Source organism: Poeciliopsis prolifica, unplaced genomic scaffold, assembly GCF_027474105.1.
Source record: "Poeciliopsis prolifica strain line A6 unplaced genomic scaffold, Auburn_PproV2 SCAFFOLD048, whole genome shotgun sequence".
Taxonomy (NCBI): Eukaryota; Metazoa; Chordata; class Actinopteri; order Cyprinodontiformes; family Poeciliidae; genus Poeciliopsis; species Poeciliopsis prolifica.
The window spans coordinates 3,043,219-3,164,409 of NW_026562423.1; the positions used below are offsets into that span (position 1 = coordinate 3,043,219).

A 121,191-nucleotide genomic window follows, 5' to 3' on the forward strand; every position below is an offset into this window, starting at 1 on the left:
TTGTTTTCCGTTAAATCAGATTGTATTTTTTTATTTTTATTTTTTGGTCGTTCATGCTGCTTAATACTGCAACCAAAATCAGACTTGCGTGTGAACAACTTCTGATGCTGCTGTTTTTCTAAACACACAAACTGCCAAATTGTGTTGGAAAGCTGTTCAAGGTTTTGGGGAAGATGGACATAAAAGCTGTGAAATTGTGGCAGAAATCTTCCTGGAGACTTGAGACCAGTGTAGAGGTTCACCTTTCAGGAACACAATTACACTTACCATAGCGTCTTGGTTAGCTTTCACTGCAGGTAAACACACAACAATCTTTCTTTTCAGATCTGTAGGCCTTCATTGAAATTTGCTAGCTACCTCTTAGATGCTTCTAGATGAATTCAGTTGCGCTACTGTTGGTGAAAATTGGGGTAACGATGTCAATTTTCAAAAGACTCGCCATGCAATTTATTATCTCAGAGACTAAGGAAATTTCTTTAGATCCCTAGATTGTGTGTTAAGAGAAGCTAAAGTCCAACCACCAAATATAGTTTCCAATCAGTCCTCTGCAATTATAGCCCAAAGGACATGTGGTACATCCTCAAACAAGGACCAGTACATTACAGTTGATGTCAACAAGGTAATTGTGTATCACTAGTTAGCATGATATAGTTCTTTTCTTGCTCTAAATAGGCACCTATGCATTACATACAACCCATAATATGACATAATTGGTCTGCGTCCCCAACTGATGCTCCATTTACGCACTTCACTATCAGTCATGATTATCCAGACACTGCTCTGAACAAATGCACCAGGAGAACCGTCCTCTCTGTGGCTGTGCCTGGGTGAGAGAGTCAGAACAGACCAGGAGGCCAGACCTCCTGGTCTGCTGAATGCCCCGCCCCATCAGGTTTGTCCCAACTGGCTGTATTTCTCTCAAAACACTGGGTCACAGCTGATTTATTAATTTTTTCCCCACATATTTCCTTTATGCTGGCACTTAGAGAAGTGTTCATATCCCTCTCGTGTTGGAACAGGAAGTGGCCTTTTCCCAAACTGTTCCCACAGAGATGAAAACATGAAGTTGTCCAAAGTGTCTTGCATTGAGGGATCCTTTCAGCTGGAACTACAGGAACTAAACTCAACTCCTGAACAATGGACTGATGGCTAACGGAGTGATTAGCGTTACTGATCCTTAGAGAGGCGAGGTTTGAATGAAGTTGCTTAGACATAAAAACCCATCACATGAATCTCAGCCAAGGTCTGGTGACTCTACAGAAAGTTGGCAACCTCTGCACCTCAGCATTGGTTTTGCTTGGCCTACCACCAAATTGCTTCCACTTTTAATTAATCCATGACAAAACCATTGAATTGAACTGAATAGTATTCCTGTTGTAAATAAACAGAGATTAGAATTTCTAATCAGTGATCTGTGTTGAAATTGAAGGAATCCCCTGATGGGTTGGGGTCCCCAGGCCGCAGCTTAGTTCACTTCTACCTTGGGCTGATTTTGCCTTGACTGCAGAAGAGACTGGAATTGTAATTCATAAAATTTAGATGAGAAAGACAATTTTGTCATGTGAAACACGTGAAGAAAATCCGCACAGTCACTTACTAAAATAAAGTCACCATCTGGACGTTCATATCTCTCACTGCGTTACGAGTCACATTGGCGTCAATGGCTGTAAAAGGTTGACGCATAAATTTGCTTATCGGTTTAGTTTGTCATAACTTCGTCGAACTAATCTTTGAGCCCAGGATTTATGAAGCCCAGAAATGTGCAAAAAAGGATCTTTGACTCCTCTTCCTCACACTGTCGCCACGGCTCTACCTGACACAGATTCGCCGTTGTCTAAAATGTTCCGATTTGCGCGTTTTTTGATCTATGTACAGCATTTTCTCTGCAGCCTGAACCTCATTTTCCACCTCTGTTACTCAGCCACACAGTGAAGATATATGACCCGATCAGTGCACTATATTGCCAAGCTTCCAGAGCTGAAGAAATGTAATTTCAACACTGCTTTACTCCCAAGTAATTGCCATATACATTACCATATCTTTTTTATTCATTTATTTTTTTTCTGGTAGTGGATGCTGTCACATTCATTCCACAAGAAACTTTTAAAAGCTTTATCACTGGGGAATAAGAGCTAAATTACCGTTCCACATGATGCATCACTGAGGTTTATTCCTTCACAGATAAGTATCTTTCTTCGGTTCGCACGCCTCAGGCGCGTCGCCTTTGTTTTCGAGTCGCCTTGCTTCTCCATTTTCAACCTGCAGTGATGAGTATTTGTCATGTTTGTCTCTGACATCATGAACTCAGCTGAGCTAGAGCCACAGACAGGAAGAGTTTGAGGACCTGATGACCTTCCCCTTATTGCTGATTGTTTTCCACATGATCAATGCCATGTATGAAGGCCCTGCCATCAGCAGGGTTTTCACAAGTTTAACACAACCTGGCAAATATTGACATTTTAGGAGAAAAGGAATTATTGAAGTTTCAGTTTCATAGATAAGTAGTTGTGGGAAGTCGTTTCATATCAACCGTTTTTTCTCTTTTTTCCAATCTTATCGACAAAAGAAATTCCCCGCACGACGCCGATCGAAGGGTTACGTAACCAAGATGTTGAACTATGTGTTGTCGCTTTGACATCAACAGCTTCTTCTTGCGATAGTTGAGGACGAGGCACTTCATCTTTTTTCGCTAAATCCTCCCATTCTTGGCAAAAAGCCTCCAGTTCCTGTAACTTCTCAGGCTGTTTTGCATAAACTGCACGTTTGAGATGAAAGTGGCTCAGTGATACGGAGTTCAGAAAAGCTCGATGCTTTTTTTGAGGACTTGGCCTTGTGTTTCGAATTTGACAAAAGCGTATTTTCCTCCAGTGTTTTCTGATAACTTTCTATTTCCATCTCACCATCGATTTTGACCAAGTTCCGTGTGCCTGTGTCGCTCACACGGCCTGAAGTAATTATTGATCCGCCTTCATGTTTTACAGTAGGACTGGTGTAAGGACAATTAGAGGTGTTCGTCAACAAAAGATGGCGTAATTTAAGAATCATGGTCTTAACAGTCCATGTATTGAGCTGTTTACTGTAAGTGTTCATATTATCTACAGTAGGAGTTGATAAGCGCTGTGTTAGCAACAGGAGTTGTGGCCAAAGTACAGACCTGACATGCCAATGAGCGAGAGGCAAGTTGTGGGGATTTAACAGCACCTCAGTCTTTGCATTTGAGTTTTGACAGTTTTCGGCTGCTCTTTGCTTCTGTGAGGCAAGACTTACTCTTGGAAAGAAACAGATCTTGTTTCTTTGTTTTTAAAATTCTGTGGACAAACTCTTCATCCCCTTCAGAATAGTGGAAGACTTCCCCAATAGTAAACCATGGATAACCAGAAGATTCCTGGACAACAAAACGGCGTTCCAGAAGGGAGACGGGATCAGTGAACGAAGTCAAGATTATATTGCATTTAGCGTCGTTTGATCTAGCGTCATAACCTACAGTTTTATAGGTGGTGGGGTCCACAATGTCAGGATGAAAATGAAACTTTTTGGAAGATGAAAAGATCGTTTTTGACCAAAGGATCACCAAGGGGACGGTACGCTCACCCTTCACTTTTCACTTTGTAGAAACCAGGTTCATAGGGCAAGTCAAAGGCCTGTATGACTCTGCAGTTGTGGCTCGTGTTTGAGATGGACAACAGACCTTATAAAGAGAGCCACTGGCTTCAGACTAAAAGCCTTACGTTAAGCGTGAACAAAAGGATATAGATTTCATAAGAAAGAGGAATATATCAAATCCTATTTCCGTCATGTTAGAAGTTGTAGTGGTGATGGAGGAATGCAAGTATCAGGCCGAACTGGAGAGGCAACAGTGAAGCAAAAGTCATAAAGCAGAGTCTTTGGTTCTTGAGTAATTCTATTTCATAAAAACAGAACAATCTCAAACTAACGGCGTGAGATTCATTATTGGGGCTAGAGTGTCCTCAGTCACACACAAAAAAACAAATTTTAGTTGAGATTTTTTTGTTGAATGGCACAAAATGTAAGAGTCAAATTTTGTTGTGCAGCTGCGATTGAAACAAAAAGATCAGCTTAGACATCAATATGCAAACATTTACACCTAAAAACCAGCCAAAACAATAATTAGTGCACCTTATTCCTCACAAACGATCTTACATGTACGCCTGCATAATTATTAAAGGCCTCTACTTGTAAAAGAAGTTTAATGTGTGACATCCGGCCCTGTGCTGGCACCTCTGGTGCTCTGCTCCTCCATTTTCTCCCTTGTGTTTGGCTTCAGTGCACTTGGTTTAAACAAAGATCCCCATTAGTGTCAGAGATGCTGTTTGATGCCCCCTTAACTAAGTGGGATAGTTAAACAGAAGGAAAGGCTCAGTGTATTCCCCGTCTCTCCGGAGTACAAGTGCTATTTACTGGTGCTTGCATGGTTGTGTTATGGTTTTTTTTTAAATAGTTGGTAGTTCTTGGAATGGTGAACCTTTAATCATAGGTTTTTTATGAGTGATCATTTGCTTCTGCGTGATCAGTTTTCCTGGGCAGCAGCGAGTCCAGTTATACAGGCAGCTCCCTCAGGAACTTGTCTTGATTGGTTAGGGGCTGACGGGGTGGGAGAGGCGCTCCGTCTGCTCCCAGCTGAGCCGAGTCTATTGGGAGTACAGTCTTCACAGCCTCTTCCTCATGGAAAGATGAGGTCTTCTCACCGATAACAACCCTCCTGCTCCGCGGCCGGCCACATTCAGATGTCCTTCAAACACTCCCTCCATGGATTTCTGGATCCAGAAGACATTTTTAATACTTAAAGCTAGGAACCCGGCTGAGTGAGCTCCACAACATGGTTTTCGATGATCGCCCTCCGACCGAAACCCCCGCCGGTCCTTGAAAGGATTCTACGCAAAGGAACAAGCGAGTTCAACCACACCTTGACCTCTCACTGTGCCAGGAGGAAGCTGGAATGAGCAAGGGGCCCTGAGGAGTCGGCGGAGGAGGCATGAGGCGTGGGATCGGCGAAGAGAGCAGGAATCAGCTGCTTTCCATGTGAACGTCCAGCACCATGCCAAACCTGCTGGCAGCCCAGCACAAGAGGATCAAACTTCTGCTTCCTCTACTTCTAATGGTCGTCAGCGAGCAGGTAGTGTGCCAGCGAGGCGTTTAAAACCGGATAATGACAAATAAAACACGTTAACTCTGATAGAATACATATACATTGATGTGTAAGTTTGGTTTCCTTTTGGGATATCACACTGAAAGAATAAAAATGGGTAGCAGATTGTAGAGAGAGAGGTAACTGGTCAGAAACTCAGGACTGCCTGGTCATATAATATGAGAGGAACTTTGATTTTTAACCAAACCAGGTAAAACACATCGAGGCAGAATTATAATGAATCTCATTTACACAAATAAATGTTGCCGTTCATCTTTAAGTGAGATCATTTGGTAAATGGTCTGAGTCTCAGTTTTCCCTTTGCCACTGAAATCCATCCTGATCAAACACTCCCACCTAGTGGACCAATTAAGATACTGCAGAATCAATTTATATGGCACAAAACAATGACAACGCCAGGAAAACAGAACACAGAAATGTCCCATAAAGACAAAAACGTGTTTGATCATCTGTTGGGAATTGGTAACACCTATTTATTTGAAGATGGTTGCAGATTTTTAAAACTTTTTATGTGTATGTAATATAATATGCATGTGTACAGACTTATGTCCAGGTTTTGATACAAAGATCTACTGTAAAGACCCACCGCTTTATGTGTTGAGTATTTTTTTCACCAGGATGTAACCTTTACTGATGCCAGTGAAGAAAAAACATCTAATAAGAAAATAAATTAAACTATAATAATACGAAAAAATATATATTTATATATATATTTTTTTTTTATTTGAACATTTATTTCATAACCACTTGCTAAATATTCAGTGGCATCAACACTTTACAGTAAAGTAATCATAAATATGAAAGTATATATAAAGATTTTAAATGAGTTTGCCTTTTGGTTGTTGCCTGTACATAACATATTACACAACCCGCTGGAATTAATGTCTTGTTCTTTCGCGTTTTATATATTGCTTTGATATTCACAAGTAAATGAAGATAAATTAGATGTTGGCTGCAGTAAGGTAACACTAACCTTAAAGGGTTCGATAACGTGACACGGGGCTTAATTGTGTTTCATTCTTTAACGAAATTTATTCGTTAAAGAATCAATTTTTTCCATTCCATACCTCTTTGTAAATAAAAAGGTGTAATTCTCTCTTCCCGTCAGTCGTACATTGTACCAGAGACACCCGTCTCTTCTCCTTCATGCTGACTGTCATCATCCTCGTCCTGTTTGTCGTTCTCCTCCCCATCGGTCTCCCTTTCTCCTGGCAATTATTCTTGCGGCTCATAATCCTCATCAATTCCTGGCTCGTTCCGTCTGCCCCTCTGATTCCCAAAGTGTGTGTGGAATGAGGCCGAATCAGTTCTGGGAATCAAATATCAAGATTTCTCACAAGACAATATAATAAATATATTTATTGGCTCAACGTTGCCACATGAAAATGACTTTTTCTCTTTTTTGCCTCAGAGAAAAAGTAACATTTTGTCATAATAGTAGCATATAATCATCAAAACAACAACAAAAAAGATTAAAATTGAGGATTTCTTCATATGTTAGTGTCAGAATATTTTTTTAAGACAGAGAAGGACCAGAAAATTGTTTCATTTGTGTTAAAATTAGTTTTGATTATGGCTTGGGCAAAGTTGGTAACTTATCAATATTTATTGACTTTAATTTAAAAGCTAAAAACGCTGAATAAGCACTTGATAAGTTTAGAGTTTTCATTAACCTATTGGATGTATTATTGATTATATTTTACCTCTGTACAATTCAAGTGTTTGTAGCACACGGAGAGTGAATCAAGCTGGTTTTAGCTGGTTAAAAAGTCAGACCATCTGCTTTTGACAGAGGTCAGCTGCTGACCTGGCACCTTATTCACTGCAAATGATTATCGGCTCCTTTTATTTTCATACTTCCAAACCGGGATTCTGATTAGTTTTATGTTAGTCAGGAAGACATTTGTTATTTTAGATGAGTTGGGAATATAAAACGTCGGATCAATCAATATATTCCTCCTTCATCATTACTGTCGATGCTTTCAGGGGGTTTTTGCAAGAATAATTAAAACCCCTGTCATGAGTGCACGTTATTGTTACGTTAGGAAATTGAAAATAAAAGCATATTTATTTGATTCAATTCCTCTTAAAAAGACGTTATTTTCCAATAAAACATAGAGAAACCCAACGTTTCTCTCCTTTGGCTGTGACTCTGCAGGAAGCGACGGCCTCGTTGCTCGAAAGCCTCATTTCTAAACGCACGGCGTACTGGGAAAACTGCAACAGCACCCTGGCGTCTGCTCCTTCTCCAGCAAACGGTGAGCAAACGGTGGTGATTTATGCATCTCGAACGAAATTCCTAAACATAATGTTCCCTTTCTTTTTTTAGGCAACTACTGTAAAGGAAGTTTCGACATGTTTGTGTGCTGGCCCCATTCATCTCCGGGGAACGTGTCAGTCCCCTGTCCTCCCTTCTTACCGTGGATCACAGAGGGTAACGTGTTTAACGTCTAATCACATCTGTGAGGATAAATCTGTTAAGTTTGAGTTCCCATGCTTTCTTTCACCATTGAGTCGGTTTGAACAGGTGTCGCCGTTTATCACCACGTTTTCTCCTCTGGGGGAACGAGTGTCGCCAGTGCAAATGGATGTTTGAAACTGCAAGAAATATTAAATTCAAATTTGCGTTTGCATAAGGTTGGCTCACATCCAGGGATTCCTACACCTAAAATTTATTACGCTTAAGCGTTAACACCGAAAAGAGTGCCTGGCACTGTATTTCCAACTCCTTTGTTTTTTTTTTCTTTTCAACATCTTAAACACTGTTATACCCATTAGCAGCTGAAGAGCTTGTTGAAATTTAGCGAAGGTGTTTGCCCCTCATCGCTGTCTCTCGTTGTTTCAGGCAGCGAAAGGAGGGCGTATCGGGAATGCTTGGAGAACGGCAGCTGGAGAAAGATGGAGAACTCCTCAGATCCCTGGCGAGATGATGCTGAATGTAAGGAGGACCAATACTTTAAAGACAAGGTAGTGGGATTTGTCTTTAAGAACCTTTACTCCTTCAAATTTCACTTTGTCTTAACAAAAGACTCTATAATCCCATCTCATGACAATTAGATTATTGTTAGAAAGTTGAGTCTCTTGTGTTTTGCCTCTAGGAGGACGAATTGCTGCGCCATTCCGCCCTCCGGCTCATCTCTGTTATTGGCTATTCCCTTTCGCTGCTCTCCCTCACTCTGGCCACTCTCCTCATGGGCATGCTGAGGTCAGTAGCTGTTGGAGGGTGGCTCTGGTAGCCATTAAGATAAAGTTAACATTTTCATTGGACAAGTCGGTACTTTAGCTCAACTTTGAAGGTTTGGAAGACAGCGGACTTAATCAAACACTCGGTTAGAGGTTATAGAAACACCAGCAGTCTGTCCCACCACAGTCATTTTAAAGGGAAAAGGATTTTGGCCGTTCAAAGAAGCGTGTCCATGTATGGAAGCTGTAATTTTTATCTCTGTTTTAGAGGGGCCATGCTGCCCATTCACTCGCTTCAAAACGTATGGAGAGCTACGGCAACGAGTGATTAACAAGACGATTGAGCAGATCAGTCATCACTAACAACGTTACGAACCATGAGACAGTCTTACCTGTAGCTCCTTTATTTCCATTTCCTCCTACTTTACGACCAGCGCCCTGGTTAATGCTGTTAAAGTTGCGCAGGAGGTTCCGATCAATGCTCCCGTATCTGCTTACCAGGAAGCTGCACTGCACCAGAAACTACATCCACATGAACCTGTTTGTGTCATTCATCCTGCGGGCGGCCTCCGTCATTTCGAAGGAAATCATCTTCCATCTCATGTACTCCAACCTGCCCACGAATGACCCCGGCTGGAATTCCTACTCCAGCTCTGCGGTACTCTCAGCGCTGCCTTGTTTTTCCCCTATAATCAGGTTTAGCTTCTACAACTTTTGCCTCATTCGTCCAGAGCGTACTGCTTCAGCTTGATCTTCTCCCACAACAGATTGTGCTCCTGTGCAAGTTCTCCAAAGTGTGCATGGAGTACTTTGTGGCGTGTAACTACTTCTGGCTCTTGGTGGAGGCCATTTTCCTTCACACGCTGCTCTTCACTGCGGTGCTGACCAAGAGGTGCCTGTTGAAGAAATACATCCTGCTAGGATGGGGTAAGTCGTTTTAAAGCCTCGCAGAAGCGAGGCTTTAAAAATGTTTGTCTATAGTTGTGCTATGTACAATTGGTGTCATTGGGCTCCTTAAATGGCGATAAATTGTGCGTTGTTGGAAGGTCCATTGGTTGAATACCCAAAGAGCCTTTCCGAATTTACACCCTGTTAGCCTGGAAAAACAGCATGTCTTGCTTCTGTCATGTTCCAGGGACTCCCGTCCTGTTCGTGACGCCGTGGACCGTGGTTAAGATTCTGTATGAGAATACGGGGTGAGTGATGGAACGCGTTGAGTCCAAGTTTCTCCTTGAACCAATTAACATGCTCTCCGTTCACACTCAGCGCTTCTTTCACTCTCAAGGTGCTGGTCAATCATGAACAGGTGGTTCTGGTGGATAATAAGAGGTCCGATTACTCTATCAGTGCTGGTAAGGGATGTTCCTCAGGCCACTCTGTGGTCAAGTTGACTTCAGAAACTGACATCAACTAGATTTCTGTTTGATCAAACAATGCATTCCTCAATCTGGATGGTTGCTATAAAGTAGAGTCATGTGACAATGTGGTAATGAAGATGTAGTCACCAGCATATTTGATATTTACTATTTCATTGCTAATAAAGGCGTCTTACCTGTTATGTTTGATGTCATTGGTCATCTTGACTCTAGTCCAATGCGATGCGTTAAAATGTTCCTTTAATATGTTTTTGCAGGTCATTTTCTTCATATTCATCAAAATTCTGATGCTGTTGTTGTCGAAGCTGAAAGCAGATCAGGTGAAATTCACCGACTACAGATACAGGTACTCGAGCCGCTGAAGCAAACTCTCGGACAACAAGTTTGACGTTGACATTTAGCTCCAACATGAGTAGGCTCCTGATTTAAATATGTTGGTGAAATGTTAATCCCACATCGCGAATTTAAATGTCACACCCATAAATTGTGGGCGTAAATGTCACCAAAGGAACAAAACCAGTGTACATTCTTCAGAAACTTCTTTCCTTTTCCTACTGCAGTATTTTCTACCTAGCAAAATTATAATAAATCTGATTCGATCTGTTTGCACCCTGCAGTTTGGCCAGAGCGACGTTGGTGCTGATTCCCCTGCTGGGAATCCATGAAGTGGTCTTCACAGTGCTGATAGATGAATGCATGGAGGGCAGCAGCCGCTATGCCCGGAACTTCATTAACCTCACCCTCAGTTCCTTCCAGGTAGTACAAAAACAATAATATTTGTACACAGGGTGTTCATTTTGAGTTTGTTCACCAACATCATCACGCTCTAAAATTTGTTCCATGTGTTTTTTCAGGGATTCTTGGTTGCTGTGCTGTACTGTTTTGCTAATGGAGAGGTATGGTTTTGGTCAACAGTTTTGTTCTATATGAGGAAGGAATAGTTAGTGTAATAGTACATTTATAAATCTATGCCATCACAGTTTGGTGGACACGATTATATGGAGAAAATATCAGTAATAAACAAATATTTAAAAATAAATTAGAAGACCACATTTTGTTTCACTTTGGTGTCTCCATGATAGTTGGTAAGGTTCCCACACTAAAGCTAATAATAATAATGACAGACATGAGCTCAGAACCAACCAGTTTGTAATCAACAGTCTGAAAACGGTTCTGGATTGTGATCAGTGGTTTCAGTGGAGTGCAAGGGGTAGATATATGGGAAGCCATATGCGTCATAATTCTCCCGGACATTTAAAATGTCTTGTTAGAGCTCTAAAAACTTTGAGTTAGGCTGTGAAAGCTTGTAACTTACTGCTAATGTGAGAGGGAGGGCTAGTCTCTATGGAAAAATGTCATTTGTGTAAGCACACAGCTACAAAACCGTAATCAAACTTATTACTGAGAAATCTCGCTACTTAAGTAGCAAGATACAGAAAAAGACTCGAACTTGCGGCGAATACCACGGTGTACTGTATTGTACTGACAGTTCACATGCAATGCTGTTTTCTTGTAGGTCCAAACTGAGCTGAAAAAGCGCTGGCAACTGTTTTTGTTCACAAACCATTTCAAGGTCCGGACCTGTTTTCGAGGAGCAAATCTCAAGCACCTCTGGAAGTGCACTCGACGGCAGCACAGGAAACGCTCTCGGCAGTTTGACTCCTACGGTGAAGGCGCCGCTTCGACGGCTCGCCCACACCTCCTCCAGGTGGCTGTGCAAGGGGGAAGTAGGCCTCTTGGACTAGGGCCACTTAAAGACCAGGGACTTGAGGGCTACGACTCGGCAGGGCTCGACTTTCTTACCCGGAAGAGTCTTTCCAGTAGCGATGGTGAGATGACGCTGGGGGAGACAATGGAGGAGATTTTGGAAGAGAGCCAGTTCTGAACTCAGTTGGTAAAGTCCAACCAAATTGGGGTTCAGAGAATGAATGTATTCTCCAAGTAGAATGAGCCAGCTTCAGGGGATGGGAAAACGGTTTTAGAAATGCAGTTTGTTCTACTGAGACTTGTATTACCTGTACAAAAATAAAAAGAAGTTCCGGTTTATGTGGCACGGATTTAGTTGCCTATATCTCTCTGGAGGTTGCGACAAAGACTCTAACCCTGACTTTAATCTTATGTACAAAATGGTCATGGTATCCAGCCACAAAGACTTTTACTCACAAGCCATTCGAGCCAATCACCTACTCTGACACTTACCTTAAAGTAGCTGGAATTGCCAAACCAGCAACAGACATCTGCATCACTGGTTATGATGGAAAGCTGCTCCAAACCCCAACCTCCATCGCATTTTTACCGCAAACTCGGCTCTCCGACTACCTCTGTTATCGGCTTTAAGGAGCGGCAGATCTCCAGTGCTGCCATGGTCTTTTCCAAGGTCACACAAACACAGCATGAAAAGCATCTCAGCCTTGGCTCGTGAAAAGTGCTTTTGAATCCTTGTTGTTTTCTGCAAAAATACTGATTTCAACCCAAGGAGTGGAGGAAATGAAAGCAGAACTTGGAACTTATGGCATAACTTCATGGTAATATGGAAGACAGCCTATCTGTGAAAAACGTGGCGTTCACTGGCTCCTTCTAGTGATCCACCCAAAGCCTGTCGCTGCAAACTCTCCAACTACTGCGGTCACCATCTTCTGTGAATAGAAAGACTTGTAATTTACCCTTTTTTTTCCCCTCAATTTTTGTTAATGTGAAGATAATTCACATTTTCTTGTGAATTATTTCTTTCCACATTATAACTTACGTTATCTCTTATGTGCGAAAGTATTTCACAGCCTTGTGTACTTTGGAACATTGCTGCTTTCTTTGGTACTTTTATGTCTGTGTGAAAAAACATAGAGGTTTCTCACAACCACAAGCCAAACTATTCTGCCTCCATATAATTTTAATGCAGAATGCTCCGTGAATGTAATCTGTGCGTTCTTGTGATAAAATGGACTCTAGACATTCCTTCAAATTGTGACTGTAATAGCGAACCGATGCAAAATGAAAGTGCTTTTCTTTATAATCTCCAAACCACCGTAGGGTCGGTTATTTTTAATGCAGGAAATGAAAACTTACTAGAAGCACCTCTGTAATAAGTTGATGCTTCCTGACTTTTTCTTTTTTTTTTAACAATTATTTTCTTGTGCCAATGTGTGGGTGTGTTTGCTCATTGTGAAACATGGGGTAGTGTGCAGGACAGTTTACTGAAAGAAGACCTTATTTTTGCCCTTTTTGGAGGAAATTATGGAAGAACAGGATGTGGTCGATACATTTAGCACGATGAAGATCTTAAGAAAATACCAGAATTTTAAGAGTTATTCCTTAAATTTCAAAAAGTTTACCTTTTTTAAAACGTCCTATCATTTATGAATATGGTTACAATTCTCGTAAGTTCCACAGGAACTATAAAGGGTTAGCTCAAAGTTCATTAATGAAGGTTACTTTAAGATCATTTCTCTTTAATCCCTTGTGAGCGCATAGGGAAATGAAATGTATTCTAGTGTTATAAATATTTTTATTTTGATATAATTCAAGTAGCTAAAATCTGCTTAAAAAGGAGGTGGTATACATCTTACTAGCTTGTGGACTTATTGACACAATTTGAACAAGATAAGTCGACATGTCATTTTGATAAGGGTAAGAAAATTACTCTGTTTGGTTCGCTTGTCGTCCTGGTGTTTTCTTACACTTAATCTAATCTGAAGGTGTCACAAAACACATTATATGATGCTGTATTTAAATTTTTGGGGTTTTATCTGTTGCTATTTTTTGAATATTTAAGCAAAAAATAAAAATACTTCTGTCATGTTTTTGTTGGCAAAAAAGAAACATCTTCAAAGTGCAATTTCATATAATTAGCCAAATATAATGTTAATGTCGATGGTTGTAAGCTTACGCAACAAACTTTCCTGTCTCTCACAAACGTTATAGCAGTATTAATCTCTTTTTATACCGATTTTGGTGATTTATTGTGTAAACTGTGATATGGCAGGCCAGTGAAATACATCCAAATGTCACGTCATCTGGATTGCAGTGTGCATATAAATACAATGTATTTGTCTTTTAAATGTGAATAATACTGGGGTCTAAAGTATATGTAGCAGGCTTTAACTTGCTTTGTATTCAGGCGATGCTTCAGTGGTTACTGTACATACTGAACGATGAAATGTTTGTGCATATGAACACCCTGTGATGTACGTGCACAAATAAAAACAGGTGAATTGTCATGAATCACTGCGTTTTGCTTTCCTTCTGTTTCTTAGTTTTTTTGGGGGGAATTGTAGGGAACTGCAAAGAATTGACAAAAACTGTGTGTGTCCGTGTTGCCCACACACAGCCTCCCCTTGGGCTTAGGTGAGGCTCTTATATTTAATAGAAGTTGCTGGGAGCCATGCAAACGCAAATCAACTATTATTCTTACTGTCATTTGTGTTGCAGCTCACCCATTTTTCCTCCTGTGCATCGCCCAGGTCTGTTTACCAGTTTCAGGACATCTCAAGGTCCTCTATCACCATCTAGAGGCCGGATGAGTAAACTTCTGCTTTCTGTTTTTTGCTTATTTTTTTTTAAAGATCTCTTTTATATGCTGTTTCATGGTGATGTATATTTTAAAATTTCAAAAACATTCTTATTTCTAACATATCAAAAGATTTCTTAATTTGAATTTTTTACGTTTTTGGAATAAAAAAGCCCGAAGGCGGCACCATGAAGTCACTAATCCCAGACATTTTCAGTGCCTCTCAGAATTTCAATCGGAACGCACCGGTTCTTTTATCGCATTTGAAATATTTTGCATCATATTTAAAACTGAAGGGACGTTTATTTCTAAGCTGCTACATCATTTCTCACATCTCAACGTTTGCCAGGGCAAAAAGACAGTGTGGTTGTCACAATGAAATACGAACAAGATTAGTTGACATATAAAAAAAAAATAAAAAAAAACATTCCTTTTGTTTCTGCTATTAGAACAACATAAACTAAAGCCCCTAACACTTATATATCAAAGAACAGTCCTGTTAGTGTCTTACAGCACTCTGGTAAATTACAGTTGGAAGGGTTTTAAAAAAGAAATACAGATGTTTTTGGGATCCTCGTTTAATCTAATAAGATACAATAATATGGTGAGAGTTTTGGACAAGGATGAAAAGGGTAAAAAAAAATGCATGAATGAAAGGAGTAATTCTAAATCTGAGCAGGAACCATCTGGTGACTCTCATGTGACGACTGTAGACCTTTAAGAGCCAACATGTGGACTTAAAGCGTGTAACCAGTGTGGAAATGTTGTTAGGAACGGGCTTTCTGGCACACGGGGCTAAAAAGCCAGCCAGCAGGAAAGGTTTGTTGTGAGCAGAGGTTGGTGACCGGAGCGGGTTCCTCTCTGGGCTTCGTGACCTTCTCGAACAAAACGTCGTCAACTATTAAACATGGGGCATAACGACGACACAAACGGCCAACGGGCTGCGTTTTGAATAAACCTAGGGTGTTTTGTTAGCTTGTTTGTTTTGGGTTCGCCCATTTAACGTGACAGAGAAGACCAGGCTAAAATATCACACAATGTGCAAAACTAATAATCGTAACTCCCATCATTTTCATATCACTTCACAATTATGCCACAGATGAGGTGCAGCAAATCCACAAAGAAGACGTGGAGTGGAGCATGTAACATTTCCACGGCACTGTGTCTGCGATGCAATGGCAAAATGATGCGATTCAAAGTCAAAGGTGACATGAGAGGGAATAAACATCAGCTGTGAAGTCAGGATTGTGAAATATAAAACCATGATTGTGAATTTCTCAGTTCAAAAGTTTCTGATTTATAATTTACTATAACACATGTAGTTGTCAACAAAAATATTTCTCTAATGTCACATTTAGAAAATAGTTATTATGGTGATAAGGTCAAAGTAATTTTCAAAATTAAATTATTATGGTCATGACACTGAAAGACTTAATTATGTTTTGACCCTCATAATCAGAAAACAGTGTATCGGCTTGTTTTTCTTTCATGTGGTGGAAAATGTTTCCTCTGCAGAAAAACCACGGAGGAAAAATTTGGAACAACGATTCCTTTACTGCTCGGTTACAACCCTTATGCGGTTCGCCGCGCTTCGGTCACGTTCGGCTCCAGGTTTGACGCTCGCGCGGCCATGTGAGTCGTGTTTACGCCCTGAAACGAGCCAATCACGGGCCGCCTGAGTCAGGGCGGGGGCGGCCGGCTGCAACTCCTCTCTGCTCGGCTTCAGCGGTTGTTCTCCATCCTCCACCTCCTGCCAAACATGGCGGAATCCTCCGGGAGCGACAAGAAAGCGGAGCGCGTCGGATACATCACCCGAGTCCAGAGTTTCAGCGCCTGCCACCGGCTCCACAGGTACCCGAGCCGCTGCCGCGGTGTCTGAGGGAACAGGGCGGAGGAGGAGCCCACAGTGGACACGTAATGGCGGTTAAAGTCACAGAATAGAAGGGATTTGGATGAAACGAGACCGCGGGTTAAACCGAGAGGCGATAGAACATGCGGGAAATCCCGTGTAATTACACAGAAACTCGCGATGCTTTGGCTGCGACCGCACAAGTCGGAGTGTTTCAAAATGCGAAGTTTATATAAAATAGGGGAAAAAAAACTATGGAGGAGTTTATGCTTTCACTACTTTAGAGAAAACGCAGGTAGGAACAAGTCTTTCCGGATAAACATGCCAAGCTTTAATGATGCGTTTAGGTGCAGTCAATAGCGTCGTAAAACATAAACCCTCTTCAGGAAATTATTACAGAAACCCTTTGCCATTAAACAAAAGCAAATATGTTAATATTGTTTTGCTAGCTATTTTTAATAGACATTTTATATTAATTTTTGTTATTGTTCGCAACAGTTTAATTTTATATTTATAGTATTAAAATAATTTATCTTTTACATGTATTAGGCATATAAATACATCTTCATCAATTGTATCATTCCAATTTCTTTTCAAAAATTGATTTTGTTCAAAATAACTATTATTAGTCATGTAAAAATACTATTATTGATTTCATTTGTATTATTTGACTTAAATGATCACCTTTAACCTTTTTAAATTGGCTCCATTTTTTTATGAAGCATGGTTCTAAATCAAGTATAAATCTATTGAGTTGTAATATACTGAATGTTCTTAAATGCAACATACGTCAATAACCCCTTGCCACATTTTTACTTGTTTGAGCTGCACTAATAGGGTACACAATCTTTAACCCCTTCCCATAAAAACTGGAAAAGCAACAACAACAACAAAAATCTGACTCCAGGAGTTTTAATTTATATATTCTCCACAACCTCTTCTAGTCTTCACCTGAGTGACGAGGAGAATAAAGAAGTCTACGGAAAGTGCAACAATCCCTACGGTCATGGACACAACTACAAGGGTTTGTCCTGCTGCTACATAAACCAAATATAGCCTCAAATAAAGCATAGTATTTGTTTCTACCGATTCACCTGAGCGCTCTCATTTCACTCCACAGTGGAGGTGACTGTACGTGGAAAAGTGAGTATCGCACAAATGCTTTTGACAAAAGGTCGTATTTCCACTGAAGGAACAAACGTGCAATCACAACCCCTTAGCTAAAAACGTGATATGTGACACGTGTTCACAGATTGATCCCGTCACTGGCATGGTCATGAATCTGACCGACCTGAAGAAGTGTATTGAGGTAAGGACACTGTTACCACAACTTTGGACCGTCAAACAAGGAACTTCCATTCAGCTCTTAAATCTTATCCTTGTTCCCTGTAAACCTTTCTCTGGTTCTAAATTTTTTATTGTGTTTTTGCTGTTGTACGGACATCTGGCTGACTGTTCATCCAACAGGAAGTCATCATGATTCCTCTGGACCACAAAAACCTGGATAAGGACGTTCCGTACTTTGCCAGCGTTGTGAGGTCTGTAACCTTCCGAGATCGTCTCTCTTGACTGCAGATATTCGCACGTTTCACCAGATGTTTCTCCTCTCATTCACCAGCACCACGGAAAACCTGGCCGTTTACATCTGGGACAACATGGTGAAGGCTCTTCCCGCCAGCCTGCTCTTTGAGATCCGGATTCACGAGACGGATAAGAACATCATAGTATACCGAGGAGAGTAAGCTTTAAGTCAGTTCTGATTCGGTTCCTCACCTGATGAGAGGCTCAAATCATGTGATTCTAAGTACGTTTGGCAAACTATGAAGGTTTTTCCATTTAATTTTATCCTTAATTGTCGTTGAATGACCAGAGCCGCACACCGCTTAGACAGTGAGAATCAGCTTTATGTGTAATTTTAAAGTTTCATTTACTATTTTATGATTGTTGGTGTTATTGTGACGCACTTTTATCCGCTGCTGTTGTTTTTAAATGTGCTGTATAAATAAAGTCGACGTTCAGTTGAGCTTTTTACCCTGTTTAGTGCCGAACACAGCGAGAGAAAGCTCAGGACGGTGCGGGTCATTTCCTACTTTTCTAGTCATTTTTATTTCTTAAATAGTTGATTCTTAAACAGTTTTTTTTCAATTTATTTTATTTCTTACACAAACGTGACTTTATGTGCCCATTCGTGAGTTTAACCACTTGTTATGTTGGATTCTCGATAAGCAAATACGCCCTCATGTACAAATAAACATTAATGTGGTTACATTTTTGATCATCTACTTCCTTTACTCTTGCAAAATAAGTAAAAAGCTTGGTAAAAAGCTGTTAAGTTGAAGCAGACGTTAAAAAGCACATTAATCAAGAATGTATTTAAGTTGAACTTTTAGTGCAATAATATTTTACTGGATAATGCAATAATATTTTACTGGATAATGCTTCCAAATACTATGAACAATAAATCACACAAGAATGTCTTTTTTTTCTTGCAAAAAAATATAAACATAAAAAAGGCTTGAGGAGTAAACGCTGGCTTATATTAACCGTACATTATAATATGTGCTGGCAGAACTTTTGAAATTAAGAGTTATTTATTTGTATATTTGATGAACAATGAGCAATTGAAGTGTTAGTTTATAAATCCACTGATTTTCAGCTTTTACTCCCTTTTGATCAAAAGTTTCCCTTAGTCCTGTTGATGGGTCAAAGCGCAAAGGATGATGGGAGACGGGATGGACTGGGATTTAACTTCAGACATGCACTGTGTGAATAAAGCTAGCTTGACTAATAATACCCCTCAGCCTAATGCATTTATTTAATTTTTTATGGTTATCATTACCTAAAAAGTTAACATGAACTGTGCTGAGACTTTTAACCTTTAGGCGGCGCCAAATCATTTCAGAGAAGCACGACTTTGCTGTCAGTGAGGGAAAAATCAATGAGATTTGTAATGCAAGGAGATTTCAACTATCAGAAAAAGCAAAACTGCACCGTTAATATTTCTGTTTCTCATCAAACGTCCCAGCGGGTTCCACATAAATTCCGCCGTGCGGAAATGTTTCCCTGTGAGATCACGCTGCGTTAGGGGTTTAGTGATTCTTCTGCATTAACGGGAGGGACTCATCTGTCACGCTGACACAACACACGCCATGCCATTTTTTACAATTCATCACACAGCGTTCAGCGCGGAATGTCATCTCGGTGGAGTTGGAAGAGCTACAATGACAAATCACAGTGTTAATATAGGTGGAGGGTTACTCTATTCAGCTTTTCTGTCATGTCAAATGTTTGTTTTTTTCCTCCCACTCCCCCAAATTGGGTTAAAATCCTTCTGCGTCCCTTTCCCCTATTTATATTATCATAGGAAATTCAGACAACTTTTGTGAAGTACAACAGAAGATCAGGAGGAATCATTTCTAAGCTTTCAACACATATCACATGATAGTTATCTTGTAAAGTTCAAAGCGGATTAGGGTTAGGGTCAGGGTTAGTGTAAACACTGCTTTTGTGTACACTTATTGACCATTCTTAAAGAAGTACCTTGAAGTGTGTGCTTAAGTGGTTAAATTAGCAGTGAAAGATATTAGTCTTTTAAATATATTTTTGCTGCATCTCAATTGTGCAGGAGATTTAAGACTAGTGTGTCAACAGGTTGTTTAAGCACTGGGTGGAGACCCTGCCAGGAAACGACCCCACAGGGGTCACTTCCTGTTGTATGGCAGCTGAAACATCGTCATGACAGTCTCAGAGTAAACGATTTGTAATTTGATGTCGCTGGGATCAACCATTACAGTTTTGAAGCGCGTCGAGCCATTTCAACATCCCGCAAAGCAAGTTCAGACAGTGAAATATATTTATATTTTTATTCCACCCTGTTTCATTGCATCCTGTGAAATTTGGAATTTTATTTATTTATTCATTTGCTTTTGTTTAATTCACATATACTTAACATTTGTGGAAGTACATTTTAAGTATACTAAGTATTAAGTACATTTTAAGTATACTAAGTATTAAGTTTACTACCTAGGTATTTTACTACCTTTTAGTGTACTAAAAGCATTCTTGCACCAATTTTGACATGACTTTAAACATCCTTAAATAGAATTGTACCAAAAATACACTTTTAAGAAATATATTGAATAGAAGTAGATTTTAAGTGAACAAAATATGTATTTGCTGAAGTGTAAATATATACTTCCGCAAGTGTATATTTAAAAGATATTTTAAATATCTTTAAAATATGTGTTTTAAAGATATTTAAGATATCTTTGAACATGTTTTAAAATATGTGCTTGAAATAGAATTTTCTTAAAATTCATATAACGCTTACTTTAAATGATTAATTTCAGTATGTTTTAAATTACATCTCAGTGTATTCTTTAGGCTAATAAAGTATGTCATTTTAGGTTTTTTACTATTTTTGTTAGAATGTCAAAGAATAAAGAAAATGACTGTCCTTATGGAATGTTGTTTAAATAATGTGTCATTACGTCAAAATGTCAAACATTGACGGTGTAGTGACAGCGGTTCTACAACAAAAACAATACTTGTCCTAAACAAAAAATGTAGCAAGTGTCTTCAGTTTTACATCTCTCGGAATATGAACCATTGTTTTCAGTTTTTTAACTAAAACACGGAAGCTGTCTTCACCCGATCCATTTTCAGATGTATGACGTAAGATCCGTTAGTGAACTGCAGCAGGCCCAGTTCACACTCCGGACCGATGGTGGCGGTATTGCACTGTCAGTTTGTTTGAAACGCGCCATAACAAGAAGAAAAGCCATGGAGCGAGAGAAGACAACCGACGCTGTTCAAATTCGCCATTTTTACTGGCATAATATTGAATTAAAAGTAGAGACGGCCTTGATAGTTTTGGTAAATTCAAGCCGGTGATGTCCTAGTCTGAGTTAGACGACACCACAGGACAAGAACCGATGGAAATGAAATGTGGGTCACGAATGGCCTAAGGCAGCTAACGTGTTGCTAGCTGGTGGGAAGTTTGCTTCCAAATGCTAATTATCTTTGTTTAATTATGAAGATTGGAGTGAAAATATAATTATAATGAAATTGTGTAATTTAAAAAAAATAATCACATAGGAAAAATAAAAATTTGTTCCATTTAGGGGTCCCTTTAGTGGCCCCGGGGCCCAAAGCACCCGGTTTAGTTTCCTTATGCCTTGGGTCGACCCTGCAGAGCCCTCTTCCTTTTTTCAGCTGCTCTTATAATTGTGAAGATTGAGCTACCAGCTCCAACCTTTTAATTAATCAAATTCCATAAACATGCGTCACGCTCAGGCAGACAACCTCCGTCGGACAAGCCGGAGCAAGACGGCAGGAGAACCGCTTCCTGCCTGAAATGCCCCTTTTTGTCGGTTCTTTATCTCCGGTTTAGATTCCAGAACCGTGGAGCTGATCCCAGACCGCAGAGTCTTCTTACAGCGGTGGGCTGATGCGCCACAAATCACAGTGTTAATTATACACTGGCAGAAACACGATGGCTGACTGCTATCAACACATAAAAGCCACTCATTATCTTGATGCCTCATGGAAAAAGATTTTTTGACGTCCTTTTATGAGCCAGAATTATTAGTTTAATGATTATTTGCCTCCGTCCCTCAGCAGGAGCAGTTGGCTTTTCAGTTTCATCTGTTTGGTTTCAAATGATGTCCGCTGACGGTCCATGTGTGCGGTGTGTTGATTACAATTCCAGTCTTCTCTTAAAGACTGGACTGCAAAACATAAGACCCATAAAGATGGATCCGTTAAATCTGGAATGCGCTCGTAAAAAACCAAACGATCTGTGAAGAAGAAATCACAGACTGATACGATGAGTGTATTTTTTCTCCTTGAGGTCATCAGTTGTTGGGAAACTGGTGTTATCTTCAGGTGGGAGGCTGTAGGAATTGTACCTTTTCCAAATAATAATTCTCCAAAGGTCTCAGTTGTTTTACTGCACTTGACATTTTAAGTATTTACCTATCTGCCCTCAAAAATAACCTTTTTTCTTTTTTTTTTTTTTTTAGGTAAAATTTAAACCAATTAAGTACTATACCAGAGAGTCCAACCAGCTCTGCAAATGTTGCACTGAGTTCAAGAACTTACAAAAAAGTAGGTGTTAAATTATTACCGTTCCTGGGAACGGTCCAATATGAAGAATATGAAGACATCTGACTCAAACTGACTGAAGTGCAGCACATTTCCCTTGTGCAGGAAGCTCTGCACAACCTAACTTGTGCACAACTTAGCGCTCCAGGCAGCATGAGCCTCTGCGATCTGATCCCATCAAAAAATAAGCCTGTAAAAAGTTTCCACTGTCTGCCTCATTAAAACCTTCGGCATCCTGAAGACGAAACAAGATCAATAACCCCTCCTGTCGTCCCCTCCCATCTTTTCCAAGGCAAACACATCACCAGGAAGATTTTTTTTTCTCCAATCCTCCCTGCAGCCAGCGGATGCCAGCCACAGATCTTTAGTGAATAGATGAGTGACAGATGTATTGGCACATCAAGCGAGACAAGCAGATAAATTAGGCCCAATGGGAGGGATTATACCCTCATTATTTGATGTAACCTTTGTAAGACCTGCTAATCCCCGTGAATAACAGCTGCTCAGAGTTTGACGAAAACACAGATTTGCAAACAGAGTTTTCATACTTTTTGATCGTGTACAGTTTCTCTCTTTGAAGAAGTTTAAAGACCAGAGACCACTCCAAAATCAGGACGTGGACTACAGCGCTGGACCTTCAGATTGAATACAACCACACCTAGGTCTGGGTTGTCACAATAATCAATAAATCAATTAATTGCAATATAAATTAAAAGTCAACAATTTCCATTGGCGTGATTTATCTAGGTTTTTGTCTCTTTCCAGCAAAAACTGGATTATAAAAGTCTTCAGTTAGGTACTTTGGTCTACAACTAGCTCTTTTTTAAGGACAATTTTGTCTGCAAAGACTTCATTTTATTAGTTATTTTGTTCATTTATTTTGGATGCTGCAACAAATGTGCAAGTGTCACGATCACGGCAGAAATAGCTCAACAAAGGCGTGAACTGAAAAAGAAAAATCTTTACTTCTACATTTTGTGAAGAAGGAAGTTGTGCTCTGTGTCTTCTGCAGAGGTTTACGTGTCACTTCCTGTAGTGGTTCTTGGTGCATCGCCCCCACAGGCGAGGAGGGTAACAGGTTGTTCACACTGCAGTGTGAAAGTGACCCACACCAGCTGAAAATGGAACACGTTGCATAATCGCGCCCCGATCGAGGCGAGACGACTAAATTATCAGGTGTAAAATTCTGTTTTTCCCAGGGACTCTCACAGAAAAACACTTGGGACAAACCAGCGGTGTCTGTAGAGGAATGCGCTGCTCAGAAAAAGATAAAGACACCAACTTTATGTTTCAGATTTCTCAGGGGAGAAGAAGAAACACATTGTTGCGGTGGAGGCTGACAATTTGTCTCCGTGTGTTTCCCTGCTGTCACAAGGTGGTTTGGCTTCAGGCAGGGAGACGGGAAGAGATGTCCCTGCATGTGTGTGTGTGTATACAGAGGGAGTTGTGTGTGTGTGTGTGTATACGGAGGGAGTTGTGTGTGTGTGGAGGGGGGTGGGGGTGCGGGTTGACACCTCCCTCCATCTCTCCATTCCTTCCACACACCCTCCCTCTCAGGGTCAGGTAGCAGGCACGGCGCACCCCCCTCACTCACACACACACACACACACACACACTCCCACTGACTTGACGCAGCCTCCAGGGAGTACACACGTGCTCCACTCCCCTCCCTGGACCGTACTTAGGCGAAGACAGCATGGGAGGCCGCGAGCCGTGAGGATGGAAAAGAGAGTGTGTGTGATCCAGACCGACTTCCACCAGTACAGACCCACAGTAGGCCTGCACAGCAGACCCCTGGCACATGTAAGGAACCTGCTGTTACTCCTCTGACTGCGTGCTCTATTGGCTTTTGTCTTCCTGTAATCTTCTCGATCTATTCATCATCTCTTTTTTTTTGGCTCACTGTTTAATTTTCGCCTCTGTCAGGGATTATTTTCACTGAGCTCTAAGAGCCTGTTGAACGGGCGGCTCCTCCTCTCAGGATGCCCCACGCCTTCGCAGAATTGGGTTTCTCTCATCAGCAGGGGGCGATAGTGTGTGAGGTTAATTCTGAAGGGTTTTTCATTTCTAGATTATAGTAAATCCCTCATTGTAAATCCATTTTAAGCCATTTCTAATGTCTTTTCTGTTTCTCTGTTGTTTCTCTTTTTCACACCCACACATGTTTTACACACAAACCGCAAAGGAATGCAAACATTAGCAGCATGAGGGTCCCTGAAGGCACTACCTTTGCATATTGGATTAACTGGAAACCAGATTTGAGGTTTAGATGAGAAATCCCTCGGACCTTGAAGCAGGTTGTCGGTTTTTCAATACTAACATTTCTGTGCGTTTTGCTGACGGACATGCGTATAACGCGCAACTGATGACCCCAACATGTTTTCTGACTTTCATGAGGCAGAAGCAACTCATAACACAACTAATCCCGGCAGTAAGCCATGATGACTTTCCTAACCCCTATCCAAATTAAGCTTGTACTGTTGCTGCAAATTTCACGCAAACCACTTTTGGTCTTAAGAGTTTTTATTTTCAGCAATAGCTTCTCATCTTTCATATGAAGATAGAAATGTTGAAATTAAGGAACATTATTGAGTTGATTGGATGAGTCTTGCCTTACCTGTTTCATCATCCTCATGTGACATTGCTGATCATGAGTTTGTTTTTGTGAAAAAGTTGCCAGTTTTAGAACAGTTAGCTAGATCTGTTTCCACAGCTTCCCCTTTTTTGATTCTACCCTTCACCACACAGTCCTTGGTCTTCCTACTTTCCATCTACTGGTTCTCCCAAGGTACTCCAGTTTACTTCTATTGTCCCAAAACATGACTGTTTGATTCATTGGTCTCTCTAAATTGCCCATGTGTGTGTGTACATCCTGAGTGTCTCTTTGTTGCCCTGTCATAGACGGGTGATATTCAGAATGTTCCCATTTCTCCTTTTCATTTTTGCCAACCACAGATATTTTACCTGAACAAGTTTCTGCAGAACAGCTGTAAAATGATGCTAATGGGGTTAGAAAACCTGCTCTGACAACGTGTTGCTGTGAATCTTCATAGCTTTGTCCAACAATGCACCCTGTCTGCTTCTCTAAAATTAAGGGGTAAAAGACTACAAGGGAAATCATCTCAGTGTCTGGATTCATTTTCAATTTTACAAAAAGTAGCTTAAAGTTGTATAGCATGTGAAAACATGCTGTTACTTTGAAAACAGCTTTTTGGCTGTGAGGCTCACTGGTGTCCAAATTGACTTAAGTCAGGGAATCCCATGCTGGTTGTAGAAAATGCCTTGAACAGATCTTCAATTGATCATACAAGTGTGTTGTATGGTCTGTGTTGTGACCCTTTGGACAAACAATCATTGATTGCACAATTTAGTTTATTTTCTTACATCTAGTTGGCTGACTTAATCCTCGTGCTTGGTTTGTGTTGTACATCAAATGTCATGATTTTGATCACATATTGGTGATGTCTTCTTGAAGGAGCAGTATTATGTATTTTCCAGGCACACAGTAGCAATTTATATCGAAAGATTTTAATCACGCCATCATTTGAAGCCTGAAGTACTCTTCCTAGCATCTGGCCAAGTTTTGCATCCATGTTATCTCTCTATGTAATTTCTTCGTATCTTTCAGCTGGATTCAAGAAGAAAGGCTTTAAACGTCCTTCATGTGGGTCATCAGGGTCAGATAGAAAACTCAACTCAGGTGGGGTTTTTTCTTAATAGAATCCTGTTGATCTTTAGATCTTTTTCTCAGCTCACTTCATAGAAGCTGCAGTAAATGCCATCTTTCATCTGCCTGAGCTGCAGGCCAGCTTTCTCAGTTATTTCAGGCTAAACAGGCCAATAATAATTGACAACAAAGAGAGAGAGAGAGAAAGAGAGAGAGAAGAAACTCTCTGTGCTCTCTAATGTCAATAGCTATCTGCTTGGCATAATTACCGGCAACAGTCCTGTCACAGATATGATTTAGAAGCTGGTAATAACGTACCTGACCTGGAGTCAGTTGACCGTGAGGTGCCGGGTTGATCAAAGGCTGCCTGTGCTTCGCTCCGTGACACGGATCCAGAGTTCAGCCAGAGGCTAGCTTTCAGAACCACCGGCGCTCCGTTCATCCGGGAACCGTCTACCTTTTACTAAAACAAATGCTTTACTCCTTACAACAGAAAACAATACTGCGACGCGAAGCAGGGAGAATGTGCTCTGTGGCCTATAAGCGACAACCGGCACCAGGTGTAATGAAGTCCGGCTGGAGGAGCTGCAGGGTCTGTTAACATTTAAACCTGCGGAGAGGTAGAAAGGACAAGTGAGCAGCTGTCGGGCAGACTCTTTCGTGTTTACTGTTCACAGACATGGAAGTGTTACTGTCGCTTCCTTTTGTATCACCGGCGTCACGTATTGGTGCGACACGAGTAATGATGGCAAATTCCAACTAACTCCAAAAATAAATTTCTATTTTCGCTCTTGGGCGATTCTTATGATGCCTGAAGAGCATGAAGGTTTTCCAAGATACTGTCAGGTTCACTACAAGGTATTTAGGGTGGTGTGAATTGTGCTAAAAATGCATTTTCAAATTCTAAACTTCTAACGTGATTGGATACAATTGTTACAATAACAACTGTATACTGTTTTCTTGAGCTGAAGGTTTCGATAAAGCTTCAAATGCAAGAGAACAGTCAGGTTTTGTCATTTAATGTTGAAGAAGCTGGAGGGAATTTCTTTATGGGAGTATAAACTGTGCCATACATCATCATAATGTGTATGCTGTAGAGCTAAACGCTTGAAACGGTGTTGGAAAGGAGCTCCCCAATCCCAATAAGCAATTGAAACTAAAAATAAGACTTTTAATTCTTATTCTACAACAATGTAATGCTTCAGGCCAACTACAATATTTATTTAATTCTTTGGAGACTTGAGATTTGACTTAGGAGTTGACTTACAATGACTTTATGCTTGTGTTGAACGCCGCAAACATCCGCGCAGACATTTTTAAGATATCATGATTAATAAATGTTTATAACAGTCTTTATACATCTGTTCATCAATGTGAGACTTTTTACGTCTACGGTACTTGACTGAAAATGGCAGAAACTCAGCCGAGCTTCAAGTCAAAACAGGAAAAACTTTGCTCACGGGTGACATCCACTCATTGAGCAAATATGGATTAGACTTTGTCAAAGAACTCTTAATATGGTCATGGCTTACAATGCGAGGCGGCTCACAACACGGAACCCCTCTGAATGGGCCTAAGGTGAAGCCATTGATGCGTTACATTTATCTTCTTTTGGTGTCCTTTCCCTTGGCATTGTCGTGAGATTGATGTTGACGGTAGTCGAATAATCCCCTCGCCCCCAGGTAGCTGAGTCCATCGTACCTTCAAACTGTCTACAGGCGAAGGAAGTTCAAGTGTGTCAGGTGGCTAATCCTTGTGACACCCGCGGACTTAATCTTATTTAGACAACACGGCAATTACCGAAGCACACTTGAGAAAGACGATACTGTGTCTCCCTGTCTGCTTCACTCACTGAGCTGCGCGGTTTGAGAGATAAATTGGGTGTCAGGCCTCAGAAAGCAGAGCTAATGACAGCTCTTTTCCAGAGCTCCAAACTCAAGCAGCAACAAGTCCTTCGCCTCTGCCTCATCTTCTGCGCCATGTGTCCCTTTGAAAATCAGACAGAACCCATTCTTTGCTTTGAGTGCCGCTCCAAAACTACTTGTAGACGCTTGTTAACACTTAAACCGCAAAATGTAAATAGCAGTTTATCTGCAAGGGACAGGGTTTGCTGAGAGTCTTTTTGTGAAAATGGGCTTGGATCTGGGTTATCTGCTGCTACGAATAAGTCAAAAAGAAATGTTGCTATGAAGCAAGAGCAGTGCTTTGGTGAGGTATGTCGAGCTCTGGCCGTAATGCCAAAAAGATGGAGAACTTTAAATCCGGCTTGATCAATATCAGCTGGGAGGATTAACCTGCTTACAGATGACAGCAAAGCACACATTTACAAATGGAAAACCAACTTTAAGGCTCGGGATTCTAAGATGATATACTTTTACATTTGTTAGTAGTGTGTTTTTGCTTTCTCTGAATACACACATTGCTTGGTGAATTTTAATTAGTGAACAATATGAAAGCAGCATCACAGACCTAAGTGATTACCATACACTCTCATATTATACATATTTGAATATTACCTAAACCACATAAAAATGCGGCTAAGTAGCAAAATGTTAATATAATTATAATTTGACAGGTAAATATAGTAAATGACAGATTTTTTTTTTTATGCTGTCGGTCAAAATGACGGAGAACAAAAAAATCTAGCTGACCTCTGATTTATACATATACAAAATTTAAGTAATTAAGTTGCAATTGTTCTTTTATGCTTAGCACATAAAATTTGCACACATTTAGATTTAACTTCAGACACACCTCAAATCACCAGCATTATTCATATTTATTCAACAGTGATCAAAAACAATGCATTTTATTACTAAAAAGGGTCTTGAAATTTTATTGCGACATAGGTTTCTGTGTAATCCACCCTAGTGCATAATCAATTAATTTTAAATGCAAGTTAGAGCGAAAAAATTACATTCAGATGTTGTTTACACTCTTACCACTAGATGGCAGCAACGTGCTTCCACATTGATTCTGAATGTGTGTGAGTTATGCAACAAATTGCATCTTAACTGCATCGAGACCAGACGCGGTTTGAGGTGAAGTAGTATAAAAGAGGTTAAATTGCTTATTTTCTAACTTCCTGTGGCAGCTGTCTGTGCTGCAATGCTAACTTTAGCTTGGATGCTTTGCAAACAAAATGGAGAAGTAGACATGGTCAAGTTAGCTGTGTTACTTTTTCTTTGCTAAAATCAGAACGGCCGCTAACAATATGCTGTTAAGCTGTTATACCCTTCAGCTACCACTAGGAGGCACTGACACCCCCCAAATTCCTGCACTGCATTTGCTACTACAGATATTTGCTTTGGAAGTTTGAAATGAAACCTTGGAATGATGTCATGCACGTCTTGAACGTGTCCACCATAACAACACAAGTCAATACCAAATGTTACCATAGTAACAAAAAGGGTCCAGTAATACAATACCAAAAGGTTTAATGAAATACAAACTGTCAAAAGTGCAGCATAATACTACTGTGTGGCAGATATATTGAATATTTAGGTTAGAGTTGTAGAAGTCCCACTTCAGAGAAAGTTCCTGGTGATTTTAACTTGTAAATTCTCACTTTTAACATAAATGTAGTTTTAATTGTCAGTTTTTCACAAAGGCTACTTAATGGAAAAATTTGAAATGAAACTGACCCATTTGCTCCAGCTCAGTCACACCATTTTTAAAAGGAGTGTTTCATTCATCGCTTCTTTTCCAAAATCAAACGTTCTTAGTTAACTGTATCTAGGCCATGTTAGCTATGTTAAATAATTGTAGCAGTGGTCCACATTTGTTCTCCGCTGACACAAATCCCTCCACCCCCAGCAGCACCACATGTTGTCATCTGGCTGAAATCGACCTTTGACCCGCCTCGACCCCTGTAGCATGTTGGTGATCAGGTCTGGGTGAAAGAGTGCGCCGAGGCTGGCTGCAGGAGGCTGAATCATGCAGCTTAGAACAGACAGACTGAGTTTTAAAGGAGCTACAGGCTAAAAGAGAGTAATAATTGGGTTATACAAACTGGAACATACATTTTGACCAATGATGTTCATGTCTGGAAAGAAGACAAGTATCTAGAGTAGATGTCCATCTCTGAGGGAAGGGAACGACTTCTTAAACACGTTCTAACATATTTCGTACCACTATTTAACTGCAGGCTGATTCAGTGACCTTACAGCAAGAAGGTCCTGGGTTCGAATCCCAGCCTGAGGTCTTTCTGCTTGGAGTTTGCATGTTCTCCCTGTGCAGGCATGGATTGTCTCCAGGTACTCTGGCTCTCCCCCCACAGACTAAGTTTATTAGTCTCTCTAAATTTCCATTAGGTATGAGTGTGTGTGGTTGTTTGTTCTGTGTTGCCCTGAGATATACTGGCAACCTAAATGAGCCAAATGAAAATCGGTTCCCTTAAATTCAAGTGTATCCGTTGACATTTACGGCACATTTCCGATTGTAAAGCTTTGATTGGCTGACTGAGATTATTGTTGTTTTTTGCCCCTAATATCAATCACATAAAAAGATCGGAAAAGCATTGGACATATGTGCGTGTCGTTGTCCTGCGTTTCTCAGCCTAATTGTCTATATTACGATCAGAAGCGACGTCACACTGAGTGAGAGAAAAACCAGTGGCTGTAAAAGTGCTTTTATCGCAAAATAGATAGAATTATGATGGAGGATTTTTTAAGCTAGCTTTATGTTTTTATTGGGAATTTGCACAATTAGCATTACCAAAACATTAGCTTTTTTGTGTATAGCCTCGAAAATGCCAATCCAGATGACAGTTCAATTTAATTCAAGTTTATTTAGTCAAAAACAAACGTCGTCTTGTATGATGGCTTTCTAGCCACAAACAAAAATTTGTCCTTAGCTAAAAAGGATAAAACACAGCAACCTACTGTTCAACCTTCCTGTTATCAGCTGACTGTCTTGTTCTCTCTCACTCTCTCGCAGCCTGAATGAGCTAAAGAAGTCTTGTTTAAAATGCAAATTCCTTCCAGATAGACTTCTTCATAATTGCTCTTAATTATACCAACAACTCTGAAAATGGCTACTTTAGGACCTTCTTCACTCCTTAGCAGTGTTTACCGCAAACAATATTAAAGCTAGGAAACCTGGTAGCACTTAGCCCGATGTGATCTTGAACTGATCAAGGAAAGACCAGAAGCTGATTTTTCAGTGAAATTTTTATGAACCTTATTACCTTGTCAAAAAATTATATAATTAAAAATATGTAACTTAAAATATCTAATATCCAGCTTTCGTTTGTCTAATTTTGGCATGCTCGTCTGTATTTTCTCAAATGTTAACAACGTGTGAACTGATTACTTTTAAATTGGATCTACAAAGTTAATTAAAAAAGGCAATTTTGTGGTAATAATACCAGGAACTCCAGCACTAAAACCTGCAGCTCCTCTGAGTCTCTATTGTGGAAAACATTCAAAAAGTCAAACTTGTTAATTGACTTTTCGTCCTTAAAGTCAAATAACTTGACTTTTTTTTCTTTTCTTTTTTATCGCGTTGATGCAATGGAAAGCCGGGAGGAGGCCAGTCAATTAAGAGGCAACAATAAGCGGTCACACACATAAGTCTGCGTGCGTTTGTGCTCATGCACGCATGTGGATATATGTTAGAGGGCAAAGTGAGTATAAGTGAATGAGAGAGAGAGAGACGGTGGTGGGGTGGGGGGGTTGGACCTTCTAACTCCACACAGATGTAAACCAAAGTCAGGGAGTTTCAGTCAAAGAGCCGGTCGGCCGAGCCGGACCGTCGAGCCCGGTGTGTGTGTGAATTCGTCTCTGGGTGCTGCGTCAGTTTCTTTCTTTCTTCCTTTCTTTTTAATTATCCCTCCTGCATGCTCACTCAGACAAAGAAGGGATGAGGGAGAGAGAAGAGCTCAAGCAAGCCAAGGAGCAGAGCGAGTTGCTCCTGTCCAGAATCCATGAGCTTGAGGAGGAGAACAATCAACTTCACAAGGAAAAGAATGAGGTGGTCACCAAATGCCAAGTCGTAAGTCTCCGCTGCATCGTTGTTGTTTTCTTCTCATTATTTCGAAACGATTTCCTGAGGTGGGATAAACTGACGATATTTTAGGACTCATTATTTGTGATTACGTCTAGATTTCTGCTTGATAAAGAGTTTTCGGCATGATCGTTGGAGCAGCTATTAGGAAGATAATGATACCCTGAGAGGGATGCTGCTGCTGCCATGGCAGTGGCCAAGAATGTCTTGACGCTGTGGTTGTTACCACTTGTTTTCACCATTTTCCATCACCTAATTGTGAGAGCAGGCAGAGAAAGTATTTTTCTAGCAGCAGTGCATTAAGGTGTCGTGCTGTTTCCTAAGCGTCGTTAGTTTGTGATTGTTTTATCTATGCTTTGCCACAATGTCAGTAGAAAAAAAAACCCCATCTGAGGTTCTTGTCTCACCATAAATGCTGTAAATGTAACTTAATCGCCCTAAAATACAGGGATCGGTAACACACTGTGTGTATTTATCTGACCGTACCTAAATACATTTGTATTTAGTGATGGTCTCCATGTAGTTAATGGAGGTTTTTGCATCCTCTTTGGGTGGCATTCTCTCTGAAAAGAAGGCAGAAGGTAAATGAAGTGCAGCAGCAGTGGTGCAAATCATCTGTTTTCCTTTAAGCCAACACGGCAACAACACTGAATCCATCAAACCTTGCTGAACAGAAGCTGTGGATGCACCTGAGATGATTCCATCTTTAGAAACATTTCAAGGATTGGAAAATCAACTAGAGCAGATCTAATGCAGAGTGAACAATTTAAAATAATTGAATTCAGATGTTCCAAACACTTTATTGTCAGCGTTGTACAAAATCAGAGGTGTAGTGTAACAAGTAAGCTGGTGAGATTTCCTCAGTTCTAACCATTCAATGCAAAGCATTGGTTGTGTTATAGCAGATTTTAAGCTATTGGGAACAATTGTGGCCTTCAGGTTAACTCAGGAATGTCACACTGAAGGTTTCCACGATCAACCTGCCGCATCCAAGTCTTAGATAAACTCGTATGCAAAGTGCTGGATGTTGAAGTGTAAACCACATCCCCACTGGACCCTGGAGGACGGTGTGTTCCCCCCAATGAACCAGTCTGGGATTGACAGTTTCCATTAGAATGGCACTGGTCTGCAGAGGTGTTTATAGTGTGGCGCAGGACTTTCCCCATTAGTTCAATTGAAAGGAACTCTAAGTGTCTCAGCACATAAAGACGTTTTGGACAACTTCATGCAAACAACTCTGAGGGGAACAGCTTGGGGGCGATGCCAACATGGCTGAACCAGTACACCAGTGGACTGGACTAGACATGGCACCTTTTGGATTCAAGTTCCCTTGGCAGCAAATATTGATTGTGTGCTTTTGTTTACACAGACCCAGTCAACCATGGCGCTCTGACTCGCATTCACAGTGACTTGTACCCCAGTGAACAGGTCGGTAGGCAATGTGTTGTTTTGCCAATCAAAACGGTGGAAAGGAGCTGCAACCAAACTCACATTCCCTCCCTCTCTTGATGCAAATAACATTTTAAAAGTTTGTGGTCACCACCTTTCCAGCGTCTGAGGTTTTCTAGTAGTCCAACTGTAGGTTGTAAAAAAAGGTTTTCGACTTTCATACTTTAGAAAAAAAAGAGTGAGAAGTTTGTGGATCTAAAGGCTCACATGCTAAGTTTTCTTTAGTCATACAACCTTTGAACAATCAGTGCTCTACAAATGATAAATAGGTTGGATTTCAGTTTTCAAGTGACTCAACAACTAAAGTAAAGATGTTCTTCTGTTTTCTGTTTTTGTTGAATATTCACAGATTTAACATTTTGCAGATTTTTCCATGGACTGAAGCTTCAGTATGTTTGTGGGAAGCCTAGCATGTCTGAAATATTCAAGTGAAATGCGGCTGAGAAAGCTGAAATAAGTAGCACAACGCTACTTCCCTCAATATTGGCTAGTATTTGCACGATTAATTTTCCTTGGGACTGATTGGCTGAACGCCCCAAAAGCAGAGATAAGGAAGACTGTAAACGTTTGCTGCTGTGGCAGTGCTAAGGGGATTTTCACAGTGCGTATTGAGGTACATTTAGTTTTTCATGTATTAAAATCAACAGTTATGTTTTTTTTTAGAGGAGGTCTCAAGTATTTGGAGATTTAAATTATTTTCTGGAAGCAGCTGTCCCTAATGTGTTTCTAACGAGTCTGAACCAAGCATAGAAAATCAATCATTCTGTTCAAAATAAAAATACTTAACTCTGTAGATTATTTGCTCTTCCAAAATGAAGCCCTAAGATCATTTTCATAATAAAAGTCTCAATTTCTGAAAGTACAGATCGCTGTCGGGGTATGATTAACTAAACCAATGACCAATTGAAAATCTTTCTTTGTCAACACTTGAAAATAAACGTCATATTCTTTTCAAAATAAATAAACTGAGGATCCACACTTTAACTGGTCCATACCAAGAAAAATAAAATGATGTAACTTCAGTGTTATGTCATATTTAAAATGTATGCTATTCATTGACATATTGGTTCAATGCAGTGGATCAAACAATTTAATATTCTCAGTAGACTTTTTCATAAACTATTATTATTTCTATTGTTATTACTATTATTATTGTAGTATTTTTATTTATCCTGATCTCGTTATAAACTCTTACCGTATAAATAAATAGGTTTTTTTTCCCAAAATCTAGACACAATCAGTGTCTAGATTTTGTCATTTTTGATGTAAACTCTAAATAAAAATTTTTTTCCTTGTCTGTCACATAAAATATCCAGGAATTTGTGCTTGTAATTTGACTAAATAAATAAATAAAATTGAGGGTTACAAATACTTTTCATGATCAGCATAACCTGCATTCTTTTTATTTATTTTTTTGTTGACAAATTGGGCCGAACTATTCAAAGAGAAAAGCATCCAGACAAATTAAAAATCCTTACTTCTTTTTTTTATACGAAGGGCAATATTGTTAAAGATTTAGAGACTGAAAAGCTATTAAAACTTTATTTATTAGGAAAATAACGAGTGTGTCTCCAGAGAGTGATGGGACAGCAGTCCGTCTGAGTGCGACAGAGCGGATTTCGTTGGGGTGTACAAGATTTAGTGTGAAAGCATGGATGAGCTGCGCTGCTGCCAGTGTTTGTGGAAAAGGCTCCCGGCCCTCCAGCTGAATTGCTTAGCAGACGTCGATTTAAGACACCATCAGCTGCATCAAGGAGCTGGGTCTCTGGTTTGGGATTTTACTTCTGTCTGGGTTTGACAACCGGCTCTTCTCTGTCTTTAATATGTACATATAAAAAAACACAAATTCTAGACAATGTCTGTGAAGACAATTTGTTCATTAAGTCACGGTTGGTTCATCTGCAACGGACAGAAATTGTTTGGTTTTTTTCCCCCAGAAATGTAAGCTTTTTCTATTGCAACCAACCAGGTGTGCGCTGGCTCCCAGCATGTTTTTCCTCTCTGCTTAGATTAGCCAGCCGTAAATAATGACATTAATCTGTGGAGGAGACAGATCAGCCAGCATAATTCACATCACGCAGCCCTCCGATCTGACTGACTGCAGTGAGAAATGTGACCCCATGTCAGAGCTATTTAGTGCCGCTGTGGTGTGTAAGGAAGCCTTCCAGTTTTCCATTGGAAATCTATCCTGTTCTTCATTAGTCTTCGCCCGCAGAAGCTGCAGGGACACCTCAGACATTTTTCATCTGAAACAGGAGAAATTCCTGCCTGCTGATCAACCTTGATGTGCGTGTGCCCTGTTAGGTCAGCGCCGCGCAGACATACTCGACGTTCCTTTGATTTGTTTTTTCGCAGGTGTGCTAAATGTACGAGCTAACTCCCGGAAACTCAAAGTAGATATTTCTCCTTTCAAGCACCTGTATGTCTGAGGCTTTCCCCCAGACCTCTGTGAGAAGCCTCTGGTAGCTGGTCCGGCTATAAAAAGGACTAAAGCTAACACAGCGAGGTAAAAAAGAAACCAGGTGTCAACATGCCAAGGCGGTAGTTCAACGTCATGTCAGCATAATAGTTTCCAATCACTTTGGAAGAATCAGCCTCCTGTTCTTATGAGTGGCTCTAGTGAAAAACGTGTATGTCTAAGCGGTCAACGTTTCTTTAACTGAGCAAAACATGGTAGGATTAGGGTTGTAGTTGTCTTTGAGGCCCAAATGGCACACATTCCAGAATCTACCCCAGAAAACCCGTTGACAGGGTAGTTCACCAGTGGCCCACTGTGTTTTTGTGTTAAAAAACACTGTAAAAGTTACAAACGTCCGAGGTGCGTGGGCAGCTACAGGGACGATGCGGCTGTGCCCAGTTCAACTCGTCAACTATAAACAGCTTAATCTGTCCTGACCATCACTGTTACTGGTGTGTAAAAACCCTATTTAAAATAAACAAATAACACAGCCTGGTAATCCTGAATATACCCAAGTGAAAGGTGATGTCAAGACCTTAGGTGTAACAGACCAGCTAAGGCATTAGCCATTGGTTTCAATGGTAAAAAAACCGGCTTTAAAAATGTGTAGAAGGTAGAATCTTAAGTATTTGTATGTGCTACCATTTTATATCTTCATTGTCATTGTGTAAACAAAGTCAGCCTCGGTTGTTTGTGTGATAATGGGGTTTAGTCACTTTCACCAAGCTCTGCTATATTGTCGAATGAAGGCAACCGACAGCTAACCCAACGTTAGCCTCCGGGTTCATCACTCATCTGCTGTGAGGACGTTGAAAGGCTACAAGCAGTTAAATTCCAGGCTTTCTGCTTCATGGAGACAATATTTCAAAGTCCTGACACACTACACGAATATGGGCTGGATGAGGCGCCGCTGAGCCAAACGTAGTAATTAAACGCATAACGGGGGCTTCGCTCTGAGGACGTCGTCTCTACCATGTAATTCTGTAATGAACAGGTAGTGGGATTTTCTGATTAATGAATGACTACGGCTGAAAGACTGTCACGCATGCTACAAGGAAAATGGACTCGGTGTCTCTTGCCTTTCAGGCTCGCAGACTCGACTTGGGCGCATTCTTTCACATGATTTATTGCCAAGCTGCATGTCAGATATGTTGGTGTTGGACATGAGGGCTTCTTTCTGGGCCTGACCAAGAACGGAGTCTTTAGACGTAGTGGGAGTAAAGGACAAGAGCATAGGCCACATAATTGCAGAAAGCAAAATGCATTCTTAGAAAAGCATTTTTGTTTCTATTGTTTGGTCCCGTTGGGTTGCACAAAGGTTCTCTTGGACTTGGCAGCATCTGTAGATTCATTCATTTGAGCAAGGTGAGATTTTTCTGCATCCGGAGGCTGTTGGTTGAATTTTTTTAACCCCCGTTAAGCATTTTACGCTCTGCTTCACACTTAATAGCTTTTATTTCTTTGATCCGGCCTGAGCAAACCTCATACGTTTACTAGAAATTGTCGGGCCTACAGCAGCATTCCTCTTCACCTCATGATCCTGGCTGATGTTGACGTAGACAGAGAAACGCTTGGTCTAGTTTTTGAGAGTCTCTGTGACTTCATACAAAAAAAAAAAAAAGCAGCCACGCTTGGGTTGAGGCACAATACGCCTTGTTGTTCTTGCTAAGATGAAGGCCGTGGCATTGTGGGTGACTGTGTGGGCGTGTGCCCAGAAGACATTTATGTCAATTATAACCGGGGGAAGAAGAGAAAAATGCATTCTTACTCTGCATCTGTATTCTGCTCTTGTTCCTGGCATTTACGGTGAGTGCAGAGTTTCTGTGGCCACATAGCTCAACTACTGGCTTTTCCTCTGACCTGCCACTCCCATTCGGAGGGATACCTGCGGACCACCACCCCTTCTTCCTCCCTCCCTTCCCAGCAAGCCGTAGAAAGCCACCTGTTTGTGGAGGAGGAGACTAGAAGGAGACAGAGGGAGGCACAATGCAGTGAAACACTGTAATGGTGTACTGCACAAAGGCTACTTTCAGTGGAGAACCGACGACGGGATGCAGAAAGAGGTCGAGATTTCAGTTCATTCTGAAACGAAACGCAAACGTTCGATTTTGAGGTAAATAAGAAGAAGGGGATCAAGGCAAAGACAGAGGAGCAACTCAAGGGACTGAAAGTGATCCAACTGAAACCCACCTGGAAGACCCAGAGCAGCTGCACACAAGTCAGCGGGAGGAGGAGAGAAAGTGATTCTGTCAGACAAGTTCCAGCACCCTAGAAAGGGCAAAATCTACCAAAAACGGACTTGATACCCCGTGACTGTTTGCTGAGATGATGTCTACAGGGAAAAGTAAGAGATGCCACTCTCTCCTTAATGACTTTGAGAAAACTAATGGGACCAAAGTAGAACATGGAGCGGAACCAGAATCTGATGACCTGGACTGGGACGGCTACAGCACCACCCTGGAGCACAGACTGGCAGCTGTGGGTATCAGACACAACATTATGGATTGTTGAGAATACCTGGAATATGAACTTGGTCAAAGGAATTATTACGATAGAAAAAGAAGGAATTTTAAGTTTTAAAGTTTTAGTATGATGGAAAATCGACCACATGCTGTGATGTAATTTGCTCATCATAAACATATTTGATTCTTTCATGCATGTTTGAGAAATCATTTAATTTCCCGCAGCAACCGTTCGGTTGTGTAAAAACACCTGGGTGGACATAGCTCCGCCTTTGAGACTCAGCTCCTCCTTGGAGCTGCAGTTTCTAAGAAGCAGCTGGACTGACTCGGAAAAGGGACTGAATGCACATTGGAATCAGCGAAATTCAGAAATTTGGAGAGGCGAAGGCAGAGATTTAATTTCTGATTACACTGTCAGTATTCTAGAACGAACGCACAGCTCAGAAAATTTAGGAAATATGAAAACCATTTTTAATTGTTCAATATTGTTTAGAAATTTCCCCTCTGTTCATTTGATGGGCTTACTGCATGTTTAATTTAATAACTAAAAGAAAAAATACAATAAATTTACTTTTGAAAAAGGAGCATCAAATAGATCTTTGCTTCAGACTTGACCGTTTTTGTCCATGTGGCAAAAGGTTTGGACATCTCTGCACGATAGTAGAATCCATCAAAACTTGTGGTTCTAAAGCTCATTCTACACACGTCGACAGTAATGACAGGCCCATAATGACCCCGGTTCAGTAGAGTACGTTTTCACTTCTCACATCTGGACCCTTTCACCCATATGGCAGCTGGTGTTCAGAAAAACTCGCTGATCCGGTCAGATCTGGCGGCCATTGTCCTGCCTTTTACCTTTTTAACAAAGGGAAGTTTTCTTCTGACTTGAACGTGGATATGTTTTGTCTTGTGGCATAACCTGCGGTGAGAGCTTTGTCTGAAATAAATCTGTTGCTGTTTGCCCGACTCTCCTTTATTTCCCTAATCCTCTCATATCAACCGTTAATCTCTTGTGCTTGTTATTAATTGAGACATTTATTTTTTCTTCCCATGGACCTCCCTCGTTCTCCTCAACCTGTTCATCAGCTTTTAGGGCTTTTGTGGAACAAAGAAATGTTACAAAGACAGTAGAGAGTGGACAACGACTTCATACAAAATCGCGCTGTACGGTTCCCAGCCTGAATCGATGTTTGTCCGGCTTTAGGAGCAGGAGAACGTCCAGGTGTCCGAGCAGCGCTGCGCCCAGCTGGAGGAGGCCCAGCGGGAGCTGGAGCGGCAGCTGTCGGACCTTTCGGACCGCCTGGAGGAGGAGGAGGCCTGCTCGGCAACGCTGGTCCTCCACCGGGACAGGCTGGAGGCGGAGTGCGGCAGCCTCCGACGAGACCTGGACGACCTGGAGAGCGCTCTGACCGCGGCCGAACAGGACAAACAGGTAGAGCGTCAGCGCCAAAAGTTTTTTTTTTTTTCCACCTATAATACTGTTTAGGAATCAATTAGTGGTATTAGTGATGACAAATAATCTTGTATTTACTTAAAGTTGCAGGATTACATTTAGCCGTGAGTAGCTGATGTTGATCAACAGCACTAAGACCCGCCTCCTGGCTCTGATTGGTTGTTTTTGGTCGGAGCTGTGCAACCCAGGGAGGAGGAGGACGAAGAATATTGATCTTTTTAAAGGTTACCTGTTTCATATTAAACTGTCACTACATGGTGACAATTTTAACTGATATGTAAAAAAAAAAAATTAAAGTTACATACTGTAGTTTTAAATAATATTAAAAACAAAAACCGGCAGATCCTAAATCCATTTTCTCATATTTTGCTGCCTAAAATCCTCATTCTTGACATTTCGAATATTAATAATGAATCACCTCTGGTTTTTCCAAGTTATTTTAAGAATAAACGTCATTTTAAAAAAAACACAACTTTACGACACCAAAGGAGCCTTTTGAAGTAGTTTTTTATAAAGCAGGATCTGCACCGCCTCAGTTTATCTGACGGACCAAGACGGAGCATCATTTTTAAACAAATAACTCAAGTACAACACAAATAATACATGGTTTTCTAAACTTTGTGTAGAAAAAAAATCTGGCGCTCGTATGTTTTGAGTCCTCTAGGAGCAGCGACTCTGGAGGAGCTGCAGAGTTTCACTGCCTCAAACGGAAACGCAGTTATGCTTTTTCACAAATCACCAAATGTATGTAAATCTACAGAATATCTGAAGAAACTTTCAAACAGCTCTTAAGAAATTTTGAGGTTTTTTTGTTAGTTTTTTTTTGTGTGTAATCCAAGTAAAGGTTTTCCTATTGCTTATTGAGATGTCTGATTAACAATAAAACGTAAATAAATTCAAGTAATCATTTCAAAACTGATACTCCTTTTCTCAGCGTTTTATTGTCTTCCAAGAAACACATCTCACTATTCATTAGAAAGAATATAACTGGCTGAATCAATATCATTTTAAATCTAAATGTGATTAATTTTGGATGGAAAACATCGGTGAAGCCCAGCCGACGCACTAAATGCCAACAAAACACATTAAAGTTTGCGACCGATGCATGTCGGGTATGGAAAACATTTGCGAGGCATAAACTCCAAGGAGAAAACACACAAGACGAAACACAAACTCGCTCAAACAACTTCACCGCAAGAGACGCAAAGATCCTCAAACGTATAACTTCACACGACCACATGTTTGACCACATGTTGGGCTTTTTATTAACAAATGCGCTGCAGATATTCATGCCACAGTCTGTCCCTCTTTAACCTACAGCTGTGCTGTTATTTCAGATCACGATAACTTTCCTCGAAGTTGGCGAGTTTCAAAAGGCTGTAACCAAATCCTGTCTCCTGTGCTCAGGCGCTGATGCCATTGGCTCCTCTGCCATCTCCGTTACGGCACTCTCACCGAAGCCTTAATCTGTTTATTTGCGGCGTGTTAAGGGATTAAGATGCTGTCATTTGTTCGGGTGTGCCGGTGCGCTCTCAAACTGTGCATGAACAGTGGTCGGAGTGGAGCTGCTGGGGCGCACGGGAATCTACTTAGATTAGTTCAGTTCTGGGTTTAAGAACACTTTTTTCTTCTTAGAGCTGTGAGGCTTACCAAAATTATTTCTGTTTGCTGTGAAAAGGAAAAGCTTATCCTGACTTAATCTCAGAGATTATTTCATGCAGCATCTGTAATCATCTGTGAATCACTTAAATCTGATGTAGTAATGGGCGATATGGACAAGTTTTATCACGATAATTTGTGGTAATATTGTGATACAAACTATTTATTTCTTCGTTTTTAGTTTTCAGTTTGACTGTGGCTGAATTGCACAGCAACTATAGCTGCAAAACAAGCTTCCTCAGGACACCAGTCACGCAAAGAAGTGTGATTTGTCTCGCTAAGATACACACAGTTACTGCATTTAATTGTATTTTCAAATGTATTGATATGGATCGATACTCTTGTGAAACAAACATTAATGAAAATAATCCAGACAACAGGGACAGTATTTTTTGTTTGTTTTAAACATTATTTGTAATTTATCGTGAACGCAAATAAATCAAAATTCTGACCATGGCGAGAAATTTGTCGTACTAAATTAAAAGCGATGCAATTTTTATTTATTGCTGAATGTGTTTGATCCAGTTGGGAGAAAGATCAAACGCTTCTGTTTTACAGATAATGGTAAAACATATCGCCTCTTTACCAGTATTTACCTCAGCCTATATGTGTGTCAGCCAGAATTAGTGTCTAATCCTCCGAGAGGAAACGCTGACGTCTGTTCGAAAAACGCCAAAACCCTGGAGATCGCTTTCTCTGATGAAACGGGACACTTACCGGTTTTACACTTCAGCATTTGTCATTTTGTTCGTAGCTGTCAGAGGGCGAGGTGAGGAAGCTGACCGAGCAGCTGCTGCAGAGGGACGAAGCCGTACAGAAGCTCCAGAGGGAGAAGGAGCATTTGGTGGAGCTTAGCCAGGTGAGGATTGAGGAGACGCCTTTTATGTTGTGTATCAGGTGTTGTCATATCGTTCAGCTCTTGTGGATTCAAGAAATATTTTACCCTCAGTGACAGTCCCTGAGACTGATGCCTCCAGATCGGCCATAATGTCCACAGAAATGTTTTTGAGACCTTCAGTAAAAATGTCTTGTTTTCAAAGGTCTTGGCCATGGTTGTTTAATTAGTTTCTAGCTCTGGTATAGTCTGACATTTCAACAAGTAACTGGCTCTAAACACTCGCCATTCTGGTTCATCGTGGATCAGACAACTCTTAACATCCATCAAAAACACAAACTGAACTACAAACTGAAACCGTTCTTCAGGTCAGCCCTGGGAAAACGACCCAACGCCGTCCTCAGAACCAAGTTCTAAGAACCTGGCACTCTCAGGTCTGCTTTGGTTCATTGTGTGCCTGTAAATGTTAGCTGTCACACCCTATCTTCTAACCCTGACCCCAGAGCCAAATCAATAACACCGAATGTGACACGAGGAGGAGATGTTCAAATTCCAAACAGGTTTTCCCTCCTCTGGATGACATATTTTCGAAGGATCGTCAGGCTGCTAGGCTTCAAAGCATTGGCGCGTCTTCAGAGTTGAGAGTTTGCTCCCGTATTATCGGGGTCAGCTACTGACTTCTAATAAAATCTGACCCGGCATCTATAAATGATCTTTTTTAATGCGAGTGGAGAGAACTTTTCAGTAGCCTTGGTACGTCGCTCTCTTGTACCTTGCATGTTTTTGTGTGTTTGTTTTGCTCTCTACCAGCGTCCATGGCTCACGTTTACTCCGACATTCATCTGGGAGCAAATGGCCATTTTTAGCCATTAGCTTCTATGTCACTGAAATCTTGGCTGGTGGGATTTAACAAAGATGCAGACGAAGCAAAGAGTCAGATGAACTCGTGAACCTTACAACCTTGTCCTTACCACGCCTGGATAACAGAAAATGGACAAACTGCTTCTTCTCAACTCCACAAACGTGGACTTAAACAGATCTGCCCCCTTTCCGTTTGATCAAAACTTTGCACTGTGAGCACACCCTGTCATCAGTGAAACCATGGATTCTGCTCTCAGATGGAAACTCCTGAGATAGAATGTCAATTTTGGATTTTAGTCTCAACCTGAAACTATCATTTTAAAGTGCATTTTCAATTAGCGCAAGTTGTCTTTGCCGTAAATCAGCGTTTGCTGGAAACATTAATATGACACAAGAAATCTGCAAGGGGAAAATTGCTGCTTCGCTCCAATGCACACCTTCTGACAATTTTAGGACTTCAGCGAATAATGACTTCATGTAACAAGATAAAAAGAAATCAGATGGCCATAGATCAAACAGGAGACGGCCATATTTGACATGTTTGCAAAGAAGCTACTCCGGTGTTTCCAAAGCTCCGGCGTTGCCAACAGACGGATGTGAAGCCGTGTGATGAATTAAAGGTTTAGGAACATGTGCAGCCCAGGCCCTGACATCTTGTTTCTCTCCAACAGCAAGCGATTGAGGATCTGCAGATGGAGGAGGACAAAGTGAACCTGCTGGCCAAAGAGAAAACCAAGCTGCAGTTGCAAGCCGAAGATGTAAGTCTCCATTTTCTGACATCCAAGATCTCGGGCTGGAGTGATATATTCACCTCTAGAGACGAAACAAGATACGATAGTTGACCCTCTGTGAGGCTTCCTTTTCTATCGGCCTCTGCTTCAGCAAATTGGTCACAAAGACCTAGATTAGACATTTGCAGGAAGACTGACCTAAAATTGTGTTCATTAATTAAAGAAATGCAGACAGCATTTTTCAAACAGCAGTAACATCTTGCTGAAATAAAAATCACTGTCAGTGGAGGACAGTCCAAAGCCCAAATACAGCTTTAAACAGAACCAACTTTAAAACCAAAAGTATGAACTGAAGCTTGATTGTTGGGTACACTTATATCTTCCTGCCTGTTTAGTTGGAATTTCAGCTAGAGCGGCTTCAGCGTGGCGAGCCTGAGAAGGCCAGGAGGAAGCTGGACGCTGACAGCAGATCTATCAAGGACGGCTTTGGAGAGGTGGAGAAGATGAGGAGTGGTTTGGACGATCTCATCAAACGGTCAGTGTGTTTTATTTTCTGATATAAAAACTAATTCATAGCAGAAGCAGCGGGCTGTCATGGCAGCCTACACACGCTCTTACAGGAACTTGTGCATATTCAGCTCTGACAAACTGGCAACAGGCAGAAAGAAAAATGTCCAAATGCTGTTTGAAACGGTATTCCTAAGGTTTAGCCCAGATGGGTCAATAGAAGTCCTACTAACACAACTTCTGATTTAACATGATCTCTACTATGGTTTTTGCATTTTGTTGACCGTTCCAGGAAACCATAAATATCAGCTAGTTAGCTACCCAAATACAAATGTCTTTTCCTGCCTTTGAGTGGCCTGCTTCTGGCCTTTATGGTATTCTAGATAAGTTTTCTCTTGTCACATTTGACAAAAATGCCAGCAAAGTAGCACAGTACATATTTTAACAACTTGACCCTCTGTGAGTAGCATTACAACCAAAGTCATAGCAAAATGAGGCCGAACTGAACTGTATCCCAACACTAGCTCTGTAATCCGAGGGTTGGAATACAGATCATTCAGTAAATTGAAATTGTATTAAGTCCATTTATTTCAGGAACTTTATCTCTAAGTGAAACACACTATACAGATTACACAGATGGATGTTTTAATTAATTTTTTAAAAAAATTGCTGATTATGATGATTTTACGCTTACAGACAATGAAAACAAGACATTTAAAATTGGAATATTGTGTCATACCGATAAAAATGTCAGCAGAATCTAAAATCTCAGAAAAATAAAATCTGATTTCACTAGAAACAACAACAATAATAATAATAATAATAATAATAATAATAATAAAACAATTGAAAAAATAAATATACAGGCTGTAAAACATCCATTTTCAAAATGTACAAAATGCTAAAAAAAAAAAAAAGTGACGTGTGGTTTTGTATCTAAAATCTCATAATTAATCCAATATTAACACATACTCAATAACAAGAAAGTTTAATCCCTGCCTAAAGGTTGTCAGTTGTAAAAATTGTCAACCTGAAAACCTCATCTGAACACATTTTCTAATTTACTGAATATGACTGTTCAGCATCCCAGCGTGGGTTAAATCAAACCATTTCTTTTGGTGACGTTGTGTCTGCTTCTGTGTGTATCTCAAAAGTTTTGAAGACTGGATTGCTGTCATTTCAGTAAGAAAATACAGCATATAACAGCTTGAAAAGCAAAGCTTATCGCTACTGTAGCTTAGCGGTCGCCATTGAAGTGCTTTTGACTCTTTTGATGGTCACCTCTCAGAATCAGTCTGTCTTTTCTGACTGGTTTTCATATAATGTCCTCAGTCATGTTTAGACCTTTAATTTTATTCCTATTGAATGACAGCAGAGAGGTTGGTTGAATAAGTACCTGCTTTGACCCGTTTCCTAAGCCACGATAGGATTTGTCTCTTTAATCTCTGTGGAATGCTTGATAATATGTATTTAACATGTCTTTGAAAAGCTCAAAGGCAGGTTAAAAAAAGGAGAAAAATTCCAGTTAGTGTTCATATTTTAAACCCTACCACAATAATAAACATTTACAGAACATTAAATCCAGTTCTTATATAAGCCACTACCATATATCATAATAAACGGCAACATAAGGCTTAAGAGAGCATGGGGAGGCCGATTTATAGGATCTATCTGCATCGAGAGCCGTTGTGTTTCGAGCGTGTTGCGTGGTGAGATCTGAACCGTTTCGAGCGTCAAGAGCGTCCAACAACGCTCCCTCGGCGCGCCGCCACATTGACTATGAACGTAAACCAAATGCTAGGTGTTGAGCAAAATGTCAAGCGTTTGCATTCAAAGTGCAAACGTGTCGAACATGAAGTGTCGGACGCGTTTTTGACTCGCGTAACCCTTTTGTTGTGAACGCATCATAACTCACTCGCTCCTAGGTTACCCAGCAACAACCTGTTGAGTAACTGGCACAGCAGCAGTTTCAGGTTTGGCCGCCGCGCCTCACAACTACTTAAAACTAAACAACGGTGAAGAGTGAAAACTGGATTAAACAGAATTAGGTCACGAGGTCAGCTTGGCTGAATTTCAGATATTTAAAATATAAAACAAATCAATAATTATTCATATACAGTGATATGAAACGCTTATATCGTGATACGTTTTTCCAGACATTATCGTCCACCTGACTGAAATATACAACCAGCGCTTCAATAGGACAATTTATAATACAGTATGTACATTTGTTTCAATGGCCTACTTCAAGTCTGAAACTAAATCCAGATAAGATTTCACTTTGGCTTGACTTCAGATTTATGCTCTACTTTGTGTTGGGGATCTCCCTGGAGACCAAAGAATACATTCTCCACAGGCAAGGCATTCATTAAGGTCCCAACATGTTGCTATCTGCCCTCCGTAGTGTGACAGCAGAGAGACGTATCTGCTGTACCTCGCAGCTACAATCAAAAGAAGAAAAGAGCCAGGTGTCGGGGGAAGACGCAGACTACACGCAGCAACTCGGCTTGACCCCGCTCAGCATTAATAGAGCCAATGAGTCGCCTCGTTTCTCGTCCTTCCCGGGATATGAGATCTGTCAATTCAGCTCGGCTCACGCTTCGGTGGAGCTTTATTGGATGCCGTTGCAATAATAAAACAATGACACGTGGAGAAGCTCATCAGTCAGCCGCACGCTCCATCGGAAGAGTTCGTTTCTTGTTGACTGAAGGTTGTATCTTTTGTGTGCTCTCCTCCTGTGTGAAGGAAGGACTTGGAGATCAGCAGTGCCAGCAGCAAACTGGAAGCAGAGGAGGCCCTCAACATGGAGCTGCAGAGGAGGAGCAAGGAGCTGCAGGTCAGGAGCGATACGAGTTTACGTTACCGTTAACAGCTGGAAAGGTGACCAGGTCAAACACTGAGAGTGGAAACACATCATGTGGATCGACTCGTTTCCTTCGTTAAAGATGCTGTTTTGTATAGTGTATATGCTACACTGCAAAAAAAAAAATCTAAATCTCACAAAGTATTTGTCAGGTTTCTCGTGTACCTGTCAAACTCAAGGCCCCGAGGCCAAATCTGGCCCGCCGGAGCTTTTTATGTGGCCCTCAAGACTCCCTATTACCTTGCAGTTTTTCACAAATCTGCAAAACTCGCCCAGAGTCAACACATTTCCACATTTCTTTCTGATTTTACTGCAGGTTTTCTCAAAATTGGGTAAAAACTTTCAGTTTAAGTAAAGCTGCCTCAGCCTTACTTAATGTTCAGTTATAGGCTCGTTTTGACGAATAACAAACGGTCACAGTTAACACCAGACAATAATGCAAATGTAACAATTTCTTAGTGTATTCCTAAATTGCCGCCACAAAATCTGTAATAAAAACAGTCACAAAATCTTAGAGGAACAGCTATTAATTGATATCTTAACAGTCCAATTGGTTTTGTTCATAAATTCTGGCAGAACCGGCCTCGTAAGAACACTCAGATTTTTAATATGGCCCAAATTGAAAATGAATTTAACACCCCTGATTTAGTGTGAATATGTTAGAAAACAATAAAACCACTTTACAGGAAACTTTTCAGCAAAATATAGGAGCTTCTTAAATCAATAACTTCTTAATATTGATGAAAAAGAAGTTATATTTCACTTATAACAAGAACATTTTCCAAGTGGAATAATCTACCAATGGAACTAGTAACTGTTTCATTAATATTAAGGGATCTTTAACTTCAAACAAGTTGCTATATCTTGTGGAAAAGTTATTTGCAAAGTAGTTTTGTCTCATTTCAAGTTTTCTAAGATATTTTCACTAAAAACTTGACTAAAAATACTCGGTAGATTCTTTTGTTGTTGGACATGAATGTGGTTCTGCTGAAGTTGATTGGTAACAAGTACAGGCTAATTAATTAATGTGTCCCTTGTGTAATTTCTGCAAAATATGTCAAACATAAGCTGATTCTTAGTCTTCCCTTCTACCCCCCACAAAGCTCAAATCTTGTTTTCATCAAGCTGTGTGCGGTGCGTTTAGTCATCTGGATTTTACAGTTTCACTGCCAGGCCCGAGTTCTCAGCTCCTTCCTGACTCAGTCGGCGCTGAGTAGAAGCTGACGACTCGGTGGACAGACGCGTTCCTGGCTTTCAGCAGAGCCGCTGCCGTCTGCTTGGTGATCGGATCAATCGCTCCCAAACCGTCAGGACACGGTTTGCAACCACCTGGATCTCCTGCCTCCACCTGACGCTGCGACTGCGTACAGTCAGAAACACGCTCTTGTTTTGACTCGGCTTCATCTGTGTCATTTATGAGGAAGTGAGGCGACGTAAAACGGACCGGGCTCTTGTTTCATTGCGTTGCTGAATGATCTGCTCCAGCTTTGGCCAGCTGGCTAACAGATCAGCTCAGACCCTGTCTGTTTCACAGGCTGACGTTGTTGTTTAGTCTTAAATCTCATGCTAAATGTTTTTATTATTATTATTTATTGTCAGTTGGAAGAGCTAACAGAGCTTTTGTGGGAAAGTGAAACTGAACGGACAGTGAAATAAATATCCCAACAAATCAAACATTGGATTTTGATCCGATGATTGCTGAGGAAAAACCTGGGCAGTGAAACATTTGCAGTATTTAGACTGGCCAAGAGAGGTTTTCAGTACAGATTTGGTCAAACTGTCAAATTCTCTGACTTGAAAAGCCTTCAAGCCCATCTTTGAGTCAAGCCAAGCACAAAAATCTACCGGATCAAAAAAAGTCAACTTATGTAGAGCAAGAGAAGCTTGTTCGATTGATTTATCTAGGAGAGAGAGAGTTGAGTTGTCAAGAGCATCATCTACAGAAAGAGAAGCTTCGACAGGCCCCTCTAGGAAGGTGTAAAAGTTATACAGTTATTCCTGTGGAGAAAACATCAAGAGGTTGTCAATGAAAGGTGCTGTTCCACTTGGTTTTTGGAAACACGTCTTAGCTCAGAATATCAGTAGCTTTAAGGGTGACAAATGAACGACCAGAGGATGCCAAGGACGCTTGTCTTTGCAAGATGGAGGTTAGCGACAGAACTGTCCTTGGCTTAGCACAGCATTTTGATAAATATGTTACATCTTTTCTGTGGATTACACTACTTATTGTTTGCTGCAGCCTTTTGTAAACTTTGTCCTGAGGCTTTCTTGGGAATCTTGGTGTGTCATCCAGATAGCATCATGTCTGATAGCATACATTTCTGTCACTGGCGTGTGTTTAGTCTATGTCTGTCGCTCGCTTGTAGAGATAAGGATGTCTGGGTTTAGGCGTAGATGCAGGTGGACAGGCCAGTTAGCTGTCTCCTGACCTCCATCGTCTGCTATCTTTCGACGTAATGGTCACGCAAATGCGTCTGTGGACTTGCCTGGATTCAAAAAAGAATGCTTTGTCTTTCATAATAAATGAAGCCGCCTCCTCATCCCATAATTCAAAGCAGTTGGCTTAAAGGGCGGCCAGCATGCTTCATTCCTCACCACAGACCCAGGTTCTTTAGTAGTTTTATTGCGTGGCCATAAAGCAGTTACCCTCAGCCGGAGTGCTTTAGGGTCATCCGTGTCCAAACAGATAAGAATCATTTTGGTTCTGCAGCAGATGTTTAGCTCAAGGTGCTCAGACTGTGCCGCAAAACAACAAAGCTTGGCATGAGGAAATGTTTTGCATCCATAAGCCTTTTGGAGTGAAAGACGTACCCGAAAGATGGTAGAAGTTCATGATTTAGGAGTCATTAGCTTGTGTCCATCTTAGGTTTAATGGCATTTTCAGAGATGAAAAAATGCCCCGTAGATTTTAGCCTTTCTTTGTCGATGCTTAATAGACTGAGTTTTCATCCACATATTTGTAGATTGGATGACGGATTGTGGAAGGAAGTGAAAACTGAACTCACAACTTTTCAGATTGCAAAGTGACTGATCTTGAGCAACTTTAGTTGACGTGGGACCGGCTGGTCCATCCACCCATTGATGTCATGGACAAACTCACCCAGCAAATATGAGTGATTGCGATCAAACAGAAATATAAAGCTGTGCATCATCAACATAAGCGTGATTTAGAGATGTGGTCATTCACTATAAACTGAGTCTGAAGGGAATAAATGAGAGTGACAAGAGAATGGAGCCTTAAGAAAACTTATAAACAATGTTTGTTTGCTGAGGTTTATGATTGTCAAAAGACACAAAAAAGGGCGTGGCTTACGACTCCCCGTCTTCACCTTTGATGGATTTTCCCAGCTTTCACCGCCCAAAGGCACTGAGTGCTTTAAACACAAGCAAAGTTGTCGATTGTTCACATCTGCGTCAGATTGTACTCATTCCACAATTGGACTGGGTGATAAGGTATTTCAAAAGTATTTCAAACTGGCCACATGAGCCAGTTTGGTGTCCAACAGTAACTTGTGCATTTGATATTTCATTAAATGAATGGCACAGTTTAAATGTTCCACTTAATTTTCACCTGTATGCTATAAACACGCTCAAAATATGTCTTAAAAGACTTGATGCGTCTAGAGTGTATCCTCTATCATCTCCAGATTCGGCTGACCTAACCAGTTTCATCACCTTCGAGTGCGAGTCTTTGACCAGGTGTACAGGGCCTGTCGTCGTCAAATCAATCAGACACTTTTACTGCAGGGTTCCAAACGTCCAAAGGCATTTTGAGGAACCAACATGTAGGGTCTTGTGTCGCTATGAATGAATTACAGTATTGAAAACATGAGTATTTTACAACAGCACTGAGTCTGAAATGGTTTTGTTTCTCTGGTGAACAGGCGGGGGTTTAATAATGTTCTGTTGAGAGTGGATCCTCAGGAAATAACAACCCACGCTGCTGTAGATCCCCTTTGACCCAAGTGAGGAGACATCAACTCTTGAGGCCACATCTGATTCCAGTTCATGGACAATTATTATCGTTTCAAAAAGCAGCAGAGAAAATGAAGCAGAAAAGACACAAATTCATGCAAATTTGAAGATCGAAGCCCCGCAACCAAATTGGGCCGATTTTTGTTTGGATTTTATGATGTTATCTCCTCTAGATTTCCGAGTGAGTATGGAGAGATGTGAGCAATCATTTAGGCTGGAGCCAATTTCATGTAAATCTCCACAGCAAACGCCAGTACCCTACACGTTTTGTACAATTGTTTCTGGACCCCTGGATGTGTTTTGAGGCAGCGGAAGGTGGGAATTTAATGAGAACCAGATATGTGAGAGGGAAACTGACAGGAAGACGGAGAGAGGCTGAGCGTTTATAAGGGGGTGTGGACAGTAACATGCCGGAGGGGATCAGCAGCAAGGTGTGTGCATGTGTGTGTGTGTGTATGTGTGTATGTGTGTGTGCACATGTTTGGGACAGTCGGTCTCTCATTCAGTCAGTCAGTTGGACTGCTGCTCCTTCGCCATGGCTGTTCTCTCCACAGATGTCCTCCGCTGGCATGTAAGTCAAACATTTCTTTGGGTCTGTGTAAACTCTGAGAGAGCAAATGATGAGCTATTATGAGTAATTGCTGGCAACAAGATATTTTAGCTGGATCAAAGATGGCACGGGTCGCCTGAATGATCCCTTTCGTCGGAGTCCGAGGCGTCCGGTGCTTTTGGAGGTTTTGTCACGCCGACAGGCGGCTTTCACCGCCGTCGGTGAACCGCAGGCGGCCCCCGGGCTTCGTGCCATGTCAGACACAACTTCCTGACACCGAGACAACGATAGAAAACGAAGATAACGGCGAACATGACACAACACGGCAGGCTGCGGCCGTGCAAGGGAAGGGGGCAATAAATTTTTATCAGCAGTGGAAAACACAGCTTTGGCAGGAGATGAGTGCAGCAGAAATGTGCTGTGAGTGATTTATGTTTGCGAAAGCATTTAGATTGTTTATGATGGAGAGTGGGGGAGGAGCACTTCAGGGTCACTTAGTTTGAAAGAATACCCCTGGACTTGTTCAAGAGACAATAACAGTATTAATAAATTAGAATTATTTTTACCATTGATTGTACGATACAGTTTTGTGCCGTAAGCATTGAAATGTCTTCTGTGTTGAGTTACTAGTTGTTACTTTTGTAACATTATACCTTATCATTGTTAAACCTTGACATTTTTTGACTTTATCATAATTAATGAAGCATAATATCTTAATATTGTAGGTTTGTACATACAAGAACATCATTAAATTGATCAGCTCTATTGATCAGAGCAGGATCCTTTGCACTTTGTTGCTCTGCAGCGTTGACGCAATGCCAAGAAGAAACAAAGCGGTGACCTTAGAGAAGCAACTGTTGCTACTGGTCAATCTGAAAAGGGTTATGAGGCCAGTTCTGAACAATTTCAAGTTTCATTTTTCTAAAAAGGGAAACATTGTTCACAAGTCAGAGACTCTTTTTCCCAGGATTGGACAATCCAGTAATCGTCCCAAGGGAAGGCAATGTACAATTGCAAAAAAATCCAAGAGCTCCATCTTGGACTCTGCAGGCCTCAGTGGTCATGTTAGATTTTAATCAATCAGTCAATCAAATTTGTTTGTATAGCACATTTCAGCCTGACTCGTTTTCATGCTGTGCTTTAATGCTAGGCTAACGTTAGCATGTCTTCTCTGTTTTTATATGACTTGTTGATAAAGCTCAATGCAGTTCTAGTTAATTCTGTGCAGACAAAATCTACAAAATGTTAATTTAGGTTTCTTATTGGTTTTGATTGACAGTGTATTTAATGTTTACTCACCACATTATTCATCCAAGGACAAAAAATGTTAAATTTTTCTTTTTAAATTTTTTATAGCATTGTTTTCAGTGGATATTGTTGTCTCTAATGACTTGTAAGGGTTGTAAATTGATGCCAGAGGGTTAAAAATCCAATAATTATGATCCCAAGCTGATAGCTGGAATTCCTTCAGGTGTTTACGGCCTCTGGTTGTGTTTTTTTTTTTTTTTTACTCTTATCTGCTCTGTAATTAACCTTGACTCGCCGCAGCTCTGACTTTTAGCCATGGTTGTAAAATGTAAACGAAAAATAATAAAAACTCTTCAGCCAAATTCCTCAAATGTCAGACAAAATGGCATCGGTGCTTTTTGGTCTCGCTGACCAAAGCGCAGCTCGGTCAGTCCAGCGTCACGCTGAAGATAATCACTGGTGGCTGCAGGACATTCTTTCTCTAAATGAGTACCTGAGGAAAGGGGGGGAGAAAAAAAAAAAGCCAGAGGCGTACCAAATCTCTGGAGAAAGAAAAGCAAACGAGACGGGCCCAACCGCACCGAAGTGCTGGCCTGAAATAGCGAAGCGTTTTTTTTTTTTCTCCTGTTGTAATGACACAGTCTTTACTTGGAGCACGTTGTAATATTCTTGTCATACTTTGCAGTTCGGTGAGAGCAGCTTTTCGCTTCTCGCTCATGGAAACGATTCTTCTGTGTGTCTCTTCAGGCCCGCATCGAAGAGCTGGAGGAGGAGCTGGAAGCAGAACGGGCCATGAGAGCGAAGGTAGAAGGTTTTCTGTTGCTGCTTTCTCCTCTACAGATGACACAAACGCCGATCGGCTGGAGAGGAGCATGATGTGGATTAGAGATGAATTAGCATGTTCAGCTTCACTGAACCTCCTGGTTATCCCACCAAATATTGATTTCTGAACTCTTCCTGAGTTGAAACGTTAGTAGTGTTGTTTCTAAATGGATATTTTTCATTTTCTGCTCATAAATACAAACTTTTTGCTGGGAATTTCAGAGACGTGTTGTCAGTAGTTGATAGAATAAAAGAACAATGTTCATTTTACTCACACATATAACTACAAAGAGTAAAATCAGAGAAACTGATCATTTTAAGTATTTTTTATTTTTTTTGCCAGAGCTGAATATATAATATATAAATACGCAAATTGGAATTACGAATATAGATTTGATCAGTGGAAACAAGGCACTTTTTGAAAAGAGTCAGTAAAAAGTGTTTGAGCTAGGACAAAGTATTTTATTCTTTTACTTTTTGATCTGTATCAAAATCAGTGTGTTTCGTGAAACTACAACTACAATCACCACGAGTCATGTGATCGACAACCAGAGGCTGCCACTGACAGAAAAGAAAGATCATCAGATTTTAATGGTGGTTTCATATTCAGTGGCTACACCGCAGTTGCAAAGTCGCGCGTCTGTATCAGCGTTAGCGAGAAATCGCACCCATTTGTAACGGAAACTCATTTCCAAAAGCTTTAGCAGGTTCACTTGCTGCTGCTCCGCTCTGGTCATCCCAAACCATCTGCACCTGGGATAACACTCCGGTTTGGGTCAGACCTTGTGTTTCTGATCAGCACATAGATCAATCTCCCCAGCCCCCCGGAGCACAGACAGGCTTTTTCCTCTGTCTGATGTTTCCCCTCACACACAGGCAAAATAAACACCAAGACCTTCTGCCTCTCCACCACAAAGAGTCCAACACATCCTCCCCATTAAGTGAAGCTTTCTGGAAAAACCACGTCTGCGTCACATAAAGCTTATCAACCGAGGAGCTTCAGAAGTATGTTACTTCGAATAAGTCCCCTCTTAAAGCCTGTGTGTGTTTAAGCCCTCATACGGAAGGTACGGAGTGACAGTGGGCCCGAGGGCGTGTTGTCCACACCTCTTTCCACTCTGGGTGGTATTCTGTTAAGATGCTAGCCGGGAGCCCCTCCGGCCCCCGAAAAGCCACAGAGCGGAGCCAGAGGCACGCGGAGGCTTGCAGGTCTTTATCTGTTCAGCAGCCTCCGTCTTCGGAGCGGCTCAATTACAACATACCTCGGCTGCAGACAGGCTCGCCTTTGTTAGGCTCTGCTCCTCGGGTCACACTCGGCCTGATAGCATCAGGAGAGGCAGAGCGACAGACGGCGCTCTTTTTTTTTTTTTCCAGTGGATCCTCTCCCGGGTGGAATGCCAGGCAGCCAGACACACATGCCCACACACACATACAGATGGTTTCTTTCAGAGGCATATACGCTCTAAGGATTCGCTGACACCAACCCTGTTTAGTCCTTAATTGTTTACAAATTTTGATCATTAACGTCTCCGGTGTTAACGTTGACCACTGTTATTAACGTTAACCGGAGACGTTAATGATTAAAATTCACAAATGTTAACAGTTATTAACGTTAACAGTGGTTAACCACGCAGTGTTTCACACAGGCACTAGCTGTGTTTCGATCCAAGGTTTTTCTTAATGCAGATTTTGAGGAATTGCATGAAGAAAAGAAAAAAATTCAAAGTAACTACCTCAGTTCCACTCACTTGAGATGGTTTTTGAATCTGTGCTTTATGGGAGAAATGTCTGGTTCAGACGTGTGGTCCATTCTAGTTTTCAACTTCTACGTCTTGTTTGTTACTGACGAACATCCAAAGAAATTACACTTTTGCTTTTGCTTATTGATTCACTCCAAACCAGTCGATGAAAATTAGTTTCCCGAGCTTCCTGGTCACTTAGAAGACCCCCACCCCTCCATCCACCTGTCAGCTCCTGGAGACTAGCCAGCAGCAATTAGCAAATTCCTGGTGGAATCTAATGAGCTCATTAAAGGAGCCCCTTTTCAGTGAAACTAGTAAAAATGTTGTTGAAGAGTTAATAGAGGAGCCATTTGTGCTGACTTACTGATGGTGGAGTTTCAGAAAGAGGAGGAGTTTCTTAAAGAGACAGAGGCCCAATTTCATTCCATTTAATTACAAAGTCAAAATTTTTTGAAGTTCTATTTGACATATATAACAACTGAAGGTAACGTAGTTACTTGATATAAAATGGAACTATGTGCCTGGAAAACGCATTTAAAATCGATTTGTGCTTATACCAAACAAAAGATGTTAGGAAACAGCAGCAAAGGTATTAACTACTCATAACTTCCCGGCAGAACCCCACTTAGGGAAGACAACATACTCTGTTTACCCCTGCTAGACTTTAAGCCGCGCTCGGGATTTGTTTTGTTTCTTTCTTTATGTAGCTTCGCCCAGCGAGGCTTATGCAGTTTTAAACTAGAAAGGCGTAAAGGAACAGAACATTGGACATCTGTACAGCTTGGGTTTCTTTAGCGGGATGGATGAGCGCCGCAAAGCTTTTCTGTAAACGCGCCTTTGTGTGTGTGTATGTGTGTGTGTGTGTGGTGTGTGTGTGTGTGTGTGTGTGTGTGTGTGTGTGTGCGCGCACGGAGACAAACAAGTCCTCCACGCTCTTGTGCAAACGGAGGGATGACTCTGCCGTCTGCAGCAGCAGCAGGGCGTTCTCTGGGGGGTCCTTCCAGCTCATGACTGGAGGGAGCGGTGTCGGGCGGTGTTGACTCAGCCAGCGGAGCGGTCCGGGCCGATGACTGAGCCCAGTGTTCGGCGTTAGAGGGGGCGGGCCTTCACAGGACAGGTGGACGTTATTTTGTTCGGGGAGAGGGGGTTTGTAACGAAGGCCTCCGGTGTGAGGCATCTGTTTTCCGTTGCGGGCGGCTGCGGCTCATTGTTGCGGTCCGGGGGGCCTGAGACTCTCGGCGAACTAGTCTCAACATCTACCCCTGCCTTTAAACCAGCTGGAAAAAGAAAAGAAAAAAAAAACAATAAAATTGGCCGTAAAAACAACAAGTACATCTGCTTTGCTCATGGAGACAGCTTTACATCTTTAATTTAATAATTCATGCAACGTGAAGGTCAAAATGTCAGAGTATTAACTTTTCTTGTTGCCGTCGTTTGTTTTGCCTTCTCCTCGTTGGGATCATTTGGTGATCCCAACGAGGATTGTTGTTATTTGGTACTTTCTGTGGCTGAAACTAAAGAAACAAACTAATAATAAGGTTGCGTCACGAGAACATGAAATGTAATCATTTGAAGCCTGCGGACAGAATTTTATAAGGTTGGCACTTCTCCAACACTTAAAATGACAGAAAAACTCCTGATGCATCTAAATAGATCTCAGTCCGTGAATCAGAACATGCCTCCATTTGTCAGATTCAAAGGAGCTTTTAAAAAATAACTTCACTTTAGCAGCTATTAAAATGTTTCTATCAGTCAGAAGTGATGCATTTATCTAAAATGTAGTGTTTTCAGCTGTAAGAGCAAATGGAGGCTTGAAAACGGTCTGACGTGTTTTATTTCGATAAATAAATTTTTCAGTGATACTCAAATTTATTGAATTTAACTACACCAGCACATCCTGCTGTACTTGTGTTAAAAAGTGGAAAACAGGTTTGGTAAACTGTGTAGGCAGTTTTTTCCGTTTTCTCTGCAGAGCCTAATGATTAAGGTCAGATTTGTTTTCAGTGACTCAGTTTTATTTGTTTTTAGTTTGTTTATGTATTTTGGATATTTAAATCGTCTTCCAGGTCCAGCATGAAACATTAGAAATCAGTTTATTGGTCTTAGAAAGCCAATAAACTTACTATTACACCATACAGCTTTAGTTCTGAAGTATTTAAAATACAACATAGCGACTGAACTGCTGTACAAACATATAAAGCTGCAGGCGGACAAGGTCAGGAAGTTAGCAGAAAACAATAAGACGACTATAAGAACTTGTATTTTTATGACATTTTACGCTATTAGCCAACAGCGCTCTCAGGGTGACAATTTTATCACTTATCGCAATCATTTCTGAGACAATGAATCGCCCAGTGATGTTTGTTATAGTGACAGACCCTCTTGGCCTTTTCCAGTTGAAGACATTTTGAAATCTTCAGCATCACTTTGTGCTGGAGTTGTATGTTTGACGACGACTCCATCTTAGAAGACCGTTTCACATAAAGGATTAAATCCCCAAACTGGATTCTGACCCGGATTCTGACTGACAGGGATCTGTCACGGTGCTGTTCATTACTGCAGCGCCACCATGTGGATGAAATATCTGATCTGGCTTTAATGGACCTGCTGGGTTTGCTGAGGAAGTGTGTGATGGTCTAAGAGAACAGCGGCTCTTTGCTCAGGAATGTTAACGAAGAACATCAGCAGTAAAACAAAGAGGATCAGTTGGCCTCAACGGGAAACAGGAGCTCCGCGCCTGCGTCGTCCTGCCGCTCTCCTGACCTCTGACCTGAGAGCTGTCAGTCGTGCTGGACCCCTGCAGGTTAACGATCCCACCCCGTCAAGTGGTGACTGATTCAGATTTACTCTGTGGCTGCTCTGAATGCCAGAAGACGTTTCTTTTCTCTCCGATTGTTGAAATGTGCGCCCATCGTCCTGAAGCTGTTTTCTGACCGGCAGGTGGAGAAGCAGAGAGCCGACCTCACCAGAGAACTGGATGAACTCACCGACCGGCTCGAGGAGGCAGGAGGCGTCACGGCTTCACAGGTTCGCCAGAGCGGGGCCCTCTGGGGAAGGATAGAGATAAAAAGTTTCTCTTAACGCTACACAGCAAACATCCTGTGTGTGTTCTGTATTTGCCATCTGAACTAAAAATGTTGACACTGTTGCAGATTACATTTTTGTTCAAAAATGGCATCATTTTTTTTTTTAACTAAAAAGGCCTCAAATGAAGGCCTCAAAACCACTTCACCTTGCAACAGGACACCAACAAAATGTTATCTATTTATTTATTTTAAGAAGATAATTGTAATTCAGTCTGTAGAAGTGGAAAGCTAATAGAGAAATTTTCCAAAAGTGTTTTTTAATAAAAAAACAAATCCCAATAAAATGAACTGAGGTTTGTGGCTGCACCAAAATATTAATAAAAAACACACCTCAGTTTGGGACAATGAGAGGCAAACGCGTTTGTGTCCCTAACAGGTGGAGGCGAACAAGAAGCGGGAGGCCGAACTTCAGCGTGTGAGGAGAGAGCTGGACGAGTCGTCGCTCCAGTCCGAGGCGCTGGCCGCGTCCCTGAGGAAGCGGCACGGCGAGGCCGTGGCGGAGCTGAGCGAGCAGTGTGAGGCTCTGCAGCGGACCAGAGCCAAGCTGGAGAAGGACAAGCAGAACCTGAGGATGGAGGTGGACGACCTGGCCGCGTCGGTGGACAGCCTGCAGAAAGCCAAGGTCGGGGGAGTCAGCAGGAGCGTCTCGGTTGGCGAGGTTTGATTTTTGCGGCTTCGCTCTGACGCGGCTGCGTTGGTGTTGCGATGTAGGCGTCGTCGGACGGCCAGGTGAAGAAGCTGGAGGAGCAGCTGTCAGAGGCAAACAGGAGAGGAGACGAGCTGCAGAGGACGCTGTCTGAGCTCAGTGTGGCCAAGAACAGACTGTCAGGTACAGTGACTGCCAGATAGAGTCAGTAAATCCAGTCACTGGTGAGAATAAAAGCCTTATTCTAAAAGTTCATAGAGGAGAAAGGTAACAATAGCAGCTGCTAACAAAGAACCTGAAAGGTAACAGCAGTCCAGCTGCAACTAACAATCACTTTAGTAATCGATTAATCTATTTGTTCTGACAATTAATTGATTCATCAGAGAAAAAAATTGGCAATTTTTTATCTCACCATTTAAGCCTTTTTTTATACAATGTTACAAATCTATGATTAGATGCAAATATTCAAATAACTGGACTGATTTTATAGATAAGAAAACAAACATTGTATTTTGACGAGTATTCTAGTAATTAATTGATTGTTCTGATGATTAATTGCTTAATTGGGTGGGGAAGAAAACATTGTATTGTAAACATTTTTCTAGTAATCTATTGATTGTTCTGATAATTAATTGATTGATTTGGAAAAAAATAGAAAAAATTTGAAATATTGTATTGCAGTCAGTTAGACTAGTAATCTATCAATTATTCTGACGGTTAAATGTTTAACTGGATTAAAATAAATCCAGATAAATAAATTCTGCAGAGTTTTAATTGAACCACTTGATTGTTTTTCATACAATAACACATGAAAATAGTCGTCAATAACCGTCTCTTCTGCTTCCCGCCAGCCGATAACGTCGACGTAAGCCGGCAAATGGAAGAGGCGGAGAGCAGGGCGAGTCAGCTGACCCGCTCCAAGACTCTGCTCCAGTCGCAGCTGGAGGAGCTGAAGAAGCAGCTGGACGAGGAGGTCAAGGTGCGTCTCAGAAAACGCCCGGGCGGATCGGGAGCAAACGCGTCCCGATGACCGTCCGCCTCTCTGTGGCCAGTCTAAGCAGGCGGTCTGCGGCGGCCTGAGCTCGGCGCAGCAGGAGTGCGAGGTGCTGAGGGAGCAGCTGGAGGAGGAGCAGGAGAGCAAGCAGGAGATGCAGCGCCTCGTCTCCAAGCTCAACGGCGAGCTGACGCACTGGCGGACGAAGCACGAGGCCGACGCCATCCAGCACGCCGACGAGCTGGAGGAGACCAAGTGTGTGGCGCCGCCGTCGGCTCGCGCTCTGCGTGGGTTCTGTAGCGTACGACCCAACAGTAACGTGGGATTTATCGCAGGAAGAAGCTGGCGGCCAGGCTTCAGGAGGCCGAGGAAGTGGTGGAGGCCACCCAGGCGAAATGCTCCTCGCTAGAAAAAACTAAGCAGAGACTTCAGGGAGAAGTGGAGGAACTCTGCATGGACCTGGAGAAGGTAAAAAAAAAAAAAAAAACGACCCACATTAACATTTAGGTTTACACAGAACCACCCTTCAGTTAAAATGTAAAGTTTTTGCTGCGTTTGCTTTGTTTACCAAGTCTCTGTCTGCGTGTCCGTTACAAATGTGCCCAAAGCTTTGTCCACCAAAGTCAAAAACACAAGTCAGAGACTGTGTTGATTCCATTAATCAAGAAATGAAAATAAAATCACACGAGTAAGTTTGTTTACACCATAAGTCATTAAAAACATGATGCGCCATCATCCTCCTACCACTTCCTGTTGTCTTCTTCATCATTTCCGCCTGTAGTAACGTCGGTTCTTAATTGCGAGACCATTGTGATGCGAAAAAGTGCTTCCTTTGCAGTTCATCCTAGAGGAAAAACGTTTTGACAAAAAGCTTTTTCGAAATTTCGTCGTATAGTTCCAATTTGCGAAATCGTATGGTCGGTGGAAACGCAGCTTCAGGTCTCAGACTAAAACTTTTCTACTACACTCCTGTTGAGGTCCAAAGTTCTCCAGAGGAGAGAGAGTCTGATGCCTGAGAAGTGAGCTGGTGCTAGAAGAGAAAAGGTCAAATGACAGACGTTAGTTTCGTCCAACCAGGTGTGATCCAGGAGAATCTCTTATGATGACAGGCTCGTCCAGTCGTGTTGCGCTCTGATTTTGGATCTCGTCCTGGAGAAACGCCCTGTTCGTCACGATTGAGGCTCTTGACAAACGTCTGTTTCGGTCCAGTAGTCGCACTGCCACCCTTGCGTCCTTGAAAGGGTTCGAGTTGCCAGTGTGTCTCCGGAGTGGACTTTCACCCTCTTTGTGCCCTGGACCCACAATTTGGACTAATCTGCCTCATCCAAGTGGCCTGAGGTGAAGTGTATTACCCACAATTCATTGCTTCATGTGAAGTTTTGAGTTAAAAGACAGAAATTTATTCACTGAGCTACCTGTGTCTGTCGGCAAAAAATAAATAAAATCGGTTTTCAAATGTAAATCATTGAAACAGTCATTTGTTTCAGTCGACTGTGCATGCATGAACACTATCAAATGTTGCTACGTATCCAACTAGCCAGGAAGTCCTTCCAAAACCAGTTTCCAGGCCGTGTTTTTCGTGTAAACTCGGCCTAAACGTTGCCGCAGCAAACCTTTTTCAGTGCAGTCACCGCCTACCACCTGACCTCAGGCCAGCAGCTGCGGTCAGGCGCTGGACAAGAAGCAGCGTGTGCTGGAGAAGCAGCTCGGCGACTGGAAGCAGAAGTGTGAGGAGCTGGTGGCCGAGGTGGAGGGCTGCCAGAAGGAGAGCAGGCAACACGCCGCCGAGCTCTTCAAGGTCAAGACGGCTCACGAAGAATGCCTGGAGCAGCTGGAGGCGCTACGCAGGGAGAACAAGGCCTTCCAGGGTAAGAGCGACACGCATTAATGTTGACGTTGTCATAGAACTTGGATTTACTGTCTGCCGTGCATTTTGAAGCAGAATCAGTTGCAATGCAGAATATCAGATGCTCCCAAAGCTTTAATCCAGCGGGACATTTAAGCTCATTGCGACGACATCTCAGTTCCTTTTGTTGTTCATTGCACAGAGGAGGTAGCTGACCTAACAGACCAGCTGTCAGACGGAGGCAAGAGTGTCCATGAGCTCCAGAAATCCAAGAAGAAGATTGAGATGGAGAAAGAAGAGCTGCAGGCCTCGCTTGAGGAATCGGAGGCAGCGTTGGAGGTTTGGCACGACGTCTGAAACGACAGTTTTGAAGCAAAACGTGCGATTGTTGTCGTGGCAAAACATGTTTTATTTCCCCCTAGGCGGAGGAGACCAAGGTGCTGAGGCTTCAGTTGGAGTTGTCCCAGGCTAAAGGAGACCTGGAGCGTCGACTGCAGGAGAAGGAGGAGGAGGCTGAAGCAGCAAGGTGAGTTTCTCCTCCTTGTCAGCTTTAAGAATATTCAGAGAATGACGGCAGAATCAGGGAGTCCTTAAGAAGTCTGACACTCACGGATCTAAAAAAAAAAAAAAAGAGGTTTTGGATTCATTTAAAAATGCGCGTCGTCCTGAAAAACGAGCGTTGTCGTCTCAGAAAAAGCCACCAGAGGGCGCTGGAGTCCCTGCAGGCCAGTCTGGACGTGGAGGTGAAGGGCAGGACGGAGGCACTGAAGCTGAGGAAGAAACTGGAGGCGGACATCAGCGAGCTGGAGGCGCAAGTGGACCTGCTGACCAAGAGCAACGCGGAGCTCAACAAAACCAGCAAGAAGATGCAGCAGCAGATCAAGGTCCGATCAGGTTTCTTTAAATAACACAAACATTTCCTGAATGTCCGAATTTCTTCAAAGATCTTCAAGGAGTAATAAAAATCCTCACAACATTTTGTTCAACTAAATTTCCTACATGAATTGGAACCTGAAGTGGTCACTAAGGGTTTTACAGATGTTAGATAAATCTTCTAGACCCGTCACAATAAGACATTTAACGAGATAATATTAATATTTGAGACCATTTTAATTCAATATGTTGATCACATAAGAATGCAAGAGCACATTCTCAAATATCAATTTTAATATCTAATGATTATTTCACACCGGAACCATAAGACATTTGAAATATCCAAAATAATTGGACAAAACAACTGAAAGAAAAAAAAGATCAATTCTACACCAGACTGAAGACTTTTATCATCCAATTTTTGGTAAGAAAAAGAGAAAAAAGAATCCTTCAAATGAAAACTATTGAGCTTTGTTACAATTTATAACACATGAATTGATTTATTGCAACAACCCCAAACCTACAGCCAGATGTTCTGTCCGGTCTGACTGACCCTCAGCCATTCAGCTTGTTGAAAACTCAGCGAACTTGAAACTCTCTAAGGTCGGGTTGTGCAGACGCTTCCTGGAAGCCTCGCTGTTCTGTTTCCGCCGCAGGAGCTGCAGGCTCAGCTGGAGGAGGAGGCGCGGAGCCACGAGGAGCAGCGGGAGGAGCAGGCGGCCCTGGAGCGCCGCTGCGCCCTGCTGGTCAGCGAAGGCGAGGAGACGCGCGCGGCCCTGGAGAGCGCCGACAGGGCCCGGAAAGTCCTGGAGACGGAGCTGCAGGAGGCCAACGAGAAGCACGGCGACCTGGGCGGACAGGTCGGCGCCGGCTTTCACCCGTTTGACCCCAATCAGACACTTTGAGCCTCTTTTTTCAACACTGTTTTATGCTTTCGCTGCGTGCAGCTTCAGTCCGCTCTGAGCGCGCGGCGGAAGCTGGAGGTGGACCTGCAGGCTCTGCAGCAGGAACACGAGGAGCTGCAGACGGAGATGAGAAGCTGCGCCGACAAGGTCAAGAAGGCCGGCTTCGAGGTAAGACTCAGGCCGCCGGCGCCGCGCACACACTCAGACGCGCCACGTTAACGCTGTGCTCCGTCAGCTGGCGCGGGTCGGAGAGGAGCTGCGGCTGGAGCAGGAGCACACGCTTCATCTGGAGAGGGCGAAGAAAAGCCTGGAAGGCCAGATCAAAGACATGAGCAGCAGGCTGGACGAGGCTGAACAGGCGGCTCTGAAAGGAGGGAAGAAGATCATCCAGAAGCTGGAGGGGAAGGTCAGTTCCTAGAAAGACCCGGCGGTCCAAGCTACAGGTGGGCCGGGCGATACCTAGTCGGTGTCGTGGTGAGGTCTGTTCTTTCAAGATGTCACTTTCAGATTTTAGGGACTGTTAACAGAAACCTCTTAAAATTAGGAGGGGAAAAAAGTTGTTTTAGTAAGAAAGAAATCTAGTATGATTGAATTTGAGTTATTTTTTTTTGTCTTAAAATTACAATTTAATTTTTCTCATATTGCGGCTTGTTGTGTCTGACTTTGTGCTCGTATTATTTTGACTTTACGGCATGTCTTATGACTGTCTTTACTGTTATAATGAAAAAAGAAAAAAAACAGTTGAATCGTATTCAAAGTCCAAATAAATAAAGACAAGATGGCGGGCCTTGAGAGATGCTGAAAGTCCAGGTTTTTAGAAAAACATGTAATTTCCAATAACCAAAAATTAGACAGCCTTGCCTGCCTCGCTGCATAGCACACGCTCAGGCTGCACCTGCACAAAACGTGACTCTGTGCAGGTCAAGGAGCTGGAGCTGGAGCTGGACTCGGAGCAGAAGCGGCACGGCGAGACGGTGAAGACGCTGCGGAAGAACGAGCGGCGCCTGAAGGAGCTGCTGTTCCAGTCCGAGGAGGACCAGAAGAACCAGCAGCGGATGCAGGAGCTGGTGGAGCGGCTGCAGAACAAGATGAAGGCCTACAAGAGACAAGTGGAGGAGGCGGTACGGCGCCGCCGCCGCAGCTCTGAATTCTCCGGGTGGCTTTGAGCTTTTGTGCGTCTCACCGCGTGCTGTCGCCCCGTCAGGAGGAGCAGGCCAACATGAACCTGGCGAAGTACAGGAAGACCGTCCACGAGCTGGACGACGCGGAGGAGCGGGCCGACATCGCAGAGTCGGCGCTCACTAAGATCAGGACCAAGAACAGGGGCAGCTTCGGCAAGGGATACTCCTCTGTAAGAACAAAAATCAGCTGTTTCTGACAAACATGCAGGACAACATGGAACTCCTTTTGGTTCACTGGGATTTTATGTGATAAACCAACAAAACGTTTTGCAGGATCGAGAAGTGGAAGACATGGAGGTTTGCTAAAACTGACCTACACTTAAACATAGTAAAAAAAAAACAGACTAAAAAATAAACACCTTGAGCTTCAGTAGTTTATATCAAAGCTTATGCATGTGTTAAGAGTGGCCTAGTCAAAGTGCAGGTCTAAATCCTAAGAATCTAAATCAATAGCACTATGTATCGCGATACACACATGATTGAAAGTTGAACATTCAATACATAGAATATTCCATGAATTCAGACACTGAACCACACAGCATTCTGGGAGATGTAGGCGGAGGAAAGGCTTTTGCTGCTCAACCTCTCACGCCCAGATGAGCACGGTCTGTGGTTGCTCACTCTTTGGCTACCTAGCAACAACCTGTTGAGTAACTTGTGGTTACCTAGCAACAACTTGTTGAGTAACCTGTGGTTACCTAGCAACAACATGCACAGCAGCAGTTTCGTGTTTCACCTCTGTTCCTCATAACTGCTTAAAAATAAAAAACACAACAGCGTAGCGCGAAAACTGTGGATAAAACAGGAAAACTTACACCTGCAATTAAATTCAACTATTAAAAAACTAATGAATAATTCTTGATATCCACTGATATGAAAGGCTTTTATTGTGAAATGTTTTACAGCCATGCTGTTCCATCCTGGCTATTGTTGCTCTGAAGAATGGAGGAAAGCAGAGCCACAAACCCCAAAGGTCTTCCTGCTGGTATTTGATCCTGCAAACTCAGGAATATGAACAACGCACCGCACTTTTATTAAAACTCATTGAAGTTTAATCTGGCAAAACCCAACAACGTCCAAGATGCTAGAACACTGTTTAACGTTTAAGGGAAAGCTTGTGGATTGACCCTGTAGGTGTGCGTGTGTTTGGAGTGTTTCCGTCCTGAAAGCAGCGTCTTTTCTCCGGCAGGGTTACAGCACTCCGTACCCGGGCCTGGTCCGGTCGCCCAGCTCCGTGGGATCCGAGGGGAGAGGAGAGAAGATCCTGAACGACGACGAGTCGGTCAGCTCCCTCATTCCGGCTTACCTCAACTCCCTCAAGAAGCTCATGATCGATTAGCCGGACTTTACATGCGAATGTCCTCTGCGGAGACGAGCAGCGCTGCAGTGGACTTTATGTTCTTCATATATTCTTCATATGTTGTCCTCCTCCACTGACATGTTCCAGCTTTAATCATTTCTGCTCTCAAACGCAACAGAGCTGATTTTTGGTGATGCAAATGCTAAATTCCTGTTAGGTTTTCTCTGCTAAGCTTTCTTTAAAAACTGGTCGTCTGTCTTTCTGACAAGTTGGTTCTGATTTAAAATGCTTTCAGGGAGCTTTGGTTGCGTGAGTTGGTAACTCAGATGCTGACATGGGAATGGTTTCAAGATCAACAAGCGATAATTCAATCAATCAGTCGACTGTTATCGAGTGTGTTTTCTATGTATTTTATCTAAAAGTGTAACTCTGTCCAAACCTGTACCCAAAGCTTTATATTGATGATGTAAGAAGGCCTGACCAAATCATTTACTGTTTTAATATGAAAATGGCTTCTTTTATAAAATAAATACTTTTCATTTTTCTTTTTGCCTTTTCCTTTTATTTCCAACATAAAACAAATGTTTTGACATTAGATGGATTTTTAATTATCCACACTATTAGTGACTCTCAAATGGAAAACACATTTTAATATTTACAATGGGGCACCAGGACTTTATTAAAATAGATTTTATTTCATCTTTAATCTTTCAGCTCCAAAGTGCGACTTCCTGACTAATCCTGTGTGGTGAAAACTCAACAGATCCTGTAACCATAAACGTAGAATTTATATTATAGATTTCATAGATCACAGAAATCCTGACAGGCTCTGGCGTTGCGCTCTCCTGTCTTGTGGGAACTTCTCCAGCTCCGCCTCAATTTTTATTTTTTTATATCACAACCGATAGTGACAGTGTGGCATCATCTAAAATTGCACCAAACGTAATGTGATGAACAACTCGGGTAAAGTTAGCCTTCCTGTTAGCCTTTGTGGACTCCAGTACAGAGTGGAACTGATGACGTCATCAACCTGGCGGTGGAAATATGGCGACCTTTGTGGGTGAAGAATTAAAAGATGCACAATTCTGAAGTGCTTATGAGTTTTGGAGTATCAAACAGCATTTTTTTTTTTAAAACAATAGGAAAATTACAGCATGTTCAGCCAGTCGTGTCTTTATCTCGCGCCATAACAGAAACTTTTCCTCCTTTCTGTTCTTTGCAAATGACTGCCAGTCTTTAACCATGTAGTCGTTTTTGAGTAAATTTATTAGTTTTATTACCACATTTTCATATAAACAAACTGTAAACATAAAGTTGGCAAATCTGAGCTTTGACGTTAGCTGGGTCTGCTTTTTTAATAATTACAACAGTTTTTATGCCAGAAATACATTTACCAGCCCGATTGCGATTAATTTTCTGTAAGAGAGGCATGTTTCATTTTTCCTCTTATTCTAGAAGTCAATTCATTTTCAATCAAACATTAATAATTCCAGAGGGAAATCAAATGTAACTCATATTATCCCAGGTTCTTCAAAGAGATCGTAGATGCTGATGGCTGCGGGCAAGAAAGATCTCCTGTAGCAGTCTGTATTACAGCTGTTCTGCGAAGCCTCTCACTGAAGACTCTCCCTTGTTGTATAACAGTCTCATGAAGGGGATGCTCAGGGTTGTTCGTAATTTTCTTGATTTCATGAAGAATCCTTTGCAAAATCATCACCAGATAATCACCTTCTCTATCAGGTTGTTCAGCCATTTTAAGATGGTAAATGTATCATTTGTTGAAATTTCAACAGGACATTATAGCAACAGTAAAAATCGCGGATCCACTATGTCACATAGACGTCACCATCACTGAATTATAATCTCATTGAGCTTTGGAGTATCTAAGCAACACTCTTAGCCTCGACTGCATGTAGTTTTAGCAGCATCTGTTAAATCATGGCAGTTGTCATTAATTAGCAATACAATGTTGCGCGACGTAAAAGCTTCTCAACATTTACAAAATGTACAAGTCGGTGCTACTTCGTCATTCACCTCACCTGAGTATCCTTTAGGAAACAATTCCCACTAACAGTTGCTTTTTTTTTTTTGTCCCGTTCAAAGAATCAGTGCAACTTAAAACTAAACTCTGCATCTCAAATTCCTCGGCGTTGCTCAAAACTTTTCTCTCGGATGTGGGCGTGGGGGCCGGGGGGAGGATAGGCTGACGGGTGAAGGTCCGGCGCGCTCGTCCTCGGGAGAGGTACAAACGAGGTACAGACGCCGTCTCAGAGCTCCCAGTCACGTCCTCGGGCAGAGAGCTGTCCTCACCAACCCCGCAGTTCAGATCTCCACATCGACAGGCCTGATTTCCCCCGTCTTGTTCTCCCGCACCCACACCTCTCTGTCCCTGATGGGGTCCACACACTGCAGGAGCTTGTCCACCGGCTCCATAGTCTGCAAAGAAAGCAACTGTTAACTGAGAACAGCGAATACCAGGCTGCTCCATGGATTATCATTGTTTTTGTCAAGCGCTGTACTGCAAAATGGCTCTTTGCTTCCCTCTGCTGGAGATAATTATGTAACGCAGCGAGTCGCTTCCATAAAATAAGCACAAGATACTTTGAGAAAAACTGGGAAAAAGTTCAGTTTTTTTTCTGAACTTTTTAACAGTAAAAAAAGGTAAAAAAAAAAAAAGTTTAATGCTGTTATTGATCAACTAATAACTTTCTTAAAAACCAGTTTTCTGACCGTCTTTCCATAACATTAAGGGCTGTGTCTTTCAAAATGAAACCTCGTTATATTTGAACATTTCTTTGTGCGAAGTGTGTTAAATACGGACTGAATAAACAGAAAACTGTAGTCAAAAACAATCGCGCTTATTGGCCTGGTGTCTTTTTCGACCGTGTTCCAATTTGTTCTGTTGCTCTAACATGGCCTCGTCTTTGTAACACAGCAGAAACTTCCTGGTTGAGAAGCTGCAGAACTGCTGCTAATAAGTTGATAACTTAAGGAACTTGTCGAGTGTTTGCAACTCAAAACAGAAACGTCCCACACCAGACTTTATTTGAACCGTTTTTTTTTGCGCCGCCATCTTTAATCCTGTCCTTGCATAAAGGTGACCGGCGGTGCCGTCTTCTGAAGAAAACTCTTGGCGGATGTTGCCAGTCAATCGAATGAAACTAATTGCTCTGCAGTTTTGCGGGCCGCCGTGTTCTGCACTCACGCTTTGGTTGAACATGTCCGTCTCGTGGCGTAGAGTCGTGTACTGACAGAGGTGCTGCCTGATCATCTCCACCCGCTCCACCTCCAGTCTCTCCAGCTCCTGATGAGGACGGGACAAAAACACACCCCTGCATCAGACACACATCCACACACACACATGCTCCCTCTCATCACAGACTGGGGAGTCCTTACCAGGCTGGTGGTGACCATCTCCTCAAACCACTTGGACTGAGACTGGTTGTACAGGTCGACACAGCGCATCAGATCGTCCCCTGTTGGAGGATGGGGGAAAAAAAAAAACACAATCACATACATAGGAGTTCATTCAAGAAATACACCAGTCCCAGTTCTCCCAGTTGCATGTAACACAAATCAGCAGGTAGAGTCACAAGACAAGTTATCCCTCCAGGTGTCTGTCACACTTTGCAGACTGTTGCACAGAACCGGCAGATCAAACCGTTATTCCAACGCAGGGCTGAGGATCTGGACTGGTAACGGATTTCATTATGATTGGGTAGAAAAAGGATGATGACACATCCTGCATCCTGTTGACAGCAGAAAGTCACGCATCGTGAGCGAGATAAGATCAGGGAGGAAGCGACGCTGGTCACCATCTTCTGTCTTCAGCATTAGCTTGCGTTGTCTATCAACGAAAGCTTGCTAAAAACAAACACTGAGGGCACCATGGTAACTGACTTCAAACACGTCCACACCAATGACTTTAAACCTCGATTTAGATCTTATTTATCTAGCTGCAAGAAGTTTTGTGCAGCCGTTTGAGTTTTGATGGTGTTCGGATCATGAATTAGAAGGAAAAGAGTCAGATAAGCAACTAAACGTGAAATCGATGGATGGGGTCATCATGCAGTCGGGCTTCCTCCTGTATGAGCACAATTCAACAACGGAGGACACAGAAGCCATATTGGGCATTCGGCCCAGCCTGTGGCTTTTTGTCCGACTCAGTCGCTGTTGTGGGTTTTCTGCAGATGGCGGCTGTGACTCCTCGCGATAGCACAGGGACAAAGTATTTCATGGCCCAGTGAAGGTCCAGAGACAAAGCAGATTGAAAGGCTGTTCAAACAGATGCAGGCAAAGCAGACCAGAGATGTTCTGAAGGTTCTGGGTTCTGTCTTTTTCACGTTTGTTCTGGTTTCTGGAGTGTAACAGTTTGCAGTCGACGAGATCTTCTGACAGCTTAGCTAAGAATGTTCTCATGTTCAACGGCACAAACACAATAAACCCAAGCTACTAACATTTGTTTACTCATTTACCTTTAATACAATGGTAAGATTACGTAACAAAGCATGAAAATCTAAGCGCAAATGACTTTATTATGAGCAAACAGATGTCATGAGTTGTTTTGGTCGGCGCCTCCTCTCTGGTTTCTGCATTCTGTTTTCTCCGTGTTGCATAAGGAGCAGGCAGCAGGCCTGGCTCTGGGTGAGACTGTGCTGGGATGGAGCGTTCCCTCTTCCACGTCACAGCTTGCGGTTGTGCCTGCTTGACTCGTAACGTCACCGTCTGGCTGAGAGTTTGCCTCTTAACCATGGACATTCCTGAGGTGTAGCACCTATTAAACATGAAAAACCACGAGGCCTTTTACTTTTGTCATGGCATAAAATACTCAGATAACTCAATTTCCGCACAGAGTCCAGCTGAAATCACTGTTTATCTAAAGGGCAGACAAATTTCCGGCTGTCGTAATTTTTGCTTTGCAATGACAGGTGCGATGAAGAAGGACGTCTCCAACTGTCCAGGTTCTGACGTTTTAATTTCTGCTTTGCTCTCATCTAGAAAGCACTTTCTCGATGAGTGTTTTTGGCACAGATCCCTTCTCTCTAGCCTGTTCGCCCATCTAAAGCCTTCAGACATCACTGACTTAATCCACCAATCACAGTATCCTAAGGATCCTCAGTTTCCCCTATAGTCAGCCATCTCCTAATTCTAGAAGAAGCCATTGCAACCTTTCATCTCATCATAACTCAACTTGATAACATCTCACTAATTTATGGTCTTCATAGAAATTTAACTGACTGCAATCTAATGGGTCGCCGTTCCTGCAAAATTATGATTTTCTGCATTGCACAATAAAACTGTTATGGCTGTAATTTGCTTTCTCATACTGTATTAATATGTAGGCTAAAAACCTGAATCCAAACATGAAACCAAAAAGCTCCACCGTGTTGCCATCAGTCCAGACCTTGTGCAGGTGGCAGGTGGTTCATTTCCATGCAAATAAAGCGAAAGACCTTTGGACAGAGGCCTTCTGACAAGAAGAGCATCAAAGAAGTTGCGCACGTCCAAGATCACTTGTTGGCTGAACAGCGTCAGGCAGCGCCAACAAGGCTCTGAAGGGTGAAACGCATCGTTTTGTCTGGAACATAAAGCGGGTAATCTCTCTCCTTGTGCAACGGCTCAACCCTTAAGAAAATCCCTCGTCACTTCATTACGTTATCAGGTTGCAAAGGTTCCTTTATATACCACAATAAGTGATATTCAGTGATCGTAGCAATAAGTCGATAGCATTGTTGCTTATTCTTTATGCCGACACTGACGGGTCGCTCATGACAAATGCTTGAAGTGGCTCACAGTGTGAGCCACTTGCCGCCACTAGAGGGAGCTCTAACACTAAGTGGAGAGAATTCAACTTTTATTCCCAAAATTTCATCAGTAGATGGTTAAAAAGTAACTTATCCCGCCCTATTGCAGTGGCTCACTGTACATTTAACGCTTCATTCCAAAACCCATGAAGCCATGAATTAAGTTAGTGGGCAGGATGGTTTTGGCCATTGGATAATTAATGGTTGTGTATTTGTGCAGCATGTGGGAGTGCACTTCCCCCTCTTTCCCTTCCTCTCCTAGGGTAATAAAGCCAGTTTGCACCCACACCTCTCAGTCTGGTGTGAACAGACTGATGGAGCAGGAAATGCTCCATCAGTCTAGCCTTCATCTTGCCTCCGTAACACTCCGGCTTTAAAAATAATAAATATGTCATTTTTTAAAAAATCCCATTGTGGCTGTCAGGCCTGATAAAGTGCACGACTGGTTCAAAAATGGACCAACACAGCAAGTCGGTTCGCAGACGGCCTCAAGTGGCTGATCGCACCAAGGGGCTGAAAAAGACCAGCGGAGGAGGATTCAGATGTAATTTCCTTTAAGATAATCATTGACAGGGATTAACTGGGACTCTAGGAGGTTTTATATGGATGATTTCACCACGATTCGGTTAACAAAGGAAGATCTAAGAGAAGAGAAAACATTCAAAATAATGAGTGCACTCTGTGAAGCTAATTATTGGAGATGCACCTTGAACTGGACCAGCCATGATTGGTGGACCTGGCAGTCAAAACGTCATAAATCCAGTTGTTTTCCAGTCAGTGAACGCGCTACACCTACAGAAAATGCAAACATGTCACGCTACCACAAACACTCTTCAGTGTGGAAGTCTTATCGCCGGGGTGTTGAAAATGAAGTTAAAAGGCTGGAGAAGGTACTCAAAAGGCAACTATTTATTAAACACACATATCTGCTGCTCTGTTGTTAAAGACGAGTCTTCTGCAGACAGGAAGTCACTCTTCTACCCCATAGCCATAGTGTCCCCAGAACAACAGCAGTCAGTCAGGATTAACCAGCCTCAGTGATCACAGCGGACATGTGACATAAATAAGCAGGAGGCGCTCTGGCCGAGCTAAAACGACAAACACAGACGTGGGACCCCCGACCCCAGGATGACCTCTGCCCTGACCTGCTTGTGTGGATTTCCTGCGAGCCTTCTTGATCTCCTCCTCGGTCTTGCTGGTTAGTTTGCTCTCCAGCTGCTGGGTCTTTAACTCCAGCTCCTTCTGTCTGTCGGCCAGAGCTTTCCGGGCCTGAACGAGATTAAAAAACAAACAAAAAAACCCCACTCCAATATGAAACAGATACAACAAAACTACGCTTACTTTGAGATAATCAAGTCCTGTTGACTAGGTCTTTTGAGCGAACTGAGTCTGGTCTCACCTTCTCCACGGCTGCGTAACGGCTGGCGAGCTGCTTCCGCAGGTCGGCGATGTGGTGGTCGAACCTCTTCATGTCCTTCTTGAAGTTCTCTCTGAACGTCAGGAAAGGTTTCTCCACTTCGCTCTGGAGCTGCTCCCAGAACGGACCAGAGATCAGAACATCCAAAGAGCAAACGGAAGAATGTGCTCCCCGTTCCTCGGGGAAGGGTGGAGCAGGAGAACTGTCACATGCGGACCAATCAAACCTGGACTATATTGTTCTGCATTTAAGTTTGACTTCAGTCTGAAAACACTGCTCATTTAAAGATTTGCACATGTTTTCAGTTTTTATTTAACGTGGGAACAAGCTTCCATCACTGGATTAAATTGATGCATCACTATTTGACATTCTTATCTCCTGATGCTTTCCCAGAGAGAATTAAAAGCTTAGGCTTTGAATCACAAGAAGATACGATTTCAGCCCGTTTGCATACAAATATAGACCAAAAGCCTTAATTAGCCGCGTGCTCTTGAGTAGCTTTCCACATTATGTCATCATCCTCTCTCGCCGAGCTTGCGAGGATGATAGATCCGAAACTACGGACTTATCCAACCCGCTCTGCTTCCTTTTCCTAATTCCCGAGCGTGTGGAGAGTTTAAGTAAACAGAGGCGCTTCCAGCAAAATGAATGTGACAAGATCATGTCGGTTTTTAGTGTTTGCAGCGAGTGCGTCGCTGGTTTAATGATCCCGGTAAGCGACGTGGCGTTCTGCCCCAGCTGTCAGCCGTGAATAAGCAGAGCAGCTCCTTCCTGTAGTCGACGCCGCAGCCCATCACTCAAAAATCATTCCCACTCGAATCCTTCCTGTCTCCTCTGAGAATCTGGAAGAATGCCGCACATCTGTGCATCTCTGGAGCATAACATCACCGAGGACGGGTTTCTGCCTCACTCTCCTCTCCCCTGCTTCATCTTCAACTAATCAAACTTGAAAAAGTTAATTGGGACGCGTGTTTTTCACGCTTTGAGGCCTTTCGACTGACTTTCGGTGGCATGTTTCCTGAGACGATCTCCTCTTATTTGCAAAGCTGCAAATAAGAGGACAGTTGAATTGAAATCGGACATAAAACACAAACACAACCTGGACTCATTTGCACAGTCAGCAATAAGTCTGTTTCCATGGCCACAGACAAAGCAGGACGTTGCACCTCCATACAATAGATGGTGACGAGCGGCTGGGTTAGCCTGCGTCTTCAAACAAGGGAAAGTGATTCGCCGATTGCAGGACGTGTTGGTTTATTCTCTCATTTTAATCACATTGCAAACCTGAACGTATTTAATATTATGACGCACCAACACAAAGTAGTACAGCCGTTGTGACACGGACATAAACACCTTTTTATTTATAAATAAAAATCTAAACAGTGGGATTAATACTCAGCCCCATTTCTGCAGCGTTCTGAAAAAAAAATCCAAATGTCTTAAAAAACCTGCCTGGTCAGTAACTAGACTCCACCGGACTCAACGAGACACAATGAGAGTGTAAATACAGCTCATTTGGGAAAGATGCAATAGTTTGATCTTATGCTTTTAAAGGAGCACTATTATGTGTTTTCCAGGCTTACAGTGCCATTTTATAGCACAATAAAGTAACTGTTACTTTCAGTTGTTGCAAATAGTCCAAATCTAAATCTATGGACTATTTGTGGCCGATTTTGGGCACTCTCCGTCAAATCTGACAGACCAGAATAAAAATGTAACTGTTGATTTCCAAAGCTAGTAGAGTATTATAGCATTGCACAAAATATAGATATATAGTTCTACAAAGTATGGACTCAGGTGAGGACCCCACACCTCCTTCCTGTTCAGAGCACTGAACAGGAAGGGATCAACAGATTCAGTGGTGCTGCCTTTGCTCATCTTTAGCCTCAGATCTAAACATTGTGAAGAGAAGCAGATTACCTTCGAAGAGAACTTCAGATGAACCTCTGCTTCGTCTGCCAGGCTCTTCTTCAGCTGGGCCCAGGCCTCTCCCAGAGTCCTGGGAAAAGATAAGACGGGCAGAGTTAAGACATCACAAATACCTTCATCAAAACGACGCCACGTGATTTATTAGATGAGATGAAACAGGGGGGGATCTGCCATGACGATAGGCACAGGTATGAGGAGACAAGCTCATGACACACACACACACACACACACACACACACACACACACACACACACACACACACACACACACACACACACACACACACACACACACACACACACACACACACACACACACACGCACACACACACACAAACACACACACACACATGCAGACTGTCAACCGCACACAGATGGAGCCCAGGAGCTGCCAGTGCAAAAGTTCATTCACACACAAGCAGCCGATGAATCAAGCGAGCTAAGCCGCAGCGAGTTCAACGGGCCATTAGGACGAACGAGACATCAGATATCCGAGTCTCCTCTCAACACTGCCGGGAGACACTCATCGTTTGTCTCTTTAATAATCCAGACGTTGGGTTTGCCTGAGAAAAGAAAAAAAAAACAGGGGCCGGCTGGATGACCCTTTTGTTTTTTATTAAACTGAGGACTGTAAAAGCATCAGCCAGCAGCGGGATAGTCAAGAGGCACGAGGCCACTGGGATCCAGGACCGACGGTTTTTACGGGCGAGCAGCTCGCTTCAAAGCCTCGCTCTGAATGGAAGACATGCGCGGAATTCCCTCTCTCTGGCATCCAACGCATTCCTGACGCCGGCCTCGGGGGAAAGCCTGGCACCTGCGGAGCCGCGGCCTCCAACACGACCAGAGCTGCGAAAAACCCGTTTCACAGCAAATGCCTCGGAGTTGTGACCAACTCTACCAAAAAAAAAAAAAAAAAAAAAAGAGAGAGAGAGCAATGACTGGACATGTGTCTCAAAATTAAGGCAACTATCCCTAACAAAAGCCGACTAACAACCAACTCACAACGAGGCGGAATTATGAAAATACTTCATAATCTTCTCGGTCCAAACAAGTGTCACAAAGATTCTCAGCAACATGGAAAACCCACAGGAAATAGTCATCAAGTCAAAGATGAGCAATTTTGTAAAAATTTAAATACATTTAACCCTCTAAATCTGGAGATCACATTACAAATTCTACAATTTAGAGTTTCGGTTCTCCCTCCTGTAGGGATGCACAGATTTGAAAACTGGAGGCAATATCCACAAAACGTATCACAATATAAGTGCTTCACGTCAGTCGATACTGATAATTATTGATTATTTCATTCATATAGCTGAAATCCAGCCAAACTGGTGGCATGTTTCCTCGCTGTTTTCTTTTACTTCAAGCATTTATGAGGCTCGATGGTGAAACCTTAAACAGCTGCTGCGCAAGTTACTCAACAAGTTATTGCTAGGTACCCAACAACATCTCTGCCTACATCTCCCAGAATGCTGTGCGGTTCTGGATAGAAGTTTAATGAAATTATTGACCATTCTATCAGATGTTTCTCTGTCTCTCTCTCTGTGCTGACTGTGTCGCTTCGTGTAGATAAACATTCGGTGATATTTGCTTAGTGAATCTGACAGAACGCAGAGAAGATGTACAAAAACTGAGCTATTACCACCGGAATGTCGACCCAGGAATCCCACTCCCACCGCCACTGTGATCCATGTTTACATAGCATAATATTTACAGTCACAGGAGCATTTGGTTGTACAAACTGCAGGCTACAAGAGAAAGACGATACGGTTAAAAGTGATGGGTTTTGCAGTGGTTTGCTTTAAACCAAAACAGCATGTTTAGACACAGACGCCATGGTGGAACAATGAACATGGCCAAAGAAACCTCTTTTTTTGTGAACAAGCAACTCTGAAACTTTCTCAGCACAGCTTCAAATAACTCACAGCTGGCGAAAGGAAGAGTGGGAAGGATTAAACAAAATGTATGATCACTTCATTAATCTGAAAAAATGACAAAAAGACCCAATTAAGAGTCTAGAGGAGGCGTCTATGTTTCACTTTGAATCTAGATGCCTCCTTTGTGGCTTAATAATTACTAATACAAAGAACTGAGCAATCCTGGGAGCAGCATTTCTTTGTGTTTTCACAGAAACTAGGAATGTTTTCTATTTGTGAACAGCTTTGATCAGTACATTGAAATCATGCGCTTTTTGACACTTTTTAACTACATTAAATTGTTTTGTACAGCTCCGATGCTTTTCTGTCATCTAGAAATAAAGCAAAAATGTCCTGACGTTCTAATTTTTACAACAATCCTCAGCTTTTCGGATGCGGCTTGAGGGAGACAGTTCAGATTGAAGTGTGAGGGAGCTCAGAGATGTAAGAAGCTATTCAAATTCTTTCGGGCTAAATAGTTTAGCAGGACGCGGAGAAGATGAGTGAAAAGACGCTTTTAGAAAACGACAAAGCCCTTTAAAAAGTGACAGGGATGTGAGGTTTTGCGCCAGCCTTTGCTTAAAATGATAGAACTGCATTCATACTGGATGTGATGGCTGTGATGAGAACATTTTATTTACTGAAGCAAGTCCAGAGTTAACGAATAAATGTGCTGGAGTTGACATGAAAATGGTGGAGAATGAAAAGGAAAGCTTAGTGCCACTTCAAATGTTATTCGGACTGGGTGAAGTGGATCCGTCCAGAACCTCACAGGCCCCTCTGACAGCCAGTCGGCACCAACAACATGCTGGATCTCCCGCTGCAAACCCCCATTCTTATTTAAAAATCTGATACGGGGTAGAAGCTGCAGCTTAAGGAAAAACGTCACATGCTCCACAGCCGCATCTCGACCAAACAAATGGTAAATTCAGGAATAAACAGACGGCTGGTTCTGGTCGGATCGGAGGAACCGAGCAACAAAACGCTGATTGTCCCCGTCCACAACAACAGAGCCGGCCTGAGGCGAAGCATAGTGAAAGTATTGTGCTGCGCTTTTGTGGGTGTGGGCAGGCCGAGCAGGCTGGCATGATGTGGATTCTGTTCTGGACGGCTCCGGCCCACTCTCTGTCACCGTGCTAATGTGACGGAGCTAGCTTACATGCACGTTCGCTAAACCCTGCAGCAACATTAGCAAGAGAGCAAAAATATTCACATCACGGGCGAGTTTTTCTTTATGGTAAATTTAAACAATTAGTCTCTAAGAAATAAAAACATGGAGTAAAAAGACATCACTAAATAAGCAATGCACTTTACGGCTGTAATTTCTCAAAAGAGTTCAGACGGATTAGCCTTTGGTTTGATAAAATATTAAACATTCCACAATTAATATAGAGAAGCAAGAAATTACAAGTGGAAAACAGCCATAAAAATACGACATGTATTTATGTAGTGCCACTTTACAGCAAATATCATCCCAAAGAAAAAGTAAGAGCGTAAATATGCATTAGGTCAAACAGGCAAGAACATCTGCATGGTTGGCCTTTGTTCATAACAGGAATATATTGCTGAATGTGGCAATATTGATCACCGCTATCCGACTCTTTAACTTAAACACAATGCTCCCACCACTCTTTGTGAGCTCTAGCATCTCTGACAAACATAAAGGGCAAACATATTGATACCATTCTGATTTTTCCAGAATATCATTTGAAATATCATATCCTACCAAATACTGCAGCCAACACTGAACACATTTTTATGTCAGAATTTTTGACTCAGCAGCCAAAGAGTCTGAGTTACGAGTTTTCCCTGCTGACCATGAAACACCAAAAAGGACATTTATGAGTTGTTCAATTATAAGAGGCTGGTTTTTCACTTGTGCATCTCCAAACACACACACACACACACACAGAGAGAGACCCAAGTTGTCATGTTGCTATGCAGGGTCACCGTTTCCTTCTGGAATTTCTTAATAAGACGAGCTAAATAGCAAGTGTCACGGTCAGAGTCCACAGCTTCTCATCTTCTGCGAGTCGTGTCTCGCTCGGCTTCCTGTTACTTTTCCATTTTCATTGCTCCTTCAACAGACCAGACAAAGAGCTGCTCTCAGCGTGAACCCCCCCCACTCCCCCCTCAAGCCCCTCTGCTGTCAGACAGTGGAGAAGAAGAGCGGCTGAAAACTTTCTTACACTCCGCAGGAGCCTCACGGAGGCCCCCATCGCCACCGCTTCACAACGCCTTCCTCACTCCCTCCTTCCCAGGCGTGGATGTTTGCCCTACTCTCCTGTGCTCAGCTGAAACAGGTTGCAGTTCTGGATCGTAGCGGCACCAAAATGTCCACAACCGGACACCTCGACTGGTCGGTTCCTTGCCGTGCAGCAGCCTAAATGTCTGGTGAATTTACGTCAGTTCACATCTTTTTTTTTTAAATATAGTTTGTAGAAAAAAATGTTTGTTCATTAATTTAACTTTAAATGCTAAACGTATGATCGTAATCTTGACACAGCTTGGTATTTTAGTAACACTTTATTTGAAGGGGGGTGAATAAGACTGACATAACACTGTTATCAACATAAAGGAGTCTTTCTGATTATGTATGACTTGTCATGAGGTGTCATTCGGTAAATAATGATACTTTGAATGCAAACTTGCTTTAAAATTTGCATTAGATGCCATTTAAAAGTGCCAACTTTGCATTAAAGTGTCATTATTTACCAAACAATACAAAGAAAAATTTATTTTTAGAGCAACTTTTGAGGCAACGTTGCATCAAAAGTATCATTATTTACCGAATGACACTTCACGACAACAGTCAATCATTCATGTTCACAACAGGTGATATGTTATGTTGATGACAGTGTCACGTCAGTCTTATTCACAGCCCTTCAAATAAGTCTTATTCACAGCCCTTCAAATAAAATGTTACTGGTCTGGGTAAGCAGGCCACAGTGCAAAAATCACAAAATATTACCAAGTGACTTTAACTTATAATATCTTCTTCCACTTATAAGCAGAATTTTCCCTCATTATTAAGGAGTTCTTGACTTCAAACAAGCTTCAAAGTTACTTCTAAGTTAGTTTTATCTTATTTCAAAGTGCACTAAGATGTTTGCACTAAAAATTGGACCGAAACAAATTCTTGGTAAGATTTTGTATTTTGGCAGTGTATGCTTATATGAAGTGCTGTAAGTGAAAACATGAATTGTTGCGCAATTAACCACACCCCTCTAAAGACACCCGAAATAGAAAATAGCAACAAATGGACGAGAGATGCTGGAGGCACTGGTGATTTTTGAGCAACAAACGTCTTTTATATTATTATTATTATTTATTTCATATATGCACATGATGCCTTATTAAAAATATGTTATTTTACAAAATAACATGTTTCACAATATCAAATAAAAACTTACAACAAACAAAGAAAACAGAAAATATTCAAAAAGGAGTGAGAAGAAGCTAAGTTAAACTAAATTTATCATTTTTTTCACCTATTCTAACCATTCCTTTCTTTCAACTTAGTAAAATATAAAAATATTCCTGCAAAATACCGACCTCTAGAAGTGTGGACTTCAAAATCTGCGTATGCTTAAAGCAACGAACCAAGCGGGCCAGGCAGGCGTACCGTTTCTACAGTAGTGACATGTGTTTTAGAAAATATTCATTTATGCAGCCATGTGTGTGACAGCCTCCTCTGAGACCGATAGGTGGGTGTAGAGATTTAGACTTTTTTATTTTATTTTTTCACTGTCACTCACCCTTCTTCCTGGCTCGCCAGAGGGATCTGCGAGAGCTTCGAGAGATTCTTGGCGTACTCTTCTTCTATCTTTATCCTGCGAGGGACGCAGAGAAGTCGATTACAACACAGCTTTTATGAAACTTGGTTCCCATCTGCGTTTCCTCTGTTGTGCAATAAAAGGAGTGATGCGCATAAATGAGCAGAAGAAGGAAAAAAAGGCAAAGCAAAACAGGAGGAAATGGTTTTGTTTAATGACAGCTGCTTGGTTTTCATGGCAACGTGACCAAAAAACAACAAAAGCCCCAGTGCCGAACGATGAAGGAAGCGCAGAAAAGCCGATACCTTTCTCGTATGAACTCGGCCATCTCCTTCTGCATCTGTTTACCCTTGAGCTGTTTCTGCAACAGAACCTCGAAGCCAGTGATGCAACCGTTGCCCTGGGGATCCTTCCTGTCAGCCTGCGAGAGATAAACACAGCAAGTGCACAAGAAATGCATTGAGGAAAAAGAACCAATGAGATCAGAACTCCATTAAAATGCAGCCCAGGTACGTTTCCACCTGTTTTGCACCTCGACAGATTGACATTTCCGCCTGTTCTTCTCCAGAGTGTGGACAGAAGATGTTGGTCGTTTCCAGTAGGGATGCACAGATTGTAGTTTTCCGAAAATCACCAACATCTGAAAAGCTGATTTTGACCCGTGCTGATTTTTGTTTTGTTGTTGTATAAAAAAGTTGCAAAATGTAGCAATAAAGTTGTTACGTTGGCAAAAATGGGGTGTATCATTGCTAACCGCGCACATACAGATTTCATGCCTAAGTATGGACCCGCCACCAATCTCACAAATTTGAGGAAATCTGGGCCAATTTATTGGTACAAGTCCTCTGGAGAGAAAAATAAGCACAAAATTAAGGTTGCAAAAGGGAAACGGCCTCGCTGCCGTCAGAACAGACGACTTAAACTTCTGTGTTCTGGAAATAAAATATAGAAAATGGGGTGAAAATCTGTGAGCAAACTGCAGAAAATCATCTGAAAGAAATAGGATTAACGTCTAGAAAAACTAAACTAGAAACACCAGAAGGAAACGAGGATTGTGGTTTACTGCGCTTTAAGTGAACTCTAGTTTATTTGCCAAGAAAATCCGGTTTGTTTAGGAAGGTGCGAATGTGTCATGAAATTATGAGGTGGAACAAAAATAGCAAACTTTGTTTGAATCTCCATATTAATGACAGTCGGACCAGAGGCCGCCCCAAAAGCAGGAAGTGTATTATAGTCCAGGGCATCTTCTGACACAAAAATAAATTCTACTAATTCTCAAAAACATTTAGCTTTTCCTTTCACAGAGAAACCTTTTTCCAAAACATTCGATAAGAATATCCCCCCTCTGGAAGCGACTGCAGTGTCAGAGTGCTACAAGCACGGCGTGCACCTGGTAGAGATTACACTGCAGGGGCGGGAGACGTCCAAACAGAGCAGCAGAGGCCCGCTGGCTCGCTGCGTTCCAACCCGTTACTTGGTACCGTGTCATCCCACTCTGCCGTGTTCTGTATCACGGAACAGCCCGGCGCTGACTCTCCGTCTGCAGAGTGGACTCACATCGAAAGATGAAAAGGATCCGGTGTTATTTCTGGGGGTTTTTTTGTTCTCACTGACTCGTAAGGAAGCTAGCTTGGAGATTTTCCTCAGGAAGGACTTTGTCAGCAGAGACAGAGTCTATAATTCCTCCTCCATTACAACTCATTTCCCCTCGAAGAGCATCTCCATCTTCTAACTTTGCTCCATAATTGTTTTCCTTTTTATATTGATTTTGTGACGCAGATTTTGTGACGCAGTTGGTCACCAACGTGGTGAATGTGTACAGGGTTACATAAAAAAACACATTAATGCATGTAACCTGTTTTTGTAGTTATATTAGCAGTTGTGCAGTAATTCTTTACAAAAAAATTTATCTGTGAATGTTTCGAAGACTGTACTAATTCCTTCCATTCTTTCCAAAGGACAGCCAATATTCTCTTCTGTAGAGCATCAACTTACATCCAGAAGTGATGCAACTCTGCATCCACACAGCGAGAGCGTATGATCAAGAGCTTGTGTCCTAAATAACATGACAGTGGATCACGGAAGGGTAGCTCTTGCACATCTTATGGCATGCTTGAAGGAAGAACAGCACAGTAGAACAGCAGAGAGCTGTAGCCCTCCCCCTTTTGTTCACAACGCCATGAAAACTGAAATGCAGAAATGAATGTGCAGAACATCGAGGAAATCTTACCCAGAAGTAGTCACAGTAGCTCCACTCGTCGGGTTTCAGCAGCTGCTGTTCGGCCATAAAGATTGGAGCCGGAAACGTCACAGCGTTGATCTGTGGGATGAAGACAAAGGCGCTGGTGATGGATCTGTATCGGAGTGTTGGACCTATTAAGAATAGTGACACTACGGACATTTGAGAAGTTATTGGAAAATGAAATCTGCACCTCTTTCCTCAAGCAGCTCAGATTTTTCCACATATTTGTTTTATTATCTATCACTTTGTCACTTTTTGACCAATGAACTCTGACATGCAGATAAAGTTTACTTATTTACTCACTTAATAAACTTCACATTAACATGCCCCATATGCAACACTCTACAATAAGCCAGTTTCTTTAAACTTGTCTTTCTGCCAGAGAACTGTCAAGCCTGCAGTTTTCCCATGATTCCAGTCAGAACACAGCAGTCTATAATTTTATAAAAATATTTCCTTTATAATATGGAGGTTTTACAGGGAAACTGAATTTTGAGTTTTTATGAGCTGTAAACCCAAATTCTACACACTAACAGAAATGAATGCTTGGAAAATACAAATTTAAGTGTTATTAGTCCATATAACATTTTAACTTCCCTTTTTTACAGTTTACTTTCAGGAAGAAAGTAACTTTTTGAAGAAATTCTACTGATAGAGATGAATGTATTTACATGCATCTTAATGTAGTTTGCGCTCTCTCTCTGCAACCAGGACTCACCAAAGCGCAGAGAATCATTTAAATACGACACAGCTCACTTCAGTTTCCCGTTCTTATTCATCTTAAGGAAGGTATTTTCAGTACGTGTCGCTGTGGTGTTCTGACACCCCACTGTGAATTTATCAACCAACATCCTGGATTACCTAATATTGCTTTTTAAATTGTCCTGCAAAAGTCAACAGCAGTTTGATCCCCAGAGTGACCAGCGTTATATGTCTGATCAAAATGTGGTCGCAATTATTTGCTCCATCATATGCAAAAAGCATAAATAACTGCTTTTAATTAAACCACGAAGGAGAAGGAAGTTTCAGTGAGCTGCAAGGGTACCCAAAATATCTCTGAGGTTGTTTTTCTGCTTTACATCTTTTTGTGTCGGAGGTGTCCAACAAAATATCTCCCACCCAAAAAGGAAAATGCATTTTCATAATCACATCTTCTGTCTTTCTCAGCCTGCAGAAAAGATGCACAGCTTTGTTTCAACAAAACGTCAGTGGCAGCTCGTTGGCACAGCCTCTCTTTGTAGAGGAAGCTGGTAAGCAGAAGTCTGCTGATGACTTTTCCAGAAGCAATATTAAAACTGCCATGGAAATAAAAGGAGTAAAATTTATTCGAGGTAGAGGGTCAGAGTGTTAGACGGGCTTCAAACAAAACCCCTGCTTCCTTTTGTAAAGATTTCCAATGACACGCTACATTTGTTTGACACATTACTCGATAAACTAAAGAGATAAAGAGCATAAAGAGTGAGAGTCACTGATATGAATTATCCCCAAGTTTCAAACATAACATCCAGCACCCATTTTTGTTGTGACAATTAAACTACCAACTTAAATGCTACAAACGTAAATAAAAAGCATTGCGTAAGCTTAAATATTATTTGTCTTTTAGTTTATTTTTCTAAATCCGAAAGCTGTGGGGTGTCCCAGTGCCAAGACAATTTATTTGGCGTATGTAAACTTCTGGTTTCAAATGCAACTAATTGATGAATCTCGGTTTGATGAATTCAAAGCCAACACCGTCACTAGGTGGCAGTAATTCACCAAACTGATTCAAATTGTAACGTCATATGCTTCATAGTGTTTTTCTTTAAAAACTTACCAAAACCACTCAAGAAGCAATCCTGTGTCTGTTTCTACTGTCTGACTTTGTTTGTTTTTGTTTTTTAATAAAGAAAGTACAGATTAAACCACGATGTCAAAACCTTTGTTTTACGTGTTCATATTGGGTTGAAGAATAAACTTTTCAAAATCCTCACTCATTATCCACATATGTAATCTTATATACATACTTATAATAATAAAACCTATCAATATAGTATCGATTTAAGTTTAGCTACAGTGGATGAACAATTATTATTTCATTCAATTTCACCAAGACACAAAACTAGCATCAGTAAGAAAAACACAGACAATATTATATGTTAAATCCAGCAATAATCATATGTGCATATGACCATTTGAACAGTTTTATGTTTGGACTACACCTCGGTTCAATATTCAAATGATTCCACACACACTTACTGAAACACAAAGTAAGTGGAAACTCTGATCAACAGAATACCAGCATCTTGCACAATTAGCAAAACAGTTTTATCATCACAGCAGGTCAACAGACTCATTCTTCACTTGAGTTTTGCCTTGTAAACAACAATAAGAAACAGCCGAAATCACAAAGCTGCTGCTATTGTTAGCACTTTGTGAGATGTGTTATGCTGCAAACGCCTCTCAGACACATTTAGAATTTAAAGTCTCACAATGAACATCTTCTAAAGCTGATGTAAGGAACTGTAATTACCACTTCATGGTTAAACTGCTAAATAAGCGTCCACTGTGAAAAGTGCGATTGTCAGTCATTTTCCACAGTCACGTGTTGCTAGAGTGGGGCCTTGGTTATTAGCAGAATAATTGGCAGTGATTTTCCAACTGCATGCTTGTTTAAAATGCCTGAGCGCTGTGTCTTACTGTTCCAGTTGTCCACAGGGGAAAGTTTCAGGAAGCTACCACCAGTTTCTCACCAGACGCTTCGCTGAACCAGCTGTGTTGTGTGTCTACAGCTGTGCGGCTACTTTTTATTTGTTTGTGCATTTGCAAATAGCCCAACCAGAAGTGGCCTAAGGTGTTTCATGGCTCATGAAAATACAACACAGTGAGACTTTCATCCTTTCGATCCAACTGGAAAGAGCTTTCTTTGTACCTACCTCCCATGTGAAAAACAAACTGGACGTGGGTGAAGCATGGCTGTCAGGAGATCAAAATGAAAATGACAACAATGCACAGAGAAAATTTACATGTCATGGCACCAGAGTGACTCCCATCACTTCGAACAGAACTCCCATAGAGTTCCTTTAAAATCGCTAAATGAACCTTGTTGCTGAAATCCCAAACTAATTTGGTAATGTTAGTCATTTTTATCAGCCCACATACCCAGACAGAATTTGGCAGGGGGAATCAGACATTTCGAACGGACTAAAACGTTGTCAGCTGTTGAGCGGTATGTGCAAACTAGCTGCTGCCAAGGGTCGTGCGATGACTGTGAGATTCACACAGCTGGGCCGTTTCAGCATACCACATGGTGATGTTTAAAGGTTCTAAACAGAGTCGGAAGGCTGACAGCTCAAGTGCGAAGAAAAAAAAGTGAAGTGCTCAAAATATTCTGTTGAAACAACAAACTGTTGCTTAGACAAAGCAAATGTGCCACCATGAAGCAAGACTGCAAGACGACGGTGGACGTGAATGTTTAAACTCAAAGTGCATTCACACCAGCCCTGATCAGTCCGCTTGAATCAAACTCCAGTTTGTTTGCCTAGAAAGTCTCGTTTGTTTGAGGTGTGAATATACAATCGAGGTCTGAGGTGGATCACAAAAGTGAACTCTGGTCCGCCTAAAAAGCCTAGGTTTCGGTTCAGTTGAAGTGAACTCTGGTGTGGTTCGAATGCATACGTGAATGCCAAGAGGACCGGAGATTGCTCCGAAAACAGGAAGCGAACTATTGGGCATTCTGGGTTCATATCAGACTCATTCCAAAGAGAAAAAGAAAAAATCTACAAATGCTAAAATCTTACACTACTCCATTTTTGTTTATATTTTACGGAGACAGAAGTTGCACTCATGTCTTGTTCTGTGGTTTTTGCATTGCTTCCTTCAGTAGTTTTTGGTGCATCATCATCACAGGCGACATGGGGAACACGTTTTTCAAAGGGTTTTCAGGAGTGCTCAGTTACCCATTTCTTCCAGCCACCAAAACTCACCGTAACCGTTGCCTCCTTGTTCTGTTTCCTGGTCGGTGATGTTGATCCCGGGCTCTGTAGAGACAAGAGGAACACTCCGTCAAAGCTCCGGTCCTCTGCGCAACACCAACACTCTGTCACTCCAAACAAACACGTAATGTGATCAAAGTTGTTTTCTATGCATTGGTCGAATGAGTCCGACTAGTGCATTCTGTTCTTGTGCTGCCGATGTTTGTGTGTGTGTGGATATAGTTCTGTGGAGCAAAGCAAAGAATGATTGCTCTCTCTGTCTCTCTCTCTCTCGTGCAGGAATGTGAACATTTGTGTGTGTATGAATGTGTGTGTGTATGTGATTTCAGTTACTTCGATAGAGAACTGAAATAAAGTATCTAGGTGTGAATTCAAATGCAACAGAGATGTATTTTTATAAGGGCATATTTCAACACCTAGTCTGTAACACCACAAAAAGCTCTCCGACACGGACCATTGATTCGCCAACATGGTGTACTGTGGTATTGAAACAATAAAAGGTGGACTTTGAGGTTCTTCTCAAACCAACTGACACAGCTTTCAGGTTGGCAAAAGACATCGAGAAACTTGAGATGGACTAACTAATCACTGATGCCGAGTCAGTGACTTCATTAGAAAACCCCATGCTGAAAGACCCTGGTGATCCATAAAGCACCGTAACGATTCTGGAGGGCTTTTTGCAAGAAGTCCCATGACAGCTGAATATTTAACTTCAGGAGAACCAGTTGAGTTTGTGTCGATGGAACATGGGAAGCTACAAGGACCTTCAAGGATGCCTGGTTTGTTGACTTGGAAAGTTCTCAAGAGCATGTCTTTTGTAGAGTCTTGCACGATATTTTGGGAGTAACATTTGGTTTACATTGGCCATAATGAGCCAGACTTGTTCAAACGAAATCTTGGACTGTCACCAGGTTTATGTGGTCCAATTCTGTTGATGACTTCAATGAACAGGATTTCCAGGCAAAGCCACTGAGCAGAAGGTCTCATTTTTGAAAATGATAAGGTCCTGCTGGCCTTCCAGACTAAGCACTTTTATTTGTAACAATCAATGGATGGAAAAAAACGGGGCACTGGTTGAGGATTAGCACCTACAAATCTAAAGGCGTAGTTTTAAATGAGAAAAAGGTGGATTACTGCCTCTGTTTCTGGATTAGGTTACTGCCTCATGTGGAGGAGGTTAAGTTTGTTTTGGTGGTATTGAGTGACAGCCTAACAGCAGGCCTATAACCAACAGCTACGGGCCTGAGCTTTGTGGAGTGACGTTGCAGCTCTTCCAAATATGAGAGGAGTCGCTTTTGTTCAGGATGCTCTCTTGATGGGTTACTAAGAAAAGTGTCTTAAACATCTCGTTGAGAGGCAGACCCAGGACTTACTGGAGAGATCTTTTTAGATCTGCACCCTCTAATTGAATGTATGACCATAAAGTAAGAAGGGTATGGAGACATTGACTGTAAGTGGTGGGCGGATGGTGTGTAATATCTCCATGACTACTAGGCTAATTATGATCAAGGGAAAATATATTGTAGGAGGGTTTAATCAGCTTCTACAGCCATCAGCTTATTTATTTAATGAGGGGAAAGAGAGAGGTGGTTTAATCCTGACCAAAAAGAGAATCAAAGATTTAGTGTGAGTGGACATACAGAAAAGATTGCTGGACGTACTGGTTTTTAACTGCTATGACGAAACAGATTTTAAGAAAGTAGTTTAAAATGATTTTGAGCCTTACCGAATTGAAAACAATCATAAAACAAAAGAAATGCCAAACACAAGATAACAAAAGTGATGAGGCTTTACCTGGGGCTCTGTGCTGCTCTTCCTAATCAGGCTGTTGTGTGAATGGTCACCGTGATGCATGGGGCTACCGCCTGAGTGGAATCCGTTCACTGCACGAATAAATGACACAGAAAGGTGAGATGAAACGTCACCAGGCTTTCCACGCCGAAGACGAGTGGGTGAGTTCCAGTTATCAAGGTGTAATATTAATGATAATGACTGTGAAACTCCAACGCTCACAGTCAGAATTTTGACTTGCAATTGTTTGTGATGGTTCAATGCTGAGTTGAGCTGAAACCACATAAAGCTGCTATATATGCATTTATGGACAAGCAAAACATTTCCAATCTATAGCATTGTAGCTGTCTAGATAGCTAACATAGTTAGCTAACACAGCCTTAACCAAAAAAAGACGTATGTATGAGAATATTAGCCACATTTCCAGAAGCAAATGAATTAAGCTAATAGTGTGCTAAAACAGCATGTACATTTATAAAGTCATTTCTGCCTACATCCCCCAGAATGCTGAGCAGTTCTGGATCGGAGTGATCAAATATTCTATCAGATGTTTTGATATCGATCACATCTCTATCAATTATTATTGATTTACTGCCCTAGTTCCTCGTGGGGTCAAATTCAGCCTTTCACTCGTCACACTGTCCTCTAAACATTTGTCCAGAAAGTACTGGGACGCTCTGGCTTTTTCTTCCCAACAAGGGAGATGAATGAGTGAATGAAGTTTGTTTCCGAATGCGGAAACATCCAGAGAACCTTCCTGCCTCCTTCTGCCCATTCGCCTTTAGGAGCAGGGCCAAAGCAGGAGACAGAGGACTCCTCAGTTCCTCAGTTTGCGGCTGCAGATAAAGTTAGTCACAGGAAGTGTCTGTGTGTGGTGAGCATGAGCCGAGGCTTTGTGCCACCGTGGAATCTTAGGAGAATTCCCAGCCCCAGGGCTCTGACACTTGAGGAAGTTGAAGTGAAAGAAACGGAGTAGAAGAGAGAGCAGCTAAAGCACCTGCTGGCAGAGAGTTCTTGTGTCGGATGGAGCTCTTGGGGGTCCCGGGGACGCTGGACGGCCTCTCCCATGTGGTCTCTGAGGGAAGGATGTCGAGAGTATAGGAAGCATTAGGAACAGTTGCAACCATTTGTGGGAAGGAATAAGAAGAAGTGATTCCATCTACAGACGCAAACTTGGCATTTCTTGCAGATGGTAATAGTAATAATAATAATAATAATAATAATAAATACTTCGACTTTTCTTTCCAGCCAGTACAAAATCATTTACGAGTAATAATTTTGATTTCTAAATTATATGAATTCAATTCAATTCACTTCAAACATTCTTTAGTAATCCTAGAGGAAAATTAACTCGGAGCTCCTGTAGCAGTCAGTATTACAGTGCATCTCAAGAAGCCTCTGACTGAAGACATTTTTGCTGTTGTTGCTCATCCTCTCATTAAGAGGATGTTCAGTTTCATGTTCCTCATTAAATTATGTTTATGTGACAGACGAACACAATAAGTGTAACATTCTTAGGGTGTTTTCACACCCGATAATGTGATAGACTCGGTTCGAGTGGTGATCAAGATCGCAACATTTGTTTCAGCTGGTGTGTTTCGCTTTCACCCTGCACTGTGTCCAGCAATCCAAACTCTTGTGGTGGCAGTGCACCAAGAACCACTGAAGGAAACATCATGAAAGCGCAGCGTCCTTCATTACGAAACGTAAACAAAATGAAACTTTGTCAAATTTCATTGTTTTGTAGAACTTATTTTTTGTCTTTGCCATTTCTACTACTAATGCTAGACTCACTCGTTTGTTCAGGTTAAATTTACCCAGAATGTCCTGCACTTTAATCCACCTCCAGCATTTGGAGGAGTCTCCAATTTGCTTGGCATTCACATATTCATTCAAACCACGGCAAAGTTCAGTTCAACTGAACTGAGGTGTGATAACACAATCAGCGCTCTCCAAATAAACTCTAGTTGACTACAAGTTGTTTTCCTGACTCTATTTTTGTGTTTTTATACTGTAAAGCACTTTGAATTGCCATACTGCTGAAACGTGCTATACAAATAAACTTGATCAATTCATTAAAGCGGAATGAAAAAACAATGTCTGATGTCTTATTTGTATCAGACATGTGTCAAACATGTTCTCTTCTAGCAAGTCTTCAAAAGCTCACCCTGCTTCTCTGAATAACTAATAATAAATCACCTTTCAACTCAGGTTTACAGCCAAGTAAACCAGAACAGTGCCAGTAGACATATTCATAACCTAACCTACACCTTAAGTCTGCTTCAGAAATGCAAGCACATTTTTAGATTTGGATTTGTGGGGAAAACATTTCTTCCCCCCCCACTCTGCTTTATAGTTTTGAGCAAGTCTTGTGTTCACAATGTGAATGTGAATAGCTTTAAAAAGAAAGAGAAAAAGACAAAGTACGAATGTGATAAGAGCTGCATATCTGCTCTCATCAGATATACCGATGAGAACAGATATACAAATTTCTGATAAATAAAGACAGAAGAGCGAGATAAGTTACTGGACAACCTTTGCGGAAATGGAAACCTTACATAGCTCCAAGTCAGTCTTAAATAAACAGACTAGATCAAAATGAGACTCCTGCTGTTACAGGAAGCTGGACATTTGTCGTTTTTAGTGCAAGATCTCATTTCTGTGGAACTATCTCACCTCCCAATTAATCACCTGAAGCCTGTGAAGCCATTTGTGGGTACTGTAACTCAAATCTGCGCTTCGTGCCAAAGTTCCAGCTGCAAAAGACTCAAAAGAGAAGAGCTCTCTTTTATTTACTTCTCTCTGGCTATTCTTGCTTTGACTGGGGCTGGGAAGACATACGAGGAGCTTTTATTGAATTAGAACCTTTCGGCTACTCTGCTCTATTTATCCCTGCTTAGCAGAGAAAGGAAGCAGCTGAGCCAAGCCTGTCAGCTCAAATGACACGGGCGGAGAGGGTATAACCGGCAGCAGGCTGTGTGACTTCAGGCGGGATGTACAGCATTAGGCCGGAGCCTCTCCTCACAGGCCACATATGTATCAGTTACTCCTCTCTCTTCTCATAAACCCCAATCGATACTAAAACCCTGGATAATACTGCTGAAATATATTGTATCTTATTGGATAGAGAAAATTGCTTTATTAAAATCTTTTCCCTGTACACTGGATACAGATGGCGGAGCTTCATGAAGAGCCTCTCTGACAAGTTTGAATGGAAGATTTGATTCCAGAGGTTTTGCATTCAAATGTGTAGGCCTGTCACAATAAGTAATAAATCGATTAATCGCACAATAAATTAAAACGACATCGATCATTTGGATTTGTTGTTGTCTTTTCTCTCGCTATCATAAATGATGACAAGACGGACTCTCTGCTCACTTACGAAACATTCTCTGCTTGCTTCTAGAACCAAAAAAATGCACTGTCGCCTGGCAACTTCTCAGCCAATAGAATGAAGGTGATGTGCTGGGGGCGTTTGTTTCCTTCTAGCAGGTGTGCCTGCAAGGCTATTATCAATTGTAGCAACTTGAAATGAAAATGTAAGCAAAAGTATTAAAAGTTTTGACAAATACAGACTTGAAATCCTGCTTTGAGACTGAAAATGTGAGCTCTTGGATTACGGCAGAAGAATTCCCCAGAATCTTGCGGAGAAATTCCTGAAAAGTCGTGTGAATAAAGAAAATCTAAGCCAGAGTATGACTAATATGTGTGATTTACATAATATGAATCCGTAGTAAAGATGATAAAATTTGGATTTTGAATTCGGATTTCTTTTTCAAGTCCAAAATTTCCTCATTTTGCTAACATGATCTTTTCCCACTGAATGGCCGACAGAAGAAGACTCGATTTCTGCTCACCTACCGCATCGACTTACTGTCCACGGCACAGCCTGAGTAACGGGAGGCATCCCTTATTTAGGATTCAAGAAGCAGGGGAAAGAAATGACCCAGTTAGCGCTAACTGAGCTATATTTTATTCATAACCATATGACAGAGATCTGTGATGCTGCCTCCTGTTGCTCGTAGTGACAGAAACCCATCCAGTGTGGCGAGGAAACAGGAAAAAGATTCAAATTTACGCTTTGGGTTTTTAAAAATACATATAGCTCAATGCAATTCCTGATCAGTTTGTTCAATATATCATGAAAGACTGGGCAGGTTTTTGAATAAAAGTAAAACTGGATGGATTTGGTAAGGTGTGCGGATACTGCACTCCCACTCACACACCGCCTCAATCAGACTGGGACAAGCGGAGACTGTTAGCAAACCGCAGCACCCTGCAAAACAGGAAGGAAAAAGTCAAAGAAAGAAAGACAAGGACACGCAACCCTCACCCACCCACGCTGCTTTGTAACCATGGCACTGTCATAACACAACACACGCAGAACACTAATAAAACTGAACTTTAGAGTAACAATGGCAAAGACTAGTAAAAATAAAATAAAAAAAATAAAGTGTTGCTATAAATATCAGTAGTTGGAGGGAAAAGGTTATCAGCGCTGTGCAGCTTTGCTACAATGAGCGTTCTAAATGTACCCAAGCTCGGCTCACCATCTTGCAACGACGACAGAAGGAGAGAGAAAAAGCTTCGCTCCATCTTTCTGACAGAACCTCGGAGCCACCTAACCGTATCCTCAAATACGAGGAGGAGGAACAGGAGGGAGTCTCCTTGCTCTCGTGCCTGGGTGGAGCACCGAGCCAATTTTAAACCTCCGCTCTCATCTTTCAAGGCCGCAACCCCGACCGCTGCCACCACGAAGAGAGACGTACAAGATGCGAACATCCCAGAGGGGGAAATTGTTACGGTCTTTAAAGAACCCTTTGCCACAATCCCAGTTAAAGAGGGTGGACAGGTGCAATGAGATGCTGTGTAAACAAGCCAAGCCGGTCCCTTTTTCATTGCTCCTGAGAGACGAGGATTCAGTCGGCCAAGTGCCCGATGCACGTCCCCTACATTTCTAAATTTAAATTAAACGAAAACAGACTGACTGGGAAAGTGTTGACATGAAAATTGGTGACTTTAATTGCTCATACTTTTAAGTATGAAGCTCTTAAAAGTGACTTAAACGTAGCGTCCTGCAAAAGCACTTTGCCTTTCCCTGAAACCTCGTCACAAACTATTAAGTCCATGTTCAAAAAATGCACTAAAACTGCTCCTTCTGTCATTCCTAACCAATAAAATAAAGGATGACGCCTTCGCAGAAACGCTTTAAAGAATTAGCAGTTTTGTGAAGGACACTTCCTTCCTGCAGACTTTGAAACAGAGTTGATCCAAGTAAGGCCACACACAAAAAAAAAAAAAAAAAAAAGCACTGAAAATGAGCAACTACCACACCAATTTCAAAACTGCGTTAATTGCACACTCTACAAATCTGTCCTTTGTGGGTGATTGGTACGAAGAACGCCATAAAAAGTTACACTTCATGTTAACCTCAAGACATAAAGGAGACAGGAACTATGTTAACGAAGTTGCTCTATTCAAATGAGACCTACTTGAAACATGGCGGTAGCCATATTATAACGTGACGGTAAATCTAGAAGCTTTGACACGGTGAGGGTGCTAAGGGAGTGGCAAGAGGTTTTGATTATCCTCAATGAAGTTTGTGAAAGTATGTGGAAAATTTGGAACAAAGACAAGTTTTAGGCATAAAAGTCATTTATCACTTAGTTCATTTGTGATTGTGTCATTTATTTGCACTATTTCAGTCTTTCAATAACCATAATTTGCATTTAAAATTCTACTTTTGTCAGTCTGATGACATTATGACTGCACAGTTACTGAGTACTTGAGTGGTCTCTTTCTGACATTTAAAGGAATTTACTGGATATTTACTTTTACTTGAGTAAAATAAATATGTTGAAGTACTGCCTCTTTCACCGAGGCTATAAGAGACTTCTGAACATTAATGTTTTTAAAGATGTGAAATTTGAGGGGGCAGTTGCCCCCTTCTTGCCTCCCTGTAGCGCCGCCCCTGGTGGTGTTGCTTGTTATCAGCAGGGAAGGAAAATATGTTAAGAGTTGATGGGAAAATAGGTGGAGTTTTGGGTAAAACTCGAAGAAAACCTTTTACATGTTCTAGAAGACCAAAGGCAGATGTTCACTTTTCAGCAGGCCCGTAACCCGAAACATAAATTCAGATCTACCGCAGAATGGTTCATATCAAAGCATATTTAGTCACTGACAACATTCTGTCTGATCTGATTGGGGGAAAAAAAAAGATTTGCAATAATTTCACTTTCTAGAGAAAGAAAGGTGACAGATTTCTGTCAAGTGTTTTCCCACAAGGAAAGGTAGCATTTCATTAGCAAAATGATTGCTGAAACTAAGATATTCTCAGCTTCCTCCTCTACTTAGTGACAGCCAATCAGATAAAATACCAATACAACATTGAAGTTTGTGGTTGTTATACGAGAAAAGATGCAAAAGGGGAGGAAGTATTTTTACAGTCCACTGAAGGGTCATCATTCTCCAACTCTCTTTTTTAGGACTTGGCCTGTTGTCACCTTGAGACTGGTAACACTGCATTCTCGCTCGTTTGAACAAGAGTTGCCAAGTCAAGAAATGACTGCCATCAGTCAGCTTTTACAACACGGCCACGCAAGGATAGTAAAGGCAGACAATAAAGCAGGGAATTCTGCAATGGCGGTGAGCTGAGGAGGGAATTAAACCGTCTCCTTGCTAATATGTCTGTGAATGTTGTGTTCAGGGACACAATGGCTGATTATCATAGAGAAGGAAACAAGCAGCAGAGCTGGCAGTCCGACAGACAGAGAGCAAACAGCCTGAATGCAAAAAATATATTGTGTTCATCACAATATAGCAGTCAGTAGAAGTTGAAACTCAAAGAAAGGATGCTGGTGAACTATTTAAATGAATCAGTTCATTTTGATATGACTGAACACCATTGAGTTTAGAACAAACTCTTGTTAAGGATGGACTGGAACAGAAACATTGACAACGTGACAAAATTTTTAAGAACTTGAACTGTGGGAAAATGTTTGAAAGTGATGAGATTTAATACAAAATGTAAGATTTTTGAAATTCTTACTCTCTTATTTTTAAAACAAATTCAGAATGAAACACAATATACCTTGATGTGCTTTGAGAGCAGAAACACGGAATGTCATCCCACTATTCCTGATTTTGCTCGGGTTAGGAAAGTATGTGTTTGTTGATTTAATCAGCTGATCCTTGGTATGCAGGTACGATGTGGATAAGATCAAAACCCAGAGTTCTGGTCATAACATTCGCAGCGTTTACACCGCGAGACTGAATTAAAAACCCTTCATAGTCAAAGGAAGTTTATCACGCGCTGTTTTCATTGGCCTTAAAATGCAGCAAAAATAAATTTGCTTCATGGAAACACGTCATTTTATTTTAAAAAAAACTCAGGCGTGGTGTTTGAGCGAACTGCAACAGCCAGTGTTGGTTTTCTAATCGGTCGCCCTGTGGCAGCGCACTGAGGCCTCAAGGGAGCGCGACAAAACTCACGTTGTTCACACCTCGACACCATGGCAAACCAAAAATATCTATAATAGTGTGAGAGGACCTCATACACAGAGCAGCAGAGGAAGAGCCTCATCTTTAAAAAAAACAATCAGTGGTTCAAAACACTGCAATCCATTCACTGAAGGACGTACAGCCTGATCTTACAGGCACATCTAATAAACAAAAGTGGATTTTGAGAGGTTTCCGTGGAAGGTGATGTTTTACAAAGTAACGTTTCCTTTCTAAGATAATAAAAATCGTGTTGCAAAAAAAGTGAATGTTGTAAAAACACACACACACACACACATATATATATATATTTTTAATATATATATATATATATATATATATATTTTTAATATATATATATATATTTTTTTTACCTTAATCATCTTTTGGCAGCAAAGAAGTGATTTTGTCAAAGTCAACAAAACAAGAAAAATTAAAAGAAACAACTTAGGCTATTGTTTTAGGAAGGTGATGATATGTGAAAAAAAATCTTTGCAGTGCTACTATGAGGCTGACTAAACGCAGTGCAGTATCAGTTTCTCTCACCATTGTTTGCAGTGTTGACATAGTACTTCTTCCCTTGCGGAGACATGTAGCATTTCCAGTGAGGAGGCAGAGGCTCTCTGACGTCCTCGACAGGCAGCTGACTCAGAGACGCTGTCCTCTGTTGACAGAGAGAAGCAATACATGTTAATAATCAGGAAAAGGGCTCATCAGCAGCGTGCTAGCTGGGAGACAAACATTTATTTCCCAAGTGTGTTTCATCACCGACATAAACCGCTGAAGACCAAGATGTGAAAGAAATGAAAGAAACGAACGTCGGCAAGAATCCTGCGCAAAATCTGCAGCACTGAGTTCAGCCAGGATCTCATTTCCTCAAGTATTTCTAAAGTAAAATGACATCATGGTGGAGCGGGCTCTGCCACAAAAAAGAACAACAAGCTGCAGCGGGAGGATTGAGACCCGCCGTGGCGGAGTCAGCATATGTTGCACACGGTGAGCAGCTGAGCGCAACATCAGAGTGTGTATAGGCAAACTACACACATCTGCTGCTGGTTAGCAGGAAAACAATGGGCTGGAGCCGAGGAACGCAGTGAGGGGATGCTGTTTGGAGGCCTGAGAGAGCCAGGATAATTTCCAGCTTCTGTCCAGCGAGCAGTGCTCATATCTGGTGCGACAGAGTTACTTTTAGGAGGTGAAAGTCAAATTTAAATACAGATGGTCCTTCCCAATGTAGAAAAACTCTTTTTTCTCATTACTGTGTTCAGACCTACTTTGTGGAATGTGTTGCAGGGTTACTGAGCAGGTTGGTACCGACCATGTGTCAACTTTTACACACGTAGGTTATGTTTTGTACTCGATTGTTGATTTAAAGTCGTAATCAAGTCATAGTCTCTTATGAGATGAACAACAGATTGAAGGCAAAAAGGTTTTGTCATCGCCCACAGTGAAACTAGTCCTGTACCACGAGTTGAAGTGCCACTGAGCAAGGAAGAAGTCGTGACTCCAAAAGCGACATAGTCGCATAATATTTGTATTTAATATTTTTTGCAATTTTTGGAGAGATGTCCTTTTTTTCATGGATCCAATATTGTTAAACATTGATCTGCTGTCAATAAAGCCAGCGTTAGCCCCGTTTCTGATTGATACTGATTAAAATCTTGCTTTTTCCAGACTATTTTTTGAACTATCATTTTTAGCTACATTACATTGGCGGTTTCTACTGAAATGAGCAACTTTTCTCGAGAGAAACTTTCACCAACCAGTTAAAAAAAACTGTTGTTTTACAATAAAAGAAAAACACAAGGAGACATTAACAAAAGTCTATGTAGCTTTAGCATTGTTAGACAAGAGGACAAAAAAATGCAACACATCTGAAACTTAATCTCCTATTCACTGTTAACTGACAAGCTAGGTTTAGCACTGCAAAATAGCTAGCCTCTTGAAGAAGTTAGAAAAGTAGCTAACTAGCCAGCTGCTACTATTAATTTGAGAAACTATAGAACTGAATGTACCCATAGCCCTGCTCATTGACTCAAATGAAGTCAAATTTTCTAAGTTGCCTGTGAGAAACACAACAAAATTCTTTGGAGCCAGATTTCAAGTTGGGAAAGTCCAAGGTTGCAGAGCAGCCCCAAAATTAGCATTCAATATGGCTGCTTCTCGTGAAAGACGCCTGTATGAACTGTTTAGCACTTTTAGTTTCTCAATAAAACATCGCAACATTTTGAAAAATATCTATTGGTACACATGTCCCTTTTTGTGTTTGAATAGAGACACTTATATGGATCGCCTTGCATTGCTATTAATACGTTTTGATAAAAAGCTAGGAAATGTTTTGGCTAATTTTGCTAAAAGAGATCTAAGCTGAAACTTGGACTGAGACACCATCAAACATGCAAGATTTTACCTTCAAAACAAAAAAAAGAAGTACTTTTTTGGTGTTCAAAAAATAAAAAAAAGATTACAACTGAATAGAGTACGCAAACCCGTTCTCAGGGTCAAATACAGCTTCAGACGACCTTTGTTGTAACATGGGATCATTGAAACAGCACAGCAATTTTATTTCATTAGATAACACAGGCCTTAGCCCTTGAACACATACCATTATTTCATCATCATGTTTCTGTTGTAACCAAACACCATTATGTGCTGAGTTCAACCCAATCTGTCCCTGAGAAAGAGCTTTCAGAACCGCAGAGACTGAAGCCACAATATGCTGTTGAGGCCAGGATGATACCCAACCCTCTCCAGACCCACAGGATGAGAGAGCAAGAAGATGTGTGGGTTATGACTGCATGTAATTACACAGCATCCAACAACATCGCAGCAATGTTTCCTCTTTGATGGTCCCGGGGGCTGATGTTATATTTGTCAGTGGTCTGTTTTGGAAAAGAGGAACTCCTCAACCCATCCACTGAAGTCCCTCCGCCGAAAACAATGGCTATGAACTGAAACAATGAACAAACAACAAGCCATTCAAAGACATTTTTAAAAAGCTATTTTCACTGAGGGAAGGTCACTGGATGAGATGAATGTGTACGGAAAATAAACCAACTAAAAGATGACAAAAGGTTTTTGTGACTGTCAAACCAGTCGCAAGACTTTTATCTGCAACGTTTGTAACAAACAAACAGACACTTCTAAGAATGCATGCAGAGAATCAGCTGGAGACCAGAATATGCTGGTAAATCAGGATAATGTGGACACTGAAAATTGATTGATAGACAGAAGAACAATATTAGTAAGGTGGTAAAAATTAATATCAGAGGGACCCCAAAAAGGACACCGTATTGCACCATAAATACAATTCTGTCCATCAGCACAGAACAAAAGCAGAGAAGAAGACATGGAGGAAGCACTGTTTTTAAAAAGTTGGGCAGTAGTCAATAATTTTCTGAATAATACCATGTTGGGGGAATTGAACAATAAGCTTGAATAAGTTCATTTGAGTGAAAAACAAAATGCTCTTACAGAAAACAACAATAAGGAAAAAATGTGTTTTTAGAGGGGAGGCACCTAGAAATTTCTAGAATCAAATTATCTTTCCCTGGATGGGAGCTGATCAGAGACCAGGCTGTCGGAAACTACAAACACTTAACTTTTCCTGGTCAGTGAACACATCACAGCTACTTTGCACCACAATGAAATGAAAACACTCTTCTCTGTGGAAGCTGCTGCTGAGTGATGTAGACCGTTAGCTGTTTTGTGTAAGTCAAAGAAAGCAAAGAGACATAATGAGTTCTCTGGAAAATAAATTATACATTCTTATAACATGGTGGAACATGTCTCAGATTAATTTAGCTCGTGAAAGAGTGTAAGTTGTTGCGTGACATTTCAACACCTGTCTGTTATGGAGCTTGCTGATTTGAAAACGATGACAGATATCTAAACTTCTCAGAGTGAAGATGAACTTACACATTTTCTATAGAAGGTGGGTAGACGGTGCTCCTTTCCTGATGCTGGTTCTGCTAACATGTTAAAGCTAGCTAAAAATGTCTACTCATTTGGACTGTTTAAAAAAAAAAAAACAAGACCATTTCTTTCAATGCCATCTCTCTCACATACAGCGTGACTTTGCCTGAGCTCAAAACACAAACAAGTAGTGACCGCTAACAACAGGAGGGTTGAAAAAAATATGTTGAATGCTGTTCTTCTACACCTTCATATATTATGGTTCCTCAAATGAAATCGAAATAAGATCAAATTTGACCAGTGCATCTCTGAATCAAGAGATATTTCTATGAATATTCATTTTACGCCACTTTCACAAGATGCGGTGTATGCCAGGATCGAGACTTATCTTTTCATATCTTTGTGATATGAAAAAGTACCAGAAAGGAAAGCTGAAATGGAAAGCTGACCGGCTGAAACCTCTTACCCGCTGGAAGTAGGAGGAAGAGCTGGCTTGACAAGGGATTCCAGAAAAACACATGTAGATATTTATATCTTATACAAGACAGCACATAAAGACGAATTGAAATGTCGTGATGATACATTGTTGGTGATCCGTTCGCCTAATGAGGGGTTTTTGATTCAGAAGGGAAACAGGAAATGGGAAGATTATGTCACTACTAGATGACAATCAAATAAATTCCACCCTCTCCTGTATTTGCAAGTAATTTAGTATGAGAGGGGACTATGTTTTGTCCTTTTTTTGTGTAATGTATGAAATAAGTTCATTGATTCATTCCTACATTGATTTTGTTTTGTGAGCTCTGGGAACTTTCAGACTGATCTCTGGAGATCTTCCATCACTGACTCCGGTGACTTCTGAGCTGACCTCTGAGCTGACCTCTGAACTGACCTCTGACATAGTTCACGAACTCTGTGCTTCTTGGACAGTAGTTTTTGAACTTTAGTTTTACAAACTTCTTCCAAACTGTCCAAAAAGCACAAAGTTTGCTTCTTGGGCAGCTTGGAAGTAACTCTTATTTTATTTTTTGGGACTTTTTAAGAACTCCTGCCCAGGCCCTCACTGGATTCAGGACGTTTTATGTGTTCAGCATTCGATTGCGCATTCAGACCTTCCCAAACAAACCAGACTTTCTACGCAAACAGGGCTGGTGTGAATGTAGCCTTAGCGTTTCCCTGATTGTCTGATTCAGTGTTCTCTCTTTTCATTATCATTCATTCTAATGTTGTGTTCTGTTCTGTGTGTACTATTCTCTGTCACTCAGTCGTCTATACCTGCTTTCTACCCAGGTGCCAATAATTGTACGAATCAACTCACCTGGATGAGAATTACTGTCTACATTTGGGTCATCAAATAACAAATTAACAGAAATCATGACATGGGGATGACAAAACTTTTAAGAGTTTTAATCAGTCCATTTTTTTTTAAGAAACAGGAAGAACTAAACAACGGGGTGGAAAAGAAAGTGTTCCGGATCAAGGCAATAAAAGACTCCTGATTGTCTTTCTCTTCTAGGCTATTTCCCAGTTGGCGTGTTTCTGGACACTTGTTTGCCATCAGTGAACCGATACCAAAGTATTTCTTTTTCTCTGAGCTGAGCAGAATCAGGCGGAGGCAGATGGGAGTGGGATGCTTGACTTCAACATCGCTGCTGAACATGAAGAAAATCTGGGACATGGAGGCAGTTTATAATTACCTCTGCGCTGCAATAACAGCAACCAGAAAAGGAGGAACCTGAAACGAAACCCTCCTCAACATAACCAAAACCTGCGTCTGGCATGAGTGAGAGATCTGGAACACCTTGCGGTGTGAAGTGAGAGGGAACTTGCAGGCGCTTCTTTTCCCGACATATGCGACGGTAAATAATGCACCGTGCCAGATGGTTTGCATTCCGGACCGCAGACCGCCTTCGGCAGAACATTCGCAGCCTGGCTGCATCGCCGCTGGCGCGCAACTCGCCGACTCGCGTCGACCGCGACACACGCTGCTGCCGCGCCAACACGCGCGCGTCACCGTCCGACGGATGACCTTTTAGTTGAACCAAGCATCAGTCATTACTGCTGTCAACTTAAAGACGGGACAACGTGAAACCTTACGAGAAGCCTACTGTCTGAGCAAGACGATTACAGGCTGGTTTAATTAAGTTATTTCCAGACGTAACAACTGAGCAATTATATTACCTTCTTTAGTCATCAGAGGCGATACTTTCCTTTATTGTTTTTCTCTGAGGACTTTTTAGGTCGCAATGGTAACTCAGTGAAGCTTTACGGGGCGTGTAGGATGCAAGCCACTCTGGTGAGTTTTATGATGGAGTATACATGTCGTTCTAAGAAGAAAAATGAATCAAAAAGTTAAATTACCAGAATAAAATCATAAGGCCAAATATTACGATAATAAACTGGGATTTTCATCAAGTATATTATCGAGAGCAGCTCTCAAAACAGTTCTGTTATGATAACAGTCATATTCTCATAATATTATGAGTCATAATAGTACAAGAAGACGTGCCAAAATAAAACCGTAGTATCTTGAGAATGAAGTCATACTATGAGAACAAAGTCGAAACGATACAAACGCAAATAAAGTCATATTTGGAAAACGAAGATTACAGGAATCAAATTTACCAGAACAAAGTTGAAATAGTACAAGAATAAAGTCATAATATTTTCAGAATAAAGTTGTAGCATTATGACTTTATTCTCATTTTATTCCTGCTTTATTCTCATAATTTTATCGCTTTAATTTTAGAGTGCTCCTTAAACTCTGTTGTGCAATACTGACTGAAGTTGAAGCTGATGAAATTTTGGTTACAAATTCTGGTCTCTAGAAGTGCAAAGTTAATGAAGACACACCTCAAAATACCTGCAGCTTTTACTTCCTCAAAAGAAGTACTAAACACAAGTACACGCCACATTTTTTCAAATGTTTAAACAAATCAAAATTTCAAAACCCCGATATAATTTTCCTTCTGCAGCACAACTATGCGCTACTTTGACTTTGTCCACCCAGCAGATAAAAATCCAACACGACGAAGTTTGTTTGCAACGTGACAAACGCCGAAGGGACCCGAATCCTTTTGCTGTGTGTCAACAGTAATAAAAGGCAGTGAAAGGGATCATTAGTGCCTCGTTTTGTGGACATGCCTGAAAGCCTTTATTAGAGCGTCTGAAGTCAGAAGATGAGGACCGCTCTGAAACGCTTCAGCCTTCCAAGCGTCAACAGGTCCAGCCTGACGCGTCTCATTATGCTGAATTCCTGCATGCAGACCCAGACCGCTCTTTCTGACTCAGCCTGTTCCTCTTTTAGTTTCAGAAACTTCTCATCCAACAAGCACCTCAGATATTCTCCTGTCTGAAGCAAAAAAATAAAAATCAATCTGTTGTACTTCTTACCTTTGATTTTTTTTTTTTTTTTTTTTTTGTATATACAATCATGTTCAATAAGTTTGAATATTATTAAATAGTTCAGGAACTCAATGCACTAAGTAACAAACTATATCAATTAGTTACAAACTAATATTTTGAAACCATTTACAAAAACTTTTACAATTTTATACTGGTGAATAAAATGATGCTAGAAAAAAAAACTCAATGATTTGAATATTTTTCTCTCAAACTAAAAGATGAAAATTTCAGACTTTTTCTTATACACCGAATGCAGCATTAGCACCAGATGCCGCAAGATGCATCTGCATAAACCCCGAAATAATTTTTATATAGCTTCACACACAGAGCTGCAGCTGAAGAGTATTTGTAATATTCATGATGCCTAACAGAAGCAGCCCAATGCATTCCTCATTGTAAACAAAGGCGGGGACTTTTTTTCCCTAAATAACATACATTTCCCACATGTTTTGAAAAAAAAAAGGGGGGGAAAAACATGCAACATCACTTATTATGGAAAACTAAATATTTCGTGGTCTGTCTGTTTCAGTGACGCTGGCTCTTCGCCTGGAAAACCAAGCGCAATTTGTTAGATACCCTCAGAATACGGATTCAAGCAAATAGCTGGCCTTACGCTGAGGCTGCAGGAGGAACAAGCCGGTGTTGAACGAAAGCACCCAGTTCACCTTTCACCTGGACTCAGATGTTCAGCCGGAGCCTACAGGAAGTACTCTGCTTGTTCCCACTTCACAGTCATTAAAGGGAAGTTCAAACCTAACCGGATGAGCTACACTGTAACTCGATTACTAAAGCGACAAAAAAGAAGCGTTTGACTCCAGATTGTCTATTTGACGAATCCAGGCGGTGGGGGACTGAACTGGACGGGCTGAACAGGTGACTCACGGTCGCCATGGAGGCTGTCTGAGATCACATGGTTGTTGAAATTCGCCCACTCACTTTTCTTACGTAGGGGCGGCCAGAGTTTCATCAGGATTACTGGTCGGGATTTTGGACCTGAGTGACTCAGTGCCTCCTGACTTTTGGCGAAATGAGTGCATCATTCGTGATGGGAACTTGTGAAAAAGAGGGGCTTTTTTTTGTTTTCATTTGTTGCAACAGGTGAATGACACAGAGAGACAATGAAAAGTCAGAAATGTAAACACTGCAAAATATGCACCCAAAAAAAAAAGGAATTGGTTCCTGTATTATCTCATTTTGGCACACACAGCCAACAATGGCACTAACTCCAAAAAGCCCTTTATTATTTGCAAGTGGAGCACAAAACTAAAGCAAGGGTGTCAAAAGTGCGTGGGGAGCATTCGCAGCCACTGATTTAGTGTGCTCCTCCAACTTCAATTCAGCACAGGGAGTCGATACAAATGGAGACTTAAGAGTAAAACTGTGCTCAGAAGCTGATAAAAAAGCTTTATCTTATGCTGCACATTGGTCCTGGAATAATTTGCAATAAGTCACAAATACTCCGACACACTGATATCTGAAACTCTTCTTGGAAAGTCGTTTAACTGACGCGTGTAAATACTATTCTTATATTACTTTATGAGGTATTAATATATTTAGTAGTTTTTATTTTGTGAAACGCAGTGATGGATGCAGCACTACTAAAACCTGGTCAAAAGTAGATGAATGGAGGCTGGAAAATGTGGCAAAGAATCCTAAAGAAACAGCCGGCGCTGCAACGTTAAGGTTTACATCGAGAGCATGTCAGAATGGCACAGTCAAAGTTCAGATCTAAATCTAACAGTCTGAGTCAAGACTTGAAGGCTGATGTTCGCAGCTAAGTGATGTTTTATTGTTCTCTCCCAGCGACAATAGATAAAGTTCCAGAGAAGGCAACAAAGATGCAAACCTGATACCGTGCATTGCAACGACAATTGTTGCTCGCTGCGAGTTTGAACAGAATTTTTGGCCGTGCTGTTTGCCGCAGAGATCAGAGGTCTTACGCTGTAAACTGAGGGGCAGATCCCGTGGAAAAGGCAAACAAACGTCCAGCTGTATACATACTGGAGCAGAGCTGTAAACAGCCGCAAGCAAGCGCACAGAAGCCTGTTCCATAGTGAGACATAAACAGAGGGTGGGAGTCGGGAGTTTTGAAAGAAATAGCAGCAGAACACCAGGTGGCTCCTTTTCCCAGTTTACCGTGTCAGAGGGTTCTGAAAACAGAGGTATGACAGACACAGGAAGTGTCTGTTTCCTATTATTCTCCAGTAAATACCTCCACCTTCCCTTTCTGGGACACACGATGTCACGTCCTGGGTTACTGGATGTTCACGCACATGCTGCTGATGCTGCACAAATGTTGATTCGACAGCATCGCCCAAAGGTTAGGGTCGGGTCACAGCTTATAGAGCTCTGATGGATGGGTTACTTGATCAAAAAATACCCTTTAAATCGAGATTGCCAAATGAAGTTCTTGAAGAAAAAAGTCAATTGGTTCAAGCAATGAAGACTCTCCATTACATCTCTCAGAAAGGAAATGTGTTTTGTATTGACAAAATGATCAATCCATTAAGCCCTTAACTGGTGGTGTCCCATCCATGGGACAAATCCAGTTTGTCTGCTTTTTTTGCCGCAAGTTAAGGGGTTGAGAGATAGCATTCAAAGATTGACCCCCAGGGCAAGATCCTTCAGAATATTCAATCAATCATGTGATCTCAAAAATGCAATCTTTGTCCAATCAAAGAACGCACCATCATGCACTTATGCAAAGCCAGGGCAGCCTAAAAATGGCTTTTCTTTGCAACCATATTCAAGAACCGTCTCATTTGAATGAATCATTTCAATCACATCCATCATTTTAACTTTGCCGTTGTATACACTTTGGGACAAGTAGCAAAATGTAGCATGGCAAGGCATGAGCTAGCAGCCGAGATGAAAAGAACCACGCTCTGACAGGGTCAAGAGCATTTGCTCTAGACCACCTTAAAAAGAACAAGACGTTGGGAACTTCCGATCAAAAAGCAAACCGTGGCACAACAATTTATTCTTTTACATTTCCAAGAGTTGTAAAGGTCATAAAAAATGTCCTCATAGAGTCCTTAAAATGAGACAAAATGTCTCATTTTGTGACATTTCTTCATATTTCCGGAGCTTTATCAAACTTTTCTTTAACTCCCTGCTTCTTTTTCTGCTGATGCACCCGCATCAGCAGAAAAAGTGTTAAATCTCCTGGTAAACAAAAGATGTGCTCACACAACGACCTGCCAACAAATTCTTTGGACCAACACATCGCATCGCGGCTGTTATCAATCTTCCTCTGGGGGAGACTGTAACACTGACCTCCTAACCCCACTCTGAGGGGAGAAGTTTCTCACATGAACTGTTGGAGCTCGGTGGAAAAATGCGCCAGGGATACGGCCGGAGCGACAAGCGGAGGAGGAGGAGTGAGAGAACGAGACATTCCTCAAGTGAAGGATGGAGTCAGGCAGAGGGACGGGGAGGGTATCTATGTCGAGGAGATATCGTTTTGGTTCAGGGGCAGATGTGAGAGCCTGAACCCAGAGCTGCATTCCCCAGATCTAGACACTTCAGGCACTCACAGAGCAGAAGGGATGCACATGCGTGTTCAGGCATGCACTCAGCCACACATGGATACTGTACATATGCTCGCACAAACTGTCATTGTTGACTATGAGTGTGTGTGTGTTTAGATGTTTGACTGCAGCTAACAAAGCTTGCTCTGTCTCATCCCGCCCCCTCAGAGTTTGTGTGAATCTCACAAGCCTTGCCGGTCTCTCTGGGACTCCTCCGCGCGTCCGCCGTACATAACATGACCGGCGCTGACCTGGGGTCCCACACACACACAAGGCACTTTCCTGAGAACAAAACCTTATCTGGATCAGATATGTTCCCAGGATCAGATTTGGTAGCATGTCAGCCCAGTCCTGCTTTCCACTGAAATTGTAGAACCTCATCTGCTGCTGCACAGCAAACAACAGATTTCCCAAGAGACACAACCACATCCTAAGTGTTTCACATGTCTAGTCAGAAGGAATTTTGCTAATCTAGTTGCTCAGAAGTTTCTATGAGTCAGTTAGACTCTAAGCTTCAGGTGTGATTTATTCTTCTCCAACCAGGCCTGATGAAACAGATTAAAACACTTGCTGGTGGTTGGGATTGCGTATACTCAGTTGGGAAATGTCGGAAGGTAGACTTATACCACTTCACAAAGAACAACACGACTGATTGTGTTTTTTATTCCAAAGTAACTTGGACTTCCCCCAAAAGTCCTTAACCTAAATCAATTGGTCTCTTGCTATTAATCTTATGGAAAGTTCAGAAGTTTTGTACAAATCAAATATTCCACCAATAGGGGGCAGTTTGGCAGATGAATGTCAGCATCCAGAGCAAACAAGGGTCAGTTACTAAAATAAAGATATACAGACATTTTAAAAGGTTACTAGCCTAGTAAAAGCCAACTCTTTGTTCTAAGTTTTGAATTACTTTTGGGCGATGAGGACTCTGTGGAAGTTTTAAACAATTGGATTTAATTTTACCCAATCACTAATCCTTGCCCGTAATGTATGTAATGCACCAGATCGGTTGTGAAAGAAGCTATGCTATGACGATTACTGGAAATTGCATGCGCTACAAACAACAATCCCCCACTGCAAAGAGAGAAGTGGCAGCTAAACGATATGTTTGTCAGCAATAAAACGTTCCTCCTACTCCATCTTTAATTGCTCAATATTTGGAAGCCTGACCAAATGGCTTTATTCGCGTGCTACGCTACCATTGCCAATCTATGACCACAGGCAGACTACCATTCAAAAACATCACCAGACAATCGACATCATTGTTCACAACTCCTTCTGTTTGCTGACAAGCTGGATTGAAATTCATTGTGAGAAATCGAGCTCAAAGGGAGAAATCCCAGATGAGGAACTGAGGTTAGATGAGAATTTGAAGCATCGGAAGGCAATGGCCAAGCTGAAAAATTATAGCTGAGACACACAGAGTAATCCCAATTCTCTCCCCAAAAACACAGAGTCAGCATGTGAAAACTAAAGGACTGCCATACATCAGTCTTAATAAGATAGCTCTGTTTGGAAACTTTACTTTGCAAGAGATTGGCTGTTCTCCAAAGTGAGAAACCGCAGATTTCTTGAGATAACAAGGGTTCTGTCTATAGCATTAATAGGATTTAACAGATTATGACCAAGTCGTGTTTAAATTTCTTTCCCCCTTCAGTCATAAAAACAAACATTAACTTTCTTTGCCAACACCCAGCAGGTTAGGGCATATGGTCTCCCTTCCAGAGGCTGATACTGTGGCGGTGTTTAAAGGAAGTTGGACTCTCCACTATCAGCTGCAGTCCCATGACTCTTCAAGACAGAGTCTTTTCTCAAAGTGAGCAGCTGATGCAACCTTTCTGAACAAGACAAGGACTTTACAAACTGGCATTTTACAAATGATGACCTACTGTCTCTTGGAGTTTTGTTTACTTGTGAGACTAAGACAGCGCATGAGACGGATGAACTGGGGCATCATCTGCAGGATTGTGGGTGCCTGCTTTCAACCGTCTTGGTGAAAAAAATACCAGAGTTTAACGCCAAAGCTCTCAATTCACCAGTGCATCTCAACACTCCACTGTTCTTGTGAAAGACATGTCAAAAGGTAAAGCACGGAGGGTTCTAAGTATGGCTCATTCTTACAGACAGAGAGTAAAACTAGTTCCTTCAGCATAGTTTTAAGAGAGGAGTCAGCAGAGGTGCCTTAAAAACCTTTAGGTTTTCAAGAAATTTGCCTTGCAAACCTTTGGGAGGTTTTCAAAGAAAATCCCTTTAGAGGAAGACTCTAATGCAGAAAACAAAGCACAATGGAGATCCTTCATTTCCCTTATGATCAAGAAACTCTTGAATTGTCAGGAGCAATGAGGGAGTGTTGCAGGGGAAAGGGATATAGCGGAAATGTGTTGTATATTTTCTGTACAAAACATTTCCAATCCTAAATTTCCTCTGCAAAATTCTGAGCAATGTAATCTGTAGATTAAAAAAAATATTAATTCACAACAAAGACGTCGAGAGGGATGGATGAAAAAATTGATGGGGTCTCAAAATGAGGTCTCAAAATACTTATCCATATTTCTCTGCATTGTTTTTCATTTTTCCCTAAAATGGAAACTCAATTTAAATGTTCCATATTTTTCAGATTGTGCTTGAATTTACAAATCAATATCAGAAACTTTTTTTTCTTTTTTCTTCAAAATTATTCATCATTTTCTTTCTGTGTAACTGAAAGCTCAACTTTCATACTTTTGACTGTTGCTGTTCACAAACTTTATTCCTGCTATCCTTTCCTTCAGCAAAAAAAAGAAAAAAGAAAAAAAAGCTAATCATCTGGTTTTGCTTCTTGCGGTTTACTCATAATTCAAGTCACTTAATGGATGTTCATAGAAGTAAAAACACTGCTATTTAAAGAACTGAACTTAGCACACAAGCATTAGAAAATGACTTAAAAGAGGAACCACAGTATTTTCATTTGGACCGTTCTCATGAATCCCTGCAGACTGCAAGAATCAACAGAGGAGTAATTCAGAGGATTTTGGCTGAACTCTTTCGGTTATGGTGACTAAAACCTGAAAGAAGCCAGAGTTAAAAATAACAGTAATTACTCTGAATGTATTCTGGTGTACAGTCAAGCTGCTTAAATTAGCTCTCAATTTCTGCCTCGTTATCTCAATAGTTTCTCTCTAAACTGCAGGGGCAACCAGCGGTCGTGTTGAACAAGCTATCTCTTTTGACCGTTGCTATGTAGCAAAGTTTTATTTCTGCACTACCTGGCAGTTCCACGAATAGGTGGAATAGATGTGCAAAAATCCACAAATTTATTTTGCCTCGTGAAAACAAACACCAGATTGTGGTTTATCTGGGCCTCGCAGTCAGCACTTCACAACCACTGAAGCTGATATTTCACACTTCCACTCTGAATATGTTCTGTGAAACCAAATGACTGTGTTTCTGGATGACATCAGCACGGTGGGATGGTGGCGGTGGTTAGTTTTCCAGCATGGAGGGGAAACACCCGGCTGTGTGCTGGAGGCTGCGCAGCAGTGATGTGACCTCAGGCGCTCCTCTGCAGGGATAAAACCCGGAGCCATCCAAACCCCCGGCTACAAGCCTGCCTGCCTGCCTGCCCGCTGTTTCATAACAGATGACTCTCCAGCGGAAGAGCCACTGGAGAGACGAAAGGGCTCGCAAATTTACCACTTGTTGCAAAGTGCTTATTGTAGTTCCCTTGGCTACAGGTAACATAATGAGAAAAGAATCCAAAGAGAACAGAAGCAGTGATGCTGCAATAAAAGAGGCCATTTCAATTTAGAGATTTAGAGACAAGCAAACATCTAGGATGGGATCTGGATTAAAGAAAACAAAATATGCAAAAGTTTTAAAAAAAAGTTACGTTTTCATCCCTGCTAAAATGTTCCATGATACATTATGTTATTGTACTCTGCAACTTTGTTATTTGGGTTAAAAGGTGAAGAAATGAAGTGGGTTTCTCTTCCAAATAGTAAATCATTGGTGTGGAATTCACAGTGTTCTGCTGGGTCATAACAGGGTATGTTACTTTTTTATGGCATTGCTGCCTCGTAAAGAAAACTGCATGAAAGAAATGTCAATGCTCTATGGTGGCAAAACTTTAAAAAAAATCTGAATTTATCAGATGGTGCTGTTAGTTTTACTGTGAGTTTTAAGCATCCAGCATCCCGAAGTGAGAATGTGCGGTGTTACATCAGATCATTACTGCAATATTTTGGTCACTGCGATGTTGATTCTGTATCCTTAGTGGCTTTTTAGAGATGCTGTTTAAGAAGTCTGAAAATTCTGTGGCATCCTGGATTGTCTAGAGATTAAATCATGAGTGCTACACTCTCAATTGTTAGTAAAGCTGTGAGAGGGGACTATTTTGCTGTGGCATCATGCCTTCCTATGTCACTGAAACAAAAGTCAGTTGCTTTAATACAAACAAGACAAATTTGGCTGTGACGGACAATCAAGGTGTTACAATTTTGCGTCAAGTGTTTGTGTTACCACTGTGAGCATGAAGGAATCTCGTCGCAGGCCGTGCCTGGTTACAACACCAACAAACTGACTTTGAATTCAGAAAGGATCAAAACTCCAACTGTAAGAAACAACCATTAAGACTCTCAGCCAAATGAAGGCATTGCTGTGGTGAAGCGGGGGAGGAAGGATCCCCCTACAGATGGCTTCCATTACATGTTAACTGCTCATGTTGATACAGCAACAATTCTTCGGGAGCCCTGGTTTCTTATGGAAATGTCATGTTGTGCCCCCTGAGCTCTGAAAGAATGTAATACAGTTGTTAAAGCCAGCGACCCGGTGTGTGTCAACAAGGCATTCAATGACAGTCGTTTTGCAGACGGCCCCAAACACAGACCTCTGCAGGGCGTCCTGTCATTCCCCTTCTTGAAAAGACACTTTCAAGGCAGAATCTACTGTAGATATGCGCTGCAATCCCTGGGAAGTGTTGTGTTCAGACTCTGCAGTATAAACTTGGAAAAAAACTATCTTTAATTTGGGTAGATTTATTCAGGCATGGGAAACATAACTTATATTATGTTCATTTAAAACATGAACATAAGGGCGTCAAAGACATCCCAAGGATTAATTTCTTTATGTTTAGGTCCAGGTAACAAGACACACAACATTGTGACAACCGATTTACAGTTGAATGGTCAACGGCGCTGAATGCAAGACTTCAATTTGGAATGGACAAATTAACATTTTTAGGCATGAAACGTCTCAAAGGATATGACTCCAAACAGTCAACAAGACATGATTATCACCTGCCGTGTTTCCGAGGGTTTTATAGCTGGAATGGTTTTATATCTCTGTTAGCTAGTTGCTAAGCTAAACCTAAAGGAAATGACAAGTTAGGATGAAAATGAGCGCTTGGGTTAGAGCAAATGACACAACAGGAAACATCCTCTTTTAGGGTGTTAACAAAGGAGATCACAAATTTTTCTGGGGTGCCATTTTGTCTGTTAAGGTGGCAGGTCATATTGGACCAGTTGTATCTTGGTGTTAAAAAAATGGAATCCATGAATTCAACTCACTGACTCTTCTTTCACCTCACACATCAAGAACTCAGCATGGAGAACGGATAGTTATCCACCAAGCCATCCAACTGCAGATCGTTCAGCAGGATATCAGGCCTATTTGGTGTTTTACTAAACTGCACGAAAGCCATCAATGTGCATTTCTTCGTTGACCTGGGAAATATTCTTACAGTGTTGACCTGGGAAATATTCTTACAGTGCTTCAATTAAGTTCAGCTTCATTGCTATGAATGATTTGTCAGAGTGCCAAAAACAAAAGTTATTTCTAAGAAACGTCTGCATTCAAAGACTTAGCACACTGCGTTGTGTTATAAGGCAGGTTAAATATTCTCCAGTGAAAACATATCACACTGGTAGAGATTTAAGGGTCACCGAAGCAGATTAACATGAAGACAAAACACAGTTATAGGACATTAGTCCTGAGGCCGACGCACAGACAACACAGTTAGAGAGGCTTGAAATAGTCCTGGCGGGTCTAATCACCACAGGGAGGCTGGCAAATTACCTGCAGCCAAGCAGGTTGACTGAATGATTAAATAAAGAGCGTGTGTTTGCTGATAAAAGCTCTCTCTCTGTTTTAAACGAAACATTCAGGAAGATCTTAGGCGTAAAAACATAAGTCATCGTTACTGTTTCAGCTCATTTGGGTTTTTTTTTTTTTTTTTTGTTCTTCCTCATTAGATGAGCTGTGGACCGTAATAAGCAAAGCTCTGGAATGAATCACTGTCATACGGCTCTGGATGCTCGGTGTCACCGTCTCTGTAGAAACATAATATCCTGCTGGCCTCCTTCTGACCCTGCTGGTCACACCGGGTTTCATTTCAATCCTCTTTTATAAAAAAAAAAAAAAAGCAAACAAGATCTATGAACTTTGTATCCCTACTCAGAAATGATATTTTGAAGATTGCAAGATTCTGTCCACGTTAGTTAATCTCTTTGCTAATTCCATACAAAAAATACACTGCATGGAAAGATATTTTGTGCAGCATGTTTGCCAGATTACGTGATCAACATAATTTGTTTCTGAACTTTTTCCATCTTTAATGCGACAAACTTCCCAACATCAACATTCAGTTTCAATACTTTGCATTTTGGATTCACGTCTGCCATTATTTGTGTCCTTCAGTTACAGCAACAGTTAGCAAATAGGCTACAAAGATTTAAATGATTTCAGCTAATAAAGGTATAAGTCAAGAGGAGGGTACAAAAAAAAACAACACAATATATACATGATGAAAAGTAGGTTACTAGTTACTACTACACCACCAGTAATAAGGGATTGAAACCCTTTATTACTATGCAAACATCCAGGCCTAGCTTAAATCTCCTTTGAGCCTTCAGTCGCAAAAGAGAATTTTGGCACAAAAATATCACTGAACTTAGCCAAAAAATTTATTAGAACATTATTGTTCGAATAATATTTTAGAACAATGATTGACATGAATTAAGAATTAACATTTCTGATGACAAAATAAATATCTAACTGCAAAACATCTGATAGCCTATCTGGTAGCTGACATCAGCTTGTCTGATCCCTATTGGTCCTTTATTTAAGAAATGGAACCAAAAATGGTGGAGCCAGAACCTAGAACTTTAATCTGGACCTAGCACAGCGACTGGTTTTGTAACTTCTGTGTTTTTTCACATGTAAAGCATGCAAATTTAGGCCGTTTTGCTTTATTAACCCCACGACTTGTGGCAAACGGTAATGCGGAGCAAAACCAGCTCCAAGAGTCAGAAATATGCACTCAAGGTTTTATACAAGTGTATTAATATCAAATAACTTGAGCTTCAACCCAATATCAAACAACAGTGTGGTATTATACAAGCACTTCATTACACTGGTAATTAAATGGACAATGGTTTGATTTCTTGTCTTCATTGCTTGGAACAATGAAGTTGGTTGTAGGAAACCACAAAACTGAAGGTGACTGACAACTGAACCATCAAACACCATCCTCTCCCCTCCACTGGGTGTTCCAGCCATGCCAGCCTTCATCTGTGTGAGCGCCCCGCATCAAGCCAGTGATTCAACTGTAATTGTGAAAGTACAACAGAAACCTGAAGCAGCAGTGGGGATGAGAAACGAAAGCACCCCACAACGAGGAAAAGCAGAAGTGGCTTTTGGTTCCACCATTAGTCATTTCTCCGTGCCATCCTGCAGTTTCCACAACCCAGAACTTTTAGACGCACTCCAGACCACGAAACTTTTCAACTAAGATTGAATTGATCTCGTTTTAATCCACCAATGTCGGTCTCGTTCAGCGCTGCCCCGGTAAAAAGCAGCTGATTCCAATCGGTTCTCACCTCAAACAGAAAGCAGAGGCGGCATGGCTGGACTTTTCATTTGACTGAAATGGGAAAAAAAAAAGTGAAGAAAGTGCATGATAGGTCCACCACAGATTGAGATACGTGCAGCAGAGTGTCAGACTGACTGTAGATAAGAAATAAATAAATAAATAATAACCTGGCCGCGGAAGAGTAGATTTCTACCATAAAGAACAAAAATACATTTTCTATATTTCTAGATTCATTTCACATAGTTAGTGGGAAAAAAACGATGTATACAAGGAAAATTTTCCACAAGTAAAGGAATGAAATGTCAAAACTTAGGGTATTCTCTGACATAATGTAAAACATTTGTGATTAGAAAAACAGAAGTCCTCCAAAGTATAAGCAGTAAATTCAGGAGATGATCACAACTCACATGTTTTGTAGCAAATGTCTGACTTTATAATCTTTGCTAACTTCTGAGATTTTTCCCATGTAATTTTTTTTTTTTTTACATGGAAAATGACTGGGTTTTTTTCTTGGAAATTTGTGACTTTTTGACAGAGAATATCCAATTTTTGTTTTTATGGCAAATAAAAACACTTTTTTTCCCCACTTTTATCCACATTTGCCCTAGTACTCCCTCATATGTATGCATGAATGAATCAAGGTTAGGGATGTATGCTTGAGTGGATAAAGACGGATAATCTTATTATTGCTTCATAATTGCAGGACAGTTTTTTTTCTTTGTTTAATTAGTGTCAATTAAAATGAATTAAATTTGGAACAGGAAGGTCAGGCTTCGAAGAAAAAAAACAACAATTTGGCATCATAAGAAAAGTCTAATCAGTGCATCTTTACAAGTAAGAATTGGTCATAATTTAGCACTGAATTTGATGAAGATGGATCCAGCGTCCCGTTACTGTCATTATAGGAGCCCCAGATGTCTTCCATTTACAGCTTTGGTAAACTACGGGGGAGACTTCAGAAAGGTCTGGGTTGACTGGCTTTGACCAACAAATATTAGCTTTTTTTTTTACTTTAACTTGGACATGCAGAGCTCCAGGCTGACCACAAAGAGACACGCGACGCCATGAAAGAAAAGTCACCAAGAAAGGCCTTCAAGACGCTCCCAGTCAGATGCACATGTGAAACAACAACCACGTTTATTGTCAACGTGTCGAGGACGGGGTCCGGTCTCTGTAACACCTGGGGCGCATAAAGAACCACTTCAATATGTTCTGTGCTGCAGCTTTTTGGGGTTTTTTTCCCACGCAAATGCACAGATGATCAGTCAAATTCAGAAATGATCAGAGAGAGAACAGAGAACCAGCTCCAAACTTCAAAAGGGGCCAGTCGAGCAGAGTCGGTCCAGATGAGTTCAAGCTGATCCTGCCGTGCATCTTAACACCTTAGCGAAGACCCTGCCCCCGTCTCGTTAGGCAAATGATGAGATAAGCGTTGTTTGGTCTGCATACGAGCGGGCCCAGGAGAACGGGGTTCTGTGTGGAGCGCTTCCCAGTCAGGGTGGAGAATGTGATAAAGTCGCAACAAACTGTCACAGTGAAGGGTGGTGCCACTGGCTCCTCCACTGTTATCAACAAAAAAAAAAAAAAAAAAAAGCAAAAACATGCCCAAGGCAGACACAAGGCGGTAGGCAGTGGTGACCTCAGAGGGGGTGTGAAGGGGGCTGTGGCTCCCCAATTAGATTTGTCTTTTTAATTAAATTAAATAGAGGACCTGAAAATTTTTAATAAGAAAAAACATATTTATTTTATGTAGTAATTTTCTGTGGCCTGTCAACAGATTTTAATAGAACTTATCGTGATAAATGATAATATTGTTTTGTTGAGGTCGTTTATTCTGTATTATACGGCTAATAGCATCATGATAGTAATGATGAAAGAACAGAAACAACAAATAAAATTAGTTTTGAAGTCTCTGTAGAGAAAATTGTCCTTCAAAACAAAACTGTTAGTTGAGACCAGACTGAAGATTCTTGTCATCTAGTTTTTGATAGAAAGTGAGAGAGAAACGAGAAAAACAAGTCATGCAAATAAAAATTACTGAGCTTGTTTTTATTTCTTATGTGACTTATCGATTTATTCCTTACTGTGACAGGCCTGCTTGCCATTACCAGGAATGGAGAGCAGCGCATGGCATGTTTACAATTTTCTGACTGCAGACAGAACGGCCGTATTTTCGGAAGTGAAGGCTCACAATCACAAATTTCGACTTTGGGTGCTTCTTGTAAGAAAGTGTTTCTACTTTAAAGGAATATGCCCGTCTTGGCTGCAGGAATTGCAGCCGATCCTTTCGAAACACAGCGCATTGCCACTCTTTTGACCACTGACCGCAAAGTAAGGACTGCGGGTACAGAAGGAAAGACAGACGGACAACGGGATGTTCTGCAGACAGAAGAATGTATGCGAGGAAGGAATGAAGGAAAGTTCAAACACACCCTCATAAATATGTGATCAAAATACATAATAAAACCCAGTTCTTCAAATCATTTAAATGGACTGTGAAGGAATAACATTTCCCTTTATTCTTCTACTTCACTTATTTTTGCATATGCCATTTTTTCCTTCCTTATAGGATGAATTTTTTTTATCCTATGTGAAAAATAATACATAAAACTTCCTAAATATTGCTGTGGCTTTTTGGTTTGGGAGCCCCATCTCCCTCCTTCCCTGGGTTGCAGCAGATCCCCACAAAACGTCCTTGGGGATCAGATGGGGTGGGGGTGTGGGGACAGCAGGGGTTATTAGGGGTAGGGGGCGGGGGGCATCCAGAGAGGGAAAAGACCTGAGCACATCCCTGGAATGTGTCTGGAATGAGGAAGTGGCCCTGCCTGCAGATTATTGGGAAGGTTGGAGTTAATTTGATAAAGTAAAAGAGAGAGAGAGAGAAGAAAAAAAAAACACCACGGGGAAACAATTTACCCGGGCTTCATTCAGTCTGTGAGACGAGTTTCTGTGTGGCTGGATTTGCACAAATGAAACAAATCCCCCCCACCCACCCCAAAAAAATAATAATAAAAATAAACTGCTTACCTCCAGAACCTGCACATAACTGGAGGGGAACCATCCCCTGCCTCCATCCTTCTCCCCTTCCCACCATCCTCCGGGCAGAGCCTGAGTCACCTTAATAACCTCCCCGGCCTCGAAGCTCAGTCCCTGCTGGTGCTGCTCCCCGCTGAACGGGTACAAAGTTTTGCAGAAGGAGCCAGACATCTCCGGAGCAAAACTTCCCACTTAAGACAAGCGGTGCTGTGGCCAGTGATGATCTCTCTCTCTCTCTGTCTCTCTCTCTCTCTCTCCCTCCAGGTTCGCTCCGAGGAACACAAAACTTGAATGTTCAGAGAGACGCGCGAGTGGCTCCGCTGTCCAACGACGTCCTCGACATGTGGGGTGAAGCTGGTGGGAAGAAGGTGAGCAGGTTTTCCTCCTCCAGCCGCTCCTGTCAGAAACACCCCCAACTCGGTTGCCGCTCTGTTGCTCCAGCTGCCCGTCTGCCAGCTCCGTTAAGACTCGCGCGCGCCGCCGTGAAGCTGCCAGTAACGTGAAGGCAACGGGCCGGAAGTCAGCGCGGTTTGCTTTCAAAATAAAACCAGCAAATTGTGGTTTCGGAGATCAGCGAAGTAAGCAATGGTGAATTTACCAACGCTGCCGTAGAGAAATGTCCAAACACTGTTCATCCAACCTGATCAAATACAACTGTTTTTTTTTTGTTTGTTTGTTTTCTGAAGACAGTGTCCTCTCTCAGGTGCATATATCCAGCAAATAAGTTTAAAAAAATGTTGTCAAGAGAAGATTATAAAATAGTGACTAAACCTTTGGATATTCAATGATTCACTGTTTCCATCCATCCTTTGAAAACTGGAAGTGTTTGGCCATGCTCCTAAATCAACACTCTGCCGAGTCCATTTGGTCCTCATCAGAATTGGTGTTAATTTAACTCTTTTCAGAGTTATTTCAACAAGAAACTGAGTAGTTTTAACACTTGAAAAAGTTACAACTACTCAAACTTTTGTTGAAATGACTCTGAAAAGAGTTAAATGAACCCCATTTCTGATAAGGACCAATAGACTCGGCATAGCATTGATTTATCTCTGCAGAATTCACTGCAGAGTTAATTAAATGGTGGAGCCACAGCCCCCTCCAGACCCCCCTCAAGGTCACCACTGCCTACTGCTTTGTGTCTGCCTTGGGCTTGTTTTTGCTTCTTTTTTTTTTTTTTTTTTTTTTTGATGCAAAGCCTCTTACTGATTAAGTTAGCTGACTGAGCATTGTTACAATCCACCACACACAAATTTTCTTCATTTTTTTTACAGCTTCTATTTATACAGTGTTTACCTGGTATATGTCCTCTTAATGAAGTAGAAATAGCCTTCTGCTGTTCACAAAGGACTACCTGACGGCTGACCTGGGCTCATTGCCAGGTTTTATTTTGAAAGATGGAACAGGAAATTGTATGTGATGTTCTGTTCAACTCTTATGGATTGTTTTTAACAGGAGAACTTTTATCTAAACCCACTTCTGACTTATTTAACTATTTGATTCAATTTATGTTTATTTTTGTGCGTTGCACATTTTGCTGCATATTTACTTCAGTGAAAAACAAAGAGACTTACCAGTGTCTTATATGGTAAAATGTTAAATATGTGAAAAAAAAGAAGGGGGGGGGGGGGTTGTGGGGATTATCAATCAATCAATGTATTGCACATTTCACCAACAAGGCAGTTCAAAGTTAACCATTTAGACCCTAACTCTGACCTGAAATGTAAATGGCTTACGAGAACCTTCATTCTATCTCCAGCGATATTCCAGATGCTTGCACAAGGTGCTTATTTGAAAAAGAAACTCTTCTCCATTGTCTTGAAATTTTGGGAGGATGTTTTCAGGTGTCTACCTGAATTGTTTAAGGTGAAAATCCCTCCAGAGATTAAACTCTGTGTGCTTGGAATGTAAACAATCGCATGGCATTTAAACAATCGCAGAAGAAGACTAAATTGATAGACTGCGGACTTCTTCAAGCCAGTAGAGGTACTGGAATCTCCTGTAAAAATGAACAAATACATCACCAAGGGTAAACGGCGGGACTTTGAGAACTGTGTAAGCATCATATGGACTGAAGGTGGACCTTCTTAATGGATGTCTTGAATGGGTGCCTTGACTACAGCTTCTATTTATACAGTGCTTTTTTCATTTTCTCTGTCTTAACCCTTCAGGTTAAGACAGAGAAAACCTGCATACATGATGTATGCAGGTTTGAATGGCGGGTGTGTGAGTGGCTGTGAGTGTGTATAAGTACATGTTTGCGATGTTAAGTTTGTTGTTTGTAAGAGAAAATTCAATCAATTATACAGGGGGAAAAAAAAACAAAAAAACTGACCCGATAAAGAAGGCGGGTTCTGTTCTTGGGACTACTGTGAAATTCTGATGACTATTGTTGCAAGGAATGATTTTTCATAAAATGAAGAACATCCTCTTCGTGCAACCGCCATATAAACAACAAAAAACGTGTCTTCAGTCAGAAGCTTCTTCAGCTGCGCTGTAATACAGACTGCTGCAGGTGATTCATCCTGCCCACAGCCATTGGCATCTAAGAAATCTCTGAAGAACCTAATAGCATGAGCTTTTCCATTTGGATTGAGAAAGTATTTTTGAACTGACTCGGGTTATGTTCAGAGTTATTGCCTGCCTGTCCAAAAACAGACATTCGGCACAAAGAGTCGACGAGTATCTCTTCGAGTTCCTCATTTGTGTTGTTCCTCGGTACCAGTGTGTGACACATCACATTTATTTTTAGCCATAAAATAACAATCGAGCATATGACGCACAGAGTCAACCATCTGGAGTTTTTTTTTTT

The 121,191-nt window shown here is 41.5% G+C and overlaps 4 protein-coding genes across 8 annotated transcripts; 3 read left to right on the forward strand and 1 right to left on the reverse strand.

The window, feature by feature from the left end:
* Window positions 1-4,690: 4,690 nt before the first annotated feature.
* Window positions 4,691-13,944, forward strand: LOC129377615 (glucagon-like peptide 2 receptor). Its single transcript, XM_055057703.1, has 13 exons — window positions 4,691-5,134; window positions 7,326-7,425; window positions 7,497-7,601; window positions 8,013-8,134; window positions 8,266-8,372; window positions 8,852-9,008; window positions 9,118-9,277; window positions 9,486-9,546; window positions 9,636-9,702; window positions 9,984-10,072; window positions 10,344-10,482; window positions 10,581-10,622; window positions 11,243-13,944. The coding sequence occupies exons 1-13, from the start codon at window positions 5,057-5,059 to the stop codon at window positions 11,609-11,611; spliced, it is 1,596 nt and encodes a 531-aa protein (XP_054913678.1). The 5' UTR covers window positions 4,691-5,056; the 3' UTR covers window positions 11,612-13,944.
* A 1,943-nt stretch (window positions 13,945-15,887) lies between these two features.
* On the forward strand, window positions 15,888-18,347 carry pts (6-pyruvoyltetrahydropterin synthase). The gene is made up of 6 exons (XM_055057561.1): window positions 15,888-16,081; window positions 17,024-17,103; window positions 17,200-17,222; window positions 17,332-17,388; window positions 17,547-17,617; window positions 17,698-18,347. Exons 1-6 carry the CDS (start codon window positions 15,990-15,992, stop codon window positions 17,819-17,821), a joined length of 447 nt encoding a protein of 148 aa, XP_054913536.1. The 5' UTR covers window positions 15,888-15,989; the 3' UTR covers window positions 17,822-18,347.
* Window positions 18,348-23,812: 5,465 nt separating this feature from the next.
* LOC129377460 (myosin-16) lies at window positions 23,813-66,847 on the forward strand. Of its 4 annotated transcripts, XM_055057411.1 has the most exons (24): window positions 31,543-31,614; window positions 31,703-31,845; window positions 39,431-39,658; window positions 42,093-42,197; window positions 43,706-43,792; window positions 44,161-44,300; window positions 47,018-47,108; window positions 53,656-53,712; window positions 58,413-58,499; window positions 58,935-59,180; window positions 59,270-59,387; window positions 60,056-60,183; window positions 60,257-60,453; window positions 60,534-60,666; window positions 61,850-62,066; window positions 62,247-62,383; window positions 62,467-62,570; window positions 62,736-62,928; window positions 63,574-63,777; window positions 63,865-63,990; window positions 64,058-64,228; window positions 64,743-64,943; window positions 65,027-65,173; window positions 66,193-66,847. In XM_055057411.1, exons 2-24 carry the CDS (start codon window positions 31,714-31,716, stop codon window positions 66,340-66,342), a joined length of 3,399 nt encoding a protein of 1,132 aa, XP_054913386.1. In that variant the 5' UTR covers window positions 31,543-31,614; window positions 31,703-31,713; the 3' UTR covers window positions 66,343-66,847. The 4 variants fall into 4 exon arrangements, with proteins under 4 accessions (XP_054913387.1, XP_054913386.1, XP_054913385.1 ...); XM_055057412.1 differs by lacking the exons at window positions 31,543-31,614; window positions 31,703-31,845 and adding an exon at window positions 23,813-23,987; XM_055057410.1 differs by lacking the exons at window positions 31,543-31,614; window positions 31,703-31,845 and adding an exon at window positions 37,471-38,242.
* Window positions 66,848-67,551: 704 nt separating this feature from the next.
* Window positions 67,552-118,851, reverse strand: gas7b (growth arrest-specific 7b). 2 transcript variants are annotated; one of them, XM_055057414.1, is made up of 14 exons: window positions 118,374-118,851; window positions 97,197-97,314; window positions 90,151-90,228; window positions 89,157-89,245; window positions 87,354-87,407; window positions 83,380-83,469; window positions 81,455-81,570; window positions 81,132-81,206; window positions 75,445-75,523; window positions 73,507-73,635; window positions 73,253-73,376; window positions 69,700-69,779; window positions 69,509-69,607; window positions 67,552-68,739 (listed from the first exon to the last, which is right to left on the reverse strand). In XM_055057414.1, the coding sequence occupies exons 1-14, from the start codon at window positions 118,551-118,553 to the stop codon at window positions 68,626-68,628; spliced, it is 1,425 nt and encodes a 474-aa protein (XP_054913389.1). In that variant the 5' UTR covers window positions 118,554-118,851; the 3' UTR covers window positions 67,552-68,625. The 2 variants fall into 2 exon arrangements, with proteins under 2 accessions (XP_054913389.1, XP_054913391.1); XM_055057416.1 differs by lacking the exons at window positions 67,552-68,739; window positions 69,509-69,607; window positions 69,700-69,779 and adding an exon at window positions 70,948-71,077.
* Between the last annotated feature and the right edge of the window lie 2,340 nt (window positions 118,852-121,191).

Coding starts and splice junctions, on each gene's coding strand:
- gas7b (XM_055057414.1), bottom strand. CDS start 118,553: ATGTCTGGCTCCTTCTGCAAAACTTTGTACCCGTTCAGCGGGGAGCAG. Junction 87,408..89,156: donor AGAGCAGCACAGAGCCCCAG/GTAAAGCCTCAT, acceptor TTGTCTCTACAG/AGCCCGGGATCAACATCACC. Junction 75,524..81,131: donor CTGGCGAGCCAGGAAGAAGG/GTGAGTGACAGT, acceptor ATCTTTTCCCAG/GACTCTGGGAGAGGCCTGGG.
- LOC129377615 (XM_055057703.1), top strand. CDS start 5,057: ATGCCAAACCTGCTGGCAGCCCAGCACAAGAGGATCAAACTTCTGCTT. Junction 9,009..9,117: donor ATTCCTACTCCAGCTCTGCG/GTACTCTCAGCG, acceptor CTCCCACAACAG/ATTGTGCTCCTGTGCAAGTT. Junction 10,073..10,343: donor TTCACCGACTACAGATACAG/GTACTCGAGCCG, acceptor TGCACCCTGCAG/TTTGGCCAGAGCGACGTTGG.
- pts (XM_055057561.1), top strand. CDS start 15,990: ATGGCGGAATCCTCCGGGAGCGACAAGAAAGCGGAGCGCGTCGGATAC. Junction 17,223..17,331: donor AGGTGACTGTACGTGGAAAA/GTGAGTATCGCA, acceptor ACGTGTTCACAG/ATTGATCCCGTCACTGGCAT. Junction 17,389..17,546: donor ACCTGAAGAAGTGTATTGAG/GTAAGGACACTG, acceptor TTCATCCAACAG/GAAGTCATCATGATTCCTCT.
- LOC129377460 (XM_055057410.1), top strand. CDS start 38,090: ATGATGTCTACAGGGAAAAGTAAGAGATGCCACTCTCTCCTTAATGAC. Junction 43,793..44,160: donor TGCAGTTGCAAGCCGAAGAT/GTAAGTCTCCAT, acceptor CTGCCTGTTTAG/TTGGAATTTCAGCTAGAGCG. Junction 62,067..62,246: donor GGAGAACAAGGCCTTCCAGG/GTAAGAGCGACA, acceptor TTCATTGCACAG/AGGAGGTAGCTGACCTAACA.